Source organism: Sebastes umbrosus, chromosome 1 (assembly GCF_015220745.1).
Source record: "Sebastes umbrosus isolate fSebUmb1 chromosome 1, fSebUmb1.pri, whole genome shotgun sequence".
NCBI lineage: Eukaryota > Metazoa > Chordata > Actinopteri > Perciformes > Sebastidae > Sebastes > Sebastes umbrosus.
Window position 1 is genome coordinate 37,635,814 of NC_051269.1, and position 114,654 is coordinate 37,750,467.

The following is a 114,654-nucleotide window of genomic DNA, read 5'->3' on the forward strand; positions in this document are numbered from 1 at the left end:
CTTTCCTCCTCAGGAGTTTGTGGTTATATGATGTAATGTTGCCAGATCATACCAGTATGCATCCAGTTAAGATGCTTTCTATTGTGGACCGGTAGAAGTTGATTTTGTGGACATACCATGTTTCTTTAAAAGTGTAAAAGAAACATGGTAAAAGTGGTTACGCAGATGCACAGTAAATGTAGCCTAGTTGTTCATGTCCAGTTTTTTCTTATAGTTAAACATATTGATGACATTTTCCCCTTTCATCAGATTACCACTGTTAGTTGTGTCTTGTTGGGCAAAAATAGGGGCTATACGGCTGTGACCTTTCATGACCTTGTTGGCCTTCTGTGCGTAAAAGCGCACCGAATAAAGCGCAGAGGTCTAAAACAGATAAGAATGAGGGTCTAAGAAAAAAAAAGAAAAAAGAGAAGAATTATATATTTTATAAAGATATTAAGAAAATATATCAACAAGAGAAGTGTAATATTGTACAGAAACAGTATTAATTATGATAAGATCACTCTGAAATCTTTATGAACACATTATATATCTACTTAGAAATATGTTATATGACTGGATATTAAAACATGTGTGCACCTGGGTAGGTGTATGTGTATCAGCTAGAGGCCCACAGCACAGTACATCCTCATTAGTCTGTAGAAAAGTGTGGACGCATAGGCCTCCATTGTTTAGGAAACATGGATTTGATCTTCCCTCCCACTTTGTCCTGACTGGGTTCAGTTCAGACGTTGCCTGTAGCTGTGTACAGTCAGGATGAACAAAGATTATCTATCAGGAAGATGAGTCACTCAAAGGTAAAACAAAGACCCAGCCCAGTAGTTCCGGTTTGCAGCAGTGAGACGTGTAAGTTGTGCATGATCTGGTGTAGAAGTCACGTGGCCTCAAATATGACAAAATGTACTTTTTTTTTGTGACAGCCATACATTTGGTGCACATATTCTGGTACTATGGTGATGAAGTGATGGATAGAATACAGGCAGTCATGGCTCAATACAATATTTTTTACTTGTATCATTACAGTCTTTGCATCGTGTTGGACAGTTTGTTGGAGTGGGTGTGTGTTGGATTCTTCTGGTTTTGTTGGCACCATCTCCTCTAATGCAGGATCCCTGTTGAATACTGATTAATGTGTGCAGGACATATTTCTCTTGATTATCTTCTAAATTATTAAAAAGAAAACATGCTGGTTTGTTTAGGGTTGTAGGTTTACAGATTTACTTATATGGTTGAATTTTCGGGAAAACTAGATGCTGCATATTTCGGCTGAATCTCAAGGTTATGTAGCCTATTACAGGGAAAGGTCACTACAGGTGTCACCAGATCCACTTGACAGATCTTCAGGGCTGTTCAGGTGTAGATGGAGTTGAGACTGTATTCAAATCATTTTTTTTGGTAGTTTTTAGTCAGTTTAAATTCACACAAAGTAGTTACTGTTGCTATGGTTACCCACAGTTTGTGCACCTTGAGCACTGTAAAAGGAATATGATTTTAACGCACGCTTTTTGTGTGACCTTGGCATGGCTGAATATGAACACTTCTTTAAAAAAATGTGTTGACTTTTGTCTGCAAACTACTTGTATTACCATTCTATGTTATATGAGTTATCAGAGGAGAAGTGAGAAAGGGGTATAGGGAAATATAAGTTTTACTTCTACCTACTCCTTTTCGGACACTATTACTCTTGTTTTGTTTGTTAATTATTTTGTATCTGTTTTTATTTATTTTATGTTCGAAATAAAGTCTTTCATTAATTCATTCATTCATTTATTCATACTTCACAACCTTTTGAGTTCCTCACTGTGGCAGAAAATGACTTTCTACCAATTTATCTTCCTCTAAAGTGAAAGAGGAACCAATACCAGAAGTGTTTTTTAAAAGAAATGGTACGTTTTTTAATTGAGTTTGAGGATATTGGTGTCCAGGAAGGAATCCCAGCCTTCCATGGGATCAGAGAAAAGCGTCAGAGTGAGAGGTCTGTGCTCCTCGTTGGTCTCTGCGGTGTAACCGGATCAGAGCGGAGCAGAGAGGCCGGACCGTTGGGACCTCTAGGAGGCTTGTTTGCCTCCAAATGAGCCAATGAGACCGGCTTTACAGTAGACTGACAGTCCGCCTCAGCGAGCCCGGAGCCGCCAATCCGGTCTGACAACCTGCTCCGTCAGCCAATCCGGATCCACGACGGCATCGTGAGGGAAAAACTAAAATACGAATGTGACGGTTACAGGTCGGAACGTTACCTGTTACCTGCAGCCGTTGAGCCGTTTATTTGAAAACACAGCCATGGCTCTGTCGCAGTGTCTGGAGGATTCTCCTCTGAGGTTCGGTTCGACACCAACCCGCGTCCAGAACCAGAACCAGGAGGTCTACAACGAGACACACCGGCTGGCGCTGGAGGAGCTGCTGTCCGGAGGGTTGGACCACTTCCTGGACTTCCTGCGGAGAGAGAGGATCCACAACTTTCTGTCGGACGAGGAGACGCAGCGGATCCGGAGCTCCGCGGTTCCTCCTCCACGGTGCGGGTCTCTCCTCCTCCTCCCGGACCAGGACCCGGGTCTGGGTCTGGAGCAGTCACTCAGCTGCTCACAGGACTGTTCTTCCCTCACATACTTCCCCGATGTGTCGGACGTGGAGCCGCCGGTGCTGGAGCTCGGCTGGCCGGGCTTCACCGCCGGGTCGTACCGGGGAGTCACCCGGGCCGTGGCTCACTTCCAGCCGGGCTACGGGGACAACATCTACGGCTGCAAGGAGGCTGCGAGGCGGATGATCAAGAGTGCTAAAGAGGTACAGTATGGACACAGAGAGTACTGAAAGCACAGCTGCATACTGGTTTATCTAATAATCACCTTTTATATTTCTTTATTTTGGTAACTGATTGTATTATTTCCTGCAGGCGCCACACTGCTATTCCTAAAGACACCTGATGTATTATATCTAGTTGTATTTTCTTTCATTGTGTCACATTGTAGTCTGATATTTCTTTTTCACTCTTTTAAAAAAAATTAAATTCAATCAAATTATATTTAATTTAATTTAATTAATTTAATTTAATTTAATTTCATTTCATTTCATTTCATTAATTAGATTAAATTAAGTTGAATACATTTTTTAATTTGTAATTTTATTGCAAGACAAAATAAATTACATTAACAGAACAACAGGACGACAAGAACAGTGAATACAGGCCAATTAACACAATTTTGCCATTGATCGGATGAGAGAACCAGGTGATGCTGGTGTGTGCGTGCGTGCATGTGTTCTGCATATTGTTCATCTAATAATCACCTTTTATATTTCTTTATTTTGGTAACTGATTGTATTATTTCCTGCAGGCGCCACACTGATATTCCTAAAGACACCTGATGTATTATATCTAGTTGGTGTCTATTTTTGTGTTTTCTTTCATTGTGTCACATTGTAGCCTGATATTTCTTTTCACTCTTTTAAAAAAAAAAATGAAATGAAATGAAATGAAATTAAATTAGAGGGACTGTTTGTAACTTTCAGAAATGCTTGTTAACAGCTACACCTGTGGCCGTTAAGTCAACGAAAGTCAGCGTCGGGTTCGCGCTTGCTCGCTCTACGTAGACATGAACGAGCATCGCTCAACACAGTGAGGCGAAACACGTCAGCTCAAACCACAATATCACTCTACATTTCACCTGCTTGGCAGTAATGTTAGCTGACCAGACGAAAGTCTCTCCATGAATCACTGCTGATACTAGTGTTGGCTTTTCCTGCCTCAGCCTCCCGACCGCGGCCGGAGGGAACAGGGAAGACACCGGAGTTTGGGAAACCGATCTGGTAGATTTATACGTGTAAAAAAGTTACAAACAGTCCCTTTAAATTAATTTTTTCAATTTTTATTTTATTGCAAGACAAATTAAAATACATTTAATTGGCTTTTGCCATTGATTGGATGAGAGAACCAGGTGATGCTGGTGTGTGTTTGTGTGTGTATGTGTTCTGGGGTGGAGTCTATAGGATGGATATATGGAGTAGGGCTGTGTCATGGCGAGAATCTGGTGTTACGATACCCAGCATCATGATACAGGGGTAATGATTCGATATATATTGCGATTTTTTTTTTTTATTTAATTTTTGGGAAAACACCAGAAATAAACCATTTCAGAAGAAGCAAAACTAACACATTTAAACTGCATTTCAAGCCCTTTATTGTCATTGTGTAGTACAACGAAATTAGGTTGTGACAATCCCATAGGTGCTAATGAAAAGGTAATACAATATAAAAAGAGATAATACAATATAAATATAAAAAACATAACAAAATATAACAATATATAAAAATACAATATGTAAATTGGTGAGATGCCAGTTTTTTTCCCAGATTATTGCACAAAGTGTGACAAAGGAGCATGCAAAAAACTGCATGTGATTAATCATAAAGTGGGCATGTCTGTAAAGGAGAGACTCGTGGGTACCCATAGAACCCATTTTCATTCACATATCTTGAGGTCAGAGGTCAACGGACCCCTTTGAAAATCGCCATGTCAGTTTTTCCTCGCCAACATTTAGCGCAACTTTGGAGCGATTTAGCCTCCTTCTCGACAAGCTAGTATGATGGTTGGTACCAATGGATTCCTTAGGTGTTCTAGTTTCATATGATGCCAATATCTTCACTTCTAGCTTTAAAGTCGAGCTCACTACAACCTCCGTAAAATTGAATAGTGGCCGGGCAGTCAGATTTTTAAGAGGTTAATTAAAAATCAATACAGTGTTTTGGAGAATTGATCAATTATCGCACAACATAATACTCATGTTTATTGATATTCATGACACCCCTAATATGGACATTCCCCTAGCTGCAGGGAGTGTCAGGGACACGTCCCTGTTCACTGCCACCAGGAGATGTTCTGGGCTAAAGGGGCGAAACATCAATGAACGGTGGTCCCCAGCTGATGACCCTGCAGCTAACAAAGTGGGCACCGGTAGAGGTGCGGCAGCCTAGAGCTCAGCAGGAACAACCCCGTCTACTGGCAGCGAAGCACAACTGGGGCACCGTCAGGGACCTCCAGAACGGGTCAGCACGGTCAGTCCGGCAGGGTTAACCGGGTAGCCTCATATTTCGATAGTAGGGATGCACCGATCCGACTTTTTCAGTCTCAATAGCGATACCTGGGCTTTGGGTATCGGTCAATACCGAGTACTGATCCGATACCAGTGTTTAATTAATAAGCTGTGTGCCTCACAGTGTGGAAGTGACTGGGATCACTCTGTTATGTGTAAGGTATGTATATGTAAAGCAAAATGTAACAAGTACATGGATGACTACAGAATTTTCTTTATTATTAAAATAATAAATTGACACCAACAACTTGGTAAAAAAATCTTCAAAATGAACAGACATTTCAATTCATGGTGTAAACCTTTATAATGCAGCATTAAATTGGTCAAGACTTAAACAGGAATTACAATTTTAGTATATAATGTATATAGTATATAAACATAGAACTGAATTTAATAGATCGGCCCCATTGTCAGCGATATCCGATCCAGCTATTCGAGTCAGTATCGGCCCGATACTTGACCCGGTATCGGTGCATCCCTACTTTTCTAGGCCTAAAGGCTGCACTGATACCATGACAGCATGTTTTTGTATGATATCATTCTAAAATTATTTTGTCTGTTTGTCAAGTTCAGATTGATATTTTATCAAATAGCCCCCCTGCCACAAAATAAGATGGCGTGTGTGTTTATATATAGTCACTTATTAAAACATTTTTGGAGGGAAAACTCAAATCTTCTTTGTATTATCCTTAAAATACATGCCAGATTGTCCCCGTGGAATTTCCTTGATCAGTCTGAAGGTTTTTGAAGTCTTGATCAGAAAGAAAGCAGTGACCAAAAGGATCAAACAAACAAAAAACAGAGCCATGAATATTCATGTTGATGCTCCTGACGGGAGCCGTCAGTCACAGCCTGTCTGTTTTTGAACAGAAACATTCCAGCATGGAGGGAGTGTGCGGCTTCAGCAGCACCTCAGGCCTGCGGAGGGCCTGCGTGCCAGATGTGCCTTGACTTGCTTCGCCTCCCCTCTATCAAAGTTTGCATTCCCTCATCATTAGAGAGCTTCGATGTTGGGTTTTCCTCTCAGCTAAAATGTGGTGGTGTATATACAGTGTGTTGAAACCTTAGAAAAAAATATTTCCATCAAAGTTTAACCGTTAGGTCATCCGTCCTTTTGTAATGTTTAACCACTTAGTGCATACAGTGTCTTATTGTACAACGAGGCCGCCGACTGTAACAACACACCGTGCATCTGCATCGTCACGGGTCAGCTCACAGGAACAACCTGGTCCTTTATTTCTGTGAAATTTAACACACATTTTCCTATAAAAATAAGCACCCACACTCCAAATAAGGTGGGGAACTCCTGAAAAAGCTGCATGTGGATAACACCAGTTTGAAGCAATAAATCTGAGCTATGTAAACATCCGTGTCTAATCCTCGACAGACAACCTTTACCACAGCATGTGAAATTCCTTTCTTCCTCGCGAAAAAAGAGAAATCTCGCTGCGAAACCTAAGCTCAGGAAAATGGAGACGAGCCCCACAGAGCACCTACTTGTCTCCTGAATAAAAGTAACTTGTTTGCTGACCAAGCGTTACTGCCGATTGCCATGGTAACAGACCACAGTCAATAGAAAGCTCATCAGCACACACATTACTGGGAGTGTGTCTGACAGAGATTCGCAGCTCTGTTTGAATAAGGGCCTTGCATTTGACAATAATAAAAACACAGTCATGTGCTACATCTGCGAGCTGCAGCCCTAAAAGGAATTCTATTATATTACCTCTGTAATTTTCCACTGCAGGTGATTGCCATAGTGACAGACTCCCTGACAGACCTGGATATCTTTAAGGATCTTCAGGAGGCATGCTGCCACCGCAAAGTCCCCGTCTACATCCTGCTGGACCAATCATGTGCTCCTGCTTTCCTCAAGATGTGCAAAAATGTCGGCGTTCGCCTAGATGACCTTCGGGTATGTGGCTGGTTCAGTAAAGCTGGGTGTGGCTCTGTGTACACAAGACGAACATCAGATAGCACCTTTAATATTTGATATGACTGGGTTGGTCTGGCAGTTATCTCTCTCTTATTATCACTCCTGCTGTTTTCTCTCTCTGTTTTTCTTTTGAAATCCTTTCAGCAAATGAGAGTGCGAACCATAACTGGTACGACTTATTACATGAGATCAGGAGCGAGGATTACTGGGGAAGTTCATGAGCGGTTCATGCTGATTGATGGAAACAGAGTGGCTACAGGTTCTTACAGGTAACAGTCTGCTAACTATTTTACCTAAAGTCAAACTGTTTAGCTGTCTATTAGGTGGCACTGAGACGCCTAAAGGCCCTGACACACAAAGCCGACTGTCAGCCGTCGGACAGTTTCGGGCATACTTGCCAACCTTGAGACCACAAAAATAGGGAGAATTTCAAAACCAAAGCAGGGGGGTCTGTGGGTTCTCCCCCAAAAAAATTGAATTTTACTTTTAATTCTCAGGAAAGAAAACGAAATTATTCGCCCCTCTGGCGTGAACTTGTGTGAATCTCTGGTAAAAACTAATATTCATCAGTTTTCATTCATTCATATTTTGCCCCTGCTTGAGAATTTCTTTCTCTTAGCTCTCTCCATTTCTCTCTCCGTCTCTCACTCACTGAAGGCCCTTTCAGACACAATGTGACAACGGCACTACTGTGCTCTGAAACCCGTTATTTCCAATGACTTTCGCCACGCCGGCTTTGCTATGATGTGCAACGAGAACAGCTCAACCCGCGCCGCATCGTGAGCAGCTCTCCTCCGCCGGGAAAAGACATTTGGTGTAGCTCTGTTGCCGTTTGGGTGGAAACAGTAGGGCTTATACACCCTGTACAGAGCCAGAAACAGGTTGAGATAACAAAAAGGAAAAAAAGTGTGACAAATTGCCATAAATTGGGAGAAATGCGGGAGAATTGTGACCCCCGGTGGAAACCGGGAGAGGGCGATGAAAAACGTGAGTCTCCGGGGAAAATCGGGAGGTTTGGTATGGTTTCGGGCCGTTGGTGAGCGTCTGTTGGTCTAGTTTTTGCGGTGTGTCCCGCACCGTCGGCTCTAGTCTGCCCGTGTCGTAGGCTTTTCAGCCAATTCATGCATGTTGAGTCGACGGCAGAGCCCGCCGCTGAGAGAAAACGCTCTGATTGGCTGTTCAGCTTCAGTGCACGAGAAGAGAAACGGAAGTGAGGAAAGCAAGCCAATGAGTAAAGTCAAGAGGGAAAACACAGAAGGCTCTTCTCATTTTTCGTCTTCATCTCATCTGATCATTCCAATACACAGATATTTTCACAATGACATTGCCATTTGGACTGAAGCTAAGTGGTGAGGGAGAGTGGTGTGAAAATGGTCGACAGATGCTGCTTTTTTCATGTTGGTATCATAACAACGGCTTGTACGCTCACCGGACACTTTATTAGGTACAAGGTGTACCTAATAAAGTGGCCGGTGCTAGTACCAGGTGCACTTCTGCTGCTGTAGCCCATCTGCTTCAAGGTTGGACGTGTTGTGCGTTCAGAGATGGTATTCTGCATACCTTGGTTGTAACGAGTGGTTATTTGAGTTACTGTTGCCTTTCTATCATCTCCAACCACTCTGCCCATTCTCCTCTGACCTCTGACATCAACAAGGCATTTTCGTCCACACAACTGCCGCTCACTGGATATTTTCTCTTTTTCGGAGCATTCTCTGTAAACCCTAGAGATGGTTGTGCGTGAAAATCCCAGTAGATCAGCAGTTTTTTAAATACTCAGACCAGCCCGTCTGGCACCAACAACCATGCCACGTTCAAAGTCAATTAAATCCCCTTTCTTCCTTATTCTGATGCTTGATTTGAACTTCAGCAAGTCGTCTTCACCACCTCTAGATGCCTGAATGCATTGAGTTACTGTCATGTGATTGGCTGATTAGCTATTTGTGTTAACAAGCAATTGAACAGGTGTGCCTAATAAAGTGGCCGTTGAGTGTATATCCGCTGTCCTCGGTCTTCCAGTTTCCCTTTTCGAATGACGAATACAGACTACAGCGACCTGCTGGTGTGGAGAGTTATTTCATCTCACGCAGGTGCATATGTACGTGCCAACTGGCTGTCGGCTGTAGTCTTTGCAGCGTGTTCAAGTGCAACTTGTCGGCCAAAACAAAGGCGACGTGAGGCGACGCAACAGTCGGCTGTCATCGCCGCTAGTTCTTTAACGTCGGCTTGGTGTGTCTGGGCCTTAAACCCCACGGATTTACCAGACTGTGAAGTAATACATTTTTCTTGCTGGAATTGGATGATTGCAGCTGCTTACTTTCAGTCACGCATGTTGTTAAATCCCCCTCCTGTGCAGGTACAACTGGACTGATGGAAAACTAAACAGCAGCAACCTTATCGAGCTTTCCGGTCAGATAACAGAGAAATTTGACGAGGAGTTCCGCATCCTCTACGCCCAGTCTCTACCTCTTAACCCTCGAGGACCTCCAAGTGTCCGAAACAGCGGCATCTACGAGCATCTCAAACACTCATTAACCTCCTCTCCTCACCTGGTCAGAGAGAGGCCGGTGGAGCTATTGTGTCTGACCAGCACACCCAGCCGCAAGCTCCTCAACATGGCGGTCCAGCCCCCGTGTGAACCCTTGACTCCAGTTCGTCCTAAAACTGACCCAGTGTCCGACTGCTCCACCGTAGGTGAGGACTGGACGGAGCAGCAGCACCAGCAGGAGGAGATCCTGGGCGGTAGCACCACCCGGCGTTTCCCCGCAGATCAGAAAGAGCCAGCGACCCCCAGCGGCGTCTCCTGCCACGCCGCCACTCAGACCAGCCAGTCAGTGACGGACAGCGCCACCCAGACTGACCTCCAGCTCACACACCACCCCGACCTTATCACACCAGCGAGCGCAGCGACAAACCAGGCCACCTCTCCCAGGCCGAGCTCGCCCACCCAGGCAGCGCCGGATGGCACCTTAAAGGACTGCTTCCACAAGCTGACCAAAGAGCGCCAGTACCACTACTTCGCCATCCGCTCCAAGCTGGAGCACATGGTGACCGCTCTGTCCCAGAGGCGAGAGCTAGTGGACGTCACCGACATGATTCAGGGGCCTGAAGCTCTCAGCAGGCAGAGGGTACACAAAGACTGTGAACAGGAACCAAACCCCAGACTGCTTGTTGAAAGTGCGGGCATGGGCACGTGGCCAAGAGCCAGATGTGTACACTAGTTTGTCTCCAGGGATTTTGGAGAAGGAGGGTAAGGTTTCTTGAGGATCCTCAGTTTCAAATAATGGTTTTGGCTTATGCAGTAGAATTCTAGTTTTCTTCAGTTTGTCTTCTTGTCTGCAGTGCCCACATTTGTCGTTTTTTATTGTTTATCCTGTCTATGTCAAAGCTGTTTTTCGTGTAATGGTAACGCAGATTTGTAATCAACAGAAATTCTGTATTTTTTTAACCAAAGACTCGGTGCAATAATAATCATTGTTTGACCATGTCAGTTTAATGAAAATCGTTTGCTGATGCGGTTAAAACTGGATAATATCTGCTGTAGTAAGAGTGAAAATGCACTGAAGTGCTGTTTTGGTTATTTAATCACATTTGGCTGCTGTAACTGCATCTGAACAACATTCAAGAGAGCAGCTGGCTCTCACTGCGCTTTGCTAATAAACAAAGTAGTATTTTGCTTGATGAGTGCTTATTCTAACACTTGATACACATCCACCCTTTGTGTTCACTTTAATCTTCATTGGAGTTGAAATTGCAATCAAATCCTTGTGAAGAATATCTTAGGAAAAAAATGTGTGCAGAAGTTCCAGGATGCACAATGTGATTTCCCAAAGAACAAAGCAATATCAAAATATGTATCTCCAATCAAATCATTAATACAAAATCTACAAAAATAAAGACATCCAATTGATTTTTATAGTAAACTTTTATTACATCAACACTGGATCACAAGAGGAGAGGTACAGCAAGAAATTAAAGAAAACTGTTCACTCAAAGAAAACACATTTCAGATTTTATGCGGTTTAGTTGAAAAATATGTTTATAGACTTTAATATCAGGTGACTGTCTGTTGGGACATTTTCAACACTAGGATGAACGTAAAAGTTAAATCTTCTGTACAAAAGATCAGACTTTTTTGCTGTAATAGGTAGTAGAAGAAGGTGAACAAACTCTGTCATCTTCAGTTATGATCAAGAATCTCTGCTCATCTGGGGAGAAAATAAGAGAAGGACAACATAAGAATTTGCATCACAATCGCATATGTCAGTGCTAGGGCTGTGCAGTTAGTCACATTTAAATTTCAATTTCAATTTGACTTCCAATGATTATCAAAAACAAGATAATCGACATAAAGCAGTTATTGTGCTGCATTCCATTTTGTCATGTGTTCTAAATCCAGCGCACCTCTGTCCTTTACAGCGGTGTGCTTTTTTAGACATACTATACAATGATTTTTTTAATGACTGTTTTTGACACACTATTTTCAGTATTTATTTCTATTACTTTTTATGAGTTCTTTTCTTTACATACTACTATTACTTATGCCTTTTTGTGACATATACTATAGCTTTTTAGGATTTTTTTTTTTTGACATACTTTACTAGCTTTAATTTTTTTGACCTACTAAATAGACTTTTTAATTTTTTCGACATACTATACTGTGACTGTTTTTTGACATGTGACTTTTTTTTTTTCAACATTCAATACTATGACTTTTTAATTTTTTCTTCAACATACTATACTATGACTTATACTTATACTATGATTTCTTCGACATACTGTACAATGATTTTTATTACATTACTATGACATTTTTTTTTAATTTCAACATACTATATTATGACTTTAAGAAAAAAAATTGTTTCGACATACTATACTATGACTTTTTTTTTTACTATACTATGACTTTTTTATTTTTTCGACATACTATGACTTTTTTTCGACATACTGTACATACAGTTTTTCAATTTCTTTTTCAAAATACTATACCAGACTTTTTTTTTTGACATACTTAACTAGATTAAAATTATTTTTTGACATACTATACTAATTTGATTTGATTTTTTCAACATACTATACTATGACTTTTTTTTAATTTTTTCAACATACTGTACTATTACTTTTTTTTAACATAATATACTGACTTTTTTTTAATTTTTTCGACATACTATACTATGACTTTTTTACAAATTTTTTCGAGATACTATACTATGGCTTTTTTTCATGAAATTTTTCGACATACTATAGAATGACTTGGTGAAATTTGTCGACATACTATACTATGACTTTTTTTCATGAAATATTTCGACATACTATAGAATGACTTTTGGTGAAATTTGTCGACATACTATGACTTTATTTTCATGAAGATTTTGCGACATACTATACTACGACTTTTTTTTTTTTTTTAATATTTTTTTGGACATACTATACTACGACTTTTTCTTAATTTTTTCGACATACTATAGAATTACTTTTTTGGTGAAATTTTTCGAAAAACTATACTATGACTTTTTTTCGGAAATTTTTCGACATACTATACTATGACTTTTTTTATTTTTTCAACATACTATAGAATGACTTTTTTGGTGAAATTTTTCGAAATACTGTACTATGACTAAAAAAAAAAAAAAACTTTTTGGACATACTATACTATGACTTTTTTTTTTATTTTTTCGACATACTATAGAATGACTTTTGGTGAAATTTGTCGACATACTATGACTTTATTTTCATGAAGATTTTGCGACATACTATACTACGACTTTTTTTTTTTTTTTTAATATTTTTTTGGACATACTATACTACGACTTTTTTTTTATTTTTTCGACATACTATAGAATTACTTTTTCGGTGAAATTTTTCGAAAAACTATACTATGACTTTTTTTCGGAAATTTTTGGACATACTATACTATGACTTTTTTTTTATTTTTTCGACATACTATAGAATGACTTTTTTTTTAATATTTTTTGCACATAGTATACTATGACTTATTTTCATGACATTTTTCGACATACTATACTATGACAAAAAAAACAAAAAAAAAAAACTTTTTGGACATACTATACTATGACTTAAAAAAAAAAAAAAATAATAACTTTTTGGACATACTATAGAATGACTTTTTTTTATTTTTTCGACATACTAAACTTTGACTTTTTTTCACAAAATCTTCCAAGATACTTTACTATGACTTTTTTTCATGACATTTTTCGACATACTATATTTTGACTTTTTTTTAAAAAAAAAGATTTTTTTGGACATACTATACTATGACTTTTTTTTTTTTTTTTCGACGTACTATAGAATTACTTTTTTGATGAAATTTTTCGACAAACTATACTATGACTTTTTTTCACGAAATTTTTCGAGATACTAAACTTTGACTTTTTTTCATGACATTTTTCGACATACTATAGAATGACTTTTTTTTCACAACATTTTTCGACATACTATAGAATGACTTTTTTTTTTAAATTAATTTTTTGGACATAGTATACTATGACTTTTTTTCATGACATTTTTCGACATACTGTACTATGACTTTTTTTCATGAAATTTTTCGACATACTATACTATGACTTTAAAAAAAAAAAAAATTTTTGGACATACTATACTATGACTTTTTTTCACGACATTTTTGGACATAGTATACTATGACTTTTTTTCATGAAAATTTTGCAACATACTATACTATGACTTTTTTTCAAAAAATATATTTTTTGGACATAGTATACTATAACTTTTTTCATGACATTTTTCGATATACTGTACTATGACTTTTTTTTTTTTTTTTTTCGACGTACTATAGAATGACTTTTTTGATGAAATTTTTCGACAAACTATAGAATGACTTTTTTTTTTTAAATTAATTTTTTGGACATAGTATACTATGACTTTTTTTCATGACATTTTTCGACATACTGTACTATGACTTTTTTTCATGAAATTCTTCGAGATACTATACTATGACTTTAAAAAAAAAAAAAATTTTTGGACATACTATACTATGACTTTTTTTCACGACATTTTTCGACATACTATACTATGACTTTTTTTTAATGACATTTTTCTACATACTATACTATGACTTTAAAAAAAACAAAAACTTTTTGGACATACTATGCTATGACTTTTTTTCATGAACATTTTGCGACCTACTATAGAATGACTTTTTTGGTGAAATTTTTCAACATACTATACTATGACTTTTTTTCAAAAAATATATTTTTTGGACATAGTATACTATGACTTTTTTTCATGACATTTTTCGATATACTGTACTATGACTTTTTTTTATTTTTTCGACATACTATACAATGACTTTTTTTCATGAAAATTTTGCGACATACTATAATTTAACTTTTTTTTTTTTAAAAAGATTTTTTTGGACATAGTATACTATGACTTTTTTTCATTTTTTTGACATACTATAGAATGACTTTTTTGATGAAATTTTTCGACAAACTATACTATGACTTTTTTTCACGAAAGTTTTCGATATACTATAGAATGACTTTTTTGGTGAAATTTTTCAACATACTATACTATAATTTTTTTTCATGAAATTTCCGACATACTATACTATGACTTTTTTTCAAAAAATATATTTTTTGGACATACTATACAACGCTTTTTTTTTTTTTTGGACATACTATAGAATTACTTTTTTGGTGACATTTTTCGACATACTATAGAATGACTTTTTTTTTTTTTAAATAATTTTTTGGACATAGTATACTATGACTTTTTTTATGAAATTTTTCGACATACTATACTATGACTTATTTTCATGAAATTTTTCGAGATACTTTACTATGACTTTTTTTCATGCCATTTTTGGACATACTATACTATGACTTTTTTTCATGAAAATTTTGCGACATACTATATTTTGACTTTTTTTCTAAAAAAAGATTTCTTTGGACATACTATACTATGACTTTTTTTCATGACATTTTTCGATATACTGTACTATGACTTTTTTTTATTTTTTCGACATACTATACAATGACTTTTTTTCATGAAAATTTTGCGACATACTATACTTTAACTTTTTTTTTTTTAAAAAGATTTTTTTGGACATAGTATACTATGACTTTTTTTCATTTTTTTGACATACTATAGAATGACTTTTTTGATGAAATTTTTCGACAAACTATACTATGACTTTTTTTCACGAAAGTTTTCGACATACTATAGAATGACTTTTTTGGTGAAATTTTTCAACATACTATACTATAATTTTTTTTCATGAAATTTCCAACATACTATACTATGACTTTTTTTCAAAAAATATATTTTTTGGACATACTATACAACGCTTTTTTTTTTTTTTTGGACATACTATAGAATTACTTTTTTGGTGACATTTTTCGACATACTATAGAATGACTTTTTTTTTTTTTAAATAATTTTTTGGACATAGTATACTATGACTTTTTTTATGAAATTTTTCGACATACTATACTATGACTTATTTTCATGAAATTTTTCGAGATACTTTACTATGACTTTTTTTCATGCCATTTTTCGACATACTATACTATGACTTTTTTTCATGAAAATTTTGCGACATACTATATTTTGACTTTTTTTCTAAAAAAAGATTTCTTTGGACATACTATACTATGACTTTTTTTTTTTTTTTTCGACATACTATAGAATTACTTTTTTGATGAAATTTTTCGACAAACTATACTATGACTTTTTTTCACGAAATTTTTCGACATACTATACTATGACTTTAAAAAAAACAAAACTTTTTGGACATACTATACTATGACTTTTTTTCATGAAAATTTTGCGACATACTAAAGAATGACTTTTTTGGTGAAATTTTTCAACATACTATACTATGACTTTTTTTCATGACATTTTTCGACATACTATACTATGACTTTAAAAAAAAAAAAAAAAAACTTTTTGGACATATACTATGACTTTTTTTCATGACATTTTTCGATATACTATAGAATTACTTTTTTTCACGAAATTTTTCAACATACTATACTATGATTTTTTTTCATGAAATTTTTCACTACTATAGAATTACTTTTTTGGTGAAAGTTTTCAACATACTATACTATGAATTTTTTTTCCTGAAATCTCCGACATACTATACTATGACTTTTTTATTTTTTAATAATTTTTTGGACATACTATACTATGACTTTTTTTTTTTTTTATATTTTTTGAACATACTATAGAATGACTTTTTTGGTGAAATATTTCGACATACTATAGAATGACTTTTTCGGAAATTTTTCGACATACTATACTATGACTTTTTTTATGAAAATTTTGCGACATACTATACTATGTCTTTTTTTTTTTTAAATATTTTTTTGGACATACTATACTATGACTTTAAAATATATATATATATATATATATATATATATATTTTTGGACATACTATACTATGACTTTTTTAATTTTTTCGACATACTATAGAATGAATTTTTTGGTGAAATTTTTCGACATACTATACTATGAATTGTTTTCACGAAATTTTTCGAGATACTATACTATGACTTTTTTTCATAAAATTTTTGGACATACTATAGAATGACTTTTTGGTGAAATTTTTCAACATACTATACTATGACTTTTTTTCATGAAATTTTTCAACATACTATACTGACTTTTTTTCATGAAATTTTTCGACATACTATAGAATGACTTTTTTTTCATGAAAATTTTGCGACATACTATACTATGACTTTTTATTTTTTCAACATACTATAGAATTACTTTTTTTCAAAAGTTTTCGACTTACTATACTATGACTTTAAAATATATATATATATATATATATATATATATATATATTTTTGGACATACTATACTATGACTTTTTTAATTTTTTCGACATACTATAGAATGAATTTTTTGGTGAAATTTTTCGACATACTATACTATGAATTGTTTTCACGAAATTTTTCGAGATACTATACTATGACTTTTTTTCATAAAATTTTTGGACATACTATAGAATGACTTTTTTGGTGAAATTTTTCAACATACTATACTATGACTTTTTTTCATGAAATTTTTCAACATACTATACTGACTTTTTTTCATGAAATTTTTCGACATACTATAGAATGACTTTTTTTTCATGAAAATTTTGCGACATACTATACTATGACTTTTTATTTTTTCAACATACTATAGAATTACTTTTTTTCAAAAGTTTTCGACTTACTATACTATGACTTTAAAATATATATATATATATATATTTTTGGACATACTATACTATGAAATTTTTAATTTTTTCGACATACTATAGAATGAATTTTTTGGTGAAATTTTTCGACATACTATACTATGAATTTTTTTCACGAAATTTTTCGAGATACTATACTATGACTTTTTTTCATAAAATTTTTGGACATACTATAGAATGACTTTTTTGGTGAAATTTTTCAACATACTATACTATGACTTTTTTTCATGAAATTTTTCGACATACTATACTATGACTTTTTATTTTTTCAACATACTATAGAATTACTTTTTTTCAAAAAAGTTTTCAACATACTATGCTTTGACTTTTTTTCAAAAGTTTTCGACATACTATACTATGACTTTTTTTCATAAAGGTTTTCGACATACTATACTATGACTTTTTTTATGAAATTTTTTGACAAACTATGCCATGACTTTTTTTCCATGACTTTTTTCGACACACTATACTGACTTTTTTCATAACATTTTTCAACATACTATACCGACTTTTTTTTTTCCATGAAATTATTTCGACATATGTTACTATGACATTTTTTCCATAACATTTTTTCCATGCTATACTATGAATTTTTTTAATGAAATTTTTCAACATTAACTAAAAAAAATTTCAATTAAATATTTTAATTGATTATACCAAGACATTTTTCAAGAATTTATCGACACACTGTGCTATGACTTTTTTTAATGAAATTTTTGGACATACTATACTATGATTTTTATTCATGAAACTTTTCGACACACTATACTATGACATATACTAAAACTTTTTTTTCAATACAATTTTTCAAGATATCAAACTATGACTTTTTTTCCATGAAATTTTTCAACATACGCATACTATGACTTTTTTACACACTAATCTATGGCCTTTTTTCGACATGCTATACAATTACTTTTTTGACATATTATACTATGACATTTTTTATGACACTTTTATGGCATACAATACTATGTATTTTTTATGATACTTTTTATTGGCATGCATACTTTACTATATCTTTTTTAATTACATTTTATGGGATATTATAGTATGACATTTTTATGGTATGCCATACCATACATTTCCTAATGACATACTATACTATGACATATACTACATACATATATATACTATGACTTCTTTTATGAAATATTTATGGAATACTATACTATGACATTTTTAATGAGATACTAGTATGACTTTTTATGATGTTTTTTATGAGATGCTACACTATGACATTTTTTATTAGTATAAAAATCTCTAAAAAATAAATAAAAAAAATAAACAGTATATTTTGCTTTACTGGTGTTTCCTTACTCTGAGTTCATCCAGCATCGATCTTGTCACCGAGTCGGCTGAGCTGCTTCTGATGAGCCTCCCTATAATGTATATCCAGCTGTTCCTTCAGCGTTTTCTGGGGGACAGAGACACACATAGACACACAATCATTCAAGTATAAAAATCATATAGTACAGATGGTCATACAGCACAGATGGTAATGATTTTGCCCCCTTTCTGCTAATCCCATGCAGTTTTAGGCAAGTTATAGTCAAGTCAGCACACTGACAGCTGTTGTTGCCTGTTGGGCTGCAGTTTGCCATGTTATGATTTGAGCATATATTTTTTTTTATGGTAAATGCAGTACATGTGAGGATTGTCATTCTTTTGTGTTGTCAATTGATTTCCAATAATAAATATACACATACATTTGCATGAAACAACCATATTTGCCCACACCCATGCTAATAAGAGTATTAAATACTTGACAAATCCACACATTTTGAACAGATAAAAAAGTGAGTCTTGTGTTTATTATGAGCTGTTGTGTTCCTGCCCATCCACCAGGGTGTACAGTCTGCCTTTGATGCTTTCCAATTATCACTCCGTAAACACAGACTAGTTTTAAAAGCAGGAAAAAAACAAAATACATGGCATTCTCCACCTCCACCAGTGACTCTGACTTTCCTTACGTTAAAACTTTAAATGAAACTCACATTAATCTTGCCGAGTCTTACAAATATTTAGGAATTTGGCTTGACAGCAGACTCTCATTCAAGATTCATATTCAACAATTGATTCAAAAATTAAATATCAAATTAGGCTTCTTGTGTAGAATTAAAGGATTTCTGTGTAAGCTTTACCACAAATGACACATTTTGGACTCATTGTTCTCTGTATCACTCGGTCGGATGGACCTCTTTACAGTCACCAAGGAATAGCCGTCTCATGTTATTCACTTATACAGCTCTACTGTTGAAGCTTCCAAACTACTTCACAACTCTTCTGTCATTTAAATCCAGTAAGTGCGGTACATTATCCAGTAACTACTTCATCTTAGATATCCCCCATGTACACACTAATGTTTGGTTTCAGGTACTATGCGTCATTTAAATGAAATGAGCTGCAAACTGCATCTGAGTCTCACATTCCCCTCGGACATTTTAAAGCTTTATTATCTGATGATTTTTTATGATTCTCGTAACTGTTTTAATTCCTGTTTATTGTGTAGTTGTGTTGTTTCTGTTTTGCTGATTGTGCTCCTGTGAATGTTTCTTGTTCTCAGGGTCTCTCTTGGAAAAGTGTTAATTAATCTTGATGAGACTGCCTGATTAAACAAATAAATAAATATTGTTTTCTTTCCTCCTGATGTTGTTCATGAGCCTGTGTGCTTGTAGCTTTCACTAAGTGCTCTTCCACAGGTGGCGTTGATTTCTTCTTGAAAAACTATAACAAAAGCAATATAAAATGCCATTTTCCTTCTCACAATAATCTTTTCTTTTCACCTCGCATCATTCAGCTGAATTCTACCACTGGGTCATTTGTTTATTCATCCCAAACATCCAAAGACATTAGCACAAGGCACCTCGGCGGATGCACTTACCATCCAATCTAATCCCACAAGTGGCGCCCAAACCCCCATAAAGCCCCAATGCATGCACTGCTCGTCTCCCCTGAAACTCAGTAATACCCACTGGTAACAGCTGGGCTTGTAGTTGGAGGGCTACGCACATACTCATACATACTTTAACTTTTCTTACACATATCACTGGTGCTACTATACAGATGTTGAACGTTTTGTAGGACAGGTATAAAAGTATCAAGTAAGTTGAAAATACAGTTCAAAAAGTAAGGAGGCGTTTTAGAGGAAGTTTTTCAAGTGTCCGACTGTCAGACAGATCCCTGGAGAGAGTACAATCCAGTCAGCTACAGAGTAAATAAGTTAACTGCTATTACTGTGGGCAATTTGTACAATAGGATGTGTGATTTTATTATGATGAGAGGGGTGAGCGTGCGAGTATATGGACACAGCACGTCACGGAATCGGTAACAGGCCCTGCAGAAAATCTAAGATACCCCGTAGAGCAGCTTTTCTCAACCACTGGGCCGGGGCCCACTGGTGGGCCTCAGAGAGCCGCCTAGTGGGCCGCGAAGGTGCTGCCAAATGGTTAGATTAACCGCTATTCTGTATTTCAGAGGTTATAGCGGACTCACTTTTAAAGCTGGGTATCACATGAAACTACAAAACCTAAAGAATCCATCGGTACAAACCATGTCATGCTAGCTTGTCGGGAAGGAGGTTAAATAACGCTCCAAAGTTATGCTAAATTTTGGCGAGGAAAAACTGACATGTTTGGCTGCACAGGGGTACCTTGACCTCTGACCTCAAGATATGTGAATGAAAATAGGTTCTATGGGTACCCACGAGTCTCCCCTTTACAGACATATATGTCACAGATGCAGTGACACAAAATCGAGCAATTTTTGGGAAGGTGGTCCTCGGAAATTTTTTAACTATCGGAAGTGGGCCTCAAGTTACAAAAGGTTGAGAACCCCTGCCGTAGAGGGCATGAAGCCGGACTGAGGTTCCTAGTCTCGCACCAGTCCACAAACACCCACCAACGTGCATTCTGAATGAGAGACAACTGCAGCCTGGAGGCCCAAGCTACTCAGTCTCACCATCTCAACCTCCGGACCGAACGCAAGAGAATGGCGCCCCCTGCCTCGCATGACTCTCGCACAGAGTCATGGGCCAGTCCAGTCCACCCCCAATGGAGGAGCACTGGTTGACCTCAGAGAGAACCAAAGAGGACACTCTAATTGCTCACAAACAGGTCAGCCACCAGCTCCACTTCTCCTCAAGTCAAGTGGGTCCCCAGTGAACACCCTGTCCGCCCCCTGTATCCAGAGACTCCAGGCACATGGCGGGCTTTCAGGGAGCAGAGATGGCGATCCGTCTAGGACAGGATGGATGCCACAATCCTGTACAGCACCAGGTATCTCATACCCCCCGGGTCAATTGAGGTAAGCCACCAGAAACATGCTGAGTGCTTCTTCCATAACTAATTTATTCATGAAATAATTTACCTGCTTGTTGCTATTAATGGCCGCGGAGATGGCTTACCCAATATCAATTAAAGAATTAATTGGTTAATTGCAGTTTCACCCATATCGGTATTGATGTGGTGATATTACCTTTGGCTTGTTTTACAGAGAAACGTAGTAAAAGGACGTAATGAAGCATGATAATAACCACTAACTATAAAATATGGCAGTTAACTAAAACTTTAACAAATATCTGTGTTATAAATTTTACTCATTTACGAGATGCGACAATATTCCCATCCAGACTTAACATCGCCTACTCTTCAAACTATTACATGGCAATAAGGTGAGAACAGCAGGCCGTCCTCCTGCGGTGCGTATATCTCCAACCAGGCAAACACATCAAAAGCTTCTGCATTCATTATGTGAAATGGTGCAGCTGAAGGGAATTGATCTACAAGTAAAAACAATGGTGGTAAAATGTGAGAGAATGGTATTTGTTTTTAATTGGCTGCTGCAAAGCAACCACTGTCTGTAATCAAGGAAGCAGTGGGGGATCCACAACACAACAGTCTGTACCTATTAGGCTCGGCTCACTGGTAAACAGAGAAGCTTCCACATTGCACTTCACATGACAATTTAAAAAATATATCTATGATTTTCTTTTTAATTGTTTTGTTATTTTCCTTGATAGGAAGTGCATATTTTTTTACTCATTCACTGGGGGTCCCGCTTGTGGTGAGCATTAGCTGTAACACTAGCAGGACTCTGCCACCAGAGAGAGCCCTGTCCTTTGCTAAAAAATGCTCTGGTTCATTTACTCTCCTTATGGAGAAGCACTGGAACTCTGGAAATACCAATGGTTTATTTCTTAGACTGAAATAGCACCTTATGAGTCTCCTTCACCACAAAGACTTTGCTGAATTATCACGATTAAATCAAAATTTTAGATATTTTTGTTAATTGTGATGGCGGTCTCACACCGTCTAATACTGTAAAATCTTAATTTTCAAGTTTGGAGTGGACTCATTTTGAAGAGACAAAACAGCCACCGTCTGATGTCCTCTTCAGGTCACTTATGATCCCTGGAGTATTGCGTTGGTAGAACCTCTCCCGCTGCATGCTGGGTAAAATCCTTGTGGATGTCAGCATGTCTGGCAGAAGGTGTAACATTATATCCGACCAAATATTGCGTTAAAGCCTAATCCGGTTAGTCAGCGTGCGCGTGCTGTTGTGCATAATGACAAATCACACCCATGCAGATGTGAAAGAACCTTTTTATTTGCAGGTGTGCAGAACCAGAGACAACAACGGTGTTTTAGGAGGTTACAGTACAAGCTGAATGTCAAACGGATGTAATGTATCTATTACACAGGCGTGTTTATACGTGTATTATGTGTTTATTTCTTTGGAAAATCCTCTAATTTTTAGTGTATTAAACGTAGATTTGAAGGACAGGAGCTGCAATGTATGACAGCAGTATTTTACACGACCCGCCCCTCAGAAGTCCCACAGGACAGAATAGATCAGGATGATGCAGACAGACAGTACTCGTCATACAATTGATTATTGGACCTGTATCCATCACCGTGTACATTTATGTAGGCTCCTTCTCTGCTTGGGTGTGAATGTGCAGACTGGACTTTTAACCGTGGCACACAGTGTATTTGTCATGGCATTATATATAAACTAAGTTAATGCAATAATAGCGCGTTGAATCAAATTAATTTTAATGCCTCTAATTTCTTTAACGCATTAAACACAACTTGTGATGTTTAGGTTGTAGCCGGCTGAGTTTTAAAGATTAAAGGTTGTGCATATTTTTCATACTAAATGCAGTACCTGTGAGGGTTTCTGGACAATATTAGTCATTGTTTTGTGTTGTTAATTGATTTCCAATAATAAATATATACATACATTTGCATAAAACAAGCATATTTGCCCACTCCCATGTTGATAAGAGTATTAAATACAAATCTCCCTTTAAGGTACATTTTGAACAGGTAAAAAATGTGTGATTAATTTGCGATTAATCGTGACTAAATACGGACAATTGTGCGATTAATCGTGATTAGATATTTTAACTGATCGACAGTCCTAGTTGCTGTATATTCGTAGGAAAACAAGAAAAATAACTTTCTGTAAGATATCATATTATCGCGATTGACTATGGACGATCATGTGATTAAATATTTGAATCGACAGCCGTAATATAAACTTAGCAAACAGCCAGAGGAGTGGATTTTTGTGTCAAATGTTCAGATTTTGGCTCCGGCTCCTGGAAATAACAAACATCAGGTTTGGCTTCTGACACTGACTGACGGAGTCAAACGGCCCTCCTGGTGCTGAACATAAACCTTTTAATTACTGCAAACATGGTTGATGAGTTTGAAGCTTGATTACTTGGCCTTCATTAGTCAGATTGCGAGCTATAGTGACTCCCAGAGGTGCAATTTGGCATCTCTAAACACTGCCAGCCTCTGTGTTTAGCAATTACATTTACCCTACAGTACTCCCAAACAGGTGTGTGCACCCCCAAATACACACACAGGCTCATGTATGTACACTCACCCTTTTTTATTATCAGCTTGAACAAGCAGGGCTGGGTGCAGGAATGTCAGTCTGTTTTTTAATTTAGAGAAAGCGCCTGACTAAAAAGAAAACACTGATAAAATGTGCTTAGTGTGCTGAGTCCTACTTTGTTGAACTCTGCCTGTCATAATGATTTCGTGTTTGCTGTGCCATCTTGGCATTGTTTTTCCATCAGGGCGGCCGGTGGTTGTCACTAACACCGAGGAGGGAGCGTTCTGCCTCAGGCCACGACACGCTGATAATGAATGTTCAGCTCATTGGAAAAATAAAGTGTGTCTGAATTATGTGGTCAGGATCTGGCCGTTGTTTGGGTGTGTGAGTCAGACACAGTGACATGCACGGACGTTCAGTTTGCACAACAGTCAGTCACTTCCTGCGTTATAATGCTGACGCCAGGCCGCAGTTAGGCTAATGCAGGTGGAAGGTATTGTTGATAGGCTCTTTGTGCTATACTGCATGTTGAGCTTTAAACACGCTGTCCGGCAGCAGCCTTGCCGCTATTTTTAGACGGGTACAGCTGCTCCTTAGCACCCACCCTTAAACCAGCCATTCACCAGAGATTTATGGCACGAGCCCATGAGAAACAGCTGTAGTGTCTTTGCCACTTGCTTCTCCAAGGAGTGCAAGCTGAGCTTTATTAAAGAATTGTATTCATTTTGTTTACTACCATGCTCTCTTGTATTCACAACAGCTGACACCAGTATTAAATGCAGTTATCAGTGAGTGGGATGTCTCACACAGTTGAACGTTTAAACCACAAGTCTGGAGCGTCCGGTGCTGCAGCGATGAGTCAGACTCTGGTCACAACGCCACCTGGGTCCAACACAAGTTCAACACTTGTGGCGAGCTGCTCCCCCACAACGCCATGTGTCCCTGCATGTTAGCTCAGCGTTCTGTACGTGCATCTGAAAAAATAAGGATATAGTTTGTCCCTGGTGAAGGTGACTCTGCGTTTGCTCATACGTCCCTGATGAGGACAGAGGAAAGATTCCTGGGACTTTGTGTTTTGTGCAAAAAAAACAACAACACAGATTTGTCCTTAATTTACAGCCTCACTGTTCCCCTGATACTGTATCTACAGTCCAGCTCACCACAGCCTCGGTGTGACCGGGACTGTCACATGATTATACTCGTGTAAATTGGCAGGAAACTGCTGTGGAGCTACAGTAGGCAGAGAAATTGGCCTAGTGGTGGCTGCCTTTATGAGACAGAGAGAGAGTGTGTGTGTGAGTGTGGGTGCGTGTGTGTGTGTGTGTGTGTTGGGGATGGGCACTAAATACGCAGCTCCCTCAGCCCCACTATAGCAGCTTAAGTTTAGCTTATCACTGTCAGTTTGTTGTCTCCATTATTCAAAAGGACACCTTATCAGCCGGGGCGACTCGTATTAGCCTTCCCCACTGTGTGCTCCTCCACACAATGATGTTCTACACTGTTCCACATTAACTCTGGTGTCTATTTCAGCAGCTCTCTATCCATTTATTGATGCATGTCTTCCATTGATCCGGCCATTGATTTGCCATGCAATCCATTACCCATCTGTCTGTTTCAGCTGGCTTTTAAATGATCCGTCAGATTGAGCTATTAAGGGGAGTAGTGGAGAAGTCCAAAGGTTGGTGATACATTCAGGGAGAGAGGGGTGATCTCTCTGTGTGTGTGTGTGTGTGTGTGTGTGTGTGTGTGTGTGTGTGTGTGTGTGTGTGTGTGTGTGTGTGTGTGTGTGTGCGTGTGAGTGTGTGTGTGTTTGTGGGGGTTGGGTTTAGGTGTTATCAGGCATTTAGAAATGTGCAGTGATTTGATATTTACACAATTGTAGTACTGTGTGGACTTCATAAACAGAACTGCTCATTGAGTAAGTGTAAAAAACAAAAAGTACCAATTTCTCTAAGTGAACTCTTGTTGTTATTTGTTTCTTTATTTACACATATAAAAAAATAAAAAAATATATATTATATAATTTGCAAGGAAATGTGAAAGAGGATTGCCTAAAAATCCTCCAGAGGCTTGAAAAGTGGCGTCATATTACAGGAAATAATTACAGTAATGTAATATGCACAATTCAGCTTAAGTTAGTTGATCCGTGCTCTTGTTTACTTTACCTTTACTTTATGGCTATATTGTTTTTATGTTCTCAATAGGCTACTTAAAGAAAACCTATAATAAACCAATTATCAAAAACAAAACTGACATCAAATATCTGGTCAGATTCATAATAGTGACGTTCCTGATTTAAATCAATATTTTCCTTTTGTCAAAGGTCTTGTGTCCCTGTTTGTGTTTATACAACATTTAGTATTCCTGAACTTTTGCTTCTTTTGTTAAATAAGAAAAGTGTTTCTTAGAAAAACATGTTTACATTTGTCAAAGTAATGTATAAAAAAAGAATTGTTTAGGTATTGGTACCAAAAGTCTGGTATTGTATTGGCACTAGAATCAAACATTTTCAAATGGTAACCAGCCTCAGTTAAGGCCTTTGTCAAGGTTGGAAGGATTAATAAAGTTTGCCGATGTGTTGTTGTTTCATAAATAAAGGCGCAACTCAATCGCTTCCGCACAACGTGATTGATTGATGCTTTTATTCGCGGTACGAAAGCTAAAAAAAACATCCTCATTCCGAAAAAAAATTACGCTGCTTTTTCACCACTTAATATTTGCATTCTCTGTGAAAGTATCCATGTCAAAAACAGTTAAAAAAAATATATTGGCGTGCAAATTAATTGCACAAAAAAAACAACAACACTGGTGTGTAAAGGCCTTTAGGAGGGGATTGTGATTTTTCTCTTTTAAAATAATTTTAAAGGAAGAGTTTAACATTTTTGGAAATATGCTGATTCACTTTCTTGTCGAGAGTGAGATGAGAAGATTGATACCACTCTCTGGTATGAGAGTGGTATCAATCTTCTCAACTCTCAGCAAGAACGTCGTCTGACTATTTCTTCAATTTAAAAGGTGCTAAATACGGGATTGGCAGCATTTCTATTGCGTCTCACAACGGCTCTAAACATGGCGACGGCGAGCCAGCAGTTCGCAGCTAACGGTGCTAACTAGGGGTGTAAGAAAATATTGAAAAAAATTAACTATCCCGATATTATGTTTTGTGATATTGTATTGATTCTCAAAAACACTATCGATTCACATGCAAAGATTAACTCATTTAATTTGCAAAGAGATGCACCCTCTCAGTGTATGAGCCCTCTCAAAGTAGTGCAACAGCGAAAGTGCTGACAGAGCTAACAGGGTTTTTCTGAGGGGGAACCGGAGGGTGGGTGCTACACTTCCATGACAAAGCCAGTGGGGCATGCTCACATGCACTAACATGCACTAAAAGCATGCACGGCCAGCCCGGCTACGTCAACAAGGCATGGAGAAACTTGAATTACAACACACACACACACACACACACACAGAGGGAGAGCGACTCCTTTACATAGCAAATATTTGTTTGCTGCTCTATTAATACTCTGGATATCCAATTTAGCACCTTTAAATGGGCCTCTATGGTTTGAATATATTCTACGGGCCTGTAGCTCATGGAAACGTTTCAGAATTGTATAAACTTATAAAATGCTTCGTCATCAAGCTAAAAAAAAACAGGTTCTGTTTCTTAGTTCCTGAAAAGTTGATATTTTGGGGGTTTTCACCTGACAACAGCGATATTTAAGAAAAAAAAACACCCCTTTATTTATTCTGCCTTAAAGTTCTGTAAATTTATTTAACAGGGATTTTTTTTTTTACTCAGACAAATGTTTGCTGAATTTTTTAATGTTGATACTTTTTTGAATTATGGTCTGGGATTTTCAGGGTAACACTTTAATCTTCCTGTAAAAACACACTTTGAGGAAACAAAGAAAATGCCACCAGCCAAACATAGATGTGTAGCGGGGTGGGGGGGGTAAGATGTGGGGGTTTCCAGATTGAGATGCAAGATGGATTCATATATATTCATGAATTCAGTCAGAAAAGTCAAACGGAAGCAGTATGATAATCTTGCAGTAATTGCATTTTTCCCTCCAACTGTTTTTGGCAGAGCTGAGCGCCACATCCAGAGACATGCGACGGGGAAGTCTCGAAAGGAGCGTTCCGGCGGTGAACAGTGGATACACTCTGACCCCGTACCTGAGGCCAGTCAATGCACGGCGGGGTCAAGTGGTGGTTATGCCAAATCCATTGGATTCATGGGTAATGGGATGGCTATCATTAGTCCTTGGATAGTCAATTATATGTTTAATTAAGCAAGACAGACATCAGATAATTGAACTATTGACTGGCCTCTCTGAGTCACATTTGTCTTCTGATTCACGGATTGCACGGCTGAAGTCATATTTGTTTGAGATCCTGATGACAGTGGAAAAACAAAAAAGCCGAAAAGGATTCATTTGATGTCCTGACCTCTCGCTGGAGAACTTTTTTTAATTTTCTGACTGTGCACTCTTTCTCTTCCATGCCTCAGGAAATGCCTCGCAAAAAAAAAAAAGAAACATCCAAAGGACCATATTTCAAACTATCAAGCTTTTTTTTTTTTTTTTTCATACATGTCAGTCTGCTGGATACATGTCAGCAGCCATCTGAAAAGTGCTGACATTGCTGCCCTCCTGTCCGGCAGCCCGCTCCCTCTGTGTGAACTTGGATTTAGCTCAAGGGTATAGCCACCCTGCTAATGTGATGTAGCTCCAAGAAGGAAACAAATTGGCCTGACGTCTCATACACTGCCTTGTCTTGATTGTGTGATGGCTTCTACTGCTAATGTGTTACGATGGGTAGACCTGTGCGGGGAGGGAGACGGGTTTGTGTGTGTGTGTTAGAGAGGAGAGGGAAAGAGAGAGAGGGAAAGAGAGAGAGAGAGGGGGAGAGAGAGAGGGAGAGGGAGGATGGGGGAAGGGCCTCAGTCTGCAAGATCAGCACAAGTGGAATTGCATTGATTCAGTTAACTGCAGAGTTGGAGCGTGATGTGGAATTCTGTTTATCAAGGGTGGAGTTTACACGATAGGCTCCATTTTGATCTTATTTTCTACATCGCGTTCATAATCAGCCCCCTGCTCTCTTACGTTCAGCAATAAAATGTTATATCATCTTTATAAATATAGCTTAGCCCCATCTGGAGCTTCTCAATAACAACAAGCAGATATGTTTCTTATTAATTTACTCTCTTTATTTAAATAGCCACATGTTTTGTTTTTTTCTCCCCCAACGTCTTTTGTTCCAACTAGAAACTCGCACAGCTCAGATTGTGATGATGCTGGCAGATACACGCTGTAAACACACATCATAATCTGCATTAATCTACGAGATCAGATGCAAACAACCGACATCATGTTCTGTAAATCACCGGGAAATGTGCCGCATATTCCGAGCAAATACAGACTCGTGTTTTTTTTTATATTCAAACCGAAGCCACTGGCCCAGAAACGACATCTGCTGAATCTTAACAAAACTGCTAAATAAATCTCAAACAGTGTACTAATTATAGCTTTGTAATTGGCTGTTTTCTTATGAATGAGGAGTGTTTGGTGGTTGGAAAACACACAGAGACAATACTGTGTGCAGTTGTCAGAGAAAAAGATGTCATGTATTTATTTGTTATAGTGAAAGTAAAATACAGAAAGTCTTAAACTGACTCATATAATGAATCTTTTTCAGATCAGATAAGACTTCCCAATTTTACAAAATCCCTATGGCTGGTGTTTTATGTGTTTAAAAGCCGTCTCTACGTGCAGTTTGTCTGGCTTTCAGAGAGGATGCATGTATTGTAAATTAATGAGGCTCTTTCTCTTAAACGTACATTTAAAATGTGCATGTTGCAGATGTATATTTTTCTTTTCTCCTTTACCTCTCTTCCCCTCTTTTTCTCTCTCCTCAGTTCTCCGTCTAGCTGTGGGGAATTTGTCTCTAAGGGTTTATCATGACTGCCTCATATTCCCACCCCCCGGTTTGTCATTTTGCTGATCCAGACGCTTTTCCATATTTCAGTATTCTTATCATCCGCTGGCAGTAAGATGATCCATTTCACTTATTTCTTAGAAGTGTGACTGTAGACTAAGTCAATATCTACAGAATGAATTCAGTGGATCGCCGAGGAGGGGCAGCTAGTTAGCGGCTGTGGTGGAGGTGGAGGTGGTGGTGGTGGTGGTACTGGTGGCGCAGGACTCTTTTTTTTTTATCCAGAGTCAGCAAGGGTAAAATGTCAAGCATTTCTTAGGGAAGCGGCTCCATAGGATTCCATTTGAAGCTTTAATCTTAATTGAGAGCATCGCACATTGATATTCCATAGGCCTCTTTGCCCTTCGCCTCTCAGCTACTTTCATTTAGAGGACAGCCGTACTGCACTAGAGCATGGGGATTGCTTTGTCAGACAGCCAAGAGGCCAAAGGCAAGGTCAACCTCTCTTTGTAACGGTGGCTCACCATGGAGTGAAGGCATCCCCTCTTTGATGCTGTCAGTACTTTTGCGAAACATTTCTGAAGTGAAACTGAATGAAACGTATTAAATTCTGACCTCGTATTGGCGTGAAATATTACACATTTAGAACACATATTTTAGTTTATCATATCAGGTACGCAGCTTCCTGACTTGTGGATCCAAACAAGCAGCCGCTTCTCTCTCCCCCCGCAGCTCGAGGCCAAACAGAATGATGATTTAATGCAACGTGGAGTAAAAAGAGATATTTGCATATTTCGCAGTCAGAGGGAGTTCATCATAGCAGCCGCAGATATTATTCAATTAAGCTTTAAGATTATCTGAAATAATTGTTTGATTCTAAATACAGACAGAAGAAGATATCTGTAGAAAAAGCTCACAATAGGTGCAGTGGCGTCCCCTAATCCTCAAACAAAGGAGAAGGACTAACTGGCCCGGCAGATGCAGCGATAAGGCCCATGTCATCAAGTAAGGTGAGGAGAGGAGGAAGGTGCGGGACGGCAACGCTCTCGCAAACTCCTGTGGGAAGACTCGTCATGCCACCTTTCCAGAGGTGATGAAAACAGATGGAAATAAACTCCCGACACACACACACACACACACACACACAGAAAACCGTTTACAGCCGAGTGCACAGCCCCTATCCGTGGGACTGAGGACCGAGCTCGCCTCCATTTCTCATGCTCCTCAGCCCGCTGCTGACACAGATATACTGTAAAGAGATAGCAGCACAGATAGGTATGCACGTGCATGTCAAAGTAGCCCTCGGGGGTAAGCCGGTGAGAAAACACAAAGAGTGACGGGATAACATACGATCCGTGGGCCACACTTTTCTCATTAATCTCAAACCATTTATGTGACACTTTAAACTGATTTGGGAAGCACCGCTCGAGATAACAAGTTTAAGTCTTTGCAGCAAACACAAGTGTTTCTTCTGCTGATGAAACAATGAATCAGGATTAAAGGATTAGTCCTTCAAAGATCTGTTTTACTAGCACATATGAATAACAGGTTCCTATGGACGGGAGTGCAGCTTCTGACAGATTTATCAGGTGATCGAGGCTTGATAAAGCTTCAGAGAAGCTGCTCCTATTTCAAAGTCTGGTTCTGTGGGAAAGCCCAATGCTGCTGTTTTCCACTCCTTCCCACCAATCAACCACAGCAGCTTTACTAAACACCTCAGCTGCCACAGACGAATCAACACAGTTAGACGCCAGATCTATTCAGACAACAAAGCAACTGAACTCCTCAGCAGGACATTGGGAAAGAGAAGGGTTCATTTTATCACACGGATCAATAAAATCTATTCTAACCAGGCAGGGATACTTTACTCTTTCCTATAATACGCAACCTACTTTCTAACCTATATAAGGAGACATGAGAGCATTGTCAAAAATATACTTTTCTTTTTTTTTATTTTTAACTACCCTTTATTGCAAAGGTTGCGTCTGACAATATTTGCTAATTCAGCTAACAGATTACACCATCAGCGTCTTAAAATAATTACTGCCATCAAGTCATATGGATGCTTAGGAAACTTAAGACGAGCAGATTCATTTTTTTGTGCGGAAAGAGGATGCGCAGGGTCCACACGTGAGTCAAGGCTGTTCCTCTCCTCGGGATTTAAATATAGCTCCGCTCGCCATTACTGCTGTCACTCACAGACTTATGGTGACCTTTTGACCTCGCCTGTACAAAAGAGAATTGAAGCTGACATACTCGCTCCGAATGTTTTTCACCAGAGCAGCCAAAACAGAGGCAGAGACACATTTTAAGGAGCATTTGATGTTATCAGTCTGATAGTTTGGCATTTTCACTCATTTGTGAGATCACGTCTGAGGTTTCTGTGCAAAACGTATACGGGAGGCAGACAGATGGGGGGTTCCCACAACATTTGGACAGTTGAACGTTTCTCAACACCTGACGTGCAGGCCGAGGTCAGAGTTTGTTGGGTTACGGCTCAGAGGCCACCAACTTGTGTTGTTGTTCAGCCTGGACATGTTAGTGCTGCAGGCTACTGCTCGGCCACGTGTGGGCGTTGTGTTACCTCACACAGTTCACTTTCTCTTTGACACTGGACTGCTGCTTTTTTTAAATCATTTGCCAACAGTGCGTTCATACCAATTATTTTTTGCCTTGTGAAGGCTATAAAAGACTTGTAAATTTCAGTTAACAATCAGCTGTACCTCAGGATAAACTAGAAGGGCATCCAGAGAGCGCAGACTTCCGCCACGGCTTTTTCCATAAGTGAAAAATAATGAGTGTATCCGCCGGTGTGATTTGTATCCGCTCCAAAATTTAATGGGTTCTTCTTTGGCTCATGCTAAACTCTTCCGCCAATACCGAAAATCTGGCCAGGTAGTTTTTCCGTAATGCTGCTGACAAACAAAAAAACAAACCAACCAACAAACCGATCCCAAAACATAACCTCCTTGGTGGACGTAATAATTATAATAATAATAAGATAGACAATACAATGCAGTACAGAACAACATCACCACAAACTACAGCCTTCGCAAAAAATTCTAAATTCTTAAAGCAGCTGTAATCAATAGATGGTTTGTCAGACCGCGCTTTGGTCCAAAAATAAATATTTAAACAAAAATTGGATGGAATGAAATTTTGCACAGATATTCATATTCCTCAGAGGACGAATCCTACTGACTTTGGTGATCCCCTGATTTTTTCTCTAGTGCATAGACTGTACATAAAGATGGACGACATTACTCCCAAAAGTGAAGCCAAAACATCTTGGTCGCCCCCTGGTGGCTGGTTGCAGTATAGGTCATAACGCCCGCCTCCTCCATGTTAGCAGATGGGACATGGGCCAAAATAAAAAAAATCAAAGTACACGTCAAATACATTTTTCCCAAAGATGGTTTCGGTCTTTCGGTTTCAGGCGGTGACCTAGATACCGCGGTTCCACCGCCCGATCACTAATGCACAGACTCTGGCTCCAAAGGACATCAAAATCTCAAGATAGCAGCACCCGTATCCGGGATATCTTGGATTCACTTCTGTACAGTGGGAGGAAGTGGAGACTTGTTGTCCATCTTTATATACAGTCTATGGTTCATACCCAAAAAAGTGCAAGAATCATCCAAGTGCATCGACTTCATCAGATATGCTGAACTACGTCAAGTGCTTCATTTAGAGACAATAAGAGATAGATGTTAATCTTATTTTATGGGCCAAAGGGCAGACTGAACGGATGAGTTTTCAGTCTGCGGTAGAAGACGTGTGCTCTGATGTCAATAGGGAGTTTGTTCCGCCATTGTGGAGCCAGGTCAGCAAACAGTTCTGACCAAAAGGTCAAACTAATCCTTTAAAAACGTGATCAAATGTCAGTGTTGTTTTTACAGTTTGTTTCTGCTCCACTTAAGTTGCCAAAAAAATTGCAGGTTTGATTTCATAAATTATCAGAAATATAGTACTTATATACCAATTGTTAGTATTTTTTGCATTCGTCAAAGTTCATAATTTGCATGTAACCATGAGAATTTTATTTGTAACAATGAAGACATAAGAAGCAGACGGTAGCTTCAAACGACATTTGTCTCACAAATGAAGTCTATGTTAAATTCAGTGGGAATTCTTATCACACCCTCTATAAACTTTGTTGTTCACTTGTAACCTTTCATTTAATTCTTTTGAGAAGTTACGGTTTCTTTTTTTTTCTGCCGTTAAATCCCAGAACAAAGCACTTCCTGTATCTTGACCACAAAAAGAGCAAACAAGTACATGGGTTCACTGTAGTATAAAGGCCTGCGTCCCCTTAAATAGATCCCTTATAAGCTCCATGTTGGCCAATCACAAGCTTCACTCCCTGACAGCCCAACCACAGCACACAGATGGTTGTTACTCAGTTGTTGTAGCGGAGGCTTAACGTCGTGCATGATGACAAAGATGGCCAAAGAATCAAAGAATGGGCGTGTGAACGCTGTCCTGCCAAGTCCTCCAGCTGCGTAAAAGACGTGGAGACGGATACGGCTGCGCTAAAATCAGCTGAAAGGAAAAATTATATGGCTCTCAGTTCAGCATGGTGCTTCTGAGAAACATGAGGGAAGAGTTATGACACAAGGGAGATGTTAACATGACACACTAGTGGGAGAGTGACACACCCAATTCCAAGGAGGCCTGTTAGCCGTTACCAGAACGTATGACACCGATGCCATATTCTCATGTCAGTGACACCCGCAGAAACTTATGAGGAAGGGTGTTGAATGGTACATGTGCAGTTACAACTGTAGTTTCAAACCCTATAATCTGTTCATATGTACTTTTCTCACGCTTTATGAGGGAACAGTTTGTCAGTCACTAAGATTTTCCCACTAAACCTGATCAAGATTATAGTTTGTCTGTAGATACATCTCTGGGAGATCTTTTGCTTGTCTCACTTTTTGAGCCACCGTTCATTTTAAACTCACAGTGACACATCATGCAACTGTCCTCACATCATATCTTACAGAAAGTTATTCCTCATTTCCTCATTCTTGTTTTCCTATGAATTTACAGCAACTAGGCTGTCAGTCGATAAAAATATTTAATCGTGATTAATCGTCCATAATCACAATTAATTGCAAATTAATCACACATTTTTTTTATATTTCAAAGTGTACCTTAAAGGGAGATTTGTCAAGTATTTAATACTCTTATCAACATGGGAGTGGACAAATATGCTGCTTTATGCAAATGTATGTACATATGTATTATTGGAAATCAATTAACAACACAAAACAATGACTAATATTGTCCAGAAACCCTCACAGGTACTGCATTTAGCATAAAAAATATGCTCAAATCACAACATGGCAAACTGCAGCCCAACAACAACAGCTGTCAGTGTGTCAGTGTGCTGACTTGACTATGACTTGCCCCAAAACTGCATGTGATTATCATATCATATCATCTTGCCAAAATGTATCGCAAGTTTGGAGCATTATTTAACCAAGCTACTATGACATGATTGGTACCAATGGATTCCTTAGGTTTTTTCTAGTTTCATATGATAAAAGTATTCTAGCTTTAAAACTGAACCCGCTAAAAACCTAAAAATCGTAAATTGCGTTAATACGTTAAAGAAATTAGTGAGTTAAAACAAATTTGCGTTAACGTGTTATTATCGTGTTTGACAGCCCTAACAGCAACACATGTAACACATGTCAATATCCGCTCCAGTCTTTTCAAAATTAAAGTAAACAATTTGGTTAGGTTTAGGCAACAAAACTACTAAGTTAGGTTTAGGGAAAGATCGTGGTTTAGGTTAAAATAACTACATGTGAAACCGCCAGGTAACATTGGTCTCCGGTGTTTTATGAGCTACCCATCTACACCAACGGTGTATGCATCATCCTAAAAACATCATTACATGGCTTTGTCAAACACTCGACTCTGATTGGTCAATCACGGCGTTCTACCGTCGGTTATTTCTTTATAGCAGACCGTTGCTATGTATAACAGACCGTTGCTATAGGCGCAGTTCTGATGTGGGACTATGGAGGACTGTTTTTGTGTCAAATTATTGATTTCTTAAGTAGGTAGCCATGTAATAAGCAGGATAATGTACAGCTAGCGTGTCATTGTTGTGAAATAAACCCCTTCAAGGCGATGCAAACGCCCTGTTAGGGTTTATTTCACAACAATGGCCGTCTCACTGTACATTATCTCTTACTTAAATGATCTCTCTCCTACATTTAAACCCACTAGTAAACATGCTTTCTTCTCGTTCATTTCCCAACAGCAGCCAGAACTGTTTATTTTCTCATCTGCAGCGCTCTTCTCAAAAAACAGTCCCACCGTCACTTTTCCTGGATGCGAGTTTGTTATATACCAGAGACATAATATGGTCTCAGAGGGCTGGACCTGTTTTCCAGGTTGTGTTAAACTCGCCAGGGTGCACATGTTAGCGTCCGAGCAGGAGCTGACCCTTAAATCAGCAAAGTTTTGCCAACAGCAACTGAGAGCCACAATTATCTGCCCTATAGATAGGTAGGTTGTATACTGGGGGGCCAGGGGCTGTGGAAAGGGAAGAGGCAGTCACGGGGGGGGAAGAGCCTGAGTTAACCTCTGTGGCTCGTGTTTCTACTGTGCACTAATGGATGCCTGTCATCATTATGGACAGAAACAGGAGGGCGCCTGCCAGCTGCATGACCCCCATAAAACAGAACAGGAAATCCTAGCAGGGAATGAAAGGAAAAGAGATTCCTTCTCTTCTTTTTTTCTTCTACTCTTCTCTTCACTGTAATGACCCTTCATTCACTCTTTGGCCTCTTATTTACGCTGCAAAACTGCAGTGTCACTCATGAAACAGGAGAATAAGCCATCGTATGAAAAGAAAGTCAAGGTGTTGAGAGTGCGGAAATATCTAAAATGATTAGTCGCTTTCACATCAGATGCTCAGTTAATTTACCCCTGTTGTGTACGCCAGTGCAACCCCTCTGTTTTTCACTTCTGTTAACAGGCTCTCAGGCTGTTTTATAATGTTTCTGTCACGCTGGGAGGAACCTGTATAATCATTACATACAGTTGTTCACCCTTTGCTCTGTAAGCAAAGTCCAGGGTCTGTAATGTGACAGGACTTTGTCACACTTCTGTCACTGAAACGTGACAAGCACTTTATCAACGGGGCCTTCCTATCAGATCCCCAGGAGTTCATGCACAAACACGCTGAACACAACGTCTCCAGGAAGCCAGATTCCTCATTACAGCCAATGAGATAGCAAGACAAGCTTTATTGTAGTTCTGAGGCTACACATTAATCCACTCTGTTGGAGCTTGCAGAGCCCGTCATGTGATAACCTAAGTCATTACCAGTAGTACAATCATCATTACCGTGGAATCTTTCAGGATGTGGCAATACTGAAAAACAAATGCTTTCACAGTCCAAGCAGGAGCTACAGCAATAAAAAAAAAAAAGACATGAAAGAATCACATGATTTAATAAAAAAAAAGATGTGGCTCTGTGTGAAAGAGCAAGAAAGTGCACACACACACACATGATTGTCTGTAGCATTGGCATGTCTGCGTGTGTGCCATGTCCATGGAGACGTCTGTGTGCGTGTGTGACCACTGCATGATTCACGGTGTCACAACTGTGCGCAGAAGCGACTGGACATCCTGAGCGGAAACCACAGCCGTCGAAGCTGCGTTTTCCTGCGACATACAACCTAACACTCTCACCAAGAGTCACTTGACTGGACCCTCATATAGGAAGTGAAAGAGGAAGCCCCTCGTCCATCCTGTCCTCCATCCCAATCTCTGTTGAGCGCTTCACGTGAAGCCAGAGACGATCACCAGTGAGCCCTCACTGTTGCAAAACAACGGGTGAAAGAACTGGCTGAGGCTGGAAACGGCTAGTGGGGGTCAAATGTCTGGTCAGTTGACATTTAGCCACACGAGATTAGTGCCAATCAGTAGTGTGAATGCAGAATTCACTGATTGATCAACAGGGTTTGTTTGAAACAAAAGAATATTTACTCAGCTAATCAACTAATTCTTATTTGACGGGCCATTTTGTATCTAATCTCTGACAGTTTTTGTGAGGAGCTCTTAAACAACATACTCAGTGTTTAGACAGTCTAGCTGGGCCAAACTAAAGCTGGGCATACAATATACGAGTTTAGAAATGTTGTGTAATTCCTACTCCTACTGTACGAGTAGATCGTTTGAGATGTAAAGCCAAAGCTCACGATTTATGTGCTTACACTGTACGGTCCGATCGTCAGCAACGACCAGAGAGCTCACACTGTACGTGTGAAATAGAAAAAAAAACACGGCCCGTCGGCTTCTGAGGGCCGTTCTGTCTGTTGAGGGTTGTCAATAACGTTTGAAAGCTCCGAGGCAGGTAAAGTTTGTTTGCTAGCAGAGGTCTGTACCATGGATGTATTAAGAGAACTGGATACAGCGTTGGAGGCGGGGCCCCGTTCATTTCTATGAAAGTTGCTCAATAGCGCATGAAGCCAAAATGGCTTGACTTCCGACTGGAAAAGTACCCGGATCTTCCGGATCCATTGGGCCTATGGAGCAGGCGCAGTAGCGTCCGCTCGGTCACACGGGGTCACAACCGTCACGGCTTGCTAACTCCGCCTCCCAGCCCTCGCTCCAGCCTCGATCTGGGTCTCATTAACATGAACAGAGGAAGGGAAATAAATCTGGATTCGGCTATTAGTGCATTTCACAACTTTTAGGACCCAATGATTTAAATAAGCTATAGGCTATTATATATTATATATAGGCTATTCAAGTGTTCGTACTGGGAAGTCGATTCTTCGATTTTTCCCAATGTAAGTCTATGTGAAAAAGTATTTTTGGACCCAATGGCATCACGTGACGGACACGGAAGTTGTAGTATCACCGTTTGACCACTATTGGGATCAACGACCGGCGCTCTTCCTGGGGGCTTGGTCCGTACGTGTCACGATGCTAACAAGGCAGAAACATGCTGCTTTGATCATCTGTTTCATCCTGTCTGCTGAAACGTCTAAAAAAAGAGGTGCCATTGTACTGTATATGGACTTGTGCTAGGAAGACATGTGTGGCAGAGAGGATTGGAGGTAAGCTAGCTACATTTTACTTTATGTATTGTACATTATTATCTTGATAGCTATGCTCTGATTACTGTAAAAAGAGGAGAAAAAAGGCACTGACTTTCGGGAATACGGCTCATGGCTCTGCTTCAGCTGTGCGAGAGTCTGTGGACGGCCGACCAAAATTCGGGTCAGAAACGGGCTAAAATCGTACGGTGTATGCCCAGCTTAACACTGTCCAGAGAAGATGGGTATGATATCACACATGGAAGTGGTGAGTGATGTTTGACTGCGGGGTCCGTTGGCCCGGCCGTCCCCTCATGGCTCGAGGCCTCTGGCTGTGTTCATTGGTGACAGTGTACGTAGCCCGGCAGCCTGCATTCCTCTGCCTCTCCCCACACAATGGTGAGTATCTGCAGCATTCCTCTGTCTGTGTCCGCTGTCTGAGATGCAGCCAGGCCTTGGCAAACCACTGCACTCGGCCAAGAGGTTAGCACCAACAGATTCGGACGGAAACATTTGAGCGTTTTCACTTAACGCCAGCCATCTATAGGCGTTGTGTAAAAGTGTGTCGTAGTTGAGGCGGACATCTTAGTCACTACGTAATAAAAAAAAGCCTCTGCAGAAGAGATTTAGAAATAATTTAGAAGATGATGATGCTTCCTGCTTCATCATCTAGTTCTGACTTTTTTTTCCGTGCAATCGTTCCCTCTCTCCATCTGTTTTTAAAAAATGCAAGCGTGTCTATTCTAAATCGTTTTCACTGCTCTTTATCCTTCTCCAGCTATTTTGCTTTCTCTCTTGTTCTGATGCCACAGCCGTGCAGACACCTTTCCCTCCTGCTGACTCAGTAGCCAGCCTCAGGCGCTGTGGGCTCGGGGTGTTGGTGGCGGGGAGGAGGAGGGGGGTTGGGGTAGTGTGAGGCTCCCACATCAGGCTCACCAGCCTATCACATGCGAGGGAAAAGAGCTGGCTAATCGTTTCTACAATGGCACCCTGCACACTGTCACACAGTACCACAAACCGCTCTCCTCGCCCAACACTTCTACTGTATTATTCCGCCGTTGCTTAGAAATCCTCATGTGATGTATGTAAGTGCGCAAACATACCACACGCGAACAAAGAAATGCACAGAAAGACCACACCTACTAAAATACATCCGTGCATGCAATGCAAAATATATGCAAGCATATACACACACATTGCACCCAATTTTCTCCAACATTGCATGTGCAAATACACACTTAAGGTTGTTCAATCTAAATCTATTTTGGAAGGTTATAGTTTATGTTAAGGTTTAATATTTCACCTGATTATGTCATTTACAAATTACATCAAGACGTGTAAAATTATATTTATTGGAGACAAAACAAATGAACAAAGAAATTTAACTGAACTAATTTAATAACAAAAATTCTTCAATAATAATTGACGTTGAGTTTTTCTCTCTGCACAGCAGTCATCTGAGTAGGTTTACTGTTAATGGCTATATTTACGAGTCCACTTTTAAAATAGAAGAAAATTGAACTGTGCCTGTAAACAAAGTCGTATGCCGTATATAAGAAGCCACTGATTAATGAGCCCCTCCCAATAACATTACAATATAGGAGGAGCATTATTCATTGCCATAACCATCTGGTTATTTTCTGCTACATCCTTGATGTTCACCAACGCACTCATCTACGTCATGTACTCCCCGTGCAGCGAGCCGACCTTCAGGGATTAGGCCTGTTTTCAGAAGGAAAGTGTTTTTGCACCTGTGGTGTGATTTTAGAGCTGCTGTCCCTCAACAGACCAGTGAGGTCAAAAACCGTCAGGGGTCACACATGAAAAGAGAACCTGGTTTCCAGGCTAAAGGGTGGTGCCGTTAACGGAGCCACCTGCCCGGCTCGATTCTCATAGAGAGGGGGGGGTAATGGTGAGAAAGTCTCCTCTGATGGTGAAAAACAGTCTTTTCAGCACACAGGCCATCACAGAGATTATGAACTCAATTTACAATGTGACCACTTATCACACATTATCACAATGGCCTTGGAACTATTACGGTCATCCAAATATTTTTGTAGTCCTGAACTGAGAGCGATCTGTTGTCAGGAAATTTGCTGGACGATTTCAAAATGTAACAGGACAGACAAAAAAGAAAAAAAAAACAAAGTGAAAAAATTCCTCCGGAGCCGGCCGGAGGAGCGGCAAGCAGTGTGTGTGTGCCGAGGTTGTTGTTTTCTCTCTTCCTCTGTTAACGAATGCAATGAGGAAGAGAGCAGAGGGGAAGCCTGATTTCCACTCCATTTTATCTGTGCCCCACAGCCCCTGCCAGGCAGCCCCCTGTGCTCTCACATGCCGGGGTCCCACAGGAAGCAGCGCTCCACGAAGGGCAAAGGTCACGGAAGGGGAGAAAGCCACTCGTCCTTTCATTCACCAGCAAACCAACAAATACACAACACCGTGGCTGTTACTGCTCTCCTTCCTTTGGCCGTCTTATAATAATAATAATAATAATATGATAATGAAGTAACACGACTTCCTCAAAATGCACACTGTGAATATATTTAAAAAACGTATACTCTTAATTTTAGAGTAGAAAGTTGCAGTGGAAGCAGTTTTTGTGCTCGTCGTCTTTGCATCTACGCTGCAAATAAATTTGTCAATTTACTTTCACATTTATATATATTATTATTATATACCGTCTCAAAGACTTCAATACCTTCGTTTTATGTAGTGTGCACAGATGTTGTGTTGTTTGAATTTCCTTTTATGGATTTAGGAATATAAAAGCTTGTGTATATTGAGAGTATGATATTTAAAAATGTTGTAATAGCTCTCATAAGAATACCAAATACAAGACTAATACTTATATGGTGTATTAGAAACTAAGAAAATTGTGCATGTGAGGTAAATATTATTTGTGGGATAGTAAATCTATCAGCAGATGAGACACAATTTTTAAAAAGTCACAATAGGTTTATTGATCGATAGCAAATTAAAAACAATAGTGGATGAATAACAATTTGCATAAATCATATATTATCTTAAAAAGAAAAGCAAATACGGAACACATCTGTCCAGCAGAATCAGCTTCATAAAAAAAATAAGAAATGTCGTATCTAGCATAATTCTTCTTCTCGGTATTGTTTTTTCTAATTTTAAAAAGGAAACACAAAATATAATTTGAGCTACAAAAAACTAAGCAAAGCAAAAAAAAAATCACCAAGATTGAGGAGTAACTGAAGCAGAAAGCATTAAAGTTGTGTATTAATAAAAAGGGAATATTCTCTGATTTCAAGTATCTCCTTTCAGACAAAATACAGATACGCCTGTATAAAATAAAAACATCTCATACATGTCCTGCATGCATGCTTCATTGTAATTTTTCCATTAATAACTTGTTGCCTAATTGTTATCTATTACAATTATTTGAGTGATATCCTTAAGTCCATTATTAATTACAACTTGATGGATCCATGGGGCTGTTTTTGTTTAAAGATGCAATGCAAGTTGTCAACATAATGCCTCCCCATGGAAAAAGAAGAATCAGTTCTGCAGGAACAAAGTCACATTAAATACTCGGGTGAGGAAGGGTTGTCACTGGTAGACCCGGTTTCGTGGTAACAGTTCGCACCGGACAGCTTCTCGCATTTCTGTTTGTATGCATCCCTCTCTCGCATCAGCCTGTTCAGTTCATGTTTCAGCGTCTCGACCTGTGACACCAGGCTGGTCTTTTCGTGCTCCAAAACGTGCTTCTGCTGGACGCGCTTGTAGCGGCAGGACTGTGCGTAACCGCGGTTTTTCAGGGTCCGGCGCTTCTGCTTCAGACGCATCACCTCGTCCTTGCCGAGGCCTCGGAGGAGCCGGTTGAGCTCCCTGACGGACATGGACACCAGCTGGTCGTCCGAGAAGTGCTCGTCGGAGTTGGAGCGCCTGTCATGGTGGCGGCTGTGCAGGATCTGGTCGTCTTCGTCCGGAGACAGAGGAGACTCGCACCCGATGTCGTCTTTGATATAGGGGTCTTGACAGAGGCCGTGCATGTCGGGGTGACCCGGGTGCCCTGGGAGCCCCGGCAGCCCTGGATAGTGCTGCACCGGCTCTGCGAGGTGGCCATAAGCTTCATACTCAGCTTGGAAAGGTGGCGGTGCAGGATGGTGTCCGTGCGGACCAGATGGGAGTCCCTGCTGCGCCGTGGCTCCGATCAGGGCCTCCATCGCGTCCTCCGGTGTCAGCCCAAAAGCCTGCGGGTACATCTGCTGCGGGTAACCCCCGTTCCCGGTGTTGGGTATCCAGAACCCGTCGCTCGGGTTGTTTCTCTGATCGCTCGGGTTCAGGTTCGGAGAGGCCGGTACCGAGTTGCAAGGTGTGCTGCCAGGAGTGGTGGAGGAGACGGAGTCCGGTCTCTGGTGGTCCGGTACCGGTCTCTGGAGCTGCTGCTGGCTGCACGGCCCCCCTATGAAGGAGGAGCGGTCCAGACCCTGCAGAGCCTCCTTCTTCACGCCGAACTTCATTAAGTCGAAGTCGCTGACGAAATCCATGTTGTTCTTCTGCAGATGTGAGTGCGCCTCGGCGGTCATTTTCTCTGCGAGTGTCCACAAAGCTTATTTCATACAGTCAGCAGAAAAAGAAAAGCGCGCTTACTTTCTGAAAAAAAGGGCAGATAATAATCCAAAACTTTGATTTCAGCAACAAAAAAACACGCCTCCGAGCTTCTTGTGCAACCTGGTTGAACTCTCTGCACCTCGCAGCCTGTTTTTGGCTTTACGCACTGAATCACTGGATGTCTGGATGTCCACAGATGAAGCAGCCGGCGGACTGGACGCACCTCTGCCTGCTCAGGAGAAGCGCACTTTCTTCATAAAGCTGCATTGGCATGATGTCACGCCTCTCAGGCTACACCTCCACGCTGCTGTCCAATCAAAACACGCTGAGCAAGGAGATTTGCATAAAAGCTGCTACGAGTCTCTCTATCCACCTCCCATCCTCCACAACGAGCTGGTCGTGATGATCATTTGACCAAAACCTATAAATGTCTGCACAGCAGCACGTTACCTTCTGCAATGTGTTTTTCTCCCCCTCTATTTTACATTTAAAGGCCTTTTTTTATCCCCACAGGAGTGTTTAGATTTATCACAGTGTGGTCAAATACCTTCACACCCACTGATCTATAGGCAGGACTTCTATTGTTTATCAAGCTAAACATATGGGATCACTCTTCAAATATATATTAATATAATTTTATTTCAGCTTTAATTTGGTTTCTAATTATGTCTGAATTTGAGGTGATTTAATACAATGTTGTCACGACTGCCTAGTTTTACTTCACAACAACAAAAAGGAGGCTGCAAGACAATTCATTTGACCCTATTGTGCTCTTTGGTTAGTAAGCAGGGAAACACTGACACCTTGTGGCCACTAGACGACACTACACAGGTCACAATCTCAATTGTATTTCTGTGTCTGTAAGCTTAGGCTCGTGTTTTATATATAAATTAACAAATTGAGTGTTTTCTTCACTCCTTGGTTGTAAGCCAAAAAATAATTTTGGTAGATCAGGTCAGATGAAAACCTTTTAGAAACTATCATCACATAATAACAGGGATATATCACCTGTGTTTTACTATATATATATATTAGGGCTTTCAATTGATTAAAATATTTAATTGACCAAAACCTATAAATGTCTGCACAGCAGCACGTTACCTTCTGCAATGTGTTTTTTTCCCCTCCATTTTACATTTAAAGGCCTATTTTATCCCCAAAGGAGTGTTTAGATTTATCACATTGTGGTCAAATACCTTCACACCCACACTGCTCTATAGGCAGGACTTCTATTGTTTATCAAGCTAAACATATGGGATCACTTTCAAATATATATTTGACTAGACGACACTGCACAAGTCCACAATCTCAATATCCACTCTGAAGTCTGAACCATTATATGCATAAACTGTGTCTGTAAACTGAGGCTCGTATTTTATATGTAAATTATCAAATTGAGTGTTTTGTTCACTCCTTGGTTGCAAGCCAAAAATTCATTTTGTTAGATCAAATCAGATGAAAACAATTTAGAAACCATCATCACATAACAGGGATCTAATGACCTTACCTCCTGCAATGTGTTTTTTCTCCCTGTTTTACTTGTCCTCTATTTTACATTTAAAGGCCTATTTTATCCCCAAAGGAGTGTTTAGATTTATCACAGTGTGGTCAAATACCTTCACACCCAGACTGGTCCATAGGCAGGACTTCTATTGTTTATCAAGCTAAACATATGGGATCACTCTTCAAATAATATATTAATATAATTTTATTTCAGCTTTAATTTGGTTTCTAATTATGTCTGAATTTGAGGTGATTTAATACATGTTGTTACGACTGCCTAATTTCACTTCACAACAACGAAAAGGAAAAAGGAGACAGCCTGCAAGACAATTCATTTGACCCTATTGTGGTCGCTGTGCTCTTTGGTTAGTAAGCAGGGAAACACTGACACCTTGTGGCTACTAGACGACACCGCACAAGTCCCCAATCTCAATATCCACTCTGAGCTCTGAAGTAATCACACATTTTAACTGTTCAAAATGTACCTTACAGGGAGATTTGTCAAGTATTTAATACTCTTATCAACATGAGAGTGGGCAAATATGCTGCTTTATGCAAATGTATGTATATATTTATTACTGGAAATCAATTAACAACACAAAACAATGACAGATATTGATCCAGAAACCCTCACAGGTACTGCATTTAGTATAAAACAATATGCTCGAATCATAACATGGCAAACTGCAGCCCAACAGTCAACAACAGCTGTCAGTGTGTCAGTGTGCTGACTTGACTATGACTTGACCCAAACTGCATGTGATTATCATAAAGTGGGCATGTCTGTAAAGGGGAGACTCGTGGGTACCCATAGAACCCATCTTCATTCACATATCTTGAGGTCAGAGGTCAAGGGACCCTTTTGAACATGGTTGTGCCAGTTTTTCCTCGCCAAAAGTTAGCATAAGTTTGGAGCGTTATTTAACCTCCTTTTCAACAAGCTCAAATGACATCGTTGGTACCAACGAATTCCTTAGGTTTCTAAACTGAGCCCTTTACCACCTAAAAATCACAAGTTGTGTTAATTGGTTGAAGCAATCAGTGGCGTTGAAACGAATATGCATTAATGCGTTAACTTTGACAGCCTTATATATATATCAAATCAACTACAGCAGTTTGGTTCCCAAACTTTTCCTTAATGGACTTCTTTTTCTATCATTGAGTAAACTGATGACTCCTTGCTAAGTGATATATTTTATGGATAATTCATATTATATTCAATGTATAACAATAACGGTACAGAACAACTAATAAACTGTACAATTAATCCAAATAGTGAATGCAATAACTGCAGGACGTTTTGTTTAAAACCAGCAATTCAGATAAATTTTGAGCAGATTATTTCCTGTGAATATTGAATCAGAGATTAGTTATTTTTAGGGACTTTAAATACAATTGTCTGTATTGTGTTTTTTTCTTTAAACATTCATACATACTTAATAGGCTTTGTATTCTTCTCCCTAACACTTGGCCATTATTCTTTTAGCTCTTTGGTTGTTTTAACTGCATACTTTTCTAATGCAGGACGAGGCTGTTTAGCAGAGAGGGAAGGCTCTGTAAATATAACTTGTGTTTCAGGTCCTCACTATGCCCTTATCCTGTTTATATCTTAAATAATAATCCAAACTTTAAAAACAACAATTTTATTTAGTTTTCTACACAGAAATGAATGAAATGCTGAGATATAGGCCAACTGTATATTATTTTTAAAAGTCGTCTTATGCCCCTTAAAATCCAGAAGGCCTCGTGACCCCCAAGAAGCTCTGGTGACCCCTAGTGGGGGTGGGCTGGTACTGTGAACTACAGCACCAACTACAGTACACAATCCAGTAACTATTTAACCTTAGATATCCCTCATGTACGCACTCAGAAACACTGTTGGCAGAACTGGTTTCAGGTACTCTGCACCTTTTAAATGCAACAAATTGCAAACTGCCTTCAAACTAAAGTCTTGCATTCCTCTTGGATATTTTAAAGCTTTATTATCTGATGTTTTTTTTTATGATTCTTGTAACTCTGTTTATTGTGTAGTTGTGCTGTTTCTGTTTTGCTGATTGTGTTCTTGTGAATGTTTCTTGTTCTCAAGTCTCTCTTAGAAGAGATATCCTAATCTCAATGAGATTGCCTGATTAATTAAAGATTAAATAAAAAATTAATTACAGGCTCCATCACTCTTGTTTTGAAAGTTACAATGCTAGGAAGTCATTCTCTTGTAGGATTACTGCAAATATGAGTTTCAATGTTTGTTATCAGCTTTATGCTGGAGGAAACGTGGAATGACTGGAGATCATTCACATATCGTCTGGGACTGTCCAGTACTGCAGGAATTTTGGCAAAGATATAAAACAAAAAATGTAAAAAAAATGATGAAAAATGCTATCCTAATGGATCCTGTGTTGTTTTTCCTCCACCTCAACATGCAACGGGCAAAGACCAAAGATATATGCTATGTATACTTCTACCATGGTTGATCAAAAAATGAAAGCTGTAAACTGGAGGAAAGTGTTTTCGCCGACACAAACCCAATGGACTCAGAGACTGAAACAGGTACACACAATGGAATGAGATGACAGCAAAATTGAAGATGAAGATGGACATCTTTCTACAAAGATGGACTCCAGTTATGTTGTACTGGACTGTCTACGTGTTAGGATGTGGACATATGTACTCGGAAAATACCCTCTGTCAAGGACTGTTCGACAGTGTTATACGTTGTATGATACTGACATTGAAAATTAAATGAAACTTACATTTTTTTTATAAAAAGTATTGCGCAAATATGGAACATGTGCACACAGAGCTCAAAGTATCTGCGGAAGGGCCCTTAGACACTTCATTCATTTTAGGGCTGCCCCCTTTTATTCAGTCAGTCGACTAATCGGTCATTTTGGTCTTTGTCGACTAAGATTTCTTTCGTCAATTAGTCGTTTTTTTTCCCTTTGAATGACTTATTTCTAAGAAAGCCCATCAGAAACCTATGAGCACATCTCTGGTAAACACAAGATTTAAAGTGGAGCTTTTGTGTGATTCTTTGTAGAGAAACTTTTAACAGATCTGTGGATTAAATTAACTAATCAATTGGTAAAATCATGTGTGTTATACTAAGAATTTCTTTGCTCTGTCCTAGAGCCTGATTTTACAGTAGGACGAGCCTCAACCCGACAGCCAGAGAAGAGCAAGGCATCTCACCAGAAATCCCGAGCCCCCCCTGACAACGGCTCAGTAACATCTCTGACACATTAAACACATGGCATGTTGCAGGATGTGCTGTCTGATTCGGAGATGTCAGCCCTAACGGGACACATCTGCGCAGGATGTCAAAGGGTTAAGTGACAGTTCCTGCCCTGAGATGACCCTCTCAGCCAGGCACTGCTTACTCTAAAGATAGTGAAAGCTTCACTGACAAGACGGAGGACTCGAGCCAAAACCAATAGAAAGTGCTGTCTGAGAACGCAGAGGCATTGTTTCACTCGGTTTCAGTTGCTGGGAATAAAGGAAAAGAGGAGACAGTGTGACGGAGACAAAGATGGCTCAGGAAAACATATTAGGATTTATGTCAGCATTGCAGACTGACAGTATGTGGTATAACTTCTGCTAATGATAGGATGCTACTAACAACCTAAGTGCACATCCCCAGCGGACATATTTAGCCACAAAAACACATGCTTTAAAACCTCCTGAAAACATTTCATTTCTACACACAAATATAATCGACAATAACCCATCATAGCATCAAAATCTCTTGAAAACAAGGCTTCACTTATTTTCATCCGAGAACTGAGATCATTACGCGGACATGGATATTAATTTGATATTAACCCACCTACAAAAACTCCCAATCATGTAGCTTTTTTATAAGTAGGCAGGATTTATATGCTGCCTGAGAGGCTGGAAGCTACAGATGCCTTCACATCCCGAGACCCATTTTACATGACCTGTGTTGCCATTGATTACGAAACCGATGCAGAAACCACAGTTAACAGTAGACAAGGGCTGCGGTCACTTTTCCCAACTGCTTTTCCTTGACCTCGATGGAAAATGTCCTGAGGTCAAGGAAAGATGTGAAGGAGAATTCATTCATTCAAGGACTTATATAACCACGGTGCTCAGAGAACCCGACTGCACTTACACTAGGCTCCGTAATTGCAACGGCGGCGGATATTACTGATGCAGTTGGTGCCGTGGTGAAACTACAATGTTCCGATGATGGACTACAAAAGGCGCATGTTCGCCCCCCCGTGCGTTGTTAAACAGGTCTTTCAGTGACAGAGTCCTTCACACGTGGTGTGTGAAAGAGAGATAAACCGCTGGTCCTTCTGCTGCTGGAACACTTTACATCAACATATAATAAAGAATTATTATAAGTCTGTAAAAGAGGGTTTAATTTATATATATATATCTATATATATATATATATATATAACCTTTATTTATATATACCCAATGTGGACAACCAGTGACAAATATTACTTCATTACCAAGGTTTAAATAAAAAAAGGAATAGCCTATAGGCTACCTGTCACAAATGTTTATATGATAAATATTGAGTTATTTTTTGAGTTATGGTGAAGTATTAGAACCATTAAATTAATTTCAAATTAATTTCTTCCTATTCTATTTCGGACGTAATATCTATTTATGTTGATTATTTGTTTATTGGCAGTTTGCCATATTTATACTGTTCATTATATTTGTTACTTTTTTTTATTTTTTACTTATTTGTTACTTGTTTGAAATAAATAAATAAAAATACAGTGAAACTACATGGTTGTCACTGTCCACTCATATTTATCAACATGAATCCCATTAGTATATGACTGTATGGAAATAATATGCAGGATAAGCATATTGTTGGTTTTCATGAACGGCAGAAGGGTGCGTCGCTTTAAATATTGCGGACGCAAGGAATTGTGGGACGTTATTGTCTCCTTTCCTTTGGTAAAGGATGGTCCAGTGTATCCTATGCTAAAGGAGATGAGAAAGGAAACATTCAGAGAATTTGAACAGCTCTTATCATGGCTGCTACTGAGATGCTTCTGGGTCATTTCCCTCAGTTAGGAACCTTCCTAAGCAAAAAAAGACTTTTCAAACGCAGCCAAGCACGGTCACTAGCTTTCTTTTCTGTTGCCAGACAACCATATGGCGACCTTTAAAAAGTGACCCGATTCAAGTTCATCCAACGCTAACAGGCGTACACATAACGGTGTGTCTTCACGGAAGCTGTAACATCCATAGTCACCACAGAAAATCCAGGGTTTTATCTGTTTAGTGTTGAAGAACACAGCCTGAATCACAACATCCATTAACTGGCTGTAGCTGGCTGATTATAGCACCATGAAGGCGATTAGCAAAGGGGTTATCATGTGGGTATCAACAGTCGTTCACTTGTTTCTCTAAAAACATATTAAATAAAATGTGACTGCTGGACAAGTCAAAGATGTCAACAAGAAAACTAGTGATAGCTTCATGAGATAAATGTCAACACCGGACAGTTTTCTTTTGGTTTCTGTCTGTGGCATCCTGACAGAACTGTACCATGTCTTTGTCTCCCTTTCCGTCTGTATACACAACATCTTTCCCACACGGCAATGGGGTTCTGTGTGTTTCAATGACTATTTTGTAAACACAAAGGGCCATAACTAAAAAGGTAGCTTCACTTACCCTCCAGTCCACACATAACAAACATGGAGCGAACAAGTAGCATCAGGAGAAAAGCCATGGCCAGACAACATAAAGGAGAAGTCATGATTGCTGGAGAACAACTCAGGTATGAAGAGAGAGAGAGCGGAGGGAAATATGACATGTCTATGATCAGGCTTATTAAGGTTGAACATGTGGCTGATTTGAATTTCAAGGTTGAGACTACACGACGGAAAGCTGATCAAGGACCGACGCTACCACCTGCGCACGTATCCGAACTGCTTTGTGGCACATGAACTTATAGACTGGATGGTGAGCCATAAGGAGGCTCCAGACCGAGCAACAGCTATCTGCCTCATGCAGCACCTCATGGATCATGACATTGTTCACCATGGTAGGAAGGACGCAACAACACACCTATCTATACCTTCTGTACAAATAAAACTAAAATGTTATTGTCGCTTTATTTAGAGAGCTACTAATTTCAAAACTTATTAGAAACTGTATGTTGTCTTTTCTTAAGTCTGTGACAAGAGGTCAGTATTGAAGGATGCCAAACTGCTGTACCGTTTCCGCAAGGATGACGGCACATTTCCCTTCAATACAGAGGTGAAAATCTTCATGCGAGGCCAACGACTCTTTGAACAGTAAGAGCTGCTGTTTGTTTTTTGTGCTGGGACTCTCTTATTTGACCTTGATGTGTACTGTCAACTACAGTTGTGATCGCATACACACCAACATGATTAAAGCTGTAGTAGACAGATTGGAGCAAATATGATTTTAAAAAAAGCTACTTTTATAAAACGGTCACTATATCCTGACAGTAGAGGATGAAACAGGTAATCTGAAAAAAATCATGTGCCTCTGTGTCCTCCGGTGCTCCTAATGGCATCTGCAGGATTTAACAGACTGGAGGAAAACAACCAATCAGAGCCGAGCTGGAGTCTGCCGTCTCTGAGCAGCTGTCAATCACTCACCAACTCTGATCATATAGTCAAACTAGGCAGCGCTGATCAAATATGAATCAATATTCTGTTACTGTAATGCCTATTTCTCACCTCAAATATTTTCAGAAACATCTTGTAGTGTACTGTTTAGCTGTAAAAAGAGAAAGTTTGTGACCTGTCCGATACATGTTGGTAACTTTGTCTGTTCAAATGCTCCTTTGCAGCAGTTTTTTAAAAGTCATTTTCATGTCATGACGCATCTGATCTGTGTTTTCGTTTCTGTTTCTTCAGTCTCATAGGGGAAAAGAACACCATCCTGCAGCTGAGAGAGGAGCATGGCGTTGCATATCGGCGCTCCTTTCCTGGCTGCCAGTTGATTGACTGGCTCCTTCAGAACGGAGAGGCAGAGAGCCGCCGTCGGGGACTGGAGCTGTGCCGCGCATTGCAGGAGCATGGCATCATTCAGCACGGTGAGGGGAGTCCTCAAATGCCCTTTGATGTACGGCACCAATGAATGAATGAGCGGGCTGCCTGTCAGTGGCTGCTGGCAGTGGGTGGCCAGCTGGGACATTTGCAATCTAAAGCAAGTACACTCATCCATTTCCATTAATTCTAAAACGTGTTGTTTTGTGCCATCTCTCTCTCCCACTCCTATCACTAGTGGCAAAGAAGCATGAGTTCTTTGACAGTGGACTGCTCTATCAGTTCTGCATCAATTTCCGCCGCAGACGCCGCCTGTCTGAATTGTTGCATGAAAGTGAACAAGATGACGACAAAGACGAAGGTGTGGCCGTGTCGACACACGACGACAACCATCCTGATAGCCCATTTGTTCTGCGCAAAAACCCACCTCAAGAGGGCAACAGTGCTTTCAAATCTGGTAAAAAAATAATTATCTGCCCGTTTTTGCTCTTTATACACCTTGTTGTGAATGCTAATTATCACATTTTACTACTGATTTAATAACAGTAGGGTCAAGTAAAGATCTGAAACAAGTTACCAGTGGGTGTCGAAGCAGCTTGAACTCCCTTCAGCTTCACTCTGCTGGGTTTCCACCTCTCGTCCAGCTGTCTTCAACTTCAGTGAGAACCAATCCTAGATCAGGCAAGATTGTGATTCATATTCATGTGACAAATGTTTCAAAATAGACAAAGTATTTGGTATATTGAGGTCTAGGGCTGCACAATTAATTGAATTTTTATCAAAATCGCAACATGGCCTACTGCAATTTTCAAATCGCAGCAGGTACAATTGTTTTTTAAAAGGTGAAATTTGTGTCAAAATACCATTTTAAATTAAATATTGTGGTGCTGCAGATGGCCTGGCCTAAACATCATATTCTACAGACTTAAGAAAACATCTTTGTTTGGTACAGATCTCTGCACAAATTACACCATAATCATTTTAATATGCTTTTTTAATGAAAATGAGAATAATTAAGTAAAAATGATCATTCTCTCTAATATTGCAACTCATACCGCAATTGCAACATCAATCAAAATATATTGTAAAATGGTGAATGTTGAAATGTTTGAACACTTTTACAGTACTAAGAAGACATTATACATGTGAAGAGTTATTGGCGCCAGGGGCACCTTTCATCAAGAGAGTGTTGACGGTGAGTTTATTGAATTAATCGTGGATATTTAAGAGCTAATATTCACAGCATCTGTAGGATTTTAACAACATTAATTCAGTATAACCTGAACAAAGGTCTAAAAGTGGATAAGTAAAGCTTGTATCTGTGATGCTAGTAACAAAACTAAAGTACGATCCCAACCAACTTTATTGTCTTTCAGAGGCGGTAGCAGGTTCAGTTTTAAAGCTAGAATGAAGGTACTGATATGTAATGAAACTAGAAAACCTAGTGAATCCATTGGTACCATGTCATGCTAGTGATGCATGTTGGGAAGGAGGTTAAATAATGCTTCAATGTTAGGCTAAATTTTGGTGAGGAAATTTGGCATAGCCATTTTCAAAGGGGTCCCTTGACCTCTGACCTCCAGATATGTGAATGAAAATGGGTTCTATGGGTACCCACGAGTCTCCCCTTTACAGACATGCCCACTTTATAATAATCACATGCAGTTTGGGGAAGAAAAAACATGCAGTATTTTGAATGCAGTATAAAGTGTTATTTTCACCTATTCCCAAAAGTATGGGTTTGAATATTTCTGCATACTGGGGTCCCTAAACAGTCTTGGAATTACATAAATTGGATTTTACTGGAAAGCTGAGACTCTTGTGTGATGATGTCAGTCACCATAGTATCCATTTCATTGTATTGAGACCATTTTTTAAAAACTTGACCTCACTGTATAAAATGACCTGTGGTGACCTCTAGGATAATCACAGCCTCATGAAACTTTAAAGCCACAAACTACAGACCTAAAGCATTCAGGGGATGGATGGCTTTCCTAGATAGATTGACAATAATGGGGTTTCTGAGCAGTTTCCAGAACAGAAGTGCTCACCATCTTATTGCCGAAAAAAATGCAATTCATGCAGAAGTCTCAAAATGTCAAAAGTTTTTGATACCAAATCACAGTATAGCTTTTTCTATGGTCATGGTGTCTTATTGTGGTATTTTGGAAGGATAAATTATAATTTTTTATCAATTGAGTGGTAAAAAAACTAAAATTCATTTTCAGGTTCCCAGCTTTCAGATGATGTACGCCACCTCTATGTGACATCTACTGTTGACCTGCTATCTCCCTGAAAGACCCTCTGTAGCCACCTAAAAAAAACAAAAAACGGGTCTATTGTGGGTCTCAGAGGGTTCAAATGGAAACTTACAAGACTTGACTATATCGATTTAATTAAATTACTTGTAATGTGTAATTTAACTCACCTTCCTGCCATCACAGGTGATAGGAGATGACCTGGGCTGGGGCTTTGTTGTCAGAGGCATGGCCCCCTGTTACGTGCAGGCCGTTGACCCTGGAAGCCCTGCAACCGCTGCTGGAGTTAAGGTTAGATATATATGTTACACACATGGCACTGAAAACAGCACACATTTGATTCTGAAACAAAAATAAGACCTATGCACCTCTTATCATCTTCTTTAGGTGCGTCAGTTTGTGTGCCAGGTGAATGGACAGTGTGTCCTCTACCTGGACTACAGGACAGTCTCCAGACTGGTGATGACTGGGCCTCGCACTGCTGTAGTGGAGGTTATGGAACCGCTGGAATGACAACAACAACTGTTTCGGACACAACTATTTGCTGTAACTGAAATGCAATATCATGAAATGTATTAAATTATAGACTAATATGGCCAGAGAGTCCATGCCATGTGCTCATTCCTGATGGGAAGAATCAATCAATTACCATGGTTACCTTGCAGTAGGAGTAACTTAAGGTAGACTACAGTACAAATGGTTGTATTTTCATGAACCTGAGCAATAAATGTTAGCTTTGTATGACTGATAATAAAACATTATTACTGATGCAATCATAATGAATACTAACTTTTGGCCATCCAGCCCCTGCCCCAGCTTCTTCTGCTTCTTCTTTGGTGTTTATTGGCAGTTGGCAAACCATCTTAGAGGTGCATTACCGCCACCATCTGGACTGGAGTGTGGAACAAGAGATTGTGCAGAAACAAAATATAAATAAATAAATAAAAAATAAAAAAAAATAACAATAATAATAATAATGATGAAAACCCTAGATTCATTTAACTAAATCAGTTTCTCTTAAAAACTGAATAATTCCACAGAATATGTTATCTGCTGTATTCCCCAATAGACCTGAAAATGAAAAGTCCTGATGTTTTGCCTTCCTTAGCGACTGTAAAAGGTGATTCCTCTGGATACTGTAATTCCTGCAGTGTATCAGTAAATATTCGACAGTTTCTGGTTGATTACAATATGTGCATTTCCCAGTTGGGTGCTTGCCTATTCTATATAATGTGTGGTTAAGACCTGTATATCCCCCTGCTCCAGCTCCCTGCTCCAGCTCAGAGTCCATATGCCATGTGCTCATTCCTGAGGGGAAGAATCAATCACTTACCATGGTTACCTTGCAGCAAGAGTAACTTTAGGTAAACTACAGTACAAAAGGGTTGTGTTTGCATGAACCTGAGCAATAAATGTTAGCTTTTTAATGACTGAAAATAAAACTGATGAGACCACAATGAATACAAAATGTTGGCCATCCAGCTCAGAGTCCATATGCTCATTCCTGATGGGAAGAACCAATCAATTACCATGGTTACCTTGCAGTAAGAGTAACTTTAGGTAAACTACAGTACAAAGGCTTGTGTTTGCATGAACCTGAGCAATAAATGTTAGCTTTTTATGACTGAAAATAAAACATACTGATGCAACCACAATGAATAGGAACGTTTGGCCATGCATCCAGCTCCAGCTCCCTGCTCCAGCCATGGATGTATTAAAAGAAAAAAGTATTTACAGACGTATTCAATGTGGTCTTTCCAAGATAAAAGATGATCTATCATTACGCCCAATATATATATTGGATTTTTTCTTTATGAGGGTGGCCAGAGAGTCCATGCCATGTGCTCATTCCTATGAGGGGAAGAATCAATCAATTACCATGGTAACCTTGCAGCAGGAGTAACTTTAGGTAAACTGCACTACGAAGGGTTGTGTTTGCATGAACCTGAGCAATACATTTGGGCTTTTTAATGACTGAAAATAAAACTGATGACCCCACATGAATAGGAACGTTTGGCCATCCAGCCCATGCATCCAGCTCCAGCTCCCTGCTCCAGCCATGGATGTATTAAAAGAAAAAAGTATTTTCAATGTGATCTTTCCAAGATAAAAGACGATCTATCATTACGCCCAAATATGTATATGAAAATACATGCTGGATTTTTTCTTTATGAGGGTGGCCAGAGAGTCCATGCCATGTGCTCATTCCTATGAGGGGAAGAATCAATCAATTACCATGGTTACCTTGCAGCAAGAGTAACTTTAGGTAAACTGCACTACAAAGGGTTGTGTTTTCATGAACCTGAGCAATAAATGTTAGCTTTTTATGACTGAAAATAAAACATTATACTGATGCAACCACAATGAATAGGAACGTTTGGCCATCCAGCCCATGCATCCAGCTCCAGCTCCGTGCTCCAGCCATGGATGTATTAAAAGAAAAAAGTATTTACAGACAAATTCAATGTGGTCTTTCCAAGATAAAAGATGATCTATCATTACGCCCAATATATATATTGGATTTTTTCTTTATGAGGGTGGCCAGAGAGTCCATGCCATGTGCTCATTTCTATGAGGGGAAGAATCAATCAATTACCATGGTTACCTTGCAGCAGGAGTAACTTTAGGTAAACTGCACTACATAGGGTTGTGTTTTCATGAACCTGAGCAATAAATGTTAGCTTTTTAATGACTGAAAATAAAACTGATGACCCCACATGAATAGGAACTTTAGCCCATGGACCCAGCTCCCTCAGCTCCAGCTCCCTCTGGACCCAGCTCCCTCTGGACCCAGCTCCCTCAGCTCCTCTGCTCCAGCTACGACTTCCGTCTTTTTGTCGTCGCCATTTTGGATCGAGAGTTGCCTCAGTAGAACCAGATAACGGGCTAACAACCGGTTACAAGTCCTGTCATTACCCAGAGCACACCGAGTTGTAGTTTTCATGAGCTGTGCACCTCTCTACCTCCGTCCTGCCTTCCCTTCTTCCTCCAGCTAGAAGCAGCTGCGGCAGAGCAGATGTAAGAGCTAACTAGCTAGCTTAGTTAGCATTAGCTAGCTAGTGGAGGTTAGCATCAGCACCGGCTCCGAGGAGAGCGAAGCATCAACCAGCAGCCAGCCGTCTTCTGTTAGACGTTAATGTAGTGGGCAGATAGTCCACACACGGATCACAAGGTGAGTTAAACACAGCTATTCTATTTAACAGTTAACATGAGGGATTAAATAAGCTAGCTTTGAAGCTAACTAGCTAACTGCCCATGAGAGCGGGCTAACGCACTAGCTCATAATGCTAACAACATGTGCAGGATAACTGTGATTACATACTATCCACATACATGTTAGAGACGTGCTGCAGCGAGGGAAGGTCACAGAGCTGCTGTGTGTTCAGTGTGTCTGATTAAACACTAACACAGCTAGTGATGGAAGCTAACAGCATGCTGAGACGCTGCTGGGCCCAACAACCTGAAGTATTGAACAAAGATCATGAAACATCACTACTTAATAACATTCACAGCGATTTAATGAAAGGGCGTGTCTCCTGTTAGTGAACTCCAATGATGGTGGTAATCATTGATTTAACTATAGTGTAAAACATATGAAATAATTAGCTTGCTGTGCAGATTTAAGCCTACATTAAACTAATAATGATAGTGGTAATCATTGATTTAACTATAGTGTAAAACATGAAATAATATTGATTTAACTATAGTGTAAAACATGAACTAATAAGCTGTTTTATTTTCATAATGATGAAAATAATCATTAATTAATTATCAATAATAATAATCAATAATTATTGTTTTAACTATAGTGTAAAACATATGAAATAAATAACTTGCTGTGCAGATTTAAGCCTACATTAAACTAATAATGATGGTGGTAATCATTGATTTAACTATAGTGTAAAACATGAAATAATATTGATTTAACTATAGTGTAAAACATGAACTAATAAGCTGTTTTATTTTCATAATGATGAAAATAATCATTAATTAATTATCAATAATAATAATCAATAATTATTGTTTTAACTATAGTGTAAAACATGAAATAAATAACTTGCTGTGCAGATTTAAGCCTACATTAAACTAATAATGATGGTGGTAATCATTGATTTAACTATAGTGTAAAACATGAAATAATATTGATTTAACTATAGTGTAATACATAAACTAATAAGCTGTTTTATTTCCATAATGATGGTGGTAATCATTGATTTAACTATAGTGTAAAACATAAACTAATAAGCTGTTTTATTTCCATAATGATGGTGGTAATCATTGATTTAACTATAGTGTAAAACATGAAATAATATTGATTTAACTATAGTGTAATACATAAACTAATAAGCTGTTTTATTTCCATAATGATGGTGGTAATCATTGATTTTAACTATAGTGTAAAACATGTGAAATAATTAGCTTGCTGTGCAGATTTAAGCCTACATTAAACTAATAAGATGTTTTATTTTCATAATGATAGTGGTAATCATTGATTTAACTATAGTGTAAAACATAAACTAATAAGCTGTTTTATTTTCATAATGATGAAAATAATCATTAATTAATTATCAATAATAATAATCAATAATTATTGATTTAACTATAGTGTAAAACATGAAATAATATTGATTTAACTGTAGTGTAAAACATGTGAAATAATTAGCTTGCTGTGCAGATTTAAGCCTACATTAAACTAATAAGATGTTTTATTTTCATAATGATGGTGGTAATCATTGATTTTAACTATAGTGGAGCAGTTCAATTAACCTATTTTAAAACATTCTCAGGTCCATTCTTACTCAACCCATCAATCTCTAGATCTTCATCCTCCTAAATTCCTAAATCAACTGTGTAGCAGACAGTTTTACGAAAATAGATGGTGAATCGAAAATTTGCTCCAAAATGTTCAGAGTAGAGAAGCTCCACAAGCTACTTCCTGCTGGACAAACATTGGTCATAAACAAAATAAATTCAAAGCTCACTAAGTTGTATCTTTCGATAATATTACAATAGTGGTATGAGATTTGTTTTTTTTGTCTAGTGCTTTAAGAGCTTGTTTAAAGAATAGAGCCAGGCCTCGCATACTGCAAAACAGTACAAAGTGCAGGTGATTATGATGATTTTTATACATATCCATATAGTCTTGGGATGTATGCATAACCAGTTTTGTCCCTAGTATATAATTTATGAGCATAAGGAATGACAATCAACGAGGTAAGTTTATTTCACAAACTCCACATTCTTACTATTTATGATATCAATATTTCTCAAATATGTGTTTTTCATTCATAAGACACTTTCTGTTGAAGGGAATATTCCTGAGCAGTTCAATTAACCTATTTTAAAACAAATTCTCAGGTCCATTCTTACTCAACCCGTCAATCTCTAGATCTTCATCCTCCCAAATTCCTCATTAGTAGAGGTCAATTTTCGATAAGATTTAGGGGAACAAAATTATGGAGTAGCTTTTCACACCTATCAATAAACTGTTCATCAGTCAAATGTTTCAAAAGTCGCTTAAAGGGTCATTTAATTGCTGTTTTGTTATTGCTTCTCCCCCATGTTGTCCATGTATCTGTTTTTCTTTTTTCTTTTTTCCCACTCACAATGTTGTTTGAAGAAGTCTTTATAGATATTTAAATCAATATCCTCCTCACAAACACTAACCATACACTTCCACGCAACACACACATGCACACACACATGTCTTTTTTTATATATTTACTGTATTGTTATTGTTGTTATTATATATATCTTGTCCTAATTGTTTTGTTATCACTATTATGTAGTCATATTATTTCTTTATATTAATCTTGTCTCTAGGTGGAGGCTTCAGATAAGCCCAGTGTTTTGTTTTTTTACTCTTCCTGCACTGTATATTATTCATTTATTTTTTTGTTATATTATATAGTCTTAAATTGTGCAAAACAAATAAACACATTTAAAACATATTAAATAATTAGATTGCTGTGCAGATTTAAGCCTACATCAAACTAATAATAAGCTGTTTATTTTCTGTTTTTTCAGGAGAGATGTATCAACTTCCGGTGAATAACCTTCCAAGAATCAGGAGAGCTAGGAAACAAGTGAAAAGAGCTCTTGAAGACATTGGCCTGGAGTACTGCAAGGAGGCTGTGGAGGTGAGTTTATTTAAGTTGCAGGTTGTGGGTAGAAACTCAAAAATTAAATGTGGAGGTTATGGAGGTTATAGATGATTTTCATCAGGGATGCACCGATACCGGATCAAGCATTGGTGACAATGGGGCCCATCATTAATTCTATGTTTATATACATAATACACTGGAATTTTAATTCCTGTTTAAGTTTTGACCAATTTGTTGCTGCATTAAAATGGTTAACACTTGAATTGTAATTCCTGTTAATTTTTAAGATTTTTTTTTGCCAAGTCATTGTTATACAATTTTATTATTTTAATAATAAATAACAATTCACTAAATTTAAAACACTATTTATTTGTTACATTTTGTTTTACAAAGTTAGGAAAGCATGGTTTAAGCCTGATGTTGCCTCATAGAAGAATGATCCCAGTCACTTTCACACAGTGAGGCATAAAGCTTATCAATCAAACACTGGTATCGGATCGGTACTCGGTATCGACTGATACCCAAAGCCCAGGAATCAATATCGGTATCGGGACTGAAAAAGTCAGATCGGTGCATCCCTAATTTTCATTCATATTTCAAAAGATAGTTGCAGGTGTGTATTTTGAATCTCTCTGACAGTCTTAAATGTCTATTTAGAAAATGTTTTTATCTCAAATGTGAGGGCAATTAAAGGCAACTTAAATCTATGCCGACTCAGAGGACTTTGTCCAAAGCCAGCGTGGCTAATAATTACAAAGTATTGTATGCGGTCACTGTCAAACATGCCTGGTTTTATGTAAACTACTTATTATTATGTATATTATAACAAATATGCCTTGATCTTTTCAAAATCTTTCCACAGGAGTTCAAAGACTTTTGCCCTGATGAGCAGTATGTAAAGAGCAGTCTTTGCCTTGATATCTGCTCATGGGATCCATCATACTCTAAAACACAGGTAAATCTTACTTCTATCACCAAGGCTTTTTCAAATGCTAATGCACAAATCACCATATTTGTCTCATTGTTTTTTCCCGATGTCTTTTAGGAATACCGATCGAAGCCATTTTGCTGCACAGAGTGCCCATTTTCTTCCAAATACTACTCAGGCTACAAGAATCACTTCCGCAATGTACACAGGAAAATCTTTGATAGTAAAATTCTGCTCAACTGTCCGTACTGCACGTTCACTGCAAGCAAGAGAATTTTGGAGACGCATGTTAAAATATTCCACATACCCAGCTCACCACGGCAGAATTATGCAAACGCACAGGGAGCTGCACTGGCCAAAAAGGACAAATCTTATCTTGATAGGGTCAGACAGGGAGGTGGTGTGGAGAAACCAATGTACTTTTGCAAAAAATGCTCGTTCCGGGACAGTCTCTACAATGTTGTGAGAAGGCACATCTACAGGGAACATTTTCAGCATATTGTCTCACCATATTTTGCTATGGTTCCTGAATCATCTGTCAAAAATGGTGCTAGTTCTGTCAATGGCAACAACATCCTCTGTAAACGCTGCCAGTTTTCCACCCGCAGCTATGAGGCTCTAGTGCAGCATGTTGTAGAGTACCACGAGCGCATTGGTGCTCAAGTAACCACCATGATTGGACATGCTAATATTCTTGTCTCCAGGCCTCAGTCAGTGCCACCACCTTCTCAGAAGGCCCCTCTGCTCATTAGGGGGCACAAGCTTAGAACTGACCCCATAGCACAACCAGTAATTGGCTATTTAAAGCCACAGGCCTCTGTTGTTAAACATCAGTCCATCATAGCCAGTAAGGTGCGTATCGCCATTCCTGGCAAAAGCATCGTGGCTGAAAATAATTCTGCTGGTGTAAACACAGCGCAGACACAGAAGTGGAAGATATGTACAGTTTGCAATGAGCTTTTTCCTGAAAACCTCTATAATGCTCATTTTGAGAACGCACACAAGGCAAAGAGAGTGTGGGCACTGGCCAAGTACATCATGAAAATCCACAACTTCACCAGCAAGTGTTTGCTTTGCAATCGCTATCTGCCCAGCGACACACTGCTTAACCACATGCTAATCCACGGGCTCACCTGTCCACAGTGCCACTCGGCTTTCCACAATGTTGAGAAAATCATCGAGCACGTGGCTCAGACTCACCCCGATGACTTTGTTGGACCCCCCGGTGCGTCACCTCTGACCTTTGATCTCACCCTTAAACAAGATAAGTCCTGCAACGTACAGCTTGTTGTGCTCACGTTTAACATGAAGGAATCTATCAATGGTCAAGATCAGTCTGCATCTGGTCAGAATAGTGTTCCACCTCTGGTCAAAGTAACCGCTCCCAGAATCATTGAAAAGAAAAGTGATTCACATGCTAGAAGTTTGCCCATACTGCCTCACAAGACTGAGGTTGGGAAGACTCTGTGTCCGCTGTGCTTCACCATCCTCAAAGGTCCCATCTCTGATGCTTTGGCCATGCATCTGAGGGAGCGACACCAAGTGCTCCAAACAATGCATCCTGTCGAAAAAAAGATGACATACAAGTGCATTCATTGCCTTGGAGTGTACACCAGTAACATGGTGGCCTCCACAATAACGCTGCATCTTGTGCAGTGCAGGGCTGTTGGTAGGACCCAGGCAAACCAAGGCTTCAAGTCTGCTTTGACTCTCAACTCATCCGGGGCTTGCTTCATCAAGAGGCAGCCACCGATGCAGGCCATGTCCAACCCCAAGAAGATGAAACTGAGCAAGGACTCAAAGTTTTCCTCCGCAGCCGTTGGAAATCAGTCCGAATCTGTTACCCTTGCTCTGGATCCCAGAAGCTATGAGCACAAGACATACGAGGCCAGGAAAAGTTTCCTGACGTCCTATTTCAACCGACGACCATACCTTACTCCTCAGGAAGAGGAGAAGCTGTCTGCAAGTCTGTGGCTCTGGAAATCTGACATCGCCAGTCACTTTGCCACCAAGCGAAGGATGTGCGAGAGACAATGTGAGGGCAAGAAACTGTCTGTGCTGCTCGGCTTTGACATGCACGCTCTGAAGAAAGTGAAGCATGACTTGATATTTGTGGAGAGCAAGACTGTTGGCACCTCAGCGGGGAGATCTGGAGGCCTCAAGTCTGGCACACCAAGCACAGACCAAAACAAGCAGGTTGAGACAATAAACTGTACCTTAAAACTCAGTACATGCACAGAGACCATTTCCATCGACTCAGACAGCGAACCAGAAACGGAGGAGAGACCTACTGAGAATGGGAATGTTGACACAAACCAAGACGAGAATGTAACACCTGAGGAGCCAGCGAACCTGACAGAGGAGGAGCCAGCGATCCTGACAGACGAGGAGCCAGCGATCCTGACAGACGAGGAGCCAGCGATCCTGACAGACGAGGAGCCAGCGATCCTGACAGACGAGGAGCCAGCGATCCTGACAGACGAGGAGCCAGCGATCCTGACAGACGAGATGGAACCTTTGAACACGGATGATGCCCCTACAGAGAACGAGAGCTCTTTGCAAGATGGGGAATCAAATGCTTTGATGATCTGTTAGTGTCCCTGCTTAGCAGTGTGCCTTGGTTGAGAAACGGTGTATAAAGTAATACTAAGACACAAAAAAACAGGTCTACAGACAAGTTATAAATCACACATATTTGGTCAAATGGCATGGGTGACTAAAACTCTTCAATTCCAGATCCTTGTTACCAGTGCTGGAAAGAAGGAAAACATTACATTAGTGCATAAATATATGGCATATGTAAGTGACATTGTATATATTTTAGCCATTTCTTTGTTAGTTTATTCATATGATCTGTGTTATTCACCTTTAACTGTCACAAGAGTTATGAAATGCCTACTTCCCCCACTTCCATTTTTTTTCGGTGACAAAGAACTGTATCATATTGTCATTCACATTTAGAACGTGTAGGATATGCTAATCGCTTATGTACATGTTTTAATAAATATGTTTGTTTAATAAAACCTTGAATTCTTTTCCTACACCAATCACTCAGTCTGATAATTATCTTTTGTGCTGGGTCTTATGAAAATAGCCATTTAACAATATTATGTACAGATCATAACGGAGCTTTAAAAGTTAAATAGAGCAGCAATATAGGTTCTCAGGAAGGTTTGATTCCTAATCTCAACAGGAAAGTAACAGAAGATAAGCCTAAATCTCACTTTTTAGTTGGATAACTATACGTTGTGGTTAGAGGGAGAGAAAATTATATAAAAGGTTTTGTGAATACATGCTTTTGTAAAAGTAAAATTATGTTAAGTGGTCAACTAGAGGTCATACATTACTGAACTTTTTAGAATCAGGTTTATTTTGCAATAATAAAAATAAAATGTCTATATACAAGTCAAGGGTTCTGGAAGTTGTAAACAATACAAAAAGTGCAAATAAATAAATATACTGGATATGTGCAGTATGTTCATGTGAAGATGTCTGTGAGTAGGATTTACTGTGGCAGATATGTACATATTACAAAAAATGTGCATTAAAGACTTAGTTATAATCTAAATGTGCATTAAGGACTAAATCATAATTTATAACAGCAGCAGCGAATATTTTTATTTATTTTATTCACCACATTAAGCATTAAAGTACACATGCTTTAAAAAAGCTTTATTTGCAAAATGAGGTACAACAATGGTAAAACATGGCAAACGTTTTACAAGCTAGGGGACTCCATTAAGTTAATTTTACACTAAAGTAAATAAAATATATTATGTAGAGAACATAAAGCTTTGAAAGTTAAATAGAGCAGCAAAATAAGTTTTTTGGGAGGTTTGATTCCTAATCTCAACAGGAAAGTAACAAGATAAGCCTAAATCTCACTTTTTAGTTCGATAACTTTATACGTTGTGGTTAGAGGGAGAGAAAATAATATCAAAAGTTTTGTGAATACATGCTTATGTTAAATTAAATATATGTTAAGTGGGTGTTTTCAACTTGAGGTCATATACTGCTGAACTTTTTAGAATCAGGTTTATTTTTGCCAAATATATATATATATATATATAAATGGAATTTGACTCCAGTTTTATGCAGCTCTCTTAATGTACTTACAAAGAATAGAAATAACAGGAACAACAATGACCAATACAATAATAAAAATAAAATGTCTATATACAAGTCAAGTATTCTGGAAGTTGCAACCAATACAAATAGTGCAAAGAAATAAATACTGTATAGATATACTGTACATGGACTGGATGATTATGTTTTTATTACAATATATACATAAAGTGACATGATATATACATATTGCATAAAATGTGCATTAAAGAATGTAAGCAGTGGATATTTTTATTTATTTAATTTATTCACCAGCATTAAAAAAGTACATATGCTTAATATAAGCTTTATTTACAACGACGTACAACAATGGTAAAATATTGCAGAAAACTTTACAAGCTGGGGGACTCCATTAAATTAAAACTAAATTAATTAAAATATCTAAGCTTTTTGTAATTTTTTGAGAAACCCACTACAGTAATCTCTGAGTAGCCAGAAGTAGTATCTTCTTTTTCCTTTTTTAAATCTTACTTCTATTTATTCATTCATTATTATCATTATTATTTTTATTATTATTATTTTTTCTCTTCTTGTATTTTTATATATATGTATGTGTGTATGTATGCATGTGTGTATGTATGTATGTGTATATACTGTATGTGTGTGTGTGTATGTAGGTATATACTGTATGTGTGTGTGTGTATGTAGGTATATATTTATATATATATTTTATTTTTATTTTTATTTATTTTTTTTTTTATTATTATTATTTCATGACTTATTTGTGGATACTCTCCCCGTGTTGTATTCTCTACAATTTTAATTTTGTGTATCCATGATTGAGAATCAGTTAGGTCCTATGTGGCCAGCTGTGGCTGTTTATGTGTATGTTGTTGTTAGGTATGATTGATTGATGTGTTGTGTCACGGGTAAGTGTTGTTCAGAATAACTAAAATTAACTTCCCTTGTATAGTGACTGTTCTATTGATTATTGACAATTAATAAAAAGACCTTTGAAAGAAAGGGGAACACCAAAAAAAAAAAAATCTCAGCTTTTTGTACGTCACATCTTTAATTAAGATAAATTTCTTTTAGTATGAAAATTAAACTAAATTAATTAAAATATCTCAGCTTTTTGTACGTCACATCTTTAATTAAGATAAATTCATTTTAGTTTGAAAATTCTAATGACGCAAGCAGGTTTTGGTTTCCAATGAATTTGCCTTCATTTCACGGGCCCCTTAACTTCCGGTCTGTCTCGGACGCTGATTGGCTGCACTTGAATAAAGGAGGCGGGACTTCCGGCTAGTACAGTAACAGAATTGGCCGACCGCCAGATGATAAATGTCCATATTGTGTCTTCATCTACAAACTACAGCTTTTAGTAACTCCGTAGCGCCGTAGCTGCACTCTCAGACGGAAAACTACATCATAGCAGCTGTAAGTATAACATGTGAATGATGATAAGCTCATATCCTCCCCTATAGATGTAGTTTATAGTCTGGTTTGATGCGTTTCCTCTGGATTGTTTATAAACAGCTAGTTAGCACATGAAGCTAAAGCTGGTAGTAACGTTGGTTTCTGCGTGACCTGCAGCCAAAGCTGTCAGCAGGCTGCAGGCTGCACCAAGATGCACATATCTGGCTTCATATGCATCCTAATGATTGACTGTGTTTTATAATGCATGCATGTAAGGGTGCTATTGAGCTAATGTTTGCTAGCTAGCACTTATTGTGAAATGTTTAGTATTGTTATAGTATTCAATCTTTGGATGCATTTCAGTCATCCATTAGTTTCCACTAATTTCTCTACACTAGTAAAAATCTATCAGAAGACTGTTAAAACGTGCAGTGAACATGTTAAACAGTGTCATTGTGTAGTGCAGATATTCAATTAAACTACCAGCATGATGATAATGTGACTGACAGACTTGGGCTGCATACTTTTTCTTTTTACTTTTAGTACATACTGCAGCTGCCCTTACAAAGTACGTACTACTGTTGCATGCAGTATGCACACAATTGGGATATACTACTTCGTCATAAGCTGAGGTGGTAAGGGCATCTAGTAAGGAATTTAGGGATGTCATGGTACCAGAAATCTAGTAGTCGATACCAATACCAGTGAATTTACACGATTTTCAATACCAATTCGATACCACGGTAAATAAATAAATAAATCCCATGTAATTCAACACACACTCCTTTATTAAAACATTTGAACATTACAAAAAACAGAGGCATGTAACCTTTAAGTAATAAATAAAAATAAACGTCTATTAACACTGCAAATCAGAACAGTGGCATGTATCCTTCAAGTATTTAAAATAAACAATATTGTCTGGATGTCTGTCTTTGAGGTGCTTTGCTAAATTGGAAGTATTTCCTCCGAAGAAAATGAGTACCGTCACATTTTTAGAATTTTGGTACCGAGTTGGTACCGAAGTATCGGTTCTCGTGACATCCCTAATAAGGATGCCCACTGGGCGCCTCCCTAGGGAGGTGTTCCAGGCACGACCAGCTCGGAGGAGACCACGGGGAAGACCCAGGACTAGCTGGAGAGATTATATCGCCACACTGGCCTGGGAACACCTCGGGATCCCCCAGTCAGAGCTGGTTAATGTGGCCCGGGAAAGAGAAGTTTGGGGTCCCCTGCTGGAGCAGTTGCCCCCTCGACCCGACCCCGGATAAGCGGTTGAAGATGGCTGGATGTATGGATGGATACTTCGTCATAACATTGCACCTTGAACTTTGACCCTCTTGCTCATATATCTGCTGTGCAGAGGATTGTGGGTCAGGATAACCAGAAAAAAATGCTGCATTTGACATACTATGATATACCAAATCTATTCTGGCATACTAAATAGTACAGTAGTATGAGTATTGGAGCGCACAGTCGGTCGCATTCCTCTGAGCAGTAAATATATGAGTAAGAGGGTCAAAGTTTGTGCAATGTTATGATGAAGTATAAAGTTGTATATCCCAATCGTATGCATACTGCATGCAACAGTACCTAATTCAAAAGGGCAGCTGCAGTACGTACTGAAGTAAAAAAAAAAGTATGTGATTTGGAACGCAGCACAGGTGATGGATTACGCAGCTCAAGCAAGTTTCAAGAGTCTCCTGATAAATTTTAATGTCGTACAGAAATAAAGGGAAACCAATGGAAGCTGAAACACTAAAAAAAATTGCTTACAGGAATTAATGCAACTTTGTCTCACCCCTGTATGCTTCCAGGCTGCAACATAAGGAGATGAGGCTCTAATGTGACAGCTGACAGACTGAGAGGAATGGCAGGAGAAATCATGATCGGGTCTGATTAGACTGGCTCAGTGTTGGAGGTTCACTTAGTGGAAATAATGTCGTACAGTAACAGAGAGCTGGTGGAGTTCTTTATAAGCTACAAGCTGTCTCGAAGGAACCATCCAGCTTCTTTGCTGAGGCCAGAGGATGCTGGTGGAAGGACTGAGGGTGACAAGGCAAACTCCATTAACGGCTCGCTGGTCAACAGCAGGAATGGGGGCGGCCAGCCGGGAACGTCGTCGCCCCCACAGGGTGACATAGAGGCTGTAAAGGCAGCTCTCCGGGACTCTGCAGATGAGTTTGAACTGCGCTACACGCAAGCGTTTAGTGACCTTTCCTCGCAACTAGACATCACTCCTGACACAGCCTACCACAGCTTCAAGAGCGTGATGGACGAGGTGTTCAAGGATGGAGTCAACTGGGGGCGTGTGGTGGGCCTGTTTGCCTTTGGTGGAGTGCTGTGTGTGGAGTGCGTGGAGAAGGATATGAGCGAGCTTGTGTCCCGCATCGCAGACTGGATGACCATGTACCTGGATGAGCACATCAACCCATGGATCCAGAGCCACGGAGGATGGGTGAGTCGGCAGGAGATGGACTCAACATGCAGCTTTATATACGGCACTGTGACGGTGTGGACGAATGTGTTGACCTGATACAGATCGGTATCTTCATGAGTTCTACACAGTGAGGTGTACAGATATTAAATGTGGGGGGAAAAGAGCAGATCAGTACTCTGTATGGGAAAATATCCTGAGTTGAGGTATTGGAATTATCTGAAGTTAAAAAGTGCATCCCTAACTGTGTCACTCAATTTAATATTGGATACTAATTGCCTAGAGGTTTAAGGTGGCTCTTTAAAGACGTAGCTTGATTTTTATGGAGGACAGCAGCTGCAGTCAGCTCGGAGTCACAGCAGTCAAAAACTATTTCCAAGGCAATTCAGAGTAATGGCCAAAAACATGTCAAAACATCCCTAAAAACTTCTCAACCTACTCCTGCAGCATAGTACACTTATCTGCTGTTGATCTGTATACTCAAGCTTGATTAAATTATCTCATACCTAAGAGGTACTGAAGTTTTGATATTAACCGGTGATATTACGATTTTTTGTTAGCTTTCTTGTTTTGTTCCACTGCAAAAAAAAACCTACGTTTGTATTTTTAATTTCAACAATTTACTTTTTTCGTGAATAATATATAGCCTTTCCTCGTTCATATAGCAGTCACAATACCTTAGATTACAAACAAAAATGTGTATTAGAGAAACAGTGAAAACATATACATAGATATGCAAATACTGTATACACATACATTAGTGCTGGGCGATAATTCAGTATGATAATCTATCGTCTTTCAATGGAATCGTATTGTGATAAAAATATATCGAGATATCGTGATGCACAATTGCGTCGTCTAAATTAATAATAATAAGCACATGCTAACTAATTTCTCAGAAAATCTGATCAAACTCAGTTAATTCTAATTATTGTCTTAATCTGATTACTCTGGTTTGTGTGCATGCATGAAAACATAGTCAGTGTTTAGCTGGAACTATTTTTTTCTCTATAATTTCACTTGAAACTGTTCATTGTGCACTAAGGTTTTTAATTAAATGAGAAAATACTTTTCATTTGTCAAGTATTTAATTCACACAGGGGTATACAAAAACAGGCTTTACCATGTGGTTGTTTCATATAGACTATTTATTTATTGGACTACCATAAAACATGTTATATCATGATAAATATATCGTTATCCAGATATAAAATAACCTATATTGGGATAGAAGATTTTGGCCATATCGCCCAGCCCTAACATACATACATATTTAAAGTAAGTCAAAATTTAAAAGTTAGAACACACAACTTGTGCACTAGATGCACTGAAGACAAAATCTGATATATTGCAGTCTTGCAGGTAACCACTTTCATATTTGAATTTCTTTAAGGATACACATTCACACATTTTTGTGCAGAGGTGCAAATGTTTTTGGGTACAACTGATTTTCAGTGGAGTATTCCTTTTAATGTGGATATAAAGAAACCAAGACATTGTCCAATAACAGAATGTCTCTCTTTTTGTTGTTGTCTGAATCAATTTGTGATTGCAGGACTTCTTTGCTGAGATCTTTGGGCGAGACGGCGCTGCAGAAGCGAGGAGATTTCAGGAGTCTCTGAGAAGATGGCTGCTAGTTGGAGGGGTGCTGCTAATGGGAGTGCTGGTCGGTGTGGTCATCACCAAGAAACATTGAAGGTGCTTCATCTCGTTCACCGCGGCACACACCCTGTGTAATGCTACCGCCAACGAAAATAAAACTAAATAGTTGATGTTTACAAAAAAGCCCAGTCTGCTTGTGCACTGACAGAATGTGGATTGGCTAAAGCAATTTGTGGGAGCATCCATAATATGTAGCTTGGTGAGCTGTTACACCTCTCACCCCGCTTCGTCCCGTGTCTTTTATTATTTTTAACACACAGCAGAGATTTTCAGTTGATAAGGGTGTTAATCTCCAGACTGGAAGTGATTTAAATTTACCTGATAAGCTAAGAGACAGTGAAACAGATTCAGCTGGTTTGATGAGACTGCTTATTTTTAATTTTTTTTCCTTTGTGCGTTATCCAAGGACCAATTTTTATTACATACAAACTGACAGAATATAAGTTATACGTCCTTTTCACTGTGTAATGCTCAGCTCCTTCTGTTGGCTGTACTGGAGTTTTAGGCATGCTTCAAAAAATAAATATATTTATGTTTTTCTGGTGTCTTGGTTTTTGTTTTTTTTATAGATTCTTAAGCAACCAGTGTCAGAAATACACACACAGCTACAGCATATAGTCAGGCTTGAGTCCCGAGTCCAACAAAGTGTAATAGTGTACAAATATCTCCCATAGCCCTGTAATATGTTCTAATATGTTCCAATATGGCAAAATCTTCCATCACGATACAGGTCATACAATATCTCGATAACGATATATATCAACGTATAGCATGTTTTCTTGTAGTTCAATAAATCAATAGTCAAATAAATAATTTAAATGACATCACCAAATGGTAAAGCCTATTTTTGTATACTCCTGTGTGAATCAAATACTTAACAAATTAGTACTGAGTATTTTCTTGTTTAATTAAGAATTTTAGTGCAAAATTAACAAAACTGTTTCAAGTAAAATTATAGAGAAAAAATATATACATTTTCAGCTATACACTGACTATGTTTACTTTGTTAAATTTGAGTTAGTATGTGCTTGTTATCAATTTAGACGATGCAATTGTGTATCACGATATCTCGATATATGATTTCATCACGTACGATTCCACTGAAAGACGATAAATCGTCATATTGAATTATCGCCCAGCCCTAATTCTTATTAAATAAAGAAATACACCAGCCTGGTTCCAGACCTCTGAATAGCTGCTCACATCTCAAATTTATTCAGTGATTCAAATTCATAGAAGGAAGTGAAACGAAAGTGTCAATTCAGTTTGATTATCAGGCTGGAAAAGTACAATATTGTGATCCCAAATTGTCTGTTTTTCAGATACAGAGGAAACAGATATACATGTAATAAATACAACATTTACTCGGATGCAGATGCAGTGTTGTGAATCATTTGGGAGATGTAATGTATTGTTAAGATTGTCTAAAAAGCAGATTCTTTATCTCCTGGATCAATTTTCTATTCATAGATGAAAAGAGTGACTCCCACACACTGACTCCAAGTCACAAATTTACGAACATGACATAGCAGTATTATATAACATTATTATGATACGTTAGCTTGGATATGGAGAGTTGAACCAGCTGTACATCGACACATATACAGTTTTCAGTTGTAAGTTGGACACAATTTGTTCAGAGTTGTCTTCAGTGGGCAAATTTAAATACGACAGAAAGCCAGATTACAGAAAAAGCTGTAGAATCAGAGTCAAGTTTATTTCATCAAGTATATACATACAAGGAATTGGACTCCTGTTTTTATGCAGCTCTCTCAATGTACTTACAAAAAATATAAATAACAGAATAAAAAAAAAAAGACAATCAAAATCAAATGTCTATATACAAGTCAAGTGTTCGGGGGTTGTAAACAATACAAGTGCAAAGAAATAAATACCAGATGGATATACATGGACTAGATGATTATGTACTGCATGTACATATGGATGTCTATATACTGTATGTACATTTATATTTACAGATATGTACATATTACAATACATAAAGTGACAGATGTACGTATTACAAAAAAAATGTACATTAAAGACTAAATTATAATCTAAAAATGTGCAGTCACTACTGTAAAAAGTATAGTCTATAAGAGCAGCAGTGGCTATTTGGTGTTACAGGGTTATTGACAGTGTGTGACTGATTAAGTGTTCAGAGTGACGGCCTGCGGGAAGAAACTGTTCTGGTATTGGTATCTGTTTTGGCATACAGAGGTTATATTCAGGGTGTGAGGGGTCTGCAGTGAAAATAGGACCTTAAAAGCCACATTCCAGATGTGTCAGCTCATGTTGGCTACCATAGAAAATATTACATGCAGTATGTCAACAAACAAAATACTGGAAGGGCCAGGAAGGTTGAAGGTTTGTAAAGCATCTTTCGTGGATAACTGGACTTGTTTGACCCTACACATGAACCCTTTTTAAGCTGAATCATAAAATACAAAGCCTGTTCATTGTTTCAGCAAAACAGATGTGTCAGGTCCAGAAGATGTCTGATAGCAGGGCTGAGCATCTGTGGTCACCTGGGGAAACAGATTAGGAGAGCTGTAAACAAACTATAAGGTTGGAAGCAATGCTATTACAATCCATGCAGTCCTCACATACATTAGGCCTACATGTAGGCATGTTGTTGGTTTTTAGCTAAATAAAAAAGGAGCAAACTGTCGAAGAATTAAAATACCAGCATGAAAGAGTAAAAGATCAAATTTAAAATTAAATACAATTTTAATTGTTTCTTTGTTGTCGTTTAAGGATAAAATATTTTCAAATAAAATATTGACATGACCAATTATTAGGTGATATGCAGATGATTTAAACTTCTGAAATAGTGGAAGTCAACTCTTCCACTTCAATCTCCTTCTAATCAATTATAGGCCAAGTGAAGATAACCCGGTTTTGTCTTGTTTGTCTAAAGTTTAAGTCCACTAACTACAACCAGAGAGCTCACAATGTTGGTACAACATGCTACACCAGACAGGAATAAGGGACAACTTGAAGTAGAAGCAGTTATACTTCACAATAGAGAGTCTATCTATTTTAGTACAGTATACAGGATTTGTTTAGGCGACCTAATCGGCGATTGACCTATCGGACATGAGGTGAGCAGAATTAGGGACAGAGAGCCCGATATCTCCACCAAAAAAGGGACTTTATTTTAGATGAACTTCCCCTTTAAACCTGCAGTAGGCAGAAATGTTTTGGCATCATTTGGCAAAAACTCCATAATAATCTTTCAGCATATTGTAATTGAAGTGCTCTGAGAGAAAACTAGACTTCTGCACCACCATGGCTCTGTTTTCAGACTTTAAAAAAAATCTAGCCTTTGGCCAATCACAGGTAATTTCAGAGAGAGATTGTTCCTATTGAGCGTTCCTATTGGCTGCGCTCCAGTTGGTGGGCGGTGCTTGGTATTTCCTCAACTGATCTCAACATGGCTGTCAGGTCACAATTTCTCATTTTACATCTAAACAATACACTACAAGATGTTTCTGAAAACATTTGAGGTGAGAAATAGGCATTACAGTAACAGTGATCAGCGCTGCCTAGTTTGACCGGAGAGTGATTGACAGCTGCTCAGAGATGGCAAGGCTCCAGCTCAGCTCTGATTGGTTGTTTTCCTCCGGTCTGTGAAATCTTGCAGATGCCATTAAGAGCACCGGAGAACACAGAGGCACATGTTTTTTTTCAGATTACCTCATGCACGACTGTAGTGAACATTTTATAAAAAAAAAAAAAACTTTTATTAAATCATATTTGCTCCATTATCTGCATTAAGTACACAAAACAGAGGGAGATGCCAGCATTGCACATATATTTACTCACTGTAATCATAAATATCAACTCAAATATTCCTGTTAAACATGTGAACTGAGTCATAAAGTGAACAAACAAAGACATGTCATTATCAAAGAGATAAACCTTAAAGAACAACTCACTTTAGACACAGTGGCTGAAGACAGGGGACCAGCAGGTCTGGCTGGTAGCAGAGACAAACAGAGAAATGCTCTTCCTCCTCCCTCCTAGTTAAAGGAGCACTGATTGTGTGCAGATTGAGCTCACCTGTGTACCTGGTTGCCTCTGAACAGCACAGGTGAGTCTGTGGCTCCTCTCAGAGCTCATCAGGGTTATTGCAGACATGAAACACTTTCTAACAGTTTTACTATTAAAAAAATATTTAACACATTACCTGACAGTAGCATCCGAGGCTCCATGAGCTTCAGTCAATCTGTTTACTTCCTGTTTGAATGAATCTCATTGGCAGACTGCAGTCAGGTGACGCTAGAACAAGCTTTTGACTGGTTTGCGGTTATAGTATTCCCCAGCGTTCGCCTGATCAGTTTATTAAACTTAGTTTAGTTTTAGTTTAGTTGAGTTTAGTTTAGTTTTTCATTTTCATCGGAAAAAAATATTTTATATGAAAACAACAGCTACTTTATCGCTGAGGATCGATCATTTCAAAAACTAAAGCAGATAACGGCCGCCTTTAAGGGATGCACCGATACCGGGTGTCGGGCCGATACATACTCAAATTGTTGGATCAGATATCATGACAATGGGACAGATCTATCCAATTCTGTTTATATACTATATACACTATAATTTTAATTCCTGTTTAGGTTTTGACCAATCACATTATAAAAGGTTTACACTTGAATAGTAATACCAGTTAATTTTGTTGATTTTTTACCAAGTTGCTGGTGAATGATTTATTATTTTAATACATATCAGCAAATTTATATCTATATGTATTTATTTGTTACATTTAGTTTTACAATGCTAAGAAAGCAATGTTAAAGTCAAGCCTGATGTTTTACTTACACATTGATCCCAGTCACTTCCACACAGCCAAGTCAAGTACATTTTATTTGGGGGCTTTACAATCTGTACAGGATACCCTCCGACACCCTCCGGGCTTTACAGTACGACCCTCTCATCGGAGAAGGAACCCCCCCCCCCCCCCCCCCCCCCCCCCAAAAAAAGAATTGAAAGTCAATCGTTCGTTCCATTGCAACATCAACGCCCAGCAGCATTGCTACGCTTCCGCCATTTTGGACTGAAAGCGACTACCGGACGCCAGTTAAAAAGTCAGCCTAAAAAGTGCTGTACAAAAGTGAAACAAAATTATTTCTTCTCTATTGTCATATTCTGGCCTGTCGAAAAATAAAATATTATAAATATAATAAGCGTTTTCAGTCCAAAATGGCGGCAGCAGCTGTTGTCAAAAAAACACCAGAGTTTTGTCTCATTGCTTCTACACTCTTTGTTGATACTCTGTATTAGCCGATACCCAAAAACCAGGTTTCTGTATCGATACTGAAAAAGTTTGATCGGTGCATCTCTATTCATATTCTTTCTATTCACATACATGCATGTTACCGTGGAGACAACACAAGACAAAATATGTCCAATTTTACAGAATCTCAGTTTGCAAGAAGTGTTTTACTTCACATTGTTGATTCAATCCTCTCGGTTTCTAAAGAGTAAAACCTTCCTCAAGTCATATTCAGCTCAGTGCCATCATAATGTGCGTCGACAATGTACATGACGATATGAACTGCACACACACACACTGTTATCTCTAGACTGCAGTATGTAGAGTTTTACATCCTGTGTCAGTTGGTGTAAAAACTGGAGCTGCAGTGTTGTCTTCTCACCTTTAGGGGACGCACATGCACCACATGTTTTAAAAGAAGGATAGTGTACATCAAGCTGCATTTAGCTCTAATGTATTTTATAGATAAAACAGTGTAGTGTTGACATGTGTTCTCATAGAAATGCATCTGTTTCTGCTGTCGTTTGACACAATCAAAACATGATTTTCCCCAAGAATGGTTGTAATCTCCACTTCATAGAGTCTCCCAGTGTCAAAGATAAAGCAACTCTTTATCAAACCACTTACTCCCTTGTTATTATAGTTTCTACTGCAACTGAGGACATTGTACAGGATGAAACAGGCTGAATGGGAAAACAGACCCTGAAGGAGCAAAGAGAGAGAAGAGAGGATGCCACTAACGGATGGCCTTGTGAGTGAACTTGAGCAGGCCTGTGGTTGCTAATCTATCCCTGTCATTTGTTGCCATTTCCCTCAGAGCAGAGCTGTCGGCCACAGCAGCAGATAAACAGCAGTTACAGACACTAAATTGTGTTTTATGTCTTTTTTTTTTACATTGAATTATTTGCCTCATGATTGTTTTACTTCAGATAATTCTTGAAAACCATGTGGAGTTTAAAGGCGTTCTCTGTTTTAGTGTAATTTAGGGTAAACTTTGGGTAAATATGGTAAATGGATTCAAACAGAAAACCCCTTGTTACACCCTCACAGGACATCAATACATCCAATTCCCATCATCAAGGTCCTGGGGGAATCAGCTGAGTTAAGAATAACAATGGTTCACTGCTAATGAAATTAAGCCGCGCTAATAAGAAGAAAATATCAACTATTTTAATGGTGTTTAATAAGTAAAATGCTGCTTCTAATCAAGATATCTGTTGGTTTATCACCAAAACACTGATAGGAGTGACTCTCTATATGTGTGTGTGTGTGTGTGTGTGTGTGTGTGTGTGTGTGTGTGTGTGTGTGTGTGCCGTGTACTGTCATGAGTGGGTGGCGTGACCAGATGTTGGCAGGGCCGTGCATAAATGAAAGTCTTATTTCTCCTTGAAGTCTGCAGTGAAGCGTGGAACAAATCGGCTGTGAAAACACACTCAGCGATGTGTGTGATAATTTATACATTTATTTTGTCTCCAGGGAAGCGATCTGTGTGTCAACAGATAACAAAACATGACTTGGATTCATTTGACCTAAACATGACACACATTGATTTAGAAAACAATGAGGGAACTCTTTTGAGTTCAACAAATTAAGTTTTCTGTTAAACATGTTTGTCTCCCTTAATGGGACATCTGTGATACAATATAACTAATACACATCACCATGAAACTTCCCCAGTTCCCCATTATTTTTTGTATCACACCTTCTGAGAATGTGTGTTTAAATATGCTAATGAGGCATTGTTTTATCAAATATGGGCTAATTTGCAGAACAGAAATCTGAGCATTGGATAAAACCAGGTTAAAAACTCTTGTTTCATTTTGTTGACATATTAGAGTCAAAGGTTTTTACAGAGGGGATTTTGGATATCTGTTTTTATCACTCCATAAATCAGAAAATACTGTCAACAGCCATTTAAAAAATATATTTTCACCATGTTTTTATGATGAAAATGTTGTATAAATCAGGCTATTAATGATATATCAACAGACCCCTCTGTACAAACCTTCAGAATATAAATAGGAATGAAACTGGAGAGTTTTGTGTATGTAAGAGCTACTGAAGTGGAGATTTCTGGTTTAGAGTCTGAGAAAAAACAAAATTTAAAGATATGTATCATAAAATTCACTACCTTTTGAAGACATTGCAGGTGAATAGGATAAAAAAGTTTAACTAATACATATCACTATGAAACTTCCCAAGTTGATTACTTACATTAAAAAAATATATTTTTTGTTTTCTGAGAAAGTTTTCTGAAATTGTATACGCAAATAGACAAAGTAGTAAAATAAACACCTAAATGTGTATTTTGGATGTTTTTTTTTCCACTAGTTTAAAAGAAGACATGTTATGGAAGCAAAATAGCCCAAAATCTCAAAATTGGCCAGTCCATGAAAAACTAAAACCAATAAAAATATCTAAAATAATACTAATGATTTAATTGAACTCGTTCTGGTGTCATAATAGCTACAGCGTACACGGTGCCCCTCACTGACTAACTGACAGGGTGTGAGGGTGGCGCTGCCAGCAGCAGGTGGTTTTGGGGTCTGTGTCCTCGTTGATAACGTATCAGTCATCTCCCAGTCCTGAACCAGCAACCCCAGCCCTGCTGAATGCTCAGCATTAAACATACACATCACTGTACTGCTGCCCGGCATTTTAAATACAATGCCATTACAGAGGAAACGGCATTTAGAGGAAAATTACAACATATTTGACGACGTGTTTCTTTGCATTTTAGGATTTTCAGTTTGTCTTTTGAAGAAAAATCCTGTCAAAGAGCGTCAAATCTAATCTGTTACTAAGACGTGGTCACAAGTTTGATCAGTATGAAAACGTTTTCACTGGTTCTCTGAGAGGGATTACCTGGATATAAACAATCACAGTAGAACATTATATATCTGCTCCATACAGCTGAAGTATCGCTGACACAGAAACTGCCTGATAACATAAGACCTATTCTGAAAAAGTTTGTTTTGAGTAACAGTTGTGTAATTTACTCAAGTACTGTACTTCGGTTGAGTATTTTCATTTTCTGATACTTCTACTCCGCTACATTTTTACAATATCCTGTAGATATTGTACTTTTTACCCCACCATATGTATTTTTTTTCAAAGAAAACATATTATAGAGCTAATATAATATGACATTGTTACAGATTAAACCATAAAGTTCCAGCTCCAACTTTAAAATGCATGCATTTAAAATGTTTATGCATTTGTAATAGTTAACCTTTAATGTAATGTATATAATATACCTCTGATGGGGGCCATTCTGCTCCTTAATAAATACTTTTATACTTTAAGTATATTTATACTTTTTATACTTTCACTTAAGTAAGAATTTGAATGCAGGACTTGAGTATTTTTACTTGGTGGTAAAAATTGGTAGTTGTCTTGCTACTTTTACTTAAGTACAAGATCTGAATACTTCTTCCAGGGTATTTAGTCTAGATGTGTTGAGTCTTCAGTTTTCTTTGGCCTCTTTAGGAACAAATAAACCGCATGAAACACATCATAATTTCATCATTACTAAGCAAGTTCTCTGTAGCCTCTGACCTTTCAAGCTTGACAGTGGAAATTTTACGCATGAAAAAGTCCCCCTTATGATTAGGGGGGCATACAAACAGCGATGAGTAATAACAAATACAAACGTGTGTTTAATCCTGAAGGCTATGGAAGATGGAACCTGCCAAAATAAAAAATAAATTGAATTAAATGCAATAATAATAATAAAAAAAGTGAAAATAAATACATAAATTTAAAGATTAATAAAAATAAATGCATGAATAAATATAAGGGGAAATTAAACAGAAGAGTAAATAAATAAGGGAAATAAATACAAAGATAAATAAATAAAGAAGCAAATTAGAACAGAAATGTCAATTAATGTCACATTTTATAAATTAATTAATGGCTACATTTATTTTTAATATTATTTGTGCTACATTTAATGACATATTTATTCATTTATCAAGTAATTTATTTATTTATTTTTATTTTGGCAGGTTCCCTCCTCCATAGAAACACAGTCGCTCGTCAGCTGTAAAACTCAGACACAAGTGCTGCACTTTAGTTGAATGTTTGTCACTTCTGCAGAATGGATAATTTGCATAAACCCGCTGTATGTACAATTGCACTGTCAAAGTGGAGCGCTGCCTGTACAAAGAGACTGTTATACCTGAGCAGAGGAGTACAATAACTCCACACAGGAGGCTTCGCTGTGGTCACCGAGCTGAACCAATGAACTGGGAATTCAAATGACATCCAAAACAAAAGCCCTCATAACTCCCACAGAATAAGTCACACATTTTATTATTTCCTCTGAAGAGTTTCAACAAATTATTTTTTGCAAATACAAAAGTATGATTTCACATTATGAATAATAGAAGACTGGGGCCGTCAAATCCGATTTGTGTTTGTATTTACAGCTGAAAGTTCCCTCATCGGTGTGTTTACATGTGCAGCAACATCAGTAGAGTGATTTTATCTGACTTAACCTACTTCATCAGATAATAAAATACAGTGACAATAAACAGAAAACAATCCAATGTAGAAACACATATGTACAAATTCACACAAATAACTGGCAAAGCAAGCTGATTCCTACACAGCTTTCAGGTGTCATTTTCACACCATCGTGGGCATCATGCCAGAGTTGAGGTGGTGTGTGTATTGTAAGGAGGCGGAGGGATGCAGGGACGATGGCGTTGGGATGAGATGAGGCGGGTGGCCGTAGGTGAGGAGAGTCCCGGGGCCGAGGGAAAACGGCCCGCAGTTGTCATCCAGGGATTGTTGCTGAGTCCCATCCAAGTACGACTCATACATGGCAACCTTCTTGCTCTTCTTGTTCTTGTTGGACACTTTTCTGTTGCGTGTTTGAATGCTGTCCTTCTTCATGGCGAGGGGCCGGTTGACCTGGGAATAAAATGATATCAGAGGTTTTATTTCCAAGCAGATTTTTGGGTAAAATGCTGTGCAGCAGTGAATAGAATAAAGCAATGAGTTTTATCCAGATGACTGACTCACATTGTGCAGTTTAAAGTAGAGTCCACAGGCGTTACACACAGGCTCTCCGTTGGCGTTGCGTCTCCACAGTGTTGTTGTGCTTGTGTGACAGTTGGCACACAGTGTACCGGCCCGCTTGCTGACAATCTGAAACACAAAAAATACATTTTAGGGTTTTTTAAACTGCCGATGATTTGCTGAATATTTCACAAAGCAATATCCGTCCAGTTGGCCAACCAGAGAGATGTGTTAGTGTGCATCCCAGTGAGGTCATAGCCTACCAGTCTCTTCTTGGGTCGGATCAGGGGTCGGTTCTGGCCGTTCATCTTGTGGTACAGTCCACAGGCGTTGCACAGGTAGTGGCCTGTACCATCCCGACGCCACAGAGGGGTGGCTGTGGCTCCACAGTTAACACACTCTCTGGCCTCTGTTCAAAAATCAAGAGTACACATTTATTATTGCATTGTGTAGCATAAAAAGGGTTTAATACAAAATGCTACATGTACGTTCAGGTAACGTAAAAATGCAAAAGGGTCTCTCTAGAGCCAGTGTTTGGTTTGTCCGTTCGGGGCTACTGTAGAAACATGGAGGTGCAACACGAAAACACGATTCCTAGTTTCAGATGATTATACACTAATGAAAGCATAGTTATGAATAGTTGATATATATCCCCAGAACTGTTCCTTTAAGAGATAAATTCTCCTTGAAATGAATCAGATTTTGGATTCTTATGTGTAAATGTCCTCCATTGACTCATAATACAGTAATTAATGGGATTAGTTAATATCTCATTATTGAACAAAATTCTTTATTTGACCAAACTATGTCACCACAATTAGTCCATTCATTTGCTCTTTTGGGGCTTTCAGTCATATCACATGATCTTCCTCAGCAGATGGATTTGCAATGAGAACAGCCACTAAATGGTCGTGTCTGAAAGGTAACCCACGAGTTGGGAAACTCTCGCGAGATGGTTAAGGTTAGGTATTGACCTTGAATAGTTAAGGTTAAGGGAGTCGATTGTTTTTTTCTGTTTCTAAGGTTGACAATGAAGTTTCAATCTTACACGTCTTTATTTTTAGATTACTGACATCAGAGAAAATGACAGATTTTAGTGTGTTCTCACCTGGAGTGGTTATCCTCATCTTATTGCGGAGTTTGGGGGAGAACGAGGGGTTGATCCACGCTGGGTTGGTGTAAAGGGCAGCAGAGTTGTAATCTTGTGGGCCTGTCATGTACGAGCCGTAGGGGCTCAGCATGTGTGGGTGGGAGTGGGACGACGGCGTGTACAAACTCCCGGCAGCAGCAGGAGTCAGATTCAGAAAGCTGCTGCTGGCCCCCGACCCCCCCAGAGGGCTCAGGCGCTCGGCCTTCAGGGCCTCCTGGAGCCGGGGGCTCTCCCTGCCCTCTCTGCTCGGAGACAAGTATCCGTCTCTGGAGGTGGTGAAGCAGGAGGAGGAGGATGTGATGCAGGGCGTGTAGAGGGAGGTCGGGGTGTGGGAGTGCAGCGAGGTCTTGGTGAGGGGGCTGCTGCTCCAGGTGGAGACCGGGGGGTTGTAGGGAGAGCTCAGGGTACCCGGCCCGTCCAACAGCTGGAAGTTGCTGAGGATGCTCGGGGAGGTGAACACCTGTCGGACTTTGGGAAGAAGCAGAACAGAATAAGTCAGATTTGGAGGGTGGATGAGAAGATTTGATGGGTGATGGTGGGCGGGAGCACTGACCCGAGCTGTGCCTGTAGGGGGGGCGGCGCTCGGCTGTGGCTCGGGGCAGAGAAGAAGGAGGGCAGGCTGGTGTAGTCTGAGTCCTGGCTGGAGAAGAAGGCCTCTCCCTCTTCTCCTGGAGGCAGGAGGCCCGGCTCAGAGGAGAAACCGGCCAGAGGATCTGAGCTCAGCAGAGCTGGAGACACCCAGTGGGACTGCTCGGATGAATCCTCCATACTGACAGATTACAACCTATAGCACCACCGTAGTCGGGATGTGAGAATGGATTATTTTTCAGAAACTGAAAGCTGAAGATTTTGCAGTTTTGACCACAGTGAAATTTCACGCCATAATTAACTGTGTCTGTTTTACTGCCACTTTGATTGCAGCAGATAGGCTCTTCACTTCATAAGAACCAATGTAACTTGAAGTTATCAGGGACGCGATCTCTCGATAGCAGGCTTCTTCAAACTTCCTTTTCTAGGATCCTCATTTGACTGTGGCTGAAAGTAAAGACTAAAAATAACCGGCTCTATAAATGTAGTGATGCAGCCAGTGACCAAACGGTTACACGGTGGCCTTTCTACAGTAGGTGTGCCAGTTAGAAGAATGCAAAAGATCTGCCCTCAGGGACGCCCTATACAGGGTGGACAAACAGCACGACACCCCAACCCCCCAAAAAAAAGAAGTGTTAAAGTCTAAGTGAAAGTATCAGAGGCAACCTCTGTTACACTGCTGAGAAAAGTATGTGACATTTTCACACCCATCTTCTCGATTTGTGAGGGATGTTCTTAATAAATAATTGTCTGGTGGTGAATAACTCATGATACAAGTAAATTAGTCCTTGCAGTGATACGGCCATTTGATGCCCTTTAAAAATATCTAAAATTGCTCCTTTAAAAACTGATTAAACTGAGAAAAAAAATTATGAAAGCGTAGAATGTCAAAGCAATATTATGAGAGTTGCGATAACAGACAAGCTTCATATCTTTAGAGGAAAGAGAAGAGGCTGATAGTGTCTGATAAAGTCTGAGAAAATCTGATGGACAGCATTATTATAATGCTAAATATACCCAGCTCCACTGACACACCGTGACCCTAATCTCATCTGATTCATAGAAATCTGTCAGACGAGAGACGTGACAAATGTAAAAACACTTTTTCTAGATTGTTTTGAGAAATCCAGAAATGAAAACAGGCGGCAAAAAAATCACTTTGAGTTTATCACATTAGTCATTTTTAAACAAAACCAGCTTTTCGGGTATAAGTTTCACACAAGAGCACGGTTAATTAACTTGAGGCTTAATTATTATCCTAATTGAAAGATTAACGGATAGGCACTTAGTACAGTTATTTATATTATTTAAATACATATAACATAAACAGGATGAGATATGTAATTGGATATAAATTAATTCAACCGGAAGTCACCTAAAAGCATGATGATCCAAATTAATTTGATCACTAAGTTGCACAGACCAATGGTAATATATTAAAGATAAAAAATTTAAAATAAAATAAAATTAAATAAAATTAAATTAAATTAAATTAAATTAAATTAAAATTAAAATTAAAATTAAAATTAAATTAAATAAAATAAAATAATAAAACTCTACATAAAAGAAACTGCATCTTTCATTGAGAAGGAAACATAATTTCCGTCTACAAGTCACATCCAACATTTAATGGCCTGAGGTGAAACCTCACCAGTTAAAGTTTCAAATGCATGAATAAGCTTGCATAAAACAGATATTCTTTGCTAAATCAACTTGGTTATATATTCTGGTTCTGTCTACTGAAGAATGAGACCGACAGGAGACAAAGAGCCGAGGGGGGTCACCTACCTGAGTGGATGACACAGATGAGCGCGGTGAGCGGCAGGACTTGAATGTATGGAGCCAGGTGGAAGGTGTCACAGCTCGTCTGTCTACCTCACTATAGGCTGATGGCTGCAAGAACAACTTCTCCAACCACCAGTGAAGTTTAGGGCTAAGAGACAGTCCGTGGGAGGGGTTGGGGACAACTTTTTTTTTAATAGACACACCTCTTTGGTCCAGAGAGAGAAAAAAACAAACTTGTATGAGGGACATATTTACAACTCTCAATGTGAAATGTCCAACTGTGTAATTTATCTACAAATAATGTTTGTCTCATCAAAGGCAATGTGATGAAGTCGGCTGTAAATCTTGGTTCCTCTGCTCTTCCTTTATGGCTGTGTGTGCTGGAAGTGTAGTAACTGATAACATGTTTGTATCTCTGATGATTCCCAGAGAGAAACACAGTATTAAAAGCATATCAGCACCAAAACGATGGCCATTATCAAACAATTAGGTTCAGCTGATAGACAGTAATAGCAGACTGGGTTTAGTTGATGCAGTGTATTTAGATGTAATGTTTGCACAGATATGCACACGTCAATGTATTATAATAAAGGACATCATACAGCTCTTCCAGGCAGAGCAGGATGGGTGCTTTTTGTCTGTTGATGAAATGTGCATATGGCCCCTGATAAGACATGGAAAAGAGTCGAGAGACATTTGAACAAAGCAAATATAAAATGCAAAGACTCAATTCCTTTGTGGTCCGGCAAAGCTTAGAATGGAACAGTAATGCAAATCGAGAGAGGAGCTGCAATCATGGGGGAGAGATATGGCCTGGACACGGCGCGGCGACGCACAAGCCCGACGCTGTCCCGGTCATTTGATAGTCAAAGCAGCTTCCAAACTTTCCTCTCTCTTTGTTCATTTACAGTTTTCAGGGAAATCAGGGGAGAAAAACAGTTGAGAGGAATTAAGACCTTTTTATATTTGCAACACTGGGTCTTTTTTCTGCTATTTAGGAACCTGCAGCAGGTAAAATGAAATAACATCCTCATGAGGTAGTGAGGCGAAGATTAACTGCATCAGTTAGGTCAGATGCAAATCAATACGTAGGTCGTGGTAACTGTGGCACTAAATTGTAATTGAGTCACTTATTTCCCTCAACGTTTCACTCTTTTTGCAGTTGCTCTTCATGAAAGTCTTCTGCTGTGCTAACAGAGAAAAGCTAAAGGTCAGAAAGGTCACGTGTTTGAAACAACTCCACAGAAATTTTGACTAGATCAGGAAATACAGAGACGTACTGAAATCTCCTCATCATCGGGGGAATATGGAAGATTTAACCTGTTACTATGTGTAAAATTACATTTATAGTGGCAATCAGGTGTGAAAGTAGTCTGCTGGTGTGATGATCTCGTAACGACACCAACTTCTGTTTTGAAATGTCAAATCCCTATATGCTCTCACATGATTATGTAATTTTGAAGGCATTTGGTGCTTGCATTTTTTGCAATATTTACATTAAAAATAACACATTCATTTTATTTTCAGGAGGTGTCACATAGGAAAATTGGAAGAGTACATACATATACATTTTTCGAATTAAATCAAAAAATATTCCTATATCTAAAATCATGGGTACCGCACTGTTTTTCACCCCCTTTCTGAGCAATTTATTATTATTTAATTTAATTTTTATTCCCACTGAGGAGGACATACTGTAGACCACTGAGAGTTAAAATCTAACAGGATGAATAATTCCTTTATTAACTCTGCATGATTGCAAGGAGCCTGCTGGTAGTACAGTTTTTTAAAACATTATTTTAGGCCTTTAAGTAGACAGATAGACCTACTATTTGTTTTTCAGGCTGGTTCATGGATATGAGCTTGTTGTTGCCTCAGTAAGAAGGCTCTGGATCCAATGTTTGCAGGTGAATTTGCTTGTATGTGTGAATGTGTTTCAGAGCAACCTGTTGCCATATGTAGCCTGCCTCCCACCCAGTGCATGCTGGGTAGGCTCCAGCTGAACAGGATGAGTGAAAATATATGAAAAGATGGTTGGAGATGCTGATTTATTATCTTATCTACTTAAGTTTCACTTGCTTTTATACATTTGTCTCTCTGCCAAGTTTCCTTTTAGGGACAATAAATATGAAAATCGAGCGAAACTGCTCATGGATCGGTCTCTGTGTGTGTGAACGAAAGTGATATTATGAGAGAAAGAGTAAAGTGAGGTCTCTGTGGCGGCGTGGACAGCCGGGCAGGGATGTGGCTGCTGCCGTGTTGCTCGCGGGCTGCTCTGCTCTGATAAGAGGTTATCAAGATGAAAGGAGGAGGCCAGGAATTACAGGCCCACCGCTCGCTGTCATACAGCAGCACGGACACATACAGTACACGCAGACCTACAGGACATTGCAGCATGTTTGTGGTCGTGTCATGTAACTCATAAACCGGCATAAGCATAGACACACACACGACATGCCCGCTCTGTCGACGGTATCTCAACAGAAGCAGTTTGATCTGACGCCGGAATGTCTCGTTGGACAGTTGGGAAGCTGTGTGAGTTAGCTGGCTGACGGATGGTGTTGTGTGTCACCAGTGGACTTTGGGGACAGCTTTCTAATTCCCAAGAAACTCTATAGGCGGTGGTCTTATCTCTGCCACGCAGGGCTGCGGCGACATACCCAGGAGAGCTCTCTCTCTCTCTCTCTCTCTCTCTCTCACACACACTGTCCTCTCCACCGTTCTCTAGTTTTACCCCTTTTCCCTCATCAGTTAACTCACATTTTTAGTCAACAAAGAATAATCATGTGATTTTCTTTCACGTGACGCTTCGTGTATCAGGCAGGGGGATATGAGTTTGTCTCTCCTACGATGACTAATAAAGTTAGATGGTGGTTGAGTGGCCAAAGCTTGGCTCTCTAGTGGTGGCACTCTACTGAGATATCATAGCTGTTTATGTTGCTGATTTAATGTAATCTCAGTATTCTGCTTCACCTCTGACAGTCTCTACAGGACACAGATATACAAAAGCATGGAAGCGTTACCTCGATATGTATGTTACCGGAATCGCTTTCTCTCTTTTTTCACTTTTTGTTTTTAGTTCTTTACTTTAGTGCGGCTTCCTGTTTTTATTTCTTGTTGAACTTTAGTGTTTTGTTTTCATTTTTCATATTTTTTTCTTTACTTTCCACCCACCTAGGACCATTTATTATGTATTATGTTTCTTTACGTCCACATCTGTGATTGTCAATAGTAATGTTATTATACTTTATGGCATTATTTTAACCTCTTAACATCCATTTTTCCCCTTTTATTCCCCCTTAAGTAGCTTTAAGGTTGTTAAAATCATCTAATTCAACTTTATGTGATGTGTGACAGTATCAGTGGTGTAATGTAACTAAGTACATTTACTCAAGTACTGTACTTAAGTATAATTTCGACATACTTGTACTTTACTTGAGTATTTTCATTTTATGCTACTTTATACTTCTACTTTTTACTCCACTACATGTATTTGACATTTATAGTTACTAGTTACTTTTAACAGAAAGAAAACACATGATATGCTTATATAATATGATGCAGTACTAAACTACTAATATACCCAGTAGTACACAAGGTATCTAAAACTGGCTCGACATTGATGAACTAAAATATTCAAATGCTCTGTTAGTGATACAAAAAGAATAATATAATATTTCATAATAATATAACAATGCAAAATGAGTACTTTTGATAGGCTTTAAGAACATTTGCTGGTAATACTTATGTACTTTTACTTCAGTAACATTTTGAAATCAGGACTTTTACTTGTAATGGAGTATTTTTAGACTGTGGTATTTCTACTTTACCTTGAAGCTTTATGATGGTTACACTGAGGGAAACATTCAAATGATTACATGTTTTCTTTATGTCAGCATCATTACATCAAATGGAAATATCGGAGATGACACGTGCATCCACATTTATCCAAACTCCATCATCCTGTCTTATTTCACATCTTTAAAAACTATGACTTTAAAATAAATATATAATACAGTTCTGTGGGTTTTAACAATGTTATCGGCTGCACAGTTTGGGTCTGTAATGAGTATTGGTATAGTTGTTAAACCTACAGTATTTTCAAATATATTTGAAAGTTTTATTGTGATATTTGTTGTAGTGTTATACCAAAGATTTAAAGGAATTTTAAATGTATTTTATGAAGGCAGAGTAATTTTAACTTTTTACTTATTAAAATATTCCTTATTGAGAGGAAAAGCTGAAAAAAATATAAGTATTTTAACTTTGGTGTTCCTTGCTTTTTATTACTTTAAATATTGAGCATTTACTAAGCATTAAATAACATATGTTCACATTCAGTTGAAAAAAGAGATAAAAAAAGAATGATCACTAGACATATAGTATTGTAGATAACACCACCTTCACAGCTCCAACAGAAAGGAAATCCTGTAAGAAAGGTGATTCACCTGAAGCCTGTGCTGCCCCCTAGTGGCCGGATACATAAAGACATGATCCAATACAATTTACAATAGATTACATGTTAATTGATTTTTCCCCCCTAAATTTTTAATTTAAAATGATTGTTTTACAGCAAAGTTAACATAATAAAACAGCGGAATCAAATGTTGTTTTTTTAAAATGCATTTTTTTTAAAATGCCCACAAGAAATATTTTATACAACTGCATTTCTGAAAATATGGAGCAACGATGTAAAGACAAAGTATTAAAATTAAAAAGCTAATTTCTGTGTGATTTCTGCACTACAACCACCTCGCCATCTATCTATCTATCTATCTATCAGTCTATCTATCTATCTATCAGTCTATCTATCTATGTATCTATCTATCAATCTATCTATCTATCTATCTATCTATCTATCTATCAGTCTATCTATCTATCTATCTGTCTATCTATCTATCTGTCTATCTATCTATCTATCTATCAGTCTATCTATCTATGTATCTATCTATCTATCTATCTATCTATCTATCTATCTATCTATCTATCTGTCTATCTATCTATCAGTCTATCTATCTATGTATCTGTGTTTTGCATTGTAGGGGTATTTATTGTTATATGTATTTGTACCTGTTTGAACTTTTATTCTGAAGTCAGCTGTGTCTTTGTGTTGTGTGACTCAGACAGGAGGACAGAGGTCAGATGGTGCCTTCAAAGGCTGTTTAAAATATTGTAATTTAATTCACAGAGAACATAAACAACGATGCAAAGTTTTTCTGAAATAAAGCATCAGCCATAAAGCATCAGCCCCTCAAATGCTACTTTGGTTACATAACTTTACGAAAAAAAGTCGTAATATTATGAGAATAAAGTCATAATTTAACGAGAAAAAGTTGTAATATTACAAGTATAAAGTCATGACTTTATGAGAAAAAAAGTCGTAATATTACGAGAATAAAGTCATAACTTCACGAACAAAAAATTTGTAATATTATGAGAATAAAGTCATAACCTTACGAGAAAAAAGTCTAATATTATGAAAATAAAGTCAAAACTTAACGAGAAAAAAAAGAAAATAACACGTAAAATTACAACTTTATATTATGACTTTATTCTCATAATACTACGACTTTTTTTCTTGTAAACCTATGACTTTATTCTTATATTATGACTTTATTCTCGAAATCTCAGATTTTAATTTTTTTTTCCTCAATGTGTCCCTTATACTTCGTTGTAAAATGAAAACAAAAAACAGTTATTCATTTCCATTTTTAAACATCCACAGGGAGCCACTGGAGAGGAGCTGAAGAGCTGCAGGTTGCTGACCCCTGGCCTACTGCTACTGAGACACACCTCAAATTACAGAAAGGCTAAATTTCCGAGGCGCTCCTGAAGGCAGCAGCAGCAGCTGGAGTTCCAGTAGAGAAACAAACATCAACAGAACTGAACATGAATGACAGAAAAAGTCCAGTTATACTGAAAATAATCCTCATAGGAAGCTCTGGGTAACGTCGACCAGTTTATTTATTTTATTTTATTTTATTTACTACTGTTGTTAAGTTTTCATTTCCTGCCCTGCTGACTGTTGTTTCACTTTCATATTAGAATATTTCTTAATAAACTGTAGACATGTGGATATTCCCAGAAGTTATTATTTATCAGTGCAGTGACATAAAAGGTGAATTGCTGGTCTGGAAGGACAGAGATGTTTGAGTGTGTTGTGCCTTCACTCAACAGTAATGTTTACACAGGGTGGGGAAATCCTCCTTCATGAACCGGTATGTCCATCACCGGTTCACCAACATGTACCGGGCCACCATAGGAACCGACTTCCTCTCCAAGACAGTCCACATAGAGGGGGACACAGTCACCCTGCAGGTAGCTGCTCTATGTCCACCTGTGCATCCACAGTAAAACAGTAATACATGATGATGTGATAATTTATCACGTCAGAATTATCAGTAAAAAAAATATGTTAATAAGTTATGAGATATTAAATCAAATCAAGTACAAATGTTGACTTATAAAGACACATTTTGAGTCACTGACTTAATACATTTTATAATTTCGGCTCTTTTTAGGTCAAAATTGTGAGATACTTGACTTGAGGATTAATTTTGGCTTAATTATATTACTTATTAAGTGTAAATTATAACATACAGCTGAACTTTTGACTCAGTATATCTAATAATTACAGTAAAATCATTTTGACTTGATAATGTGTCTTACTGTCTCATAATTTTGACTTGCTATTTAACAATTTTGTTATTGTTAAATTTATCTGTTAATTTGGACTGACCAAAGGTATTTTAAGTTTTGTCATTCCTTAAATGTATTTATTCTCAGATGTGGGACACAGCGGGAACAGAGCGGTTCCAGTCTCTGGGTATCCCCCTCTACAGAGGAGCCCACTGCTGCATGCTGGTGTTTGATGTGACATCCAGAGACAGCTTCTCAGCCCTGGAGGAGTGGAGGAAGGAGTTCCTGATCCAGGGCGATCCTGAGGACGCGTCCAACTTCCCCTTCATCGTACTGGGAAACAAGACCGACCTGAGCAACCGGGAGGTCAGTTAAAGGTGCCGTCATCATGTAAATCAAAGAGATGTGAAATAGTGAATCAAAGCTACTAAGATTTGCATGTCTCTTTTTATTATAAAGCAGATTTAAGTGCTGTCTAAATACTGTTAAACTATCAAAACGCTCAATCCATGGAGAAATACACACAGCTCGTATTGAGATACTGTTCCTTTAAAGGTCCCATATCGTGCTCATTTTCAGGTTCATACTTGTATTTTGTGTTTCTACTAGAACATGTTTACATGCTTTAATGTTAAAAAACACTTTATTTTCCTCATATTGTCTGCCTAAATATACCTGTATTTACCCTGTGTCTGAAACGCTCCGTTTTACCTCATTTCAACGGAATTGCAATAGAATTGCGTTGCTAGGCAACAGTTTGGTCCATGTTTACTTCCTGTCAGCTGATGTTATTTACATCCACTGTAACTGGAAATAAACTGGGACACATTTAGAATGTTTACGTTTAAAACCGTGTGATGATCTTTATATATTTTATATTTGTGACATCACAAATGGACAGACGGCTTGTTTCAAATGCACAATTTCTGAATACGGGCTGGGTGTATTTCTCCGTATATTTGTTTGCGTTTTGATAGTTTAACAATATTTATATAGCACTTAAACCTGCTTTATAATATAAAAGACATGAAAATCTCACTTTTCACAATATGGGACCTTTAAACTTTGTGATGTCACAACTGTACAATATAATGGTGCTTTCAAATGGGTGTCGTGTTTACCGTGTTCACGAGAAGAGTCCATGTGAACGCCCCCCTCATGTCGTATTCATGACCTTGTAAGTGGAAAGTCTCTGAAAGCTCAGAGTTCACGAGTTGTGACGTGTTTGTTGACGTTGTCAGAAATAGCAGAGGCCACGGAAGTTAATTTTTCAATACATAATAAGTGAATATATTGTAATTTTAGTCGTATATTGTAATTCTTCATGATTTTATAATGTCTGAGCAAAATGTTGATATTCCCAACGACCTCATTTTTTTTCCTCTGTCATTATGCCGCTTGCTAGCTTGTTAAATTTGTAGCCTCTGTTGCTTCTAGACGCCGACAGTAACGTTAATTTTGTCGTTGCTTAGCAGTGGTGTTCTCACGCCTTAACCACTTGAACGCCACGCATATCATGTACACAACTTCTATATGTTGTAAACACGAGCTCAAGAGTTTCATTCGAAGGACCATTACAGGCCTCTAGACCATTTCAAACAAAAATGTGTCCCAGTTTATTTCCAGTTGCAGTGTTTGAATGACATCAGCTGACAGGAAGTAAACATGGACCCAAGCTGTTGCCTAGCAACGCAATTCTGTTGAAATGTGCTAAACCGGAGTGTTTCAGACAGAGGTTAAATACAGGCATATTCAGGCAGACTGTATGAGGAAAATAAAGTTTTTTTTTAACATTAAAGCATGTAAACATGCTCTAGTATAAACTGAGCATGATATGGGGCCTTGAAGTTATTATTTATATAATTCATGTTGTCTTTTTTTCCTTTTTATTTTTATCTTTTAGAGTTTCTTGTAATTCCCATATGTTCCGATACAATGGTGAATGTCAGTTGAGTCATGCCTGTTTTGATATCTCAGTATGACGCCTTATGAACTGTTTTGTCATATTGCTGATTTCTAAAATAAAGAAATGTGTATAATAAACTATGACTCTCTCCCTGCAGGTGTCTGGCAGGAAGGCCCTGCAGTGGTGTGAGGAAATAGGAGCAGAATACTTTGAAGGAAGTGCTAAAGAGGACCTGGATGTGGAGAAGCCGTTCCTGAGAGCGGCTCAGAGCGGCTTAGAACAGGTGATTTCAGCCACTTTTTTTAATCTTTGTAGTGAAAAGAAGACGCAAAATCTCTCACTCTCTCTATGTTTAACATGTTTATTTTTTGATGATAAAAGATACATTACTCCCTACAGTACAAAAAACACACATTGGAAAATACAGGACATTTCCAGATAACCTGCAAACAGCCGAGAGAAACTCGCAACACCTGTGAGTGCTGAGAGCAGCACTTGTCCCAGTGTGGGAGGGAAAGTTCAGAGAGACCTCGGCACTGCTGATGATGACCTATCTAACGAGGGTGCAAAAATAGTGACCCAGCAAAGGTACTGTGGAAGGAAAAGGACACAATTGTATACCACATGGAGAGGGGAACAAACTCATTAAATGTTTTTTCTTCTTTTTTTTTGAGAACCTTCAGCTTATGGTCTAACTTAAGGCATCACTACTAAAATACACTGCTTTTGCATGCATGTCTAGTTTTGTTCAACAGACACACTGACACACACAAAAATTATGAATGCATATGAAGAGAAAGTTCATTTCTAGTAAGAAATCGGGAGCAAACCACAAACGGGAACCAAGGCGCCAGCCGGAGAAAAAGGCGGCAAGCGAAAACCTCGGCTCTGATCTTCAAGGCCGTTACCATCACAACTGAATCCGCCCTTACAACGTAGATATACACTCATGTCCGGTCAGAAACCTCCCTGTACAAACTCTTGTCTTTGTAATGAACCGAGCAGTGATTCAGACTCCTACAGTGAATCAGCTTGACAGAAGCAAATTAGAACCATCAGGGAGACTATGTATATTTATATATATATTTGTTTCTTTTATAAGTAAAGACACAAAAGGCAATCAAGAGATGACCAACATGTAAAAACAGTTTGTTACAGGTAATTATATAAAAGGCCAAGATGTTTTTTTTTTTGTTTGTTTTATTCTTGCTCTATGAACGAACTAATTTACAAGTGAGTACACTCCGGCTATGTAAGCTTTCTTCCCAAGACATCCCCATTCAAAAGACATACGGGTTTAACACATCACAGTTAGCTTGCACACCATCTGTAGTCTGAAATACAGAGCCATGGAAGGAAAAAAAAAATTAAAATTTATTAAATGGATTCACATACATCAATAGGATAGGGAAAATATGTCTACTAATATAATTTGCCATTCTAAAAATTAAAGAAGAGGTGAGACGCCACATTCATGAGCATAAAAAGCGTAGGACAACTGATCGGGATATTAAGGGGGAAAAGATCGGATGTTGTTTTCCTCGTATACCCCGTGAAATTCCATGTTTGGCAAACAAAGCAACACAAGCATTGAGTAGTAAACAAAGTAAAAACTCTCCTCTCCCTGGGTCCACTTCAAAGATCCCTTCAGTCCTATAACCTCTGTGGGTTCTACTTGGAACAAATACAAAAGTCTTTATCTCTTTCAATACCATCTGTTAACAACAAGAACATACAACCAACTGAATGAAGATTTTTTTTAAAAATAGAGTGGCAACCTCAACACAGCCACCGGATCTTCCCACGAACACAAACTATGGGGATGAACAACAGTTAAAAAAAGTGATGTTTTTTTAAAAATGCACACAACATACACACACACACAGGAGAGAAAAAAAAGCTTAAAAAATACAAAAATAAACTACACAAAAGATCTTCTGCGTCATTGCTTGCTAATTTTTTGGGAAGATTTTGCAAGATTTTTTTTGTGTGTGCTGCAAGTCTCAGTCCTAGCAAAGTCTGTCATTCATTCTCTACAAATCTCTTTGTCTTTCCTTTTGTTTTGTCCACTTTGAAGTGTCGGCCACCAGTCCTCATCTTGGGGTAAAAAGCGCACAGTGATGACATTACCAGGAGACTGGAGTCCAGTACGATGAATACAGACTTGGTTCTCGATGAAGCAAAATTTGTTTTGACCAAAAAAAAAAAGAAAGGAGAAAAAAAAAAGATGTCCTCTGTCGTTGAGGACAAGTGCTTTATTTGTATCCATACCGATTTTTCCTCTCATCTAAACTCGTGCCTCCACAGCCTTTTTTCAACACTGTACATCATTTTGTGTAGTCTCTCTCTACATCCCCCCAGGATTCACAAAACAAAGACAAAAAGAAAAATAGGTAACATTGCGCTCAGGCTGGCTCCCAGTTTGTGAAAGATGTAAATGCTTCTCTATACTGCTCAACTACTGAAACAAGCCAAAAATAGATGTTAAACGATGGAAAGGGATGTGACTGAAAAAGATAATGTGCTTCTAAGTTTGTGTTGCTCTAAAAATAGTACAACCAACAGAACGAGGAGGAAGGAGGGGTTTTTATCTACAGAAACATCTCTCAGATTGACTTTCATCTCGGCTTCATACGGTTGTTCTGCCTCCATTGCTGTCTTGATCTGAGACTTGAGGGTGGAGGATGAGATTAGGATGGAGGATGAGGAGGTGGTGGAGGAGGGGTGAAGGTCAGTCTTCCTGATAAAAGGACAGCGAGTGGAAAAAGGACAAAAGACTGGGAGGGGTCTCCAGGGCAACCTCACTGGTCCGTCCTTGCTTTCTTTGGACCAGTAGCCTTACTGCAAGAGCACACACACAAAACCAGAATGAGCATTGCATGTTTTATTCATTGGCATTAATGTCCAGCCTGTGTGCACAGTATGAAATGTGAATACTGTACTTACGTATCAGGGGAGGTGCCTGGTCTTTTGGCAGCCGGTTTTCCAGAGGCGGCATCTTTGCCGGATTCTACAAGGCAGAACATTTTTTTAAATATTTCTCTTTATCCAATAATGAATTGCTAACTTGCTAAAATTTGTAGGGCTGCCCCCCTCTTAGTCAATAAATCGTTTAAAGAGAAGAAGAATAAAAGATTTCTTAGGTCAATTAGTCATTTTTTAGGCTTTTATTCATACTGAATCACTTATTTCTAAGAAACTTACGAGCACATCTCTCTGTGGAGCAACCCCGTCTCCCACAAAATTACGTTCCCATACAACTAAACTGTATAACCAAAATACGTTTTGAGGGACATGTCTTTTCTCTCGGATTAGGGTCATAATTTTAGACCCGTGATAAACGTTGTAAATGGAAACAAAACGAAAACGCAACAAAACTACTTAAACTACTAAATACATTTCCTTCCAAACCTAGTTGAGAATGCAGTTTAGTTGTATGGAAATGTAACTTTTAGGAGACAGGGCTGTTGTGGAGAAACTCAGTTTTACAGATCTGTTGATTAAATCAACTAATCAATTAGTCAACAAAATCGTAATGTGTTAGTCAACTAAGAATTTCTTTGGTTGAGGAAAGCCCTAAATATTTGAGCATTAGCTAGTGAAACTGTGTGCTCACCTTGCAGCCATCGGACTTGGGTGGCGGGGCCGTAGCCCTTCTCATTGCGGGCGGCGATGCGGAAGATGATGGCAGGCTTGGTGGTGTAGTCGATGTGGGCGTTGGAGAGGCTGGACGACTGCACCAAGCAAGAGGGGTTGGGTCCACAGTACACGCGCATGAAGGCTAGCTGTGCCGGGGTGGAGGCCTTGGCTTCGGCCGTCTGGTTGCTCTGGATGGCCAGGTACACGGAGTACTCGATGATCTTCCCCGATGTCACCGAGGGCGGCTCCCAGGTCAGGTGGGCGCCATCTGGGCTCTGTAGAGGGACAGTCAACGATTATTACTCATGAGAACAGCTGGTGTTATCGTCATGTTTTACACACCTGCAAGTCAACAACAAAATAAGAAGAAAACAAGGGAAAAAGGGCTTTACTGATGTGTTTACCTTGCTGATTTTGATGGCGCAGGGTGCTCCTGGGAAGCCTGGTAGGCAGGTCTTGAAAGCAGATATCTCGGAGAACGATCCACGACCACAAGCGTTGATTCCAGCAACACGGAACTTGTAAGCTGTTCCAGGCTGCAGCTCCATTTTCTTCATCTGGCCGTAGTCTGGCATGTTGCCGGAGTCATCCTACCGAACAAAACACAGAGATTAGAGACGCACTGAGCACACTAACACAAAGTCATCCAAGCGTGAAAGGAGCCTCCTGAGACACTTACATCTCCATGAGATTCATCTCCTGGCATGTAGAAGTGGGTGACAACCATATTTGTCACTTTAACAATTCCAACATCAAACCACTGGTTCTCTTTTTTAACAACAGGCTTCACTGGGGTTGGCTGAGGGGCTTGTTTCTGGAAGGAAACACAATTATTCACTGTTACATTTCTCCTCTTTGACCTGAAGCTGAACCAGCCAGATGTTGTACAATAACTCACCTCTCCCTCGATGCCATTGGCGACCTCTGCGAGAGCGGCTGCTGCTTGCAACTTGGCTGGACTTGCCACCGATACAGAGGGTGCAAATGTGCTTGATGGAGCGAGTGCTGTGGAGCGAAAAGGAACAATACAATAAGGTCAGTCTGCTGTAAAAACAGGCATACAAAGTAAGCATTAAAAAAAAAAAAAGCTAAAAGTCTTACTCTCACCGGTGGTACGAGGCAGCAGTGACGCCACAGCACTGGTGACTGCGGCGGCCATCTCGTTGTGTCCGTTGCTCTCGACAGAGGGGTCGTTGAGGCTGTCGGCGGGGGCGAGGCCTTCGGTGGGCAAGCTTGTGTCCACGGCGGCCTGCTGTGCAGCAGCCTGAGCCTCCTGCATCTGCAGCTGCTGCTGCTGTTGGACCAGCGCTGCCAGCTCCTGCTGGGTCAACATGATGGGGATGGTGGTGGGTTGCTGGCTCTCTCCAGTGGAATCTCCTTCATCTGTGAGCAGAGATAATATTTAAGAACTCATACAAACTACGAGCATGACGGCATCATGAGAAACTGTAAATTGTTGTTAACTGTTTGGGAGTGACCTATGACGCTACTAAAGCAAAACCAAGTGTGCAGAGAAATCTGACTTCACAAGACGATGGTTGAACTCACTCATTACGGCTTGCTGTGCGGCCTGGAGGACAGCCTGGATAGCAAGGGCCTGGGCTTCCTCGGTGGCGGCTGCCTGAGCGGCTGCCTCTGCTGCTGCAGTCACAGCCAGCTCCTCGTCCGACAGCCCCGTCACCATGAGTGTGGCGCCCTGACCCTCAGACATCAGCTCTGAGGGCAGATTCAAGGCTGTAGCTGTGGTCGCTTCTCCCTGAGAGAACACATTATAGGTCACTTAATATATCTTTGACTGAATGGACTTGAAGCCTACACTGGCTTTGGTGACATTACACTGCATTTACCTCCGCTTGTGTCTCCATAGCGGTGGCTCCCTCCGCTGCAGGTGCAGCTTCTGCCGATGCCGTCTCATCAGTTTGCATGGGCTCTTCTGTGGAGCTGGCAGCAGTACCCACGCTCTCTGTGATCGATGAGATCGACTGGAGAGAAACAAAGCATACAATAAAACATACAGATTGGTCACAACGGATAATTATGTTTCTCTCACATCAAACCAAAAGCAAAGCGAATTTTCACCTTGAGTTACTTTGTGAGTTTGACTAGGGGATCATTTATGTTCATTTTTATACATTGAGTTTCGTCTGGTCTCTATAATTATGAGGTACTATAGGAGGCTACAATATTTTTTTTTTCTCCATTCTGATTCAACAACATCAGGACGTTAGGGACGACAGGAGGAATCTCAACGCTGATGGGCTTTCGTGAAACAGCGTCACGCAAATGTCTCACTCGAGTTGAAATATTTCGGCACAAACTTGCGTCTATTCGCCTCTTTGCATTGACTTTGTATGTAATCACGCCACACAAAAAGTTTACTTCATGTTTGGTGTGAATACCCCTTTATGACTCAGACATTTGCTGAGAATAACACGACTCAGTAATGGTGTTTAGATCATCTCTTAATTCTGCCGGTACATTGGTGCATTCCTTACAGGTACAGAGGGTCCGGGGGCTGGTGTAGACTGAGTGACAGTAGTGATGGCCCTGCCCTGGGTGGTGGTAACCATGCTAGTTGCAGCGGTGGTGGTGGTGGCGGGGGCGGGGGCGGGAGCGGGGGCGACAACTTCTGTGCTGCTGGTACCTTCTGCTCCCTCTTCTGTCTGCTGGTCTGCTGATGGATACAAAAACAGAATTTAAGTTTGACTTCATACCTATAAATTAATTTCACAATCAATTCAGTCATAGTACATGTGGGTATACCCGTACCTTCGCCTGTCTCCATGCTGCAGGTGGCAGTGGTGGCTGTGTTGGTGGTTCCAGTTTCGTGTGTTTCACATGGCGGGTTGGAGCAAACCCTCTGGACTTGGCCTGTCGCTGTGCTGGTTTGGTCGCCTCCCATGCTGGAGGTGGCTGTGGACGGGGTGTTGGTGGTCCCCGTCTCGTGCGTTTCACAGGGCGGGTTGGAGCACACCCTCTGCGTGGTGCTCGTCTGGCCCGTGTTCATGTTAGATGACGACTGGGTGGCGGTATTGGTGGTGCCCGTCACGTGGGTCTCGCAGGGCGGGTTGGAGCACAGCTGCTGGACTCCTCCCATGTTGGCCGACGCTGTGGTAGCTGTGTTAGTCGTCCCGGTTTCATGGGTCTCGCATGGCGGGTTGGAGCACATGCGCGGCGTAGACATGTTTGATGATGCAGTTGTGGCTGTGTTGGTGGTGCCTGTTTCGTGGGTCTCACAAGGCGGGTTAGAGCACACCGGCTGGACTCCTCCCATGTTGGCCGACGCTGTGGTAGCTGTGTTAGTCGTCCCAGTCTCGTGGGTCTCGCAGGGCGGGTTAGAACAGACCTGTCCTGCTCCGATGGTGGCAGAAGAGGTGGTAGCTGTGTTGGTGGTTCCCGTCTCGTGGGTCTCGCAGGGCGGGTTAGAGCAGACCAGGGTGACGGTCCCGGAGCCCTCTCCAGCTGTTCCAGCCTCAGTGGAGCTGGGCTGTTCAGAGGTTGGTGAAGCCAGGATGGACACTGGTAGATCCTGCACAGGTTGAGCTTCTACACCACTGGGAGTTGTGATCAGAGTCACCTGGGTGGGCTGGTTCTGGGCAGAGGACAGTAAAGCATTTTAAGTTATCTTTAAGTCATACAGCATGTTTCGTACTCAAAAAGAATAATTGTATCCTCTCTCCCTGAACTCTTATCTCGTTGTTTTTCTAGCAGTCGCTCTGTAATCAACACCCCAACCTCTACAAACTTTTTCATGGAATTTAAGAGCTCATGATGCATACCGCTCCCATGATTTAATGTCCTGATGACTAAAATACTAAATACAACCTGAGGAACAACGGTCTTACCTGCACTGTCATGGTAGAGGAGGGCAGTGCGGAGGCAGAAGTCATGCTGGTCTGAGCAGCTGACACAGTTATGGCAGCTGGGCTGATGACCTGGCTGGACAGGGTAGCGATGGTTCCCAGTGTGGTGATGGGGGTGACCAGAGAGGCGTTGGAACTGTCCACTGTGCTTCCTGCCAGGCTGGAGGAGACGGTGCCGGTGACTGTCCCAAGAGTGGTGACACCTGGAAGGAATATAAGTGGCATTAAGGCGAGACACTAAAGGCAAAAACCTTTTTTTCATGCACTGATCAATTTAGAGATTTATTGTGGTTCCATAACATGTCTTCTTTCAGACTAGTGGAAAGAAAACATCCAAAAAAAACACATTCAGGCATTTATTAGAGCTGCAACGATTAATCCATTAGTTGTCAACTATTAAATTAATCGCCAAGTATTTTGATAATTGATTAATTTTTAAGAAAAAAAGAGAAGTAAAAATTCTCTGATTCCAGCTTCCAAAATGTGAATATTTTCTAGTTTATTTGCTCCTCTATGACAGTAAACTGAATGTCTTTGAGTTGTGGACAGAACAAGACATTTGAGGATGTCATCTTGGGATTTGGGAAACACTGATTGACGTTTTTCACCATTTTATAGACCAAACAACTAACCGAATAATCGATAAAATAATCGACAGATTAAATCAACAATGAAAATAATCCTTAGTTGCAGCCCTGGTGTATTTTACTAGACTTTTGTCTTTTTGCATCTGTAGATTTCACATAAATTCACAGAAAAGTTAGCATTAAATAATGCCTCATTCGCATATTTACACATACAATTTCAGAAAACTTAAAAAAAATAATTGTCTTAATGTAAGTAATCAACTGGGGAAGTTTCATTGTGATATCTATTATTTAAAATGATTAACCTCTTCCCCTGTAGTGTTTCACCTTAAAAGATGAAAACACAAAGGATCCAGAGTACAGTGTACAAAATCTGACTAAACTCAACTGTACAATAATTCAACTGTTCAACACTGTCATTAATACTAGTACATTTCAAGAAATTAATTTCTTATTTATACCATTCTGGCATTTATATTTAACACACTTAATAAACCCCACTTCTCAGCATTTGTATTTACTTATTTGCACTGTGGTTATCTGCTATATATTGCATGTCTTAATGCAAATATTCCTATATATATATATATATATATATATATATATATATATATGTGTCATATATATATATATATATATATATATATATATATTATAATTATACATATATTGCATTATATTGTAGCTTTATGTACATATTGTAGCAATGTTTGATTTTCTTATATTTCTTTATGTTTATACAAGAACAACTGTAACTCCAGAATTTCCGCCCTGGAGATCAATAAAGTATTTCTGATTCTGATCTGCGATAACATATTAATGTGATCCAATAATAAATCATGAAAACAGTTATTCTTACCAGTAGTCCCCTTGACAACCAGAGTGGTGACAGTGGGCTTAACAGCAGACACCGTCACTGGTGTGACAAGTCTAACACCACCCACGGTGCTCATCGGCACAGTGCGCAAAATAGTGCCAGGTTGCCCATGAGCACCCTTCAATACCACCTAGAGACACACACACACACACACACACAAGTCAGGATTAGTCTCCTCAGGTGCAACATACACATGAGCAGAACAACAAAAGTGATATCTATAAACACTCAGTTTACCTGAGTCAATCCCTGTTGGCCGCCTGCAGTGCCGAGTTTGGGCACGGCAGTGATGATTTTCCCGGGAGTTCCCGTGGTCATCACCTTCGTGGTAAGGATTGTGATGGGCGTTTTCATGCCACTGCTTGTCACACCTGCAAGGACAAAAGAATGTCAAAACACTACCCAAATACCAGACGCTGGTTAACCCTCTGAACTCTGCAATTTAAATGGTCCACCAGTGCCTACATTGGTATTTTTGCTTAACGTGATGTCATTTCTTGGAGTATCTTCAAATGCTAAAAGGTTATGCAAGTCAATAAACCATAATTGATAAAGTGTTGAAATTTTGTCATTAAAAAACCATCTAAATGTTTTTCATAAAATGTTACTAAATAAACACACAAAACACATTGATCCAAAGATTTCTAAATGTAGAAACATGAATAACATATTTCTCAATACTCCATAAGTTATTTGAACTATCTAGCAGATTGAGTGCAAAGGTGTTTTGATAGTGTCATTACGTTCCACACGCAACGTAATGACATCGCAAGTGTACAACACGATGACGCGAAAGACAGAAGCCTTAGCTTTCTGCTGCAAAAAAATGAATGCTCTAGCTATTATGGTTTTTATTTTACATTGATTTAAACAGAATCATGTAAACAACGATCTCCCGCAGTCATTACGGGGCAGTACTCTGGCCCACCATGCGTTGTCACCCTGTTTTGTACCACACGTAACATAATGAGGCCATCACGAGCATACGGCGTGAAGACACGAAAGACGAAGAAGAAAATTAATGCTCTAGATATTATGGTTTTTATTTTAGATCGATTTAAAACAGGATCATGAAAGCAATCATCTCCCGCGGCCGCCTACTAGAGGTCTGTTTTTAAAAGGGTTAATTTACACCTGTAAATAATTCTGAACATTTGTTTTTATTTACCCTAATTGCCAAAATGTTCAGGCCATTGCAGGAAACAATATACATAAAAACTAAATCTAAAGACTAAATCATTGCTACTTCTGTTGCGGCAAGCCATCTCCGCTCATCTGGAAATTCAAACGGATGATAACAAACAGAGGAACGTATTTGATCCAGATGTTCATCTGGTTCAAGTTTTGTTTAAACTCCAACATTTTGTAGCACAGTTCTCAGTCATAACTTTGCAGACTGTTGTGATATGTAGATATGAATGTAAACTTGCGTGAGTTTAGACCTGCAGCTCCCGACTGGCTCATAATGGCCGACATGGGGATGGTCTTAATGATGGTGGTGCCCTGCTTAGTGGTGGTGGGAGAGACGCCGCTGATGTTGAGGATATGGGGCTTGTTTCCTGCGCCTCCAGCCTGGGAAGTGGTGATGATGGTGGTTGGCTTGCCATCTGCGGAGGTCACCAGCTTCAGGATGGTGCCGGCTGGGAGGGGACCCTTTGTCTGGGGAGAGAGGCACAGGTGATGCAAACCATTTGGAGAAAGACATCTGGTGCCTGTCTCAGGAGTTTTAAGCGACCTCATGTTTTTAGTTTTTTTCCTGCACTCATGCAGATAGCTGACCTGTATGAGCTGTGTGAGAGGGTTAGTGGAACCCTGGCCTGTGATAGCTGATCCCTGCACTGGTTTGGTTTGTACCACAGACATCATCTTGCCAAGGTTGGAGATCTGCCAACATAGGGAGAGAGACTCAAGTTCATGAGTCGCCGGAAAACATTGGACAGCACAGGGAGTTCAGTGGGAAGCCGGACCACTGGTGGCTTTGCAAATCATCCCAACCCTAACTGACCAACAGTCATGCAGATCACTAACATCATGCTCCCTGTTTTCTAAGGAGAATTCTCCAACAAATACTTTAGGCCAAACTTTACTCCGTCCCCCACCAGTGCATGTTGTCACCATTTTGTGACAAAACGCACACACTAAGGGTGAAAAAGCAATTTACAGAATCCATGAGTTACAGCATGCATGTGAAAGCACCAAAGGGTGCTCTCAGAGTGGTGTTCCAGTATTACATTGTGCTACAGAGTGCTGCTCTCTTACCAGGGTGCCACTACTGCCCATAGTGAGGGGACTCTTGACCAGTGTGATGGTCTTGGTGACTCCTCCCACCACAGTGGTAACCACCTGGGCCTGCTGGGCCACTGTGACTGCACCAGACTTGTGCACGGTGATGATGGGTCTGGTGTTGGGAGAGCCTGCAGTCGCAGTGCCCACCTGGGCGGCAGCAGTTTTTAGCATCCTGGTGGCCGGATTACTGACCTACAAGCACAACATTATTTTCAGAATTGGCTTGTGACAGACAGAATGCACAAAATGTTAGAAATGAGAATGTGTAGTGAGATCTGTACCATGAGTGGAGAAGCCATTTTCACTGTGGTTGTGCCGGGGGAGACGGCTACTGTTTTGAGAATGGTGGCACCTGCAGGAACATTGAGGACAGTGCCTGCAGAGGAGGGCGGGATCTTCTGTGTTGCTGCAGCTGCTGCAGCTAAAGCTGCCATGCCACTCATCTGAGGGCTACTGCCAATTGGCTGAAAAAAAAAAGAAAAACATTGGGCACATTTACAATGATATATACTTCACGCAAAATCTTTAACAAGATAAAACGCAGTAAGAAAATTGCTGCTCATACCGATCCTTGGGTGGTCTGGGCAGGCATTACCATCCGGACACCTGGCGGGAGGGATGTCAAAGTGATGGGGGATTTCCCTGGCTGGCTGGGGCGGACTGTGACAATAGATGTGCCTGTGGCAGACTGTTGAGCTGCAACCTTCAAGATAGCTGTAAGATAAGGGAACCGATGATTAGACGGCCTATTACAGTTTCTGCAGGAATCACAATATTTGTTAACGGCAAAATGTGTGTCAAAATACACATTTTAAATTAAATATTGTGGTGCTGCAGAGATGTCCTGACCTACACATCATATTCTACAGACTTAAGAAAACATCTTTGTTTGGTACAGATCTCCGTAAAAATTCACACTAATCATTTTAAGATGTTTTTCAATGAAAATGAGAATAATTATGTAAATGATAATTCCCTCTAATATCGCAATTGCAATATCACTCAAAATAATCGCAATTAGATATTTATGTAAATCATTCAGTCCTACTTCATGTGCAGCATTTTTTGCAGTAGTTGAGCTTCCTTGTGTAGTTTCAACCATGGACATGGAAGAGTTGGAAAAGAACAATCATTAGTCACAAGTGTAATACCTGTCTGGGGTAGGCTCTGAGCAGAGGGTGCTGCAACAGCCAGTGCGGGGCTCTTTGGAGAGTTCAGAGGCTGCACATGGGTGGCACTCATGGTTGGTGAGGCTGCAGCTGGAGTCGCAGGGATGTCATATTTCTGCAGCTGCAGTAAGTAGGTGTCAGCGGTTGAGACGGCGCCCCAGCTAACCTCAAGAGAGTTTGTGTTGGCACGGACTAACTGCACCCTGGCAGGGGCGTGCGGCCGCTCTGGGGAGGAGACGGAGGACAAGAAGTTTAAAAACAATGACACTATTTGACAACCTGAGCCACTGAAGTCACTCTGAATGACAAAACCTACCTGTTTCCAGGTACCAGAGGTCTTTACAACAGACTTGGTTGTTCCAAGCTTTACGATAGCCGTCACGGCCACTCCAAACGTAGAGTCTGGAATTGATGGCCACGGCACAGTGGCCAGCACGGGCCCGAGGGATGTTGTCTTCAAGAGTATCCATCAGCACTGTCTCCCACAACATGGAGTCTACAGACACACACGTGGCACAAAAATTAACATCAGTGAGGCCCGTTTTACTCAAACAGTTTTAAAGTGTTATAAATACAGAGTTAGACAAACCTAGATTTAGGCAGGCAAGAGTGTTTGTGCACTTCCACTCCTTCTCGTGTGTGGCCACTTTGACATCGTCCATTACCAAAGGAACCCATCCTCCAAAAACATACATCCTGCACATTGAGAAAATTAAATCAGTGAGATGCTGCTCAGCCTGGTAATTTAAACATGATTAAATAAGACATTCAATATGTTTCTGCTTTGGTACAGCAGCTGTCTCACTTGTTTGTGATGGTGGTGGCAGAGTGAAGACTTCTGGGGAGCGGTGCTGTCCCACTTACTGATGGTTTGTTCCATGTCAGGGTTTCTGGAGAATGATCAGCAGTAGGATGTTATACAAAAGCCCCTATGTATTCTGACACGCAATCAGATAAATTAAAGTACCACAGATGAGGCAAACCAGCTGGGGCATTTATAATTTTTCTAATCACACTTTTAGAAAACGTACCAATATCAAGTGTCCACAGATCTCCAAGGCGACAACCACTCATCCCTCCATAGATTATCAGGCGAGATTTCCTGCTCGTCTTTTCTGTGTATACCACGGCCGTGTGGCTCTCGCGGGGCGGAGGCAGAACGCCGTATGTGATTGGAATATCCCATCCGACCACACTGGAACCCGCACGAAGCTCAAGTGTGTACAGATCATTCAGGTATCTGAAGAATGAAAAACAGACAAGACGTCACACTCATGTTGCTGGTTGAAGCAGAATCTCAAGCATCTCCTGCATCAAAGGAAGGAAAAACACGTGTACCTGGGAATGTTGTTTTTTGGGTCCTCGCTGTCATTGGCTAATCCACCAAACAGGTAGCATTTGTTGCCAACCAGGGAAAAACTGTGGCCAAGACGAGGACAAGGAGGGGGGCCATTCTTCGGGTTTTTTGCTTTCAACTTTTTCCATTCCCATCTGCTGGCCTGTAACAAAATACATGGTCAAAACAACATATTATCAATAGACTAGGTATGACCTAATCTATTTTAGGTCACAGCAGAGGCTGTGACAAACACAAGTTGACCTCATTCCCTATTCTGACAAATTGATAAGAATTTTAAAACTATGACTAAATCTGCACATACATTTTTTAACCACTAACCCTATTTTAAATGTTGCATTAACTTATTATATTTCCCATTTAATATTAATCTATTCCATCACCCAGAGGCTTAAAAATCCATCCGGACTCTGGTTGACAAAACATGATTGTGCTATACCTACTTTACGTCATAACCAGAAACAGAGCACATCTGTAACTTAAACGTCCTTCATTGTGCACAGAGGGAAGCTTTTGCAAGCAGGATGATAAAGACTCAATGGCAGCCCAAACAATATGCAACACACCTCCAGACTGCATTTTGTAAATCAGGATTAATGTTTTCATGGCTTACTTTCACTATCTATAGCTGAACTGCATGGAACACAATTGCATTAACATGCATGAAACTTACAATTCACAAAGATGGATTTGTTTTATTTGCCTCTTCTTGTGCTTATTATGTAAACAGCTATACCATAATATTAAAAATATAACTTTTGCCATGTATTTTCAAACTCTTTTTCTACATCAACAATCTCTGATGCAGATAATACAAGCAGGACAACTTACATATAAAATGTTTGTATTGTAAACATATTCGTTTCAATGTTATGCTTGCATGAGCAAATAAAAAGTCTGGTTTGAGATCATCTATATCTTAATTTTCTTAACATGAAAATTTAATACAAACATGTGGGTTCATTTACATAAGACAGTTTACCTGTAGTTCATAGAGATCGTTGCTGTACTTTCCATACTCCACCATTCCACCAAACACCAGCAATCTGGTGCCATCACAGACAAAACCATACGCAGCACAACCGGGGGGAATATCACCACGGACCGCTGGGATAAACCACTGGTTTGTTGCTAGAAATTAAAACACAATAATGACAGTGAAGTTATCAGTTGACTCCTGTCAGAGGCCTGTACTACGAAGCAGGATTTGGCATTAGTGAGATAACTTCAGGGTTAACACTTCAGGGTTTTCCGTCCTACGAAGGTGGTTCACTTCTTACCGGGGTAGATCGTCATGGTAACTGATGCTGGACAGCTAACCTGCTCCGGAGCAGGTTATGTTCCAGATAAGAGATCAACTCGTATAAAAGCACCGCCTACTGACCGATCAGAGCTCGGTGCGGTGATTGTCTGATAATATTACACACATATGAAGAAGTTTAAGTCATAATCCAGACTAAAAAAAAAACAGTTTCAACTGACAAATGCAGAAGGACAGCTGGCTGTATGCTGTGGGTGTTTACCTCTTTGTGTTATGTTTTTATATTTATGTTTTACTTGCTCTTGAGTCCATTTCACGACACCTAAGAGGGGAAGCGTAGCTGAAAGAAGGTTGAAATAGTCATACACTCCAAACTTTGGCCACAGGGTATAGAGACGTGTAATCCTTTCATCTATTGTACTCCTAAAAGATATTTATATCTAGACGACTGACTTTTGAGTATTCCGTTAAGTTAATAAATCTGTTAATTTGGCAGCTTCAACTGTGTTACTTTTAGCCTGGATTATGGTGTTTAACTTCTTCGTATCTGTCCAATATAGTTTGCTCTTCCTTTTGTAAAATGTGCCGCTCTGACTGTCTGTCTGTGGACTTGTCGATGTTTGTAATTGGTCATATGCTGCAAACACCGAAATCCTGGGTTGATTTACCAAGTTGATAACCACCTTCGTCGGACCGCTTAGCGTGTTCTCAGTTGTTAGGTTAGTTAAGCCAGATAACGAGAAGATACCCTGGATATGTTGAACTCGCTTCGTAGTACAGGCCCCAGGTCATTCAAATTATGAAGGAAGTTTATGTTATGACCTAAACATAGCTGACTAATTTAACCTTTTAACACCTCTCTTATTAACATTTGAATATGAACCAGAACCTGTATTTAAGGATGGGGGATATATATAAACCAAACTTGCCTGTCCTTATTGGTTTGTGTGCAGGGAATTGGGGCAGATGATACACTTAAACCAACCAGCATCATCCATTTTATTTTAGCCCGCCTTTTTTACCGTGCATTTACATGCTTCCTCCAGCAGAGGGGGACTCAATGTAATCAGACTGGTTTGGCCTGCTGAGGCCTGTAGCTACTCTGCACATCACACATTTATAAACAAAACACAGCTGTTTAAGAGAGGAGACTCAATGCGAGAAGGAGTTGTGTGCTATTTCACATCTGCAGATTTGTTAAGTAAAACATTATGCCTGCTGGGGGGGGAGAATAAAGTTATACATGCAAAGTTTAGACTTACCGGTGTTGTATACATGTAATTCATCCACAATCCCCTCGTTTCCTCCACCAAACACGACCATAAGCTCCTTTATGGCCACCGCTCTGTGTCCGTGCCTGGGCCGCGGAACGGGACCGGACCATCCGAGGACCCGCTTCCACCGCGGCGTCAGAACCGCCGCCGTGGTCCCAGACACCGCGGAGCCAGGGCCAGACATGATCTCTGGAATAATAAAGGAACATGTGTAACTTAACTACAGAAGTCATTGTTATATTTTACACGTTAACGGCTAGAAACTCATCAGCAGAAGATAAACTACAACAGTTTGAGCGGCTGTAGCAGTTAGTGGCAGTTAGCCGTTAGCTTTCATAGTTAGCCAGCCGTTAGCTTTCACAGTTAGCCAGCCGTTAGCTTTCATAGTTAGCCAGCCGTTAGCTTTCATAGTTATAGCCGTTAGCTTCCACAGTTTTAGCCGTTAGCTTCCACAGTTTTGGCCGTTAGCTCTCATACTTAGCTGTTAGCTTTCATACTTAGCCGTTAGCTCTCATACTTAGCCGTTAGCTCTCATACTTAGCTGTTAGCTCTCATACTTAGCCGTTAGCTTTCATAGCTAGCCGTTAGCTCTCATACTTAGCCGTTAACTTTCATAGCTAGCCGTTAGCTCTCATACTTAGCCGTTAGCTTTCATAGCTAGCCGTTAGCTCTCATACTTAGCCGTTAGCTTTCATACTTGGCCGTTAGCTTTCATAGCTAGCCGTTAGCTTTTATACTTAGCCGTTAGCTTTCATAGCTAGCCGTTAGCTCTCATACTTAGCCGTTAGCTCTCATACTTAGCCGTTAGCTTTCATAGCTAGCCGTTAGCTCTCATACTTAGCCGTTAGCTTTCATACTTGGCCGTTAGCTTTCATAGCTAGCCGTTAGCTCTCATACTTAGCCGTTAGCTTTCATACTTGGCCGTTAGCTTTCATAGCTAGCCGTTAGCTCTCATACTTAGTCGTTAGCTTTCATACTTGGCCGTTAGCTTTCATAGCTAGCCGTTAGCTCTTATACTTAGCCGTTAGCTTTCATACTTGGCCGTTAGCTTTCATAGCTAGCCGTTAGCTTTTATACTTAGCCGTTAGCTTTCATAGCTAGCCGTTAGCTTTGACAGTTAGCCGTTAGCTTTGACAGCTAGCCGTTAGCTTTGGTTTAATGAACACATTCAATCCAAAAAACACAAACAAATGCAGACATAGAGCTTTCCAACCTCTACTGGTGTTTAACCCTCAACATGTTGTGAGAGTTGTTGTAATAAACACAGAGTCTAACTTTAGTCTGACTTGTTTCTAACCATTGAATGCAACCAATGGAAGCCGCCATCTTGTCAGCCTGAAACAGACTCTGAAGCGACGAGGAAGAGAAATAGATGAAAGATGAACCAGCTACAGAATACACTGAAATAAAAACTAATCCAACACCCTGATAGTGAGCTAACAAAGCAGCACACCACCTGGTCTCAGCATGATCTCACCCCTCAGTTAGAGCTGTTATCAAGAGTCGGCTATTTTCATGCTTCTCTGGGAGTCGCCATCTTGTAGCTAACGAGCTTAGCATCCACTGCTCTCACTTAAACGTAAATAAAACCACAACAACAACAATAGAATCTCACTTTAACAGCTGCAACAGTGTGAGACCCACCTGCCTCAACGCACATCGAGTGACCAATTAAAATATACCACAAAACCAATCACATTCTAGCTGTTGTTCCGTTAGCACCAGCGGCTAGCTGCTCAACAGCCGTTAGCTCAAAGCTAGCATCTGTCAAAGCAGTTCACCCAGTTTGACACTTAAATGCACTGTTATTATATTTAACTCTCACATGCATATTTTACCTGATAAAACCACAATTGCAACAACACCTTTAACCCGCAGCTAAACTGCTTTAAACTGCACAACCAGAGTGTTATTGTGTTTCATGCCGTGTCTCTGGAAGCAGCCATCTTTTCGGCCTCGTCTAGTTTCTCCCACAAGAAAAATGGCCGGACTGCTAGTCTGAACACAACAAAACATCTCAAACCACACACAAAGGCGCAGTGATACCACAACTTCACTCACTTATTTCGATGCAGGAGTTGCAAAAGCACGGGTTCGTGGTCTTATCTCGCGGCAATAATCCAAATTCATTCGGTTTTTATGAAGAAGTATTTCTTCTCATGCCTGCCTGGAAGCTGCCATCTTCTTGACAACCAGAAGGCGGAGGAAGATGGAGGAGAAGCTGGCGTCACCCAAAGTAAAGATGGCGGCGACAGAGATAAACCATTTCCGACAGAAAAAACACTCAGTTTATTATCATTTTACTTGTGTGAATAGACAACAAATGCGCCTTATAGTGAGGTGCTTTAATGAACACTTGATATATATATAAAGTAAACATAACAGGAGTTTCAGCAAAGTACAGTAAGTTGTGTTTATAGCACTAGGCTTATTGTCCCTTAGTAAAGATGGCGACTCTGCTGAAACTAAGCTCTTATTTTAATATTGCAGAGGATGCTGGTTTTACTCCGCTCTAAACATACTTAGATGTGCCTATATATGCGGAATAATAGTGTAAAAGCACTAATTTACACATTACTGCTCACATGTAGGTTACTAGTACAGTTACCACGCCCACACCTCCATTAGTGCGCCCTCCACTGATGCAAACACTGCACTGCTATTGACATCAATTAACACACATCCTCTCTGTCTGTCTTCAAAACAGTGTTATGTTCAGACACATTTCTCTACTGGACTCACACTGAGAAGATGAGAACAATTTGAAAATTTGATTTGAATTTATTTATTTAGTTTTTCTTATTTTATTCTAACGTTTTATCTTATTTTGTTATCATACTGCTTATTTGCACCAACAAATCCCAAAGCAAATTCTTAGTGTATACCTCTTACACCTGGCAATAAACACGATTCTGATTCTGATTCTGATTCTGATGAGAAAATGTTCCAAAATGTGGAAAAGTTTTGTAAGATTATTAAACTTCTTCTATCTAATTTGGTTTGTGTTTTTGTCTTTGTCTGTTTCACAAGATAAATTATTCCCCAATTATTTTATAATTCACTTCTTGAACACAGTGGGTTTGCCAAAGGCACAATCTAATTTAGTTATAGAGAAATTAGGAACATTATTGTGCAATATGGGGATGTCTTGCTAACCATTTCCGACAGAATTCGCTCACAGTTTTTTGTCATTTGCCTGTGTGAATAGACAACAGATGCTCTGTTTAGTGAGGTGCTTTAAAGAACACTTGATATATATATAAAGTAAACATAACAGGAGTTTCAGCAAATTACAGCAAGTTGTGTTTATAGCTTTTATTTTAATATTGCAGAGGATGCTGGTTTTACTCCGCTCTAAACATACTTAGATGTGCCTATATATGCGGAATAATAGTGTAAAAGCACTAATTTACACATTACTGCTCACATGTAGGTTACTAGTACAGTTACCACATCCACACCCTCCATTAGTGCGCCCTCCACTGATGCAAACACTGCACTACTATTGACACCAATTAACACACATCCTCTCTGTCTGTCTTCAAAACAGTGTTATGTTCAGACACATTTCTCTACTGGACTCACACTGAGAAGATGAGAACAATTTTGATGACATTTTTTTTTAAAATTTGTATTATTCTTATTTTATTCTAACGTTTTTATCTTCTTTTGTTATTATACTGCTTATTTGCACCAACAAAACCAAAGAAAATTCCTAGTGATTGACACCAGTCATTGACACCAATTAACACATTTCCTCTCTCTCTTTCTTCAAAACAGTGTTATGTTCAGAAACATTTCTCTACTGGACTCACTGAAAAGATGAGAACAATTTGAAAATTTGATTTGAATTTATTTATTTAGTTTTTCTTATTTTATTCTAACGTTTTATCTTATTTTGTTATAATACTGCTTATTTGCACCAACAAATCCCAAAGCAAATTCTTAGTGTATACCTCTTACACCTAGCAATAAACACGATTCTGATTCTGATTCTGATTCTGATGAGAAAATGTTCCAAAATGTGGAAAAGTTTTGTAAGATTATTAAACTTCTTCTATCTAATTTGGTTTGTGTTTTTGTCTTTGTCTGTTTCACAAGATAAATCATTCCCCAATTATTTTATAATTCACTTCTTGAACACAGTGGGTTTGCCAAAGGCACAATCTAATTTAGTTATAGAGAAATTAGGAACATTATTGTGCAATATGGGGATGTCTTGCTAACCATTTCCGACAGAATTCGCTCACAGTTTTTTGTCATTTGCCTGTGTGAATAGACAACAGATGCTCTGTTTAGTGAGGTGCTTTAAAGAACACTTGATATATATATAAAGTAAACATAACAGGAGTTTCAGCAAATTACAGCAAGTTGTGTTTATAGCTTTTATTTTAATATTGCAGAGGATGCTGGTTTTACTCCGCTCTAAACATACTTAGATGTGCCTATATATGCGGAATAATAGTGTAAAAGCACTAATTTACACATTACTGCTCACATGTAGGTTACTAGTACAGTTACCACATCCACACCCTCCATTAGTGCGCCCTCCACTGATGCAAACACTGCACTACTATTGACACCAATTAACACACATCCTCTCTGTCTGTCTTCAAAACAGTGTTATGTTCAGACACATTTCTCTACTGGACTCACACTGAGAAGATGAGAACAATTTTGATGACATTTTTTTTTAAAATTTGTATTATTCTTATTTTATTCTAACGTTTTTATCTTCTTTTGTTATTATACTGCTTATTTGCACCAACAAAACCAAAGAAAATTCCTAGTGATTGACACCAGTCATTGACACCAATTAACACATTTCCTCTCTCTCTTTCTTCAAAACAGTGTTATGTTCAGAAACATTTCTCTACTGGACTCACTG

The 114,654-nt window shown here is 39.3% G+C and overlaps 8 protein-coding genes and 2 long non-coding RNA genes across 23 annotated transcripts; 5 read left to right on the forward strand and 5 right to left on the reverse strand.

Moving 5' to 3' along the window:
• Positions 1-1,800: 1,800 nt before the first annotated feature.
• On the forward strand, positions 1,801-10,694 carry fam83d (family with sequence similarity 83 member D). Its single transcript, XM_037766584.1, has 4 exons — positions 1,801-2,781; positions 6,833-7,000; positions 7,166-7,290; positions 9,375-10,694. The coding sequence occupies exons 1-4, from the start codon at positions 2,281-2,283 to the stop codon at positions 10,237-10,239; spliced, it is 1,659 nt and encodes a 552-aa protein (XP_037622512.1). The 5' UTR covers positions 1,801-2,280; the 3' UTR covers positions 10,240-10,694.
• Positions 10,695-10,924: 230 nt separating this feature from the next.
• LOC119486476 lies at positions 10,925-57,925 on the reverse strand. Of its 7 annotated transcripts, XR_005206543.1 has the most exons (7): positions 57,801-57,920; positions 55,258-55,359; positions 54,836-54,971; positions 54,638-54,747; positions 52,787-52,881; positions 18,576-18,672; positions 10,925-11,226 (listed from the first exon to the last, which is right to left on the reverse strand). It is a non-coding gene; the product is annotated as an uncharacterized LOC119486476 (long non-coding RNA). The 7 variants fall into 7 exon arrangements; XR_005206548.1 differs by lacking the exon at positions 55,258-55,359 and having other exon boundaries at positions 57,801-57,925; XR_005206546.1 differs by lacking the exons at positions 55,258-55,359; positions 57,801-57,920 and adding an exon at positions 57,073-57,133.
• mafbb (v-maf avian musculoaponeurotic fibrosarcoma oncogene homolog Bb) lies at positions 42,050-43,921 on the reverse strand. The gene has a single exon (XM_037766608.1). The coding sequence runs from the start codon at positions 43,669-43,671 to the stop codon at positions 42,661-42,663; it is 1,011 nt and encodes a 336-aa protein (XP_037622536.1). The 5' UTR covers positions 43,672-43,921; the 3' UTR covers positions 42,050-42,660.
• On the forward strand, positions 50,457-55,237 carry si:dkeyp-97e7.9 (DEP domain-containing mTOR-interacting protein). Its single transcript, XM_037766596.1, has 9 exons — positions 50,457-50,966; positions 51,055-51,233; positions 51,363-51,486; positions 52,078-52,256; positions 52,448-52,666; positions 52,756-52,890; positions 53,334-53,404; positions 54,654-54,758; positions 54,855-55,237. Exons 1-9 carry the CDS (start codon positions 50,884-50,886, stop codon positions 54,978-54,980), a joined length of 1,221 nt encoding a protein of 406 aa, XP_037622524.1. The 5' UTR covers positions 50,457-50,883; the 3' UTR covers positions 54,981-55,237.
• On the forward strand, positions 57,300-64,546 carry adnpa (activity-dependent neuroprotector homeobox a). Of its 2 annotated transcripts, XM_037766573.1 has the most exons (5): positions 57,300-57,639; positions 60,495-60,607; positions 61,434-61,526; positions 61,617-63,863; positions 63,912-64,546. In XM_037766573.1, exons 2-5 carry the CDS (start codon positions 60,500-60,502, stop codon positions 64,092-64,094), a joined length of 2,631 nt encoding a protein of 876 aa, XP_037622501.1. In that variant the 5' UTR covers positions 57,300-57,639; positions 60,495-60,499; the 3' UTR covers positions 64,095-64,546. The 2 variants fall into 2 exon arrangements, with proteins under 2 accessions (XP_037622501.1, XP_037622493.1); XM_037766565.1 differs by having other exon boundaries at positions 57,303-57,639; positions 61,617-64,546.
• A 2,310-nt stretch (positions 64,547-66,856) lies between these two features.
• Positions 66,857-71,621, forward strand: LOC119496978 (bcl-2-like protein 1). The gene is made up of 3 exons (XM_037784682.1): positions 66,857-67,004; positions 68,801-69,441; positions 70,976-71,621. Exons 2-3 carry the CDS (start codon positions 68,923-68,925, stop codon positions 71,114-71,116), a joined length of 660 nt encoding a protein of 219 aa, XP_037640610.1. The 5' UTR covers positions 66,857-67,004; positions 68,801-68,922; the 3' UTR covers positions 71,117-71,621.
• A 1,144-nt stretch (positions 71,622-72,765) lies between these two features.
• Positions 72,766-75,302, reverse strand: LOC119492585. The gene is made up of 2 exons (XR_005207816.1): positions 75,024-75,302; positions 72,766-73,610 (listed from the first exon to the last, which is right to left on the reverse strand). It is a non-coding gene; the product is annotated as an uncharacterized LOC119492585 (long non-coding RNA).
• A 5,355-nt stretch (positions 75,303-80,657) lies between these two features.
• On the reverse strand, positions 80,658-85,061 carry gata1a (GATA binding protein 1a). Its single transcript, XM_037784247.1, is given in 7 exon segments — positions 80,658-81,277; positions 81,389-81,514; positions 81,649-81,794; positions 82,494-83,003; positions 83,089-83,113; positions 83,115-83,319; positions 84,912-85,061. Coding segments are annotated over 6 exon segments (1,284 nt in total). The 5' UTR covers positions 83,304-83,319; positions 84,912-85,061; the 3' UTR covers positions 80,658-80,989.
• A 5,736-nt stretch (positions 85,062-90,797) lies between these two features.
• Positions 90,798-95,661, forward strand: si:dkey-13a21.4 (uncharacterized protein LOC494576 homolog). Its single transcript, XM_037767329.1, has 5 exons — positions 90,798-90,853; positions 91,100-91,226; positions 91,695-91,913; positions 93,611-93,736; positions 93,853-95,661. The coding sequence occupies exons 1-5, from the start codon at positions 90,798-90,800 to the stop codon at positions 93,937-93,939; spliced, it is 615 nt and encodes a 204-aa protein (XP_037623257.1). The 3' UTR covers positions 93,940-95,661.
• Positions 93,801-111,984, reverse strand: hcfc1a (host cell factor C1a). Of its 7 annotated transcripts, none has more exons than XM_037767300.1 (28): positions 111,828-111,984; positions 109,755-109,955; positions 108,214-108,362; positions 107,213-107,373; positions 106,906-107,114; positions 106,680-106,764; positions 106,464-106,570; positions 106,191-106,370; positions 105,857-106,099; positions 105,271-105,419; positions 104,987-105,169; positions 104,679-104,897; positions 104,199-104,303; positions 103,850-104,078; positions 102,657-102,790; positions 102,402-102,549; positions 100,938-101,158; positions 99,862-100,684; positions 99,588-99,766; positions 98,940-99,074; positions 98,641-98,848; positions 98,194-98,475; positions 97,991-98,097; positions 97,772-97,906; positions 97,497-97,682; positions 97,070-97,367; positions 96,400-96,463; positions 93,801-96,294 (listed from the first exon to the last, which is right to left on the reverse strand). In XM_037767300.1, the coding sequence occupies exons 2-28, from the start codon at positions 109,948-109,950 to the stop codon at positions 96,255-96,257; spliced, it is 5,175 nt and encodes a 1,724-aa protein (XP_037623228.1). In that variant the 5' UTR covers positions 109,951-109,955; positions 111,828-111,984; the 3' UTR covers positions 93,801-96,254. The 7 variants fall into 7 exon arrangements, with proteins under 7 accessions (XP_037623228.1, XP_037623237.1, XP_037623218.1 ...); XM_037767309.1 differs by lacking the exon at positions 111,828-111,984 and adding an exon at positions 111,605-111,757; XM_037767290.1 differs by lacking the exon at positions 111,828-111,984 and adding an exon at positions 111,223-111,372 and having other exon boundaries at positions 103,862-104,078.
• Between the last annotated feature and the right edge of the window lie 2,670 nt (positions 111,985-114,654).

Coding starts and splice junctions, on each gene's coding strand:
- fam83d (XM_037766584.1), top strand. CDS start 2,281: ATGGCTCTGTCGCAGTGTCTGGAGGATTCTCCTCTGAGGTTCGGTTCG. Junction 7,001..7,165: donor TTCGCCTAGATGACCTTCGG/GTATGTGGCTGG, acceptor AAATCCTTTCAG/CAAATGAGAGTGCGAACCAT. Junction 7,291..9,374: donor GTGGCTACAGGTTCTTACAG/GTAACAGTCTGC, acceptor CCTCCTGTGCAG/GTACAACTGGACTGATGGAA.
- mafbb (XM_037766608.1), bottom strand. CDS start 43,671: ATGACCGCCGAGGCGCACTCACATCTGCAGAAGAACAACATGGATTTC.
- si:dkeyp-97e7.9 (XM_037766596.1), top strand. CDS start 50,884: ATGGAGCGAACAAGTAGCATCAGGAGAAAAGCCATGGCCAGACAACAT. Junction 51,234..51,362: donor TCATGACATTGTTCACCATG/GTAGGAAGGACG, acceptor TCTTTTCTTAAG/TCTGTGACAAGAGGTCAGTA. Junction 52,667..52,755: donor CAACAGTGCTTTCAAATCTG/GTAAAAAAATAA, acceptor ATTTAATAACAG/TAGGGTCAAGTAAAGATCTG.
- adnpa (XM_037766565.1), top strand. CDS start 60,500: ATGTATCAACTTCCGGTGAATAACCTTCCAAGAATCAGGAGAGCTAGG. Junction 60,608..61,433: donor ACTGCAAGGAGGCTGTGGAG/GTGAGTTTATTT, acceptor ATCTTTCCACAG/GAGTTCAAAGACTTTTGCCC. Junction 61,527..61,616: donor CATCATACTCTAAAACACAG/GTAAATCTTACT, acceptor GATGTCTTTTAG/GAATACCGATCGAAGCCATT.
- LOC119496978 (XM_037784682.1), top strand. CDS start 68,923: ATGTCGTACAGTAACAGAGAGCTGGTGGAGTTCTTTATAAGCTACAAG. Junction 69,442..70,975: donor TCCAGAGCCACGGAGGATGG/GTGAGTCGGCAG, acceptor TTGTGATTGCAG/GACTTCTTTGCTGAGATCTT.
- si:dkey-13a21.4 (XM_037767329.1), top strand. CDS start 90,798: ATGAATGACAGAAAAAGTCCAGTTATACTGAAAATAATCCTCATAGGA. Junction 90,854..91,099: donor ATCCTCATAGGAAGCTCTGG/GTAACGTCGACC, acceptor ATGTTTACACAG/GGTGGGGAAATCCTCCTTCA. Junction 91,227..91,694: donor GGGACACAGTCACCCTGCAG/GTAGCTGCTCTA, acceptor ATTTATTCTCAG/ATGTGGGACACAGCGGGAAC.
- hcfc1a (XM_037767265.1), bottom strand. Junction 107,374..108,213: donor ACGATCTCTATGAACTACAG/GTAAACTGTCTT, acceptor ATTTTGTTACAG/GCCAGCAGATGGGAATGGAA. Junction 98,476..98,640: donor CGCACAGCAAGCCGTAATGA/GTGAGTTCAACC, acceptor CTCTGCTCACAG/ATGAAGGAGATTCCACTGGA.